This window comes from Ochlerotatus camptorhynchus, unplaced genomic scaffold (assembly GCF_037179485.1).
Source record: "Ochlerotatus camptorhynchus isolate MF236.1 unplaced genomic scaffold, CSIRO-AGI_Acam_v1.1 ptg000014l, whole genome shotgun sequence".
Classification (NCBI taxonomy): Eukaryota; Metazoa; Arthropoda; class Insecta; order Diptera; family Culicidae; genus Ochlerotatus; species Ochlerotatus camptorhynchus.
This window is the reverse complement of record NW_027040506.1, coordinates 3,914,673-4,058,851: the sequence shown is the minus strand read 5'-3', so window position 1 is coordinate 4,058,851 and position 144,179 is coordinate 3,914,673. Positions and strand designations below refer to the sequence as shown.

Sequence of the window (144,179 nt, the reverse complement as noted above, 5' to 3'; positions counted from 1 at the left end):
AAAAAAACTACCGGGGACGTTCCTTAAGTGAACGTTGTAGTTTCTCCCCGCGTTGTTTCTACACCGGGCATGACGAGATACCATGAGGAGTTCCCTTACAGTACACGCATTTTGGTGCGGTAGCTGCACAGGTGTCATCCCCATGCTTCTCCCCGCATTTGGAACAGCGTGCCTTGCTGTCACAATGGGAGACCGTATGTCCCAACTGCTTACAGTTTTGGCAGTTCATGGCCCGGGTAAGGAACAAGCGCACAGGTAGTCGAAGTTTTCCCAACTCGATGTAGTGAGGAAGGGCTGAACTAGAAAAGGTCACACAAAACGAGTCTGTGGGGGTAAAGCTCTTTTTACCCTCGCTGACAGATACTGAGCCCAGTTTTTGGACATGCAGTATCTTCACCGGGGGAAGCGAAGGGTTCTTAAAACGGCCAACCGCCTGCTTTCCCAAGATCTCGGGGGGTCAGACTCGCTTCGGTGACCACACCTTCGATCTCCACATCACGAGCTGGGATGTAAATTCTATACTCGAGTTTAAAGAGCTGGGAGACAGCAATCTCATTAGCTTGCTTCAGATAAGAGACGGACACACGAAGTTTATTGTGCCTAACCTTCGTGATTTCAGTCACGGCCGAGTATCGCTTCGTCAGATCATTAGTAATTTGCATTACATTCAAAGGTTTGTTTCTGGGCTGAAAGTAGACAACCCATGGGCCAGTCGAGTCATTCGGATAGGCCCGTGATCGGGAGCTTTTCTTAACATGCCCATTGACAGACTCAGACGATGAACCAAGGATGACATCAGTGTAGGCGTTTATTGATGTTTCTCGGTTCTTCTGTTGAATTTCAGGGATTATTTCTGTTATTTGCCGGTTTTTCCGGTTCACCGGTCACCTTGTGAAATGGAATTGTCCAATCTAACTAGATAGATAGATAGAAAAATAGATGCTAAAAGTACCACCAAATGCCAAGGAAATAAAGTGTCAAAATGTACTCAACTCCACCCGACTTCCATTTCGAATGACCAATGCACAGTCGTCGTCGACTCTTTCAATGTAATCGAGTTAACAAACACTTTCGGTGGTTAAACTTTTCCACCAGCTTGTGTTTTCTTCTAATTGCCATCTCGTAGCAGTACCGGCGACCCCCATCTAGCAAAATCACCGCAGTGGAAAGCTCATCTCAACTGCAGAGGCAAAACGAATTTTCCCTCTGCATTGCAACCGAAGGCCAGTGCCCACCTCAAAGGTGATGGTACCGGTTAGACACCGTACTTTGTTGCAGCTCATAAATCCTTGTTCAAACTGTGTGGTTGCACTTTTCCTTGCTTTCTACCACACTATTAGTTTTTCTCCGGTCGCTGTGCCTGGGGTGCCATAGGCTAATATTCCGGGATTATCCCGTACTTGTCCGTGTGCCCACCTGCATTTCACCAGATTCAGTCTCTATCTCCCGGCGGTAGAGTTCTACATTGGAACTGCACTTGAATTGAAGCTGAAATACGTCGGCTGTTGGCCAGTTCAGTTCATTCAAAAACTCGTTTCATGTTTACTCTCTTCCACTGGGTTGTAAAAAAAATAGGAAACTCACTTACCCTGCAGGTAACGGTAAAGTGAACCTCCTACACGACGACGGCTTGATTCCCAGCTTGGGTCGATTGTCACGGAATTGCCAACCAGCATTTGCCACGCTGCCGCCTTCAAACGACAAATCTCAAAGGGTATTAAGCTTTGTTTAATTTGAAAATTAGTGCACAACCGGGAAAAACCAGAAGCAAAACTCGATTCTCAGACCAAGCAAATTTAATTTCAGTGATTATTCTCCCAAGCGAACGACGACGACGAGGACGATGATGCCGATGGCGCGTTCGAAATTTTCAGAAACCACTCCGACAAAGTGTCACCGGATTGTTGCCGATTTCCACTGCGAGAGGGTTGAGCGGGTGGACGATGTTGCGCCCTCTGGGTTGCGATTTCCACTGTTTGTAAGCACTTTTCCCTCTAATTAAAAGCTAATTGTTATGAACTGCGCGGTTTTTTTTTTCTCTGTGCCGCAAAGAAAAAAAAAATGTAATGCAATCACGGCAGGCAGAGTCAGGAATCGCCGAGCCGAAAAGACGCGCAGAAAAAGGGAACAACAATCAGCCCATTCTTGTGTGGGAAACCGCGCTTGGTTTTCCACTACCATCATCGGTGGTTATCGGAACTGTTAGCGAGTTTTGTTACCCGAAGAAGGGATGGCAGAGGTTGTAAGTAGGTCTATTGAGAAATCCCCGGCCAGGTTGAGGAAAACCGCGGAAGGAAATTAGTATGCTGCTCCTAATTAGCCAATTAATTCCGTTACATGAACGATGCCGGTAGGAAATGTTGGTCTCTGCACGAGGTTAGCTGAGAAGCTTTTCGAACTGCATGCGATTGTGTGTAAAGCTTGCAATAAGATTCCCGGTGGATCGTATTCTGAAATTTTATCGATTCATGGGCATCTCCATTAAATGGCTCCTTCTACTATTCAGTGCATAACTCAGAAACATGGAACCCAATCGTCATTTTGATTATAACCGTGGTTTAACGCATTTAAGTAATATGACCTGATTTCCATCTTCGGTTGACTTTTTAATTGAGATTTAATGTTATCAATTTATCACTGCTCCCCATTAAGACCAACTGGATGTTTTATTGACATTGATAAAAATGCATTTTCCATGTTGCAGCTGCCCGGAAAGGCACAAATTAACATTGCACGCCCGCATAGCGAAATTCCGCATAACTTCAATCAGGTATGCATATAAAAAAAAAACTCGAAAAACGTGCATGGATCAATGAGCTCTGTGCATCCGTAAATAGAACTAACCGGATCCGGAATGATAATGATGCTTATCGAACCAATTATCATACATAATTTCCCTCCCTTGCGTGAGTGCGTGAATCACGGGGACACGCCTTAATGAGAATCCAAAAATCCCTGTGAATTTCGTTCTGCTTCAACGGTTTGGCAGCACAATACGGTTATAATGAATGGACACAGTTTTTGTTTAATATTTCTCGCTCATATCAGCAAACACACGACCGCGTCCAACTTGACCCAGTTCAGTGCTCAGCTCATCCGCTCCATACTGCATCACTCCGCTGGGAAGCACGTGTGCGGAAATTGACGCTTTCGGGATCGCGTTTATTATGCATACATGTTCATTTTGACACCGACGACGACGACGACGACGACGACGACGACAACGACGCGACGATGGCACGGCTTCTGCTGGGTATCATGGGTACCATATTTTCTGGACTGTAGGTTTGACCTTCTCCACGTAACTCAAACCAAGGTTCAACGGAGGAAAAGTGAGCAGCAGAAGCGACGTATTTAGTCTACATTAGGGTGCTTCAGTTTTGAAAAAGTGACGGAATTCCTATAGGCCACCCTCCAGTTTGATTCATAACACCAAAATATGAGTTTGTGCTGAAAATGGTAAAGGTTGATGAAGGTTTGAAATTTGTATGTAAATTATAATGGAAGCATTTTAAATTTCACTTAAATCACTCTAACTTTGATTTTTTGGAAACACGATTTTGTTGACTGGCCTTTTTCGTCAGAAATACAGAACAGAAAATTTAACTAATTTAATATATTTAAATTACATACATACATCAAAGTTTTAATAGAGTTTAAAACAAAACTTGTTTAAACAATTAATTTGGTATTTCCGTAGGCATCTATAGGATTAATCAATGTACAAATGATTTTTCTTTTATTGTAATTAATGTAACAGAATTCGATGTTTCATGTGTACAATTGCAACTCACTCACCCCTCGATTGTAATCAGATGCAGGTTGGTTGCATTTTCTGACGTTAGGTGACGTGTCCAACAGTAAGTTTCTGTCCCCTTGATGATATATGGGAAATGGAGAGTGAGCTATATTGTTAATTTAATAGGCTGTTTCTATGCACCACCAATGTAGTGTGCTCTAGGCGATCATGAAAGGAAACGTCAACCGAAGCGTTTGTTTACAACAAAATTACAACTTTTACATCTCAAATTAACGCATATTGTTATGCGTATATTGCATATTTCCATCGGTAGGGATCTTATTTTAATATTTTTCTCATATTTGAATGGATTTACAGCTCAAATAACACCACATAAAAAATCCGGAAAATCATAACCGCCAGTTTTATAAATCTTCACTTTTCTAAACAAAAATATGTGGAAGCACCAGCCGGATCACTGCAAAATCTATATAGGAAACAAAATATTCCATGTGAAAACATTTTCCTCTTCGTATGCTTCACGGCGAAAATTTCAGTCCTCATCACTCTTTTTATGGTTCCCTTATTCACCACGAGAGGCTGAAACGATCGCTTAGTTTCTATTGGATTCGCCTATTTAATTGCAATCTACCCTATTTTGTCATTCTGCACATTTCTATCTTCCATGAATTGTTGCCAAACTGACAGTAATAACAACAGACTTGTTAATCATGTATAGCAACCACATGTAATTTTTTTTTCTGCATTTAGACAACTTGAATTAGAGTTTAAAATGCTTCCATACTGATTTCCATACAACTTTCAAACCATTTTCTGCCCCAACTCATACATTGGGGTTCTGAATCAAACTGAAGGATGGCCTACATCAAATCTAACACTTTTTTTTTACAAAATGATGCACCCTAATGAACAATATAGGACGCATGCATACGTAGAACGTACCGTACAATACAGCTACTCGCATAAGCCGATGATGAAGACGGGCACTATGACAGGGATGATAAGCATGACTTTACATTCATTTACATTTAAATATGGGATTTTTTTTTCCTTTCGTTGCTGACGACGTCGGCGACGGCGGTGGCGAGAACGGCGAAGTTCACATGACGTTTGCGAGTCCCGGTGAATTGGATTGTGTAAGCATTAGGTTACAATTGGTTGGGTGGGGGTAGAGGAAGAGAATTGGGAATAAAAGTCGAACAAAATGAATCGGATTACGGGAAAGGTTATCGTTGCTTTTCATGAGGTTGTTTTTTTTTCGGAATAAATTGCTTGGGAGCTGTTGGCGCTTTCATGCTTTGTTTAACGAGCGTGTGTCTGTAATGGGCGTGCGTGTGAGCGGGAGGTGATGAAATCATAATACATTTTGGTGACATGAGGTAGGCAATCAAGCAAACCATTTTATTTTGAGATATTGACTGGGACGAGTACATCGAAACGAGATTGTCGTAGTAAACGAAGCACGACTGAAATATCCACGGGCCATAAAATTAAAAATAAATAAATCCATTCGTAGCTGGAAAAAGGGCCTATCTCCTTTATCGATTCTCTTCATCGACTTTCTCTTTCGTTATTAACACAGCTGCAACAACATTCCTTGTTGTATTTGACGATTTGGACGATAGATAAAAACCTTCTTTATCGTGCTATGTGGCAAAAATAGCACGACAACTGTTTGCACAGCCGTGGTTATCTAAAAAGAAAGTCGATGAAGATAATCGATCAAAGCAGATAGGCCCTTTTTCCAGCTCTGTATAGAAATATATGGATGATTGTCCACGTGGTTTTTGGATAGCCCTTGTGAAGAAGCTGAAAATCGATGTTTGTGTTTTGTTTTCAACCCGATTTGACGACTTTTGATTTCCAAAAAAACTGTCTAAACTACCACGACATGGGTACTTTTTAAACGGAGGCGGTGAGTGGATGCAATTAATAGTTTTCCGATGCCATTATGATGGAATTCCAGTGTCTTTGCTAGAATAATTTTAAATAAAAAACTACATCCCTCGAACCTTTACCAATAGAAAGACGTGATTTTGGCACTTTTACTTAAATCTATCATTGGGTCGGGTGGGGATTTTTCTTGATCAATTTTTATGTTTCGATATTTGTCGTCCAAAAATACTGAGAAAAAATTGACCCATATAAATAAACGCTCAAACATACTCAAATTTTGTATTGAAAAGTGCCTCGATGAAAATTTTAAGTAATAGGGCAAGTGAGCCAGCTTTTGGTTCTAGTTGGCCTCTGATTGGCCCTATCTTAATTTTGCAGTTTATTCATTCTTTACCTAATGTACACTACCGATCATAAGTTTAAGGACACCCCCAAAAAACCATGCAAATATGTTTTGTTCAATGATCTCTCATTTTACGTTCAATTTTCGATCTCCAAAGGTTATTTGAATGGTATGGATGATATAGCATAAGTGTTCTACTACTACTTTTATTTCAAAATGTTAACAACATTGTTTTTAAGTTGATCGGTTGCATGAAATGAAATACAAGTTAACGTGATTGAATGTTCATCACTATTAAAATTCAGAATTTGTATTTGTGTATGAACACATATTTTGCTATATATATCTACGCAAATTATTATTTCAAATTTTATTTAGGCCAAAACCTGGAGTACAATTGACATAAATAGCTCTTATAGGAAAAACTTGGTGTTGAGAATGCCGATATTTCGTTATATATATATATCATTTTAACTCTTTATTTGTTCCGAAATTAAATAAATTTACTATCATGTTTTAACCTGGGTGCTTCTACAGTAAGGCCGGAACAAATCTCATGTTTCTCTTTTGTTTTGTTTAGGTCATCTACCTTTCCTTAAAGTGTAGAAAGTTTTCCGAAGTGAATCGACACTTTTTTGATCTTAAATTTTACAAACGGAGTCCAACCTTTTCTGAAGTGGCTCATACCTAGTGCAAACTTTCCTGTTGAGTGATTTAATTATATTTAATGTTAGTCTAAGCTTTTCTGATGTGATTTAACTAGCTTTTAACGTACACACTACGAAAAAGTCATATACAGACAACAAACATTTCATGTAAAATTAAGTGTTCTTAAACCGAAACATTCGCAACTCAACGAAAATTACACTTGATTGAATTGATTTTCACGTTTCTTTCAACTGATTCTTATGTCAAAAGGCCCGCTTACATGTGTCGGTCTCAGGGAACCGAAATTGACATTAATTTTTAGTAGTGTGTAGATTTTTTTGAAGCCAGGTTGGATTTCGGTTCTATCGATTGAAATGTGTGATTGGATTGTATAGAATGGAACTTGCTGAATCCATACGTTAAGGACTAACCAGGTTAATATTCACAAAAGTAGGTATTTTCATAGAAATTTGAATTTTCTGTTTTGCCGAACTGAATTTTGGCTCCTATCCAGAGTTGCGACCTATCACAATCACGATCGCCAAACAGCTGATGGTAGTAACGCTTTGTACATTCCTATCAATGTGCTCGTCGAAGCTTTCTCCATGACCATCCATCAAGTTGACGAAAGAAGTAAAAAGCAACTGGTGAATGTCGTCTTCTTTTGTGATCCATCACCGATCTGGTCATTCACGACAATCACGACACTCATCTGTGCTCGTTTTGAAGCAGTTGCTGCCTTGCTTGCTTATTTAAGTGTGTTGGTGAGTGAGCCCAACAACTTCCGTTTCATGTTGCCTGCTTTGTTTGTAACTCACACAGTCGCGCCTGCCGAGACGAACTTGGAATGCGTAGGCAGTTTTCATTTTCTTCTGTCGTTTCGCTTTTTCTCATGATCGTTCTGCAGAAGTCTTCACTGTTTTCGTTGTGCTTTTCATTATCAGCAGCGAGTGTAATGTTTTTCTTGTGAGCAGCGACCATTACTGGTGATTGTTGTTTGCCATGGCTCTAACTCTCATTACGTGACAAAAGGATCTGTCAGCGATAGTCGGTTGATGCGAAGACGAGTGTCACGTGAGTGTCATGATATTTTGCATCACTGCTCCTATCTTTGAAAGCTAGACTTGTACTTTATTGAATGAAACTAGCTGAATCCATACGTGAGGGTTGAATTTCTCAATTTAGGAGAAAACCGAGTTTAAACTCACAAAAGTACGTATTTTCATCGTCACTTGGATTTTCTGTTCTGCCAAGTTGAATATCAGCTCCGATTTTTGAAAAATATACTTAGATTTCATAGAATGAACCTTGCCGAATCCATTCGTGATGGTACATTTTTAGAAGAATGTATTTTTTTTTTAGAAAACTGAGTTTAAATTCTCAAAAGTACGTATTTTCATAGAAATTTGGGTTTCCTGTTCAGCCAAGAAAAAAACTTATGATTTGTTTTGTCCGTATTTGTTCCAAATTAAAATAAGTTTACCATCATGTAACATTGGAAAAACAAAAGTTTTGAAAATTTGAACAAGTCCAGTGATATTTTATGAAACACTTAGAAAACATTCAGGATGACTTCAGAGGATAATAATGATAGGTCTAGAGGCCTATAAGGTTAATCACTGTGGAAACCTTATTTCTGATCAATCTCATTACCACCTCAAAATGTCTAGAGCACAAATATCAGTTCTCACAAAACATACAACAATTTTCTTGGTACACGGAACTTTTCAGCTTATTCCGAAAAACTTCAAAGCACATTAAGTGTAGGTCCCAAGACCGGTTGGTAAGGTTGGTAAGTTTGAATTAAAAAATGTAAAAGGCTATCTTGATTTTCGTCAATGTTATTGATTAATTTTCTATGCGTGTGAGCCCTATGGTCTTACCTGTGGTTTCTTGGAATGCAATTTAAGTGAATTTTGACTGCAAGACAAAAAAAAAACCTTTTGGAGCTATTATTATGTTCATAATTACTCTTGGGAGCATCAGTGTTAGTTTTTAAGTGATACAAAGGTGTGCTTAGAAGATTTTAAAGAAGGGAGGGGATCACAGCACTTTAGAGGTTCATTCTGGAAGCACCTTCATTGGAAGGCAAAATACTGATTGGTATTGCTTGTAAAATTCTATAGATCTGCCATATCCGATGAACTTTATGGATACGAAGCTGTTCTAAAGAGCATTTGGGCGAAACCGTTTGTAATTGAATTTTTGTTCATAAATTATTATGTCCATACTATTGTTTTCAGAATCTCAGATAGATTTTAGGCTCAAATACAAAATTTCAGTGTATTACGACAAGAATTTAATATTGTGCACATTAGTTTAGATGAAAATTCGATGACAAACTGTAAAATTTGGACGAAGGAATGACACCTTGATTTTTTAAGAAATTCAATGAATCCAGAATTGATGAAGGGCGGAAGTTTATGCGAGTGAATTTTTGACATCATTGTTCAGTATATTTTTGAAGTAAGACTACTTCTGTGATTTTTTTATGGAGGTACTCTTTGTTTGAACCGAAAATAGAACATGTAACAACATTATGAAAGATTTTGAATGTTAATAACTCAGCTGGCCCTGGACCAATTTCAATAATTGTATCACCTATCTATCAGAAATATACGCATCGATAGCAATGCTTTTGACTGTTGATGATTTTTAACAAGAAACTATTGAAAAAGTGGTAAATGTCATGCATTGTCCACTTGGTTGCACATCATTCTGCTTGAACCTGAAAAGATATAGAAGAGCGCTGCTGTTTAGTCTCAACTCATTTTTGCTTCGGCCGATCTGGTGAGCAGGCAGCAGAAGCCGCAATAGCAGCAGTAGGAAGGTGGTGGCAGATTAGGTAGTTCACTATTCTACCTAACACGCAAAAATTACTGGTTGTGGCAAAGGAGAAAAAGGTCTTGATAAAAGAAGCGCCAAGCGTCATCGCAAGATTCTTCGTGATAACATCCAGGGCATTACCAAGCCCGCTATTAGTTGTCTGACTCGCCGTGGCGGTGTCAAACGTATCTCCGGTCTGATCATCTGATAATCTCATCTAGTCAAAAAACCAACAAAGCACTATGCCCGTGTGGAAGTAGAACCATCGCGACGATCAGCAAAAGGAAGCAGCAAACCGGTAGCAACCGAGCTTCTAATCCTGAAGCAACCGGGACAAGACTCTTCTGAAAGCACATTTCTCGTAGCAAAGTTGAGGTATCCTTCGCTGCGCCTTTCCAACCACCGGGTCAACCCGTGTCCAGCAGCAGTCGCGTCGAGACTCTTCCGAGTGCCCATTCATCGTATCAAGGTTGAGGTTTCCCTCGCTGCGGCCTTCCAACCTGTCGCAGACACCACTTCAACCCCTGTCCAGCAGCAGACGGGCCGAAACTCTTGCGAGTTCCCAATTGAACAGAGGAATAGGGGATTGTCCGGTCTGATATGCTGATCCAGCTGTCTACACGTCATCATCATCTTCCAAAGGCTTTAAGCCTGTACTACCATCGGCACTTTTCAAAGCCACCAAGATTTTCCAAGAGAGTTAAATTTCTGAACATGTCCCAACTAAAAATCATATCAAAAGGTTATTTTCAAGGCAATCATTGTCATAATAATGAGAAAGAACCCCGCTCAAATTCCTATTCCTACACAAAACACAAGCTCCTGCTGCAGTTAACAAATAATTAATCAATTAATTTATCTTTATTAGGGAGGCTTTCAGCCTTGGGCTGGTTCGCCTCCAACAAGTTAACAAATACTATTTATTACATAAGACCACGTAGTCCTACGTCACCATTGCGTACAACCCTATAGGGCTGTCCCTTGTAGTATTTATACAGAAAAACGACGCGGTAAAGTTAATTTTTTTTTTAACATGTAGGGGAAAAGGCTCTAATGTTGGCCTATGGATCTAAGATTAGGCCCATCGCTAAAAATCTACAATTTATCAATTTTATCTAGATGAACGCGTCATTGGGACAGAAATAATGGATATTTTTTGGTCGCTATTGAAAATTTATGTATGTACCCAAATTAGGGACACTTAGGCCCACATTACATCCATTTCCCCAATATATATGTATATATTTTAAGCGGAAAATTGGAAAAGAGATTTATTTTAAACTGATGAAATATTGGGAGACCAGCTAAATACCGATCATTCGAATAAGATCCTTTTCAGTTACTTGTTTGAATTGGGTTCAATCTTTACCAAATACGCCGTAAAAATTAATTGAGGAGCTTAATGGTTGCCATTTTATGTTTAGGACTTGTTAATCCGAGGTCCATATCAGGTCCTTCTCAGGAGCACTTGTTGTCATCGTCTGTGAGGTCGTCGCTGATATAAGGAGCTCGGTGGCCTAGTGGCGACCGATTTTGCGTATTGAGCAGAAAATTATGGGTTAAATCTCAAGCTCCTTCACATAATAAAGTTATACTCTAAATCGGTTTTCTTTCATAATATGATGTAAAGCGTAAAGAAAGTCGGGTGAAGGGCCGTGTACACAGTTAAAATTATTTTGTAATTTAACACGAATTTCCATGCACATAAACAGAGCATGCATATTCATGTAAAATCAAATTGGTTTTTAAATTAATATGACTTGAAATTTACATGCATGCAAAATTAAACGTCACTTGAATTTTACATGAATGGCTTTAGCTGGGCTCACCTTGTAATTTTATAGGACATTTAGAATTACACGCATTTCGCTTTTTGAACATTTTTGCATAAAAACGAACTGATTGTTAATTACGCGGAAATATCACAAACGCGGAATAACCCGCCTTCACGGCACTGTACACACCCTACACTTCCACCACTGCATCAAAATACTCAGTCAAAAGAAAAAAAGGAACCACGAGCGCATTTTTGAATGTTTTTCTATTTTTCCATTTCCATTTTTTTTTTGAACGAACTAAAAGTGCTCTCTTTGATCATCTTGTCTTCCATATAACCAAAACTTAGCGCACAAAACATACAATACACTTTTTTCGACATTTTCCTCTAAAAAAGGGACTCGGTGGAGAAATAACTGATTGAATAATCGGTTATTAGCTTTCCAACGTTCGTTGATGTAAATTTACTCGAGCATGTAAATTTATACGTTTATCGTTAAAAATTCGACGTTCTTCGTTAAGTTTTTACATCGCGTGAAGAATAATACAATGCAAGAAAAAATAAATCGAATAAACTTGTAATTTTGTGTGTTTTATTATGCTCTTATAATGCGCATGATTTTTAATGTTAAATTAAATTAAAACATATTTTAATGCGATGTAATTTTAAAATGATTTTGGTTTACATGTCATGTAATATTCATAATTTTTTGCTGTGTACGTAAAAGAAGTAATAAATGAGTTTTAGGAAAGACGTGTGGATTGTAATTCCAAATCAAATCCTTCTCAAGAGCAGTTGTCGGTGAGGTGACAGCAAGTTGAACAGAGACTTGATCGTAATAGTTTTGGGAAATAAGGAGCTCGGTGGCCTAGTGGCGACCGATTTTGCTTAAAGTGCTATTGAATCGTAAGGCCATTAGTCTAGTTTATCCAACATCCCAGTGATATCTCGTGGAAGTGCAGAGGTGTTGTTGGCTTTCATTAAAGCGAGTATTACATCAACATATTCCTGCCCATTCCTTTCTTGACCATCATTTAGACGTGGCCGGCGCTGGTATTGTCTAGTTTTTGATCACTAGTATTTACACATTGAGGTTGATTGCTAGTCCCAAGCAAAGTTTATTGGTTCACTGTGTAATTACAGCTGATCTGGCAAAAACGAAGTTGAATCCACGGGCAGTCCATCATGATCATGCTCATGCTCATTTTGTTGTCACTTTTCTTATATTAGCTAACGGGTGGATTTTGTTTTTCGTGCTGAGCACCAATGCTACCGACGCCAGGAAGGCAGCTCCCACACCTGGACCCTACCTACCCGAGCAAAGTCGGTAAACAAATTGAAAGCAAATCGATATTAAAGTTTGCAGTAACTATCATAATGAAAACTCATTTTGATTTCAATTGTGGCGACATAAGTCTGATATCATATTGTGCTTTCATTATGCAGTCAAAACTTTTTAAATGAAAGCAACAAAACTTGAAGTTTTGCTGTTAACGTCTTGTTTAAAATTTAATTTAAGTTCATCTGTCGTTGAACGAATGATTATTGTTTATTTGTTTTGTTTAACACGTTTTAGGTCCTTCATGACTTGCCCGGGGTGAGATTTGAGCTCAACTCTTTCAGCGTGAGAAGCATGGATACTAACCATTTACGCCATGCCCGTATTCAGTTAAACATTATGAATGCAAAATCAGTAATCAAATTGATTTCATAGAAAGCAAGATTAGTTTTCCGTTTGATTCAACAGTGTAAAATTTTGCTCTCATTTTTGCTGTGCTAACCGTTAAGTCAACCAAAATGAGATCAACTGGCGTATTCAAAATAAGTTACATCATAACAGCAAATTTTGATTTCAATTTGATCTCCAGCTTTGCTCGGGTATCGACCCATCAACTCATGAACCGGGGACCAACGACTTAACTTCCGCGAAGGAAGGCGTGGTCAGAGATGTAATGCCTCAGAACATCCTGGCGGCACCGACTGGGATTGAACCCAGGCCAACTGGGGTGAGAGGCAATCACGCTTACAACTACACCACCGGCGCTGCTTTTGTTTTTAAATATAAACGTAATATAAATGATCCAGGATTAGTTTGAAAATACACCTAGACGCATGTGCCGGGGTTGTTTTAAGTATGGTTCCTAGAAGGGAAAACTAGTGAAAACAGGTATTGAAAGTTCATGTCTTAAGCAGAACAAAACCGAGTTATCGAACTTGTTTATATATTTATTACGATCGTGTGAATAAATTAGCAATATTGTGGTGGAAAAGTGCTACAATATGTATCCAGTTCTTATTCACATAATGTTGACTCATCTTTTGAAGTACGTGAACAGTAATTTACTCCTTTAAATTTGGAAAGTTTAGAAATATTTAAACATAATCCATCAACATAACTTAATAGAGATCAAGGAAACGGATACTCGAGACCCTTTAGCATGCTACCTAAAACCACCCATCGTAGCATGCATCTACCTGTAGGAGACTGAATTTAGGTACCTGGTTAGGTAAATTGTGACATGGTGATTTTTAGTACCTATTGATTAGTATATAACTCGTTTATCTACGATGGATTCTTCAGTGGTGTTGAGTACTTGGCACTGATGAAGTCTGCAAGTAGTAGACGAAATACGCGTATCTGTCAACAGATAAGCAATTATAACGGAATTCAAAGGAAATAAACTAACTCACTCAAAGCTCTTCAGACAGTTATTTACTATTTTTGGCGAAGATATATTCCGTTTACACACCAAAACATGTTTAATTAATTATTGCAAGGACAGCCATTGTTGCATGACGGACCGTTTCACCTTAATCCAGTGAAATGATACGCAGAATGGCAGTGATATGGGCATGTTCAGAAAGCAATGGAGAAGACAATAATTAATATATAATGTGAAGGGACCTGATACTGCACTCGCAATCTTCTGCTCAAGTAGCAAAAATGGTCGCCATATGGCATCTGAACCCTTCACATTATAACCAACCACGTATCAGAACATGTCCTTTTACTTATTTAACCTTGAATATTACTTCTCCTATTAACAGTTCTGACCAAATTCTATCACATTTAACAGCCATTTTTCTGCGGTATTTCAGACTGTAGATTCCCAACGTCGCTACAAAGTTTGATTGGAAGCGACAAGTAATAAGAAAATCGGTTCATTGCGGTGGCAAAACGAACACAGCGGGTAAACAAATAAATTCTTTAAGATATTGGCAAAGTAAATATTTTGAAGAATACAAAACACGTTGAATAAAACGTATTTGAGCCATTCCATACATAAATAGTGAAACATTTTGAATATACCAATCAGAAAAATCGCATAATTGTTCGCTAGGTGCAATTAACCAAGTTTGTGCAGGAACTCGGACATACAATAAAAATTATGTGTCGGAATAAAGGTTAAACAATGTTTGGTTTTAAAGTTTTTATTAATTTGTGTTTTCATAATTTGACAAAAACTATGATTTTTCAGTGTGTATATTTTCCTCAGGCGTCATTTCAACTAGATAGTTTGCTGTTTTTTATCAATCACGAAGCAGTAACTATGAAATGTGCTGTCACCTAAGCTCAAGCTCAAGCTGAAGGAACTGTTCAGTAATCAAGTGCGTCCCAGTCAAGAGCAAAGTTTGTATTTAGAGCATCTCAAAAGTTTCAAAAATCCCATGTGCATAAAGTAACTACAGGGAGTAGGGTGGGGGACTACAACCCTCCCTAGGATTAATGTACACCTTCTAGAATGAATAATACAATTACTTATTTCACATACGCATCAACATTTTTTACTAATTACCTAATAAAGAAGTTCAAAAAATAAATTTAGCCCCCTAGGATTTTTCCTTAGTTACGCCAATGATATAAACATTTTCTAGACCATGAACTAGGTTGGACAAGTCTTAGAATTTCCCTAGCAATGAATTGATTAAGGATCGCGCAATTAGAAATACTTATGCATAGACACTTTTCCATGAACTTTAACTTGAGTATCATGAAATTAGAAGAGATTTTTACTGGATCTCAAAGCTTAACGAGATTTCAGTTTGGACAAACTTTTTTTTTAATTCCGATAGCCTTTATGTTGCAATTGAAATCGTTTTAGAGTAAGAACTCAACTTAGTATAAACAAATCGAAAGAAGTGTATATTTACAAGATGAACTCTTCCAATTATCCACTGCTATGAGCCTCACGGAATGGCTCGAAAACATATCCATTGCAACAGTTAAATTTCACCCGGATGCAATCTGTGTCCAAGATCCAGCGAGCAAGATTGATTTATCATTTTCATCCATCATGCTCACGTGATTCTACACTACACTGAAGCGTAGAGACGACGATATACACAACCCTCACAAAGCTCACTGGAATACACGAAAAAAAAAGTAACAATCTTCATAATATCGTGTGGGTGCAATCCGAGCACGGATTCCTCCCCTGGCTCTGTTTCCCAATGCGCAGGAATGCGTGCCCATTGCGAAAGGTTAGCGTTTTTCTTTCCTTCAGGGAAGGGTGGTTGTGTTGCAACATGCCGGGAAGGGATATAAATTGCATGAAGATATTTTATCTGTTTTTCCTCCCGGTGATGGGACAAGTAATAGCTGGGAGGGTTGCGAAAACCACAGGTACATGGATGTTATTCGTTATGTATGTTTGTGTGTAGCGAATGTAAGTAAATATGTTTGCTTTGGTTTGATTTTGGTTTTAATTTGATAAATGTTCAAAAATCTGAATCCGTTCAAGCAATACTAAAACAAGATATCCAACAATTTCAACAATCCCGTCCTTTCTAAATTCACGTCTCCCTTGCATAAAATTCTGAATATGCCACATGAACATAATGTTCCCTTCCAACTGATAGAACATGAACAGCAGAATGAACCGCGCGAGTCAACAGTAATGGCCTCATCGTTTCTGCAGTAAAAGGGCACTGCGCCGTGTATGTGCATTCAATTTGTCAATGTTCCTGCAGCCTTCCGAGACGTTGTTAGAGCGGCATCCCGGCTGTAATGGGAGTGAAAGTTAGACGTTGTAACACGGCAAACGAGATTCATGTTGCTTGGACAGGTCCAACTGCTACTGCTTGTGGTACACGATATTCCGCAACACTGGATCATAAGTAATTTCAACTCGTGTAACAAGGCACAGATAAACATTATTAACATGCAGTATGGGCCGTTGAATGACTGGCGACCTTTGTACCATGATTTAGAAAAAAAAAATTGAAAAGAAATGTAGTCGACAGAACGACAACCAAAACCGAACAATGGCCATCGGGAGCGATCGACTACACAATATGTTAAAGTGTCAGAGGCTTGCTTGTTGTTCGCTTTTGTCATCCATTACCCCGAAAAGCAGTCGGGAGGGCAAACAGGGTCGTTTGAGAAAATTAGAATTGGTAATGCATATTCTTAGCAGAGAACGATTGTGTTTGTATGTCCTGCTTTCTGCTGCTCTGTGCATAGGACTGTTCGAGTGGCTCGTACATATGCAAAATTGTGTGTACCGGTTGAATATTTGCCTTTGCAACGTGTTTCTGTGGCTCAGCTGGATGCAGTTTTATAAAGGAGGCAACCTTCAACCTCCGACTCTGACTCCGGACGACCGGACGCATATGGCTTAGTTGAGCTTTCTTTGTTGAGTGTCTTTTCAGATTCTAATTTCCCAAATGTGTGTTGTACTGAAATGAATGCTCTGAGAAGATGGCAAGAAACAGGGGGAAAGTGATCATAAACGTTCTTTTACTTAAATCGCTGGCTTAGCGTTTTCAGAACCAACCACTTCGTATCGGTGGAAAAAATACCGTTTCAAAAATTACCAACCTTCACGAAAGAGCTATTCAAAGTTCGAAAGCTTGAAAAACTAACTCCTTATGATCAATCGATGTGAATAGAGCTTATCCAGCAACCTTCGGTATCCTTTCAGTGCTACACCTTTCTAAAGAGCGAAACTTCCTTTGAAAACCTTTCACCAAAATTCCTGTGCATATGCATAATGTACCTTATGAAAAGTGCCACCGGCATTACTGGCTGCACACAAACATTTCCCAGACACTACATATATTAAATGCCCTCCCTAAGTCGATCCAATGCGATTCAGTCAGTCAGAATTGTAAATAGAGTGACTGAGTGAATGTGTTCAATATTGATTTTTTTTTCGCCCTGACTCGAGGATCACAAACCCGCTGTCCGTGCTCCTATCGTGTGGATGGACACCAAACCACCCCGACGACGACGACGACGACGACGACGCTAGGTGGTGTACGATATTTGCATATTGTAAAATTGAAAAATGAAAAACTCGAGACGAACGACTAGAAGTTCTAGCTGCAGGCAAGCGACCGGCACTCGACCCGTTTCAAACCAACCCCGGCAGAAGGCAGCGAGAAAATCGAAAGCAAAATGAAAAATTTCCTTTCCCGTTTGCCGCTGTATGGCCAATGATGTTGCACCGTGGACACGAACAGGCGAAATGTGGAGCTACGACAGAAGGGTAGAAGCGAAGAAGTTGATGAAAAATTTAATATGGACCAAAAGTGATGGCGGTCTCCAAAGCTTCCGATTGGGCTGGGGCAAAGAAGAGATTGACCCAGTGAAAAAGTTAATTGCTTGGCTTAGGAATGGCTTCAGCTGTTGATCTGGCGTGATTATTGACGTGCGATTATGAGGAAATTAAGTTTTTAGTGTTTCGCATAAAGCGTTGGGAACGGAGTAGTTCAGCAGTTCCAGGCCAAACAGCGAAAAAATAATCAAATTTTAGCAATGAACCAAGTTTGAGCTGGAATTTGGCCATTTAGCTTCATGACTAATTTTTTAAAATGGCGTTTTGGATATTTTATGATAAATCATGGCACGAAAATGCCTCATCGAATCGAAATCGCCTACTAGAGAAAGTTGTTTGAAACTGAAAATACACACTAAAAGAAAAAAAAACTAAAAAAACTTCAATAACAAATCAAGCAAAGTTTTAAGATTCTTTAATTTATGTTTTTTTGAAAACATATCAAACATGCAAACTATTCAGAAATAGACACAATGGACACTTTAAAATTGACCGAAATCATAGGACATCAACTAGGGTATATGTACCTAACCTAGGTCTAATATAAAACCTTCAATTACATTTCATACCTTGTCTTATGTAATAATTGAGCTGCAATCGATATTTAACTGTAAGAGATGAACTAGCCTCAGGCTAAAAATCTCTAAAATAAAGAAAAAAAAAAAAAAAAAAAAAAAAAAGATATTTAACTGTGAAGATGTATGATTAGATATTCTTATTATTTGGATGTTTGTTTAGGCACGACTGAAAATTGTTTAATCTCACCATTTTAACATGAAAACATTCCAGGTACGTGGATGTAATCTCGGTCTACTGTACTCAAATTGGGTCTATAAGTGAATGCAACTTCGCCTATCGAAGATGAACCCCTTGATCTACAAAGGTTCAGCATGTGGAATTGCGCTTCTTTTTCACTGCTTTTCATGCATACGTAACCACATTGTTGACGTCACTTTCACTTCTCACGTAAGAACTGATGAGAAAGAAAGAGACAGTGTTGTCTTTCCAGTTGATCCAAACCACGATGCTTTTAGAATCAAAATAAAAGTCAAATAGATCATCTCACGACCACACATATTACGAACCGTGAAGTCATGTGATAGCAAGCTGATCAATACATTAGCTCCTAAGTAACATTGACAGATTCTCATGGTATATTTTTTCTTTGCATCCTCACGGCGACACTTCCAGCTATTTTCAAAACCCAGGGGAAATAGATCGGCCTAAATGTACTTAATTTGGGTCCATACATAATTTCAGCAATCGACTAAATTTTCAAAAGCGACCAAAAATATCGATTACCACAGTCCCAATGACGCATTCATCTAGATAAAATTGAAAAATTGCAGATTTTTAGCGATGGAACCAATCTTAGATCCATAATCCGACGTTAGAGCCATTTCCCCTAGTTCAATAAAAGAAGCTACTATCTAGCATCTTATACGGCAAACCCGGAAAGAAACGAGATTGTAGCCAAGTTATTAACGAAAGAGACAGCCGACGAAGAGAATCGATCAATGTTAATTGGGACCTAATGCATTGTTCGGCTTGTTAATTTTTCGAAGGGTCTACACGGTAAATTAATCGAACTCATTTTTAAATCCCGTTCACTGAAATTCGTAAAAAAGTAGACCACTCATAAAATGAGTAAATTTTTACTCAAATTTGAGTAAATGTCACTGTTATATAATTTATGTCGCTAAAATATGAGTGACGTGAACTCATATTTGATGAACATTTACTCATTCTCCAAGTGACCTACGCTTTTCCGAATTTGAGTGAATGGTACTTAATTATGAGTTAATTTAATTTGCCGTGAAGTTTGTTTTGATGGCAGGATTTACTGCACGCTATTTCCAAATTTGAGTACACTAATAAAAAATCAATGATTATTGTTATGTGTCCCACACATGAATTTGTGCAATGTGATAAACAAATGATATATATGTGTCGGACACATATTTCTTATGTGTACACATAAAATTTATGCGAAACCACGCATACTATTCATTTGACTCATAAATTGGTGTGGTGGTGGTGATCAACACGGCTTCACTTCCGGTCGTTCTACTTCCACAAATCTGCTGTGTTTGACATCGTATCTTACGGAAAGCATGGCAGAGAGGACTCAAACAGACGTCATATACACCGACTTGTCAGCTGCCTTCGATAAGCTAAACCATGCCATCGCGATTGCCAAGTTGCATAGACTTGGGGTCAGCCGCAACCTCTTCGTATATCGTATGCAGACGATCTTAAAATCTACTTACGAATCCGCTTGATTGATGACTGTCACTTCCTTCAACGTCAGTTCGAAGCCTTTGCCAGCTGGTGTAATTTGAACCGAATGGTGGTTAACCCCACTAAGTGCTCAGTGATCACTTTTACTCGGAGAAAGAACCAATCACATTTGAATACAAACTTATCGGCACTGTAATCGACCGTGTGAACCATGTGAAAGATCTGGATTCTCAACTTACGTACAAGCAGCACATCTCGTACGATGTCGACAAGGCGTCTAGGACATTGGGATTTATCTTCAGGATAGCAAAGAATTTCTCCGATATCTAGTGTTTGAAGTCACTGTACTGTTCCTTGGTGCGATCTATTCTGGAATATTGTTCTGTGGTCTGGAGTCCAAACTACAACAATGGTGCTGAGAGAGTTGAGTCCGTTCAACGCCGTTTTCTTCGATTCGCTCTGCGGAAGCTGCCTTGGAGAGACCCATTTCATCTGCCCAGCTATGAAAGTCGTTGCCAGCTGATTGATCTGGAGCCTCTCCGAACTAGAAGAGACACCTCTAGGGCCCTGTTCATTGCGGACACTCTATAAGGTAGAATTGATTGCAGTGCAATCTTGGGGCAAGTCAACATTAACGTCCAACCCCGTGCGCTACGTAACAACGTTATGCTGAGATTGCCACTTCAGCGCACAAACTATGGCATGAACGGTGCAATAGGTGGGCTGCAACGAGTGTTCAATCGAGTCTCGGGCATCTTCGATTTCCATATGCCTCGACAACTGCTATGAAGATACTTTTTTGTTTATTAATTTATTTGATAAGGCTCAACCGAATTAACTTTACAGAGCCGAGGATTCTTGGTCACTATACAATATATTATAAAATTATAGTCAAAAGGTACAACACAATAAACACTTTATCCTCCGCTATCCAAAAAGCCTCCTCCATCAGAACTGGAGCCGCTTCCAGTAGTTTCATTGTATGGCAAATTGTAGTACGCCAACGAGGGTCAGAGCACGTCCATTGCAGCAATGGACGCAAAACGTGGTCAGCACTCACACACTCATCACGAAACGGTTGCTTTCCAAAGTCAACGACGCATCGACCGAAATAACTGCTAATGAAGAACAATGAGGAGGACCACACAATGGTTGCTGCCGAGAAAACAGACGATCGCGTAACACACATCCAGAGTGGCCTGCTTTTGTCGACAGTCGAGTGAACACTGACGAAGATACTTCTCATCGTTCGTTTCTGGCACAGTTAACCGTGAATGATTGTGTGTTTTATTCATGTATTTTATACTCAGTTTTTATTTTTTGATTTACCTATATAAGTTACTTAAATCATCATTGGGGCTATACACAGCCTGTTGATGCAGACAAATAAATAAATAAATAAATAAATAAATAAATTTCATGTGTACTTCTCATATCCATCAAAAGTAGGGCTACCCCAAATAAAGCAAAAAAAAAGTTATAACTGACAAAATGACAAATGAAAAACATCGCACGGATTCAGGTCGATGTTTTCTTTTCGTCGTCTTGTCAGTCCAAACTTTGTTTACTCAATTTGAGGTACCCTACTTTGACGGATTTGAGTAGATCCTACTGAAATTTGGGTTGTTTAGAAATAGCGTGTGTAGCATGTCGACCCTTCATTTCACGTAAAAATTAACAATTTTCCTACACGGTGAGAAAAAAGTACACTCATAAAATAAATCACATAACCAGTGGAAAATATCCATGTGAATTTCACATAACTTTCATGTGATCCCATAATTGGAAATTGCACCACTAAATCACATGAACGTTTTGTGTCCAATGAAATCTATATGGTATACCCAACCCAGTTCACTTTTACTTTTTTTTGGCTAGTTTGTCTCCTTTTCTCCTTCTAATATTGTCAAAAACGGAGGAGCAAAACCACCCAGCAGGGGTAGTAAAGTGTGGGAACCCAACGTTGAGTATAATCATATTTACCTACTTTTGGGTACAACTAACTTACTTTTGGGTAAATAGCTAGGGGAAAATTCCATAAAAATTGCACCCAAGTTAATGAACTTTGACCCGCTTTACCTACTTTGGGTTCCTGCACTACCGAGATGAGCGAAAAGAACTCACTTTTGGGTACTTTTTTCTATCCATGTTCGGAATTTTTAGTGGAGTGAAAGAATAAGAAACAATCTGCTTTGTTTCACGAAATTCGACATTGGCTTATGGGGTTTTCCAATAGGAGTGAACAGTTGCAGAGTCGTCAATGAAGCGAATGGTTTCACCTAAAGAGTCTGAATTTATAAACATGCGACATGTCAAAATTGAAACAATCGTTCATCTGTCAAAGTCATAGGAAAAGTCATTCTAATTGTGCAGAAGACCTGTCAAATGGATAAGATGTCGTCTCCTAAATTCAGGCTCTTTAGTTTTACCAATTCCAAACCAAAGTTATCAAATAAAGTTCGAAGTTCATAATTAAGAACTCGTCTCATAAAGTACGTCCCTAAAGTTTGGTCCATAGTTTTGATGCGCAAATAGCGTTAAATCTTTTAAAGTTCCGTTAAGTGTGAAAAGTGCGATATTGAATTATTATCCTAGCATGTTACAAAAACGGTAAGTCCTTTCAATTTATGAAATTATTACGTTTTTTGATGACCAAAGCGGTGGTAGATTTTCGTTAGTACAATAATACCGTAATATCATAGAGGTAAATCTAAGACTAGAAGGTTCCGAAGAAATGTGCTCAACTTTTTTGGCTCAGCTCTGGTACTTTCTTCGGTCCCAAGCTAAGCCACGAACCCCTCATTTTATCTGTCAAACTTTCATATCAAATCAAAACAAACATATTGTAGTACTAGAATTTCGACTAGAATGGGGTACGTTAATCGATTTTCTTGGGATCAATAGGCTATTCAAGTAGTGAGCCTATTTAAAATCGTTAGTTTCCACCGGTTGGTTATGGCGCTTAAATATCGAAAAATATTAAAAAATCACTAAACTTTTTCTTCGAAAGAGACCAAAAAATGGTCAAAATTTGTCCCAAAAATAGGCAATTCAGTTACGGATTACAATATAAAAACATATGTGGTATTAGTTTTTCACTACTATTGCTGAATGAATCAGTAATTTGCTTGATAAGTCGAAGTGAGGGGCTAGGCTGACATTACATCCCATAATGGATATTGAGTGGGAACGATTATCGAATAATGCTACGGTAGATCAGATGCTATCAGCTTTCTACGAATCTCTCTCAGAAGTTATCAACCGTCATGTACCTCGAAAAAGACAAAAATCGATATCTGTTTTCAACCAACCGTGGTGGACTCCTGAGCTACGTAACCTTCGTAACAATGTACGTAAGATGCGCAACCGATATTTCCTTACAAAAACTGGGTCTGACAAAGCTAGACTCCGTGAGCTTGAGTTGGAGTACAAAGTCATTCTTTCTGCAACACATGAAAACTATTTGCTCAGTATTCAGTCAACCGTCAAGCAAAATCCTTCACGCTTCTGGGACTTCATCAAGAAACGGAAAGGTGGAAATGGAATCCCTGGCTCAGTCAACTTCGATGGAACTACTTCTCGGTCAAGCTCAGAAGCAGCCAATCTTTTTGCTACTTTCTTCGAGAGCGTGTTTAGTAAAGCATCACCCGTGCAACGTCAAAACTGTTTTGAACAGATACCGTCCCATAACATTAATCTACCGTGTATACAGTTTTCTCCAGACGAAGTACAGAAAGTTCTCGATGAGCTTGATTCAAAGAAAGGACCCGGAACAGACAGCTTGCCTCCTGTGTTTTTGAAGAACTGCGCCGCTACGCTGGCGACGCCCATCGCTGCTGTTTTCAACCGTTCGCTCCAAGACAGAACGTTCCCAAATGACTAAAATATATACGTACCCTAATTAACAAAGCACAAGCAATACAAAATCTCAAATTGGCCACTAAATACTACAGGGGTGCACCAATAAACAAAAAACAAGTTGCAATAGAAATGAAGAAAAAGGCAATAAACAAATAAAAAGCATCTTTTAATAATTTGAATGTGAGCGGTAAAAATGGCAAAAAGGGCAATAGTAAATACAATACGCTCAATTAAATAAGGATGAATCTCCACTAAATTAGGAAATTTGAGCACTAAATAACTCACTTTCGTCACCTGCAGTTGAAGATATTTTCCCATAAAAGTGGCAAAATGAGCAATGTCATATTGAATAACCGCAATAAATAAATCTAAAATGTCCCACACAAAGCGCACAGTTATCACTGTTTTAATCCAATTATGCTGTAAAATCGTGATTATTTCCCCAAGAAAAAAATGAAAATATCTTTTAAAAACTGAAAAAGTTCCAGGAACCAGAAGATAAATGTATGCTTGAACATGAGGATGAGCCATCGTAAAATATGAATCGTTCTTAAAGAAAAGAAAATAATTCATGCAGGAAAGTAAAAATGAGCAATTAAAAAGGAACACTGCGCAATATAAAATAAAACAAAATTCCAATGATATTCAGGAAATATTCCTTTAAATTGAAAGTTTATGAGCCAATAACCCAGATCAATTTCCATATGGTATTTTCAAGACAGCAATAAGTAGTGATACTGTGTCTTGGCTAACAAAGTCGATGTCGATAAAGAAGATTGACGAATGGGGGCCTCATTGAAAAAGGTACCATTAAACAAAATCAAAAGAGCACTAAAAACAGCTGTTTGAGCAATATATACGTCTCAAAAGAGCACTAGAAAATGCCATTTGAGCAATATAAAGGTAAAAAAAGACACAAAAAGCACAATTAATGTCCCAGGGAAAATTTCAAAAACGCTCAACAAAAAATAAGAAATGAGCAAGAAACGTATAAAATTAGCACTCTGAAAAATAATTTGAGCAATTTATAGGCCATGAAGGTCACTAAGAATGAAAACAATATCTTTTGAAAACCTGCAAATCTTCATCGAACCATAGACAAACAGACATAACACTCGCATCTTGTACTCCACAAGTCCAAAGAACTTTAAGGACATTTTTTTAGTTTTCAGAAAAGTTCCATATTGTTCAAGAGAATTAAGTTAACATTAGGGAAGCTCTGAAAACACCAGGACACATCAATTCAAGGAAATTTCTGAACCTTTAAAGAAGTTCCAAGAAACTCAGTAAATTTCCGAAAACTTCACCAAAGTTCATGAAAATTTTTGAAACGTAAGGAAGCTACATGAAACGTGTTAAGGGTAGTTCAGAGAACTTCAGTGCTGATGTTCCTTTAATTAAAAAAAAAAGAACTAGAGATGGTTCGAATTTTTCAATTAAGTCCAGGGACTTTCAAAGAAGATAAGAGATTTTCCGGTAGTTTAATTATAATCAGAGAAGTTTCGAGTACTTCGGGGATGACTTCATAACAGCCCCCTTAACTTCAGTAAAATTGAAAGAACTTTCAAGGAGTTCCGAGGAATTATGGAATATTCCGAAGTGCTATTCCAATTCACCTCAGGAACTTCCTCCCAGTGTCTTCAGAAAGTTTCTTACGTCTTCTCAAGAAAATTCAATTAAAATTCTACTGGATGTATCTATTGAGTTCTCTCAAAAGTGTCTTTCGTCTTTCTCTCGAAGTTTTTCCATAAATCATCCTCCGTAGGTTTTTTCGACTTCTATTGGAAGGTTTTTCCGAGCTTCTCCTGACTTCCCTGGAAATGGCTACTCCTGTTATTGGCTTCCAAATTCCAAATCATTTCTGGCTTCCTCTGGATGTGTCATCTGATTTTTTACGAACGTTTCTAAAAAAACTTCCAGATGATTCTCAAAATTTGTCTTGGAAAATCCCCATCGAATGTTTTTCCTACATTTCTTAGAACTTCTGTTGGTTAGTCGGTCCTTACCTCTTTCGATATTCGGCAGTGGAGACGTCAACACTGATTGGGAAATACCGGTTGGTTTAGTACCGCCCGTATGTTGCTGCTGATGGCGTTTTGGGGGAAGCGAGGTTGCGAGGAAGCCAATTGCTTACTGGTTAAAATGGGGTCACACAGTCCTTTCAATCTTTGGTCCGGATATTTCTGGCTTTAACACTAATGAAACACTCGCGGGTTGGGTTTTGAATTACAAAATTTACACAAAAACTACATTCATTATATTAAAACCACATATACTACATTGATTACTCTGACGACATTTAATTGTATATTAATAAAAATGTAGCTCTTCATCCCCGATGGGATACAACCGTTCTATGCGGCGACCGAAAACAACTGACTCTCGTCTCCTGATCTGGTCATCGCTTGACCCGTGACCGCGTTTGACCAAATCTCCCTCTCACGTTCTCCGTCCGATCGGTCCAACTTCGCTTCGAACAGTTCTGGGCTCTTCGTTGGTCATCATAGCTGCTGCTCGATGTCCGCCGACCGTAACTACCTAGCTGACGATGATCGCTATCCCTTACGTGTTACGTACCGGATAATATACACATCTCGACTCGTGTGACACTTGTGTTTTGTTGAAGATCAGCTGTAGCAGCGATGGTGATATTCCAGTGTGGTAGTATTCTGGGTGGTTCAGTATCGCACATCCTCACCCAACCAGAAATTTAAAAAAAATCTGAAAAGAAATAAGAGAATCCCCTTCGGAAGGATGGGAGTTTTGGAAGGAGTTTGGATTAGGGTTTACGACGAAAATTTTTTATCTACTTCATTGGTTGGAACAGGAAGAAAACAAATCTTTTCCACTGGCCGTCTCAGCTCACCGGTAGCAGTCTTAATGATCACGACTCTCGTAATGTTGTCTTCGTCAGGGTGCAGAGCTATGATTCTTCCCATCTTCCATCGGATCAGAGGGAGATTTTCATTCTTGATGATAACGGACGAGAATTAAGGCAGGCCTCAACCTGCGTAAGTAGCGTTGTAAAATCTTCCAACGAAAGTACTGCTTCTCCGATAACCTTCAGCAAATGTTTCTTGGAAGATCGGACAGCTGCCTCCCAGAGTCCTCCAAAGTGTGGAGCACTTGGCGGATTAAAATGCCATTGAATATTGTCCTTGGCGAGTTCGGTAGTAATTCGTTCGTTATGTTCTCGATCTTCCAGCAAACGGAAGAGTACTAATAATTGGTTCCTAGCGCCGACAAAATTTGTGCCATTATCCGAATAGATATCGGAGCATTTTCCTCTTCGAGACACAAATCGTCGCAAGGCTTCAAACTTCCTCCACAACAGCTATTTTATTCTTTGTCTGAAAGTTTGTTTTTTCGGTATCAATAGGAAACTAATTCAAATATTCCCCGGAAATTTCTTCCAACTTACAAAGTTCTCAAGATGATTTTGTAGTTGCCTTCCTGGTACAGCACTGCCGATGTACATAGAATTTCAAATGTTCAGACTTTATAGCAAATGTCCAACAAAATAATTAATAATTTCAATTTATTTTTATACTGTCATGTAGGTTTAAAAAATAAAAACTTGTTTAAAACACTGAATTGCCAAGGCAGGAACAATGTAAAAACACTTAGATATATATCATAAAAATTAGGACTGGTAAGTTATTGTAGTAGCTGGAGCACCTAGGTTAAAATGAAATGAAATTTATTTTGAATTTGGAACAAATAAAGAGTTTAAAAACCCTTCTATCTTTCCTTCCGATTTTTTTTTTTTAATTATTATATGAACTCTCATCATAGATAGTTCTATCTTGAAGTTCTTCTGGGATTTCTGTTTGAATTTTTCTTCGGGATTCCGATTTCCTCTAGATTGATCGCACTGCCCTCTGTTAGCAATTGACGGAATAAAGTGTAAGCGTAATTTCCGATCGATGTAACCATTAAGAACAGCAGTGACATCTGTAGATAAAGTAACGCAGAAGCATGGTAATGTGACTAATTGTGAGAAAAATTTCAGTGTATTTCAATGAGGAGTCAAGAGTAATTCTGAGGAGAATTTCGAGGGTAATTCTGAGGCCGATGCCAAGTAATTTTCAAGCAAGATTCCTAGAGTATGGATTTCTGAGAATAGGTTCAATGGATTTATGAGGAGAATGCCAAGGGATCAGAATTCTGGGGATATGGAGCTATTAAGAGAATTTCATGTTATTTTTGGACGCATCCTAAGGAGATGTTTCCAGGTGATTTTAATCTAATCTCTAATCTAATCTAATACAAACACAGCCAGTACGAGAAAGCATCCGGGAAAATGATTAGGTTAGATGAGGTCTACTCATTTTTCTTGTCTAATTGATGTTTACAGCATATCTGAGATATGATATAAACATCAATACGGCCAGGCATACTGCGTTGTATTTGCCGCAAAGATGATTCTTGGAAATGAATGGGAACACTCCATTTTGCTGGTTGTTTTCCGGATCAAATAGTGGTAAAACTGGTTGAATAAAGCGGAACTTCGGTGGTCTCACAAGCTAATCTTGCACAAAATTGGATTCTAATTTGTTTTTCGGATCTGACTCTACTTGGAATCGGAATACCGGTCATAAATGCACTTGGAAGAAACCTTCTTTCGGCCATAAAAAGAAAAACTATTCTTCAAAAAACTTATCGATTTTCAAAACTGGCAAATTATCTTCAGATAAAATTTGGAAAACCACGACGAAAAAACAGAGATGTTTCGAGGTGATTCCAACGAAAACTCAAAGGGAATCCAGAAGAAACATTCAAATAGAAATCCTAATCTAACTGCTAACGAACTCTAATGAGAGTTCACACAAAATAAAATAAAAATCTGAGGAGAGTTTAAAGTGAATCGGAAAGAGAGATTCAAGGGAATTCTTAAACAATTCTAAGAGATTCGAATTCTGTGGACAGTTCTAAGAGGAACTCTCAATAAGGTAATTCAGAGGAGATTTTCAAGGGAATACTGAAGATAATTCCAAGACTATGTGTACAAAATTCCAAGGAATCCAAAACAATCCTGAACCAACTCTGAGATGAATTACAAACTGTCATATGATATTTTAGTTTGCTACTCTACTTCGATAGCTTGTTTGGCAAGTGTCGGCAGCAAAGACAGCCGATTATCATAAAAAAATGTGTCGACTATGGTGACCGCATACAACTCTGACCAGGACTTCACGTTAATAGTTTCAAATTTTATAAAAATCATGTCTCTCGATTCCCGGGAATTTGATCCAATTTCCCAGGAAACAATTTTAGAAATGATAATTTTCTAAGCACTTTTCGGAAAAAATAAAAAAAGTCAAATCTCATGCAGGAGTTTATTCGCCAATGAATTTGCCGAGCAAAATTCAACTGCGCGAAAATCACCGAAGAGTTTAAAATTAATTGCTTCATATGTTGGTGTTATTCGTTGTTATAGGGAAAATGGCACTAATGTTGGCATATAGATCTAAGATTGGGCTTATCGCTAAAAATCTGCTATATATCAATTGTATCATTGGGACGGTACTTATGGATATTTTTGGTTGCTATTGAAAATTTTGTCGATTGCTGAATTTATGTATGGGCCCAAATTAGGGACACTTAGGCTGACATTACATACATTTCCCCTAACTGTTTTTTTTACATCAGTGGAAGGAAAACTAACACAACATGCTTTAAATTGACGTTTGAGCCGTTGTTATGAGTTTTAAGCTGGAATGGTTTGTTTACACTGTGAGAGTGAGAGCGTGAAAATGCACGAGAATCTCATGAATGAGATTTGTTTGCCATATTCACACGCAAGCTCGATCTTTCATGGAGGCTCAATGAATGAGATTTGAGAATGATTTTCCAAACACTGCTTCTAAGGAGAAAGTTTGATGAAAAGTCTGTTCCGGGAGAAGTCAGAATAATTTTCTGAGGGTAGCCGCAAAAAAAATAATCGGGAGAGGCAAGGAAAAACTTCCGACGAAATCAGAGGACATGTTCTTGCAAATCCAAAACAGATTTATCAAGGAAGTAGGAAGAAACTTCCAAGGATGTCGAAAAAACTTCTTGAGATAGTTAAAAACGGTTGAACAGAAAGTTACAATGACTGTTTTAATAAACTTGATGTTGGATGAACCTCCTAGCGGAAGTCAAAGGAACCTACCGGGGAAGCCACAAGGACCTCTGGGAGAAGCTACCGATTAAATCAGATAATTATTTCAAGGAAAATAATCATTCTAGGGATGTTTAAAAATAAACATTCTGATAAATTACTAACATGAATTCAGCTTTTTACATTTCAGGATTTCGTTCAAAAATATTATCTATACCGATTCCCGGAATTCCCGGGAAGAACAATTAGCTGATTCCCGTTTCCCAGGAAGCTTAGTTGCCTCATAACGATCAGGTTGGGGAAACTTTACCCTACTTGGTGGTGTAAGATTGCATAGATGAGCTAGCAGTTTGATAAATTAACATTTGAATCATTGTTTACATAAGCAAATACGGCTATTTCAATTGTTATCACATTTTGTATTATGAAAAGTTTTAAAATAATAAACTGAATAACATAGTGCAGTGAAATTTTCTGCATCGCCACCAATCACAAGAGATCAACTTCATAATGAAACATAGCCCTAACGTCTTACTTCCCATTCCCGCCAAATTGTTTTTCAATCAACCCCTGAACCACTTTCATCCAAGCGACATGGCCGCGTGAACGCAAATTGTTGTTTTCCAATATTATCACAATTTTTCGCATCGCTAGGAGGACTGAGATCAGAAAGATTGCAGCACCCGGGGTGGCGAGGCCGTCTGCAGGAAAGGCAATCGGCAGCAGGAGGTCTTATAGCGAACCCGGAAAAGATTGTTCGTTGGAATTTTCTACTTCGAGCGGTGGCTATTAACACTCCGAACACGATGCCTCCGGTAAAATGTGTAACTGCAAAATTGTAGCTCAGCCATTTATTGACGGATTTCAAATCTATTGAGGTCACTACAGACTTTAAAAATTTATTCTGTATCCAGAGATTTAAAATCGATTGATAATTTGCTGAGCAATGATTTTTCAAACATTACCAATTTGCTGGAGGCAACGTGTTCGGAGTGTTAAGGAGATGGAAGTCTGAGAAGTTTCTGAATTGGAATGAGGGTTTCTGCGTCAATACCGAGAAATGGCGCTTTGAGCGAAGCTGACGATTTCCTTCACTGGCAAGAAGTGCTAATCCTATTTGGAAGAATAACTCAGCAATTTGTTCTTGAAAATATAAAAATTTCGACAGTCTAAAACCCGAAATTGATAAGCTGTGCTTTCGAGCAACAAAGTGGTGACGATTCTGTTATCGTGAAATCAGCTTGAAAAAAAAATTGGTGCAAGGGAGGGAGAAACGGCAAAAAATAAGTGCTAACGCAATTCAAATTTAGCACCAATTTCGGGATCTGATGTCCCAAACGGTCTGGAAAAGGTTTTTTTTTTTATGTCTGCTGGATGGGGATACATTTCGTATCGTTTTTATTTTTGCTTATATTATCGGTAGATATATCCATCGGGGGTTGTCGGTCGGGGCTGGGTTAAGGCATGAATTTTTGATGAAAGGATTGATCGGTTTTCTCCGCCCCGCCACTGGCTAAAAGGTGGAACTTCAAATAACGAGGATATAAATTTTGACCCACTTCCCACTTGTTTGCTACCTCTACGAGACAGTTGATTCTGGGATTGGGGATGAATGGAACCGGTTGCGGCAACCAAATTTCAATTAACGCTACAGTTGTTTTGAATGCAAATGTTTGGAACGATAATTCTTCTGTCGTTTGGTCGGTCTTTTTTGCAAAACTATGGGCATGTCAGAGAATGGGCTTAGTTTTGAGCTGACGCTTTTCGCTTTTGTTCTAAAATCTTAACCATTTTTAAGCTAAAGGGTGGTGTTTCTTTCTGTTATCTTTTTTTTCAGATTTTCAGCATTGGATTGCGACATGGATTAGAAGAAGAAAAAATTGCACGGTGGATAAAAGCAGAGTGATACTAGTTTGGATGAGGTAAGTATTCGTAAGGTGGTGAGATGGACCGTGAGCGGACAGAACAAGTTAGTTTGTCGTTATTCTAATACAAGGGCACAAAAGTTATACACAAATAGAGCAATTTGATCTCAGAAACAAGCTTTAGTCGTCGAATAAACGCAACCTCACTAGTTGAATTATTATTGGATGTCATAAGGTGTGAATTCAATGTAAAATCCTAATGAATGTGGGCGTTTTAGTGGAATACCTGTATAAAGCAATTTTAATACTCGACTCGAGTATTAGTACAAGACATTGAAGAAGTCTGCACATTGTAGACGAAATACGGGTATCTGTCAAGGATAAGCGAATAAGGTAGTGGAATTAAATGGAAATTACTAATCTTTCTCTCTCTCTCTTTATAATTCAATGTTGTTGAAAAATCTCAGGCACAAAATTTTTTAATAAGAAAATTCAAGAAGTATTTATTTTTCAATATTTTCACAAAACCATAATTCCAAATCGTTATCATTCATCTTCAAGATGGATGTTAAGGTATACTTTGGTGCAATAATATCACTGAAAAAGCGTTTGCGTTTTGTAGAACATTAGAATATATTTTCAAAACAAGGCCGATAAAATCGTATAACTACTATAAAACTATAAAACTAAAACATGCTAAAAAGCAAAGCAATTGTTCGCACCAATAGCCTATTTCAGTTAGTTCCTGAATTTACACGTTTATATAATTTATCGTTCAACGTAATGCTGTCAACCGAAACATTCCTTTGCTCACAGTGAGGCAATCCGAATATCTTGGAGAGCTAACATCAGACTTGATAGAGCCTTACTCGCGAGCCTGAAATGATCCTCTGAGTAGTAAAATCCCTGCTACCAACAAACTAATCCATCGAGACTTACAACTTGTGAGTGAGAGGGCATACATCGAGGGTGAGGTTAGTTTCCAATAATTTATTTCACACGCTCTTACTCTCACTTTGGGTAAACTCTGAGCATCATACCTCTAAAGTGGACCCTATACGATTGCTACTGACAACTGAAGCTGACTCGACAAACGATATTTATTTATTTATTTATTTATTATTCTCTTCATCGGACTTTTGTTGTCTAAATGAAGATTGATGGGGAAAATTCTATTTGGCAAATATTTGCGGAAATAGGCGTAAAAACCTCATATCTTTTCAAAATACAAGGAATAATATAAAAAGGACCGTAAAACACATCAATTATAAAAATAAACACCGAATAATAATAATAATACTATGGTCTTCATCATAAAAAAAAAAATAAACTCGTCCGTCTTGCAACAATTTGCTGATTGAAAGCAGTTGCATGTGTCGAACCGTATCGTCACCTATCCAGCAGACTACGTTGAATCCGTTGACGAAATGTTTCCACTGTGCAGTTGAAATCGAAAAAAAAACATAGAATTCATTGAAACGGGCAGACATGAACCGTATTGGATCATGTAATCCGTAATTAGCTGCACGGGGTCCGAGATGCAGGAAACTTCTCGATCGTAGAACTCGTTCAGGTGCATAGATTTCGAATTCAGCCAAAATCCCAGGAGAGTCGATTTCGCTCATCAGCACTTTTGCTGCAAAAACTGCCTGGTTAATCTTCCGCCTACGTTCAAGTGTTTTAATACCCAGTTGTTGGCAACGATCTTCGTAGGGTGGAAGGTTCGAAGGATCGTACCAAGGAAGGTGGCGAAGAGCGTAACGAACGAATTTCCTCTGAACAGACTCGATCCTCGCTATCCAAACTGTTTCATACGGACACCATACTACTACACCAAATTCCAAGATCGATCGCACTAGAGAACAATATAGAGCTGTCAGGCAGGTAGGATCCCGAAACTCATCAGAGATCTTAAAGATGAATCCGAGTTGCCTGTTAGCTTTGGCTATGATATCCGTGTAATGTAGCTTAAATGTCAAAGCAGAATCAAGTGTAATTCCTAAATCACGAACGTTGTCCACATGCTGCAGAGGTTGGTTATCGATCGAATAATTGAATGCAATAGGTTTTAGCTTGCGATCGAAAGTGATGATATTGCATTTTTGAACACTCAACGTGAGAAAATTCCTAGAGCACCACTCTTCGAAACTATCGATCAGGTGCTGCAACCGCAGGCAGTCAGTGAAGCATCGCACAACCACGTACATCTTGACATCGTCTGCATAGAATGACCGGCAGCCAGTTGGAAGTATCAAACCGATTTCGTTAATGAATATGGAGTATAGCAGTGGTCTCAAATTGCTGCCTTGAGGAACGCCTGAGTTGTTTGAAAAATACTCCGATTGATCAGACCCGATTTTCACACAAAGCTCTCGATTGGTAAGATACGATTCAAACCAACGAGTGAGTCCATGAGAAACACCAAGCTTCTCGAGTTTGGCAATTAGAATGGCATGATCAACCCGGTCGAAAGCAGCCTGTCATACTAGACACACTGCCTTGTTGTTTGTGTTGGGGCGTCAAGGCCCAAGATGAAAAAAAAACCACAAAGGACAGGCCTATGGGGTTGTACGCAATGGTGACGCAGGACTACGTGGTCTTATATAATAAACCATTGTGTTGCAATTTTGGACGTGTGTTTCGGATCATTGTCCTGTTGAAACCACCACATTAAGGTCATCTCCTCTTCTGCATACGGTAGCATCACATTTTGCATTATCTCACGGTACATCATCCCATTCATTATCCCATTTATGCGATGAAGTGGTCCCACACCTTGAGCCGAGAAGCAACCCCAAACCATTAGACTTCCTCCGCCATGCTTCAAAGTTTTCCGGTAGTACTTTGGATCCAGTCGCGTGCCTATCGGTCTTCGTACTTTTTTCATTACATCGGAGTCGACCAAATTGAATTTGGATTCATCACTGAATAGCACGGTTCTCCATTTGGCTATATCCCAGTCTAAATGCGTCCTAGCAAACAGCAACCGAGCCTTCCTTTGTTTGTTGTTGATGAGCGGTTTCTGTGCCGGTCTAAAGCTTAACAATGATGCATCCACCAAGCGTCGCTGAACAATTCGAGGGCTAATACTCAGTTTCAAAATGTTCTTTATTTCGGATGACGTTGCAAAAGGATCATTTTTAGATGAACGAATAATGAGACGGTCCTGTTTTGCTGTTGTTTTCCGTGGGCGTCCAGATCTCTAAGCAGTATTAACCGTCCCTCTTTAATTATAGCGCTTAATTATGCGTGAAATAACCGACTTATGCTTATATCTTTTTTGTGTCTGTCCACTTTGGTGCATATCAACAATCTTTTGTTTAAGATCATCACTGTATACTTTACGCGACATTTTCCACCAACGAATTAATCACTTCCGGAAAACTAGTTTTAACTGATGTTTTTTTTTTTGTAGCTGTACAAAATGACTCACCACGTGTAGTTAACCATAAACAATGTGGAGTACGTAGGTATTGTTCGTTTGACATTTCATTGTTGCCAGTTTTCATACAAAGTGTAACAGTTGCTTAACTTTTGTCGCTTGTCGACGAGGGGTTTTTTCACGATTGAAATGACTGTTACCGATTAATACAATTGAGTGCATATATTTTAGCACACACTTCATTGTCAATGAAAAAGCCCCTTGTTCGCTATTAAAAACGTAATCATTAGTATGTTTCGCAAGTATTTACAACTATTATCGTTTAATGATGAGCAGTTGCTTAACTTTTGTCCGACACTGTATTTGTTAACTGCAGCATGAGCTTGTGTTATGTGTAGGAATAGGAATTTGAGCGGGGTTCTCTCTGTTTATACTCTTTAGTATGACGCCTATGTCAAGCGCGCCCACAGCAACTCACGAAGAGCTACTGACTCCGATCAATAGCGGTGCGGCTTCTTCTTCCTTCTGTGGATGCTCATGTGGGATGGAATTCAACTTTGAAATCTGTGTTAGGGAAATCGATTTTCGCAGGCAATCGGTAATCATGCTTGACATACACAGTTTTGCTCACGAACTGCTCATCTGTTAATAACTTTGCACAGAGTTGATGAAACATAGTTCTGTTTAAAGCTGTCGATAAAGCTTTTTAATGGTACGTTAAAAAGGAGATTTGAATTCTGTATTTGATTTTGCGGTGCAAAAATGAAGTGAGCAATGCTCGCTGTACATCTCGGACTTTAAGTGAAAACATTCATTGGTGTTGATTCAAATGATAAGATTTACCTACTATTTGCATGTCTACAGTAAACTATGATCCTAATCTATCAATTGCTTTAAAGAAAACTAAATTTCAACAACTTAGTGAAAATGTGTTAAAAATGAGCAGTTGGTGAGTACAACTGTGCCTGCCAAGCATGTCAGTGATAATTTTAATTATCATAGGATCAAGTTGCATATTTCTTAATTTCAACAGATCCGTAGAAAAAAATCTTATCGATTGGCGTATTAAGAATTGGCGTATTAAAAATCCACCATCTCTGGATCAAAATCAGACCACTTTCATGCCGCGACCGACTTTGGTTTTTTGAAATTACACCCCCAATGTTGCCTTAAAGTACATGGTATGTTCGACTTAAACATATCTACACCCAAGTAACATTCCCAAAACTAATTTGATTTATTTAGGTTTTATAGTTGAATTCGATAAGAATTGAAAATATAACATGCACTTAAGGCGGTTTTGATTAAGTAATATTGGTTTTATGTAAGTTGCGGTTTTATAATATCCTAGAGAACCCCTTGGAGAACACAAATAAAACTTCGTTTTACTTGAGAATATTCTTGCTTATAACAACTCTTATGATGCACTTGAGGATGTTGTCTGACGATATGATTTATAATGGCAATAAATCTACTTCATAAGTACTGTATAAAACTCCTTGAAGAATACATTGATTTACGCAAGTTTAATGAATCTTATTCAAGAGCACGACAGGACAACACATTTTCTATAGGCAAAAAAATGGAAAAAATTAAATCAAGTGGATCTTTTAAAAGAAAAGTCAGTACAATCATATGCTAGTATTTACGGTGAGGACTTCATTACAAGTAACGTACATAATCTTAATCATTTGGTAGATGATGTAAAACGATTCGATGTTCTTTCCAAATTCAGTGAATATCCCTTTGAAAGTAAGTTGTATCAAATAAAAAATATGATTCGAAGTGGGCATAAACCATTGGCACAATTTGTCAAACGTATCTGTGAGTAACATCAAGTTGCCGATTATTTTATAATGCGACAAAACATAACGACACGCTGGCGCTTTCTGGTTTGCCGTTGAAGTAAATAACTGACTTTTTAGGAACACCTATTCAGTCTAGAAATTTGAGCATCTTCTATTCCAACTGTGAAATAACAAATAGAAATGAATATGATCCTTCATCAATTAAGTGACGATACCGTTGAGAGACACAGGAACAGTATTCACTTCATACTTTATGTTAGTCAGACATTTGCAGGAATTAATGTAAAATAAAACACCACATCATTCATATTTTTGTGCCACATTTTATTTGTTGGATCTTTAATTACACATAATTAATTTTCTTCTTCCTCAACATGTTCACCTTCAATAGTAGAGTTATGATTCGCTTGGTTTTCAACGTTTTGTTTGCTTGATTTGTACTTTAAGTTCTTTGCTCGGTTCTTATGCTTTGAGTTTTGACATTTATAAATTGTTCTTTGTTTGCTGTTCTTCAAAATCGTTTTAAAATTTTTTTCGCAGTCCGTTTCCGAAAAGTCTCTATCTGCACGCAGAATCAGATTTAAAAACAGCTTACGAACTTTCTTGAAAAATTTCAACGGTACTTTTCCTCCAGCATCATTGGACATCGATGGTTCTCCGTCACGTCGCTCAGCATTGCTATCAGCCAGTCTAGCTGCTCCTGTCCATGAGCACTGCGTTAGAAACTGTCGCGTGAAAAAGTAGTCAATCAATTTGTAGCAGCAGTCCATTCCATGAGCTTTTCCATTATTGCCACAAATAAAGGTCATTAAAGGTTAAAAATTGCTGCATTCGTTTCTCATCACCCAACAATGTCTCCAATGCATTCAGTTCGTCCAAACAGGAAACAGGGGAAAACGACGTTTTCAGTGGCATGTTCCGTTAACCCAACTGCCTTATGTGGTTGATCGTCATTGGTTAGCAATTCCATCACATAATCCATAGTGCACACTAATCGAGTCAGTACGGTTTTACCGAGTTTTTGAATTGCGGAACTGTTCGGTAAAAGTTTAAAAATCTGTGGAAAATTTATTAATGGGAAAATTTGTTCTGAACTTGTACATACTTAGTTCTGTTAACCCCATTTAATGATAGAAAATAAAATTGGTCGATTTCATTGATTCCTTACGGATAACGGTCATTTGAATTTTTACCGACTTTTTCAGCAATTCAAAAACCCAGTAAAAAAATAGTGACTCCTGTAAAAAAATCTTAGTGTGTGGTCTGCAATCGAGCCATACTCTGCAATTGCTTGGCTTGGTTCTCCAAAATACGTTTTTGGTTATCAAGGACTGCCTTCAGAGGGGCAGCATCAGTGCTAGCTGTTTCGCTGTCCAGTGCCATGTAAATGATTTGTGACGAATCGTTAACTTGTCCCTCAGAAATAGTGCATTCAGGCTCAACATACACTAATTGCGGGTCGCTTGCCTGTGATGTAAAACAGAAAAATGTTCAAAACTTTAAGAAATATTGTGCAGCATACTAACCATTGTTTCCAAGACGATACTATCGTTTTGAACTGTAGCTGGTGTATTCTCAGGTGCTGGTGATGAAGGATGAATCCAGGCATTGAAATTTGGTGGCACAAATGCATCGGAAGTTTTGGTCACATTCCTGACTTTCTTGGCAGGTGGCGGCAACGCTTGGAGGTCTTCCACTTCGGTGTCTGATTTGCTTTCCATCCGATCAACTTCCAAATCGGCTTCATAACGTGTATTGAACTCACGTTTGTTCACACAATTCATGCGTTCCCAATTTTCTCCAGGTACGGATGTTTCCACCTGCGACAGCTTTCCAACAAGGTGCTTTTTGGGCCAGCGTAAAATCCCTTTTGATTCCCATCCACTGGGAACAACACTCAGGCAGGTTTCTCCATCCTCAATAGTTTGCACAACCTTGAAAGGCATCCTATGAACAAAGGAAACATAGTTAGTGTTTGTTTGAACTCATTAAAAATTGAATTATTACCTGGTTGAATGAAAAAAACTGACGACGCGTAGAAAAAGTTTCGTACAGGTACAAACGTAAATAAACAGCTGTCAAACTGCTGCTCATGCAGCACGGTGGGTGTTCTTATTCAGATTTCTATAAAACCTCGAATAAAACCAATTATTTTTAAAGTTTGTATAATGGAGAGTGAATAGTTTTGTATAGCGCAAAATAATTTTATTTGATAATAATTTATCTTGTTTGATACTAAGTTCACTTATTATTATTTTAACCAAGTCAATAAATAATTAATGGCGATTTGGTGATGCTTTTGCATGCAAATGATCGTTGCCATACTTACACGATTGAGTATTCAATGGAAATATTGTATAACATATCGATCAAAGCTTGATTTTTTAACAAAATACTGCAAAATTAATGATTAGGTAGCTAACTGCAACTCTGTCGGTCATTTTTTATCAAAATAATTTATGATTTTTTTTATTTAATCATTTCTAAATCTTCCTATTTCGCATTATTTTAATGGCGATATGCTTCTATCTTCGATTTTAAAGTTGATATTAACAGTAGATTTTACAGGGCAGTAAAATTACATGCTCAATATTTACAAAAATTAATGATTCTCATTCACTTGAAGCTATAGTATATTCATCACTAAAAATTGTTCATACAATATCTGAAATGGCCATCAAAAATTACAACGATCCAAGATAATTTTAGCTGCAATCAGTTTTATTTGAGATTTGTTTCATGAATCACACAGCGGTCCATTTTTCACGAAGTAAATTTTAATTCTTCAAGTGTTCTTGAAGAAGCATCGAATAAATCTATATATTCTTCATGAACTCTTATGCTTGCTTTGAAGTTGTCTTGAGAACCATAAAAATACACGTTGAATAAAACCAACCAGTTTTAAGAAAGTTTTAATATAAGTCTTGACAACATCTTGTAGGGTGGGCCAAATTGAATTTGTAAGTACAACACTTTATTACGGTTTTATTACGGTTTATGAGATAGTTTAGCTTTAAACCTGGTTTTAATGGATTGAACTATAAGCTTTCTTCAAGAAGATAGTTAATTTAATATTGTTACTTGGGCATAGAACTGGAATTAGGCGTAACAGCTTTAGCAAACAATGACTTCCCTTGGTGATTTTTAAGAGTTCCAGGCACGCCCACGAAAACCAACATTACCGTCGGGTAGAGGAAGCCTTACCCTACCTGATGGTGATGTTGATTCGCTTGGGCGAGCCTTGACTTTAAAGACATCATCGAAAGGAGTCCTTATTTATAAAAGCTGTTGCGCCCTAATTCCAGCTCTATCTAACTGACATCCGATTGATGACCTTGGCAAATGTTCAAAAAAATACTCTTTTACAAATTTATGGTGGTCCTGAAAAAGAACCATTTTGTCGTGATGGTTCAGTAATGCTGAGTTATTAGGGTGTTAAACACAGATGAGGCTGATGAGCTGTATGTTATTTGGAATGAGGGTGACACGCTTGACATAGATGGCCCACAGCGACTCACGAAGAGCTACTGATTTCGATCAATAGCGGTGTGGGTTCTTCCTCCTTCTATGGATGCTCATGCGGGCTGCAGCTTACTGCTTGCAGGCAGCCTTTCGTTGCGTACTGGAGAACAATATTCAACGATACGCGCCGACGACTGGACACCACCACACACGGTGATTGGAACTGAATCCGATCAGCGGTTGAGGCCAGCCTTGGTAGCTAGCTGCTTGCGGGGAGCCTTTCGTTGTGTACTGGAGAAAATCACCACTCACCACGCGGTGATTGAATAAACACCGTTTAGTGAGACCGGAAGAAATTCAACTTTGAAATTTATGTTAGGGAAATCGCTTTTCGCAGGCAATCGGTGATAATTTAAATTATCAACAGTGCAATTTTCAATAGTGACATTTTGAAAAATGATAAAGTCTTAAATGTAACAGATGCGTAGAAATATATCTGATCGATTGGTGATAGAATTATTGAAATTTGTCCAAGGGCAGCTGAGCTATTAACGGTCAAAATCTTTCATAATGTTGTTACATGTTCCATTTTTGGTTTTCACAAAGTGTACCCCCATATAGAAATCACAGACGTAGTCCTACGTCAAAATTCGTCAATCCGTTATCGAGTAATAGCGTGACATACGAACGCCATTTCATTTTTATTAGCAGAAAATAAAAAAATAAATGAGATAATCGTATTGTCAATACATTCTATATTGACGTCAATATATCAATAATGACAAAATGAAATATTCTATGTTCACATCATTAATATTAAAGTCAATGATTCCTATTCGCGTCAAAATATTGATTCGCTTAGCAAAAAGTCATCTGGTGCCTCTCAAAAGGCACATCACATCAAATCAGCCTCTAGCATGAGTTTGCTCTCTCTCTCTCTTTCGCTGAATTGTTGTAACTTTTTCTTCTTCTTCTTATTCATATCGTTACTAAACTCACTGAGCAAGAGCATTTGCTAACCTCCTGTTAAGTTGAGGAGTTTCATCAACACTCAAAGAGCAAATATGTTCATTTCCGTCCAAAATGAATGAACTTTATTAACGCTGATTTCTAATTAAATTTAATCAAATAACGTAAAGTTGCATGTATTGCACGATTCAATTTAATAAATTAAAAAAAACCTCATGCACTCAACTAGTATGTGATAAAATTAATATCTGCGCTTTGCAGCAAGTTTGCTAACATAAAATAAACTTTGATAGAATACCTACTAGAGACACATAAATACACATCACACACACACACACACACACACACACACACACACACACACACACACACACACACACACACACACACACACACACACACTCCACTCAAAATGCAAATCCTTTTCTCCAAACTTGTGATCCTCCATGTTCCCTTTCATCCTCAAAATTACTACACCATCGTCAGTGCAAAATTTTGTGTTTATTGTTTGCTTTGGAATATGATGTTTTCCCTAATCTCGATGCATCGCACTCAAATATAAATTTATCTCTCCGGCGTTCTTTGTACACTCATACTGCACATGTGGGAACCTACTTTGGTTCCCTTCGCGCTCATTTCGTCCCATCGCAGCACAGCATCACAAATCCTCCACCGCACAGAAGCACTGGGAACACACATCCTGGAACACGCCACATGCAGCTGCATGGTAGAAGCTACATATATCTACATGATGTCCGAGATCCCAACTAGCGAACGTCGCAGGACAACCCGGACCGGACACAAATACGATTAATTTTTGTCGTTTATTTGCATTTCTTTCTGTGTTGGTCCGTTTTTCTGTATCTTTTTTTTTGTTGTTGTTTGGATCGTGTGTTTGTGCTAGAGTGCTCTCTTGTTTTATGGCTTTTCGTATTTGGATGTTCCATCCGGCGTCGGCGGTGTCATTGGCCGTTCGTTCCGTTCTCTTCCGACGACGCTGCTGCCAATACTTGAGTTTGAAAATCACTCGAATCAAGATCCATCCATGACTGCACACTACGAGCTGATGCACTGTTGGTTGCTTGGAAGGGCTCTGTCTGACTGGTTCAACTAATAAATTGTGGGAGCAGGGAAGAGATTTGTTTATTTGCATATCATTCTCGCCCAAGTCCCGGTTTCCCCGCGTCCATAGCTGGTCACGTGATGCGACGCAGACTTTCACAAGCCAATTTGGCACAGTGCCCAAATATTTGCTATTAGATTCGTATTTACAGTTTTTCCAGGGTGAATGGTGTCAGAAGGACTAGTCCGGGCGGGGATGAAGATGTACGACCTAGTTGAAAAGATGAAATTATTTCCGAAATTCGGGGGAGGGGAGGCTTCTATCATCAATTTTCAATTTTAATCCAGTTATCATCCATAACAGTTAAAGTAGCTTGTGTGTTGGAGTTCAGTCTGGCATCACACAAAAACACATACTGTCGGGATGACGGGGGGTTGGAGGGTATCATTTGCTGAATGCATTGTTAATCATTTCCCGTCCCATCCCAGCAGCGGCTCCTGAACTTCACCTCCAAGTTGAGTAATCATTTCTCGGTTTTCTCGAGTGGGGATTTCTACATTATTCAGTCGAACGGTCTGAAGGAGCTGGTGGTAGCATTAGATATGCACACATCAACGAATGTGAGCTTCAGCCGTATTGCATTACGAATGAATGCTCTGCTGCACTATTTATCACTGCCAATGGCCACCCGCCTGCACCTTCGCCACCGAATCGACTGCTGTTTTCTTATCAGTTCTGTGTCACTGATAAGCTCCATTCATCATATTTCTTGTGGGCTTGCATGTAAATATTGAGGACAAGACTTGTTTGTGCTTTTGTTGATTGCTTTTACTCAATGAAAGGGTAGGTGCTGCGTGAAGTGCGGAGCTTCAAAATCTAACACAACACAAGCTGTCAAATAGAACCATTTTTTTGCTCTTTGTCCATAGCAACTCGAATAGAAGCAATCAATTTGGAAAGTGTTCTAATTGTTTATGAAACATTCTTTTTTGTAAAGGCATGATGCGTTAATAGCGCTTTATTAACTTTTCAGGATTATCGAATGTGACCAGATAAAAGTCAGTTGGTCCAGATGTCTCTATGCAGCTTGTTATGTTTAGCAGAAATTAGGACATTATGTGTACGCTTAATTCTCATTTCACAATTCTATAAATAGATTCCTATCGATATTGGGTAAAAGCGAAGACAACAAATCAAGAAGACTGGTAACTCTTCCATTTTCACATACGAGTATTATGAGACAGTTAAAATCACGTCACCAACAGCTCAAAATGCCGACACTTAGTCCACAAATTCAGACACTTTCAAAAATTGGTCATAGCTGTCATCCATGCTCAACTCATGAATCATCACATTCAATAATTTTAAGAGCTGAGTGTTTTTCTAGGTGTTGCTTCTACCTTTGATGAAGAGGAGCGCTACTGTTTTTGCGCTTGGATTAAGGAAAAGTTACCAGTCTTCTTGATATGAATTCTTCGGTAAAAGAGACCTGAATGGTTAGCCAGCACCTTCAGAAGAATACAATTGGTTGCAACAGCTATCGTGTTTGAACAGTTCAAATAACACTCTAGAAATCTTTAAAACAAGGATTGAAGCTTACTTACTTACGGAGCACTTTGGGAGATAGGGTAGAGAACTACTTCCGCCTAATCGCCCATTTTGGGCCTATCGAGCATAAAACATCCAATAAATCCATGATTTCAGAGTAAATAAGTCAATTAGGCGTTAGGTACGATACTTTAGTTCAAATGCTACCGAACGAAGTCAAAAAGAACGTGTGATATAAATTTTTGTACCCAATATTCTCAAAAACAAATGAAAAGATCCGACCGAATCAATTTTTAACTTCATCCGATAAGCCGAAGTGAATTCAATGGCGTTTCAATGGCGTTTCAATGCGCTAGGCCGAGTTAAGAATCCGTAGGCCGAGTTGTCAGAATTGACGCTCGTATATGTCAGTCTATACCGAAATTTACATGAATTTTTCTAAGTGTGTAAATAACTTTAGAAGCCATCAGTTATAATTAGACCTGTGCGCCGCCGCGCCACGCCGCCGCCGCCGACGATTTTCATACGCCGCCACCGCCGATGAAATTTACCCGGCGCGCCGCCGCAGTAAAATGGCTCACGCCGCCGAATAAATTTATGTCACGCCGATGAAAATACCGTAACATGTTTTCGGTAAAATGCATCTTGAACGCACGCTCATTCGTGGCTACTTAAAATGAGATCTACTCTAAATTGAGTAGCACAGCCAGAACCGTTATTTCTTCTCATTCCCATATATAAATAAAATTTGGAAATGAGTCAAAAATACACAAAAACTATATCAAGCATTTTTTTTATAGCAAACATAATGCAAAACAATTACCTCTCAATACAAATGATTTGTTTTCCATCGATCTTGTTTTCCGTGCTGAGCACCAATGCCACCGAGGCAGCTTCCACACCTGGACCCTACCTATCGACCCATCAACTCATGAACCGGGAACCAACGGCCAGGGTGGCCAGCAAACCGGGGAAACCGGGAATACCGGGAAATATCCGGGAATTTGAAAAGTAACCGAGAAAACCGGGAAAAACCCGGGAATTCGACGAGAGATTTCCCATACCATAGGAACAAATTTTTACAACAGAATTTCAGAATAAACCATTAAAATAGAGTGATCCTTTACCAAATGAATGTATTGCTCTATTTGCTGCATGGTTTTTTTCTGTTTCCCGTCTTATTGTTTTTAGAATTTAATCACTCAGCAATATTGCAAATTGATTTTCGTCGTTTCATTTTCAGATGTAAAGTGTATGGTCCTTGGAAGAAAATATTGAAGATGCTGGACTTTGGAAACAAATATTTGTAAAAACCGAAACTGAAATATTATTTTCCAAGGTTTGAATTTTTCGTTGTTCAAAATGCTAATGATATGAATTCCAGAATTAACTTGGAACTCTGCTCTAAATTATCTTGGAATTTTCGGCAATTAACCAGAAAACACTCCACGTAATAATTACCGTTAATTTCTTTTTGGGATTTCCTTGAAACCCCTTCTAAAAATTGAATTTAAATCCTTCTTAGAATTCCCTTGAACCTATTCGGAAACTTTGATTCCTTTAGAAATTTTTTCAAACATTTATTTTAACTCTATTCAAAACAGAAGAAATCTCTCGAAATTTTATTTAGAAACCGTTTGGAGTATTTTAAAGAATTTGTTTCTAATTTTCAGCAAATTATTGCCAGAACACTCTTAGAACTCTGTTTCTTGTTGAATACTGATCACAATTCTCTTGGAATTCTTCTTAAAATGCATCTGTCATTTTTCTCACGATCCCCATACAAGTCTCCTCGGAATCACGTAGGATTTTTCCTTAAAGTTTTTTTTTTCACAACTCCTTTTGAAATCTTCTAAAATTACCTTCAATTTAATTTAGAACTTGAATTCTTCTCCACAGAAATCCCTCCAAATTTATCTAACAATTTCTAAGAACTTCATGTCATAATAATTCTGGAATTCTGCTCAGAACTTGTCCTTCGAAAACTGTGTGGGAATCCTTCTCAATATTTGTTTGAAATCAACATTTTGAATTCTTTTAAATTTTACTAAAAAAACTAGGGCATGTCCGCAAGATTCTATAGATGGTTCTGTAATTTGTTATAACCACTTTTTTTCAAATCTGTGGTCTTGAAAATTTTCAAAATCTCACATTTTAATTATGTTTTTACAAAGATTGCTATTAATCACAAATTTTGAAGAAAAGTGTCTTCTTATATCACTTTTTTATCCTTTCAATAAATTCCTTTCAGCTCGTTTTTTTAAATATGTTCAATTTTGTTATTTGTTGAAAATTAAAAACTGGGAAATTTTACAGGTTTCAACCGGGAAAACCGGCCACCCTGAACGGTTTTACTTCCTTTGCGAAGGAAGACGTGATCAGAGATGGTATACCTCAGCCTCAGAACAACCCAGCGGCGCCGACTGGGATTGAACCCAGGCCTGCTGGGGTGAGAGGCAATCACGTTTACCACTACACCACCGGCACCGCTACCCAAACAACGTTGTAGGTGGAGATATTCTATGCTTTTGGAAAATTAGAAAGCTGCCGTACCCTTGCATGAAATCCAACAAGGCTCCAGGGGTCGATCGCATATCAGCAGAGATGCTCAAAGCTGACTCCATGCTATCCGCTCAAATGTTGCACCAACTATTATGTAATCTCTGGGACACCGCGACTTTTCCAGCCGACTGGATGCAGGGTGTCTTATTGAAGGTCCCAAAGAAGGGGGCTTTGACTGTGTGCGACAATTGCCGAGGCATCATGTTATTGTGTATTGTTCTCAAAGTTCTGTGCACAGTTATCCTGAATCGGATACAGGAGAAGATCGACGCGACTCTCTGGCGGTAGCAAGCAGGATTCTGATGATCTTGTGTAGACCATATTGTCACGCTCCGACTCAATCACGAGAATCTGTGGGGCGCCCTGAGATGCAAGGGAGTCCCGGATAAAATCGTCAACCTCATCGAAGCGCAGTATCAGGCTTTCACGTGCAGAGTTCTGCATAATGGAGCCTTGTCTGACCCTATCCGGGCAGTCGCTGGTGCGAGACAAGGATGTATACTATCACCGCTACTGTTCCTCATCGTAATCGACGAGATCATGGTGGGTGCAATTGACCGTGTACCGAACCGTGGGCTTCTTTGGCAGCCTATCAGCATGGAGCATTTAAACGACTTCGATTTGGCTGACGATGTTGCTCTACTAGCACAATGGCGCTCTGATATATAGAGTAAGCTCAATGACCTAGGCGAACGCTCCTCTGCGGTGGGTCTCACCATCAACGTCAACAAGACCAAATCCTTGGATGTCAACACGGGCAACCATTCCAACTTTACGGTAGTGGGGCAAACAGTGGAGTAGGTCGAAAGCTTCCAATATCTTGGCAGCCAAATAGCGTCGGACGGCGGGACTGCGACATAGGTGCACGAATCAAGAAGGCTAGGGCTGCCTTTTTGAGTTTACGAAACGTATGGAGATCAAACCAGATAAGTCCGAATTTTAAACTCGAACGTGAAATCTGTGTTGTTATACACCAGCGAGACGTGGTGTGTTTCATCGGAGAACACTCAGAAGCTGCAGGTATTCATCAACCGATGCCTGCGGTATATAATTCGTGCCTGGAGGCCTCACAATTTGATCTCGAATGCCGAGCTCCATATTCGATGTCATCTGAAGCCGATAGCAACAGAAATTCTTGAGCGAAAGTGGAGGTGGACCTCAACAAGGAAATAAAGCTAGCCGATGGGAATCTGACCTGGGCCCAGGTCAAGACAAAAGCGAGCAGCCGCCCAGGATGGAAGTCTTTCGCTTTGACCCTTTGCACCTCCGGTGGTGTACAGGACCCTTAAGTAAGTATCCTTGCTTGGCAGTCTTGATTCGCAAGGTTTTGTATGTGCTCACCACCAGCACGCCAAGTGAACGAGTTTTTAACACAGCTGGGCTGACCGTATCTGCATGTCGGTCAGGCATCCACCCTAACAATGTGAATAAAACAATCTCCATTCATGACAATTACAGTATTTGTAAAAATAGAGTTTTGCAGTAAGCAGTGGCTGTTAGGTAATGCAACAGATTGCTATTATATACTATCCACCCCTACATAACGTACTTTTCTTATACTTAACAAAAGGCTTGTAACACCGTATGACTCCACCCCCTGCAAGTTTAACAAGCACTTGACATACTTTTATAAACAAATTCCACATGCACGGCCAATGAAAACGCTCAAAATTGAGTAAGAGTTACTCATATTTGAGTTTAGGTTACTCAAATTCGTAAAAACGAAGGTCACTCATAGAAGTCAATTTCCCCACACTTTTCCGAGGAAAACTTCTCGAATACGAGGAAAACTGATGGTGGTTTTAGTCTAACCTGTGTATAATTTTCTTAAATTTTCCCCATATTCGAGAAGTTTTCCCCGGGAAAGTGTCGGAAAATTTACTCATTCTATGAGTGACCTAAGTTTTAGCGATTTTGAGTAATCTGAACTCAAATGTGGGTAGCATTTTTTGTCGATGTGCAATTGGTTTGGGAAGTATTTTTTTTCTAAATCATTAAAAATAAACTCACGCCGACCAACGCCGCCACGCCGCCGCCGCCGAAAGCAAACGGCGTGACGCCGCCACGCCGCCGCCACCGAAAGCAAACGGCGTGACGCCGCCACGCCGCCGCCGCCGGCAGAAAACAACATATCACGCCGCCGCCGAAAATATTTTGATCGGCGCACAGGTCTAGTTATAATAACATTCCGTTTGGTGCTAAACAACGCTAGATTAAGAAAGACTAAGTGCGTTAAGTTAATAGGCCGGAAATGGGGTAGTTAACCATATACATTACTGACGATGCTTTGCAGCTGTATACCAAAATGCCAACATTTCAACACGTGATGTTGCCAAAAAGGACAGTGTTTTGCAAAGTTACGTGCAGAAGGTCAAGGCAAGAGCTGTAATCCAGGCATTCAAGGTTCAAAACTTCCCAAACCGCGATGAACGCCAGCCAACTGTTGTCAAAACCCACGCAAGGAAGCTCTACACGGAAATGTTAACCAGATACAGTTGCTGTGTGATGGATGATGAAACATACGTCTGAGCTGACTTCCAACAAATACCAAGACAGGAGTTTTACACCGGAAAAGATAAGTTCCAAGTGGATGATCGTTTTAGGAAAAAAAAAAATGTCTAAATTTGCACCAAAACACCTTATTTGGCTGGCTATCTGCACCCGTGGAAAAAGAAGTAAAATTTTCGACACAAAGGCCACCATCAATGTCTGCTGCCATTTTTGAGGCAGCACAGTGAAAAACCATTGTTTTGGCCCGGACTTAGCTTCATGACAATATTCTAAAAGCGTGCTGGAATGGTATGAGGCTAATTCGGTGCATTTTGTCCCCAAGGACATGAATCCACTGAGCTGTCCTGAACTACGCCCAATCGAAACCTAGTGGGCTATGATGAAGCGGGAACTCAGAAAGACCAAAAAGAAAGTAAAGGATGCAAATGAAATGCGGAGGAAATGGATAACAAATGAGAAAAGGGTACCGGATACGACTGTACAAGCTACCAAACATCCCCCAAAAATGTATCCAATATATGTATACTGAGCTTTATTCGTGTATAGAACCACCAATATTGGTTTTTATCTGACAAATACGTGAAATTTTAGAGCAAATTAAATGTGTTGCAATATTTTCGTGTGCACCCTTTATTTTGTATAATTATTCTGTAAAGTTAAGTCGATGGAGTCTATCAAATAAATTAATGAACAAAAAAATTATGACCATCTGCCCAACATTTTGTTGTTTTCTATTAGCCCAGCAAATTGAGTGCACGGAGCCTAGGGATTGTTCATTAGCCACGTAGACACTTTTTTGGGTTTCTGGACCCCTCCGTTTGCGTAGAAAATTCAAGCTGAACATTGCATTAGGTCCTAAGTAACATTGATCGATTCTCTTCGTCGACTTTCTTTCTCGTTAATAACTTGAGCACATAACTGTTTCTTATAGTTTTTGTCATATTAGATGCTAGATAAAAGTTTCTATTATCGATCTGTGTGACAAAAAAAATGAGAATATATTTACATGCCGTGGGAATACCAAAAGAAAGTCAATGTTCAGCTTGAATTGTCCATATTTTTTTTTAATTTGTATAGGTCGTGGATAATTACCAACTCACGCCTCCTAAAATGTCTTCGTAGTTTATGAACAGCTCCATATTAAAAGTAATGATGGGCGATTAAATTTGACACATCGCTGAATATATATTTTACACTACAACTTTTTTAGAGCGCATTTTGTTTTCTTGGCTGTAACTTGCGATAAACACCTCTGAGATCTTCATAAAATTACATGTGTGCAATATAACGACTGTTCCAGAAAATATAAGCACATCTTATTTTAACGGTCATTTTGAATATAATGAAATATTTCAACATATTTTGGCTGCGTCCTTTTGTTTGCTCATTTCTGAATGACATAGCATCAAAAAAGTACTCAGTTTTGTGTTTCCTGCAAAAATGCGTGGTCTGTGAGCGGACTCTCCTTGGCCAAAAATTGGCCAAGGAAGAGGGTATAAGCGTCGGAGCGGTATGAACTGCGAATAAACAATATAGAGAACAGTGTACGTTTGAAGATGCGCCGAAGAGTGGCCGGAAATCCGGTCCTGTAAGTCCGGATATCGATAAAAAGATCAGGGATGCCTACAAACGAAAACCAGCGACTTTCGTTCGGGATGTTGCGAAAAAAGTAGGGACCTCGTCGAGTAACGTCATGCGTGCCAAAGAAAGACTTGGGCTAAAAACATACCGGAAGCAGAAAAAACACCAAAAGGAACCCAAAACAGGCCGCGTCCTTGAAACTACGGGCCCGCAAACTCTACGATTCGTTATTGTGTCGAAATTCTGGATGTATAATAATGGACAACGAAACGTACATGAAACTAGATTACAAAACGCTTCCCGGACCACAATTCTATACTGTAAGCGAAGGCAAGGACATCCCCGAAACGGAGAAGGCAATTTTTACCGAAAAATTCGGTAAGAAGGTTATGGTTTGGCAGGCAATATGCGAGTATAGTAAAACATCTAGTCCGTACATCACAACGGAGACGATGATAACGATAACGATAATTAACGATAAAAAACGATGATTAACGATACGATAATGTCAAACTTTGACGCGTTTGTGCCACCCCTATATCATGTCCGATTGAGCTCAAATTTTGCATAGGGTCATTTTTCGAGGCAATAAACATTTTTTATATGGTTTGTTAGCGAAATTAAAAATTACCATTTTGGCTGGCAGTCTAGGCAGCACGAAAGTCAAGTAGTATTTTGGCCTGATTTGACGTCATGTCATTACGCAAAGGACACTTTAGAATGGTACAAAATTCTAAATGTATGTTTCGTGTCGAAAGACATGAATTCGCCAAACTGCCCGGAGGCACGACCAATCGAGACTTTTTGGGCTTTAACCAAAGCAAAGCTTCGAAAATTAATAAATCCAGCGGACGACATCCAAAAATTCAAAAAAGATTGGCCAAAAGTGGTCAAAATAGTGGGAAGTATCACTGTGCAGAAGCTAATGGGTCATGTTCGAGGAAAAGTTAGGAGTCTTGGCTAAGATTAAATATGTTGATTAAACGAGAGTAAAATATCATTTGAAATACAAATACAAATATGATTTGCCAAATAAATTTATTAAAACTTAAAAAACATGACTTTTTTTGTTATTTCGAAAGTGTGCTTATACTTTCTGGAATAGTCTATAGACAGAAGAACCTTAACTGACCTATCATATTATTAGGTAACTGGTGACTATAAAAACTCGAAAAAAAATGCAACAGACAAAAATGATTTCCAGAAAATTCATTTGAAGTCGGATATTTTTGAAACTCTCACGAAATAAACAAACACATATAAGTTATGTTTTTGTAAAGTTGGTTTATTGAACCTCCTCTCCTTACCTAAATTCATGAACTTCGGACTTAACCAAAGATATCCAATTAACAAGATATCCCAGTTATACATTCCTGGAATAAGGCAATGTACACACCATTCTTATGTGATCGCAGTGCCATCTGGTGAGTACACATTGAAACAGCATGACAGATGGCAGCGCGGACGTTGAAGAGCACGGTATCATCCTCGATTTCATCATCATTATATTGCGATATCAAGATTTTCACTGTTAAGTGTTTGCTCCGTTTCTCAATAATTGCGCAATAGAAACACATCCAAGCTCGCATCATGATGGTCTTGTAATATGTTTTTCTTTTGAGTAAAAGGGTTTCCAATGAATATAATCTTTATAAGCATAGTAGTAATCATGGAAAAAACACCCCAGCCACTGGAAATGCAACGTATCGTAATAATTGCTAAACAATCGTAATAAAATACAGCACGTATTCTATTAAAAACTTACGTTCTAATAATGATTACTTTCCTATATTATGAAGTAGGAGAATATTTGTCAACGCCGGTTAAAGCAAACGTAAACGAAAGCTGTCGAACCTGAATGATGACGATGAGTGATGACACCGCTTCGAGTTTTGATTTGCTCTGTACCGTCCACTCAGTGGTGTGGGTTCGTACATGCATAGATGTTGGCGTGTTCTCTTCCAAAGCTGCAGTTCAACGTTGTCTCGTCACAAACCGATTGGCGCTGTTATCTTTTTTTTTCCTTTGGTTTGTTTTTTCCGTCGATCTTGTTTTCCGTGTTGAGCACCAATGCTACCGACGTGCCAGGAAGGCAGCTCCCACATCGACCCATCAACTCATGAACCAGAGACCAACGGCTTTACTTCCCATCCGAAGGAAGGCGTGATCAGAGATGTTTTGATTCAGAACATCCCGGCGGCGCCGACTGGGATTGAACCCAGGCCTGCTGGGTTGAGAGGTAATCACGCTTACCACAACACCACCAGCGCCGTTAAGCGCTGTTATCTGTCTTTATGAATTATGAGCGGAGGGGTCTGACTTAACACTACCCTTCAAATCCTGTGCAACACTTGCGTCATCTTTCTTACACACTTTCATCCACTTTTTCTTCCAATCCTTGTCGTTTTTTAAGACCTTCTCTGTTTTCCAGAGCTTGCCCTTCATAATCGCCCAAAATTTATCTATTGGGCGAAGTTCTGGCAAGTTTGGCGAATTTGCCTTCTTTGGCACAAAAACAACATCGTTGGCTTCGTATCACTCCATCACCGGTCACGATTTTAGATTCGGCTAAAACAGAGTGTCACCTTTGTGGGACCGGAGGAAGGACAGCAGGCGCTTTTGAAGGAATTTTTCTCTATATATTTGACCATTGATGGTGCCGGTCGTTATGCATGGCTTGTTGAATTTGCTGCACCCACAGATTGCCTGCCAGACTAAGAACTTCTTGGCGAGTTTGTCGACCTTCTTCTTCGGGAACTTCTCCGGAACATCCAGGCGGAACATGCTGACGAAAAACTCCAGGTCAGGGATCTGCTTGGTGTCCGCTTTAATGTATGTCTCGTCGTCTATTACGGCTACCACTCGCGGTACAGCTTCCTGGCGTGGGATTTGGCCACCGTAATCTGTTTATCGGTTTGGTTGGGTACCTTCCTTACCTTGAAGACATGAAGTCCAGCCCGCTTCAGTGTCTGCTGGATGAACCAGACGGAAGTATTGACCTTCTTGGCCACGTCCCGAATCCAAGGGTTCGGATTGCGCATGAAGTAATCCCTCACCTTACTTGCGTTCACGGGGTCGGTCGTCTTTGCTTTTATTCCACTACCAGCTCGCCGCTGAGTCGTCTGGGTCTCCTTGAACGATTTTACCACACGAAAAACGGTCGAATTGTCAATTCCAAAATGTTTCGCAAACCACCTGTGGGACTTGCCTGGATTTTTTATGACCGCTTCCATAATGTTTTGTCGAAGTACTCCTTGCTTGGAAGCCATCTCGATAACCACTTAACAAATTGTGACGATATTTTCCACATGTAAACATTACACTCCAAACTAGATTTACTAAAAATTTCATAAATTTTTACCCATGCAATAAAAAGTAAGAAAGTGTTGCATTTTTTTCGAGTACAATCTGTATTCAAGATTTTGGGACACATTAAAACTTCCGAGAGCACAGATTAAAAAAAAAAGATAGATCATGAGCTGAGGAGGCTTTGATCATAGGGAAAAAGAAGGAAGATCATAGATTTGAAAAAAAGTTAAGGATTGTGTCCAAAGACCGACTGCATTATTGACGTAGAACTAGGAGGTTGTTTTTGTTGCTCAAGTCAATAATAATCTAAAAATTTATTATTTTTTGATTTCATTAAAAATCTTCCAAAATAATATGCTTTATTCCAAGCTTTAAATAAGGCAAAATTCAAGATCCAATTTCAAAAAAATTCAGAATTCAGTTCCTATCCCATTCAAAATTAAGTTCCAAACATGTACATTCAACTTTCAACGACTGAAAAATGTTTATTTTTCAGATACCGGTGCGTGGTATGGTAATTGATAAAAACAAACACTGGTTAGGATAGTAGAGGCTTATCGGAGCACTATCAACGATACACAGTTATAATATGCTAACAGACACAGCAGTGTTCACTCGGCTATCGACAAAAGCAGGCCACTCTCGATGTGTGCCACGCGATCGTCTGTTTTCTCGGCAGCAACCATTGTGTGGTCCTCCTCATTGTTCTTCATCAGCAATTCTTTCGGTCGATACCTCGTCGACTTTGGAAAGCAACCGTTTCGTGATGAGTGTGTGAGTGCTGACCACGTTTTGCGTCCATTGCTGCAATGGAACGCATCGCACTCTGACCCTCGTTGGCGTAACTGCCATACAATGAAACTACTGGAAGCGGCTCCCGTTTTGATGGAGGAGGCATATTGGATAGCGGAAGATAAAGTGTTTATTGTGTTGTACCTTTTGACTATAGCTTTTAGATGTATTGTATAGCGACCAAGAATCCTCGGCTCTGTAAAGTTAATTCGGTTGAGCCTTATCAAATAAATTAATAAACAAAAAAGAAAATAACAGACGCAGCTTCATCCCACTCAACATTGAATTTTTGTTTTAAAAAATTTCGAGCATTCAAGATTCCACCCTAAAATATTATTTTACGATCGAACATTTGCGAAGACAGAGAAGACAGTTTTCCGACATTTCGATTTTGCTTTGAAAATTTCCAATTTTCTTGCTGTAAAAATGTTTCTTGGGTTTATGATTATGATTATGATCTAGGAATCCGAGTCAGAGTCGGCATAATTGAAATTTCCGTGAAAGTCCGTGATATTCCGACTTCAAGTTCTGTTTATAACATACAGTGAACTCTCTACAACTCGATATTGAAGGGACCATTGAGTATTTGAATATCAATTCCATACAAAATCGCTATTTCAGTAGCCATGAAATTCATTTTTACTATGGGGGGCGATCCCGGCGTAGTGGTTAGCATCCATTCCTCTCACGCCAAAGTCACGAGTTCAAATCTCACCCCCGGACAAGTCACGAATGACCCAAGAGCGTTAAAGTGACTAAAAAAAAAATACTATGTTTCTATAACTCTTAATCGAGTTAGTGGACATCGAGTTGTGGAGAGATCCATGTAGATATTTTATGAAAAAAAACCTCCTTAAAAATGGCTGAATTATAGATTGTGCATGTAATTTCCGAATCCCTAAAAAATCATTTCCCGGGATCCCATTTATCCTAATATTGCATCTCATGACACACAATTACTGAAACGAGTTGAAATCTGGAAGTACTGTTCGAAATGTATGCCATGAAATATTTCGTTCCAAACACCTTTCAATTTTTACTTAGCTTTTTGTGGATCTCCGTTCGAACGTTCCAAACCACGATCTTTCATTGGGGCTGGGATGATACGGGGAAGTTTGACATGTCCTCTGGGTAAAATTTTCAGTGGAACTATGCCTCGACATGCTGAATATTGTGAATATTCTCTCCTCGCTTTATTTTTTAAGTCAGAAGGAACTCGTGTGACGGGATTAAAAACAAATGTTTTGTGTGTATGATGGAGTGGAATCAGATTAATTCTTGTCCAGACGGTTGGCCCAGAAGCAGCCCACAACAAAATGAAGAAATGAGTAGCAGATAAAGGTTAAAAGAAAAAGCCATGTGACTAGTTGTGACGACCGGGGCGCCATGTTTTTATTTAGGTACATCGGGCCATCGCATTGTTTAGTTTTTTGTATGCCATCCCAAGTGTGTAGAACGCTGTTTCTTTAACGGCACTTATTTCAAGTGCAAGGAGTTTACCGTAGACGCGTGTCGTGAATCAGATAACAAATTCCAGTGCCGCCGCGCGCGCTACATAGTATTGGTGAATCAATCGATGAGATTTTTTTACGCGCAGGTACCTACTGTGTAAAAACCCGCGTAAAAACTACACTAATTTTCCTAAAAAAAAGGCAAAGGATCTTATTTAGACAACCAACATATCAGCATGAAAGCGTAAAAGTGTTAACCATTTAATCATCTTAATTTCTTAAATGCCTTTCGAAGAACTATTTTCCCAGGCCCTGCAACGGCTTGAATCCCACCCAGACTATTGGCATCTGCTTGCAGAACTCTAACTACCCCCTAAAATGAAATTCCTCAACTAGCTTCAACTTTAGCGAACTGTTTCCGTTTCCGTTCGTCTCGTTTTACCACCATCACCCCATCTTTCTATCAAATTATATCTAATCAAAGTAAGAAATTGCGCTCCTGTTAGCCTGCCCCGAAAAACTCCTCTCCGAAAGACGTCGACTGACTATGGAGTTCGGAAAGTGCCTGCACGGTGGTGGTTATGTATACATCTCCGTTCGTATATGGAGCAAATTCATGTACCACCTAGGTCATCCGACACAAAGAGCATAAAACACCCTCCCCAAACGGCATCCTTTTCTGGGCAGATGGGAAACAATGGAAAATAACTTTCAGTTTAATTTCCTCTCCTAATGAATTATTTCCCTACACTACTCCTATAGACTGACTCGCTCTCGTCCTCTTCTGAAGTCGGGAAGCTCTTGTGAACTGCTTGGGCTCCTTCCGTAGGACAGCCAACCAACAGGAACAAGATTCGTCCATAACGCGCGCAAGATACCTAATGTACGTACGGAGCACACGAACAAGCAGACGGCAAACGGACCCATATATGCCACTGCACACATACACATACACACACCACCACATACGCCATGCAAGAAATCTTCTTCTGGGAAAGCAGAGAATGCCCACAGCTTCTACCGAATTCATAATTCCCACAACTGCGCCACGGCGCGCTTCCACAGAGCGAGGAGCCGATCTTCTTTGGCTGGCTCGAGCGCGCGCGCTTCGTCTATGTGCGCTCGCTCAGGTGAAGAGGACACACGCTTGTTTGAAAACTAGCTACCCCCCCCACCACCGATTTGTGCAATGTGAAATGACACGAATATAACGAACTATTTTCCAACAAACATTGCATGAAATATTAAATCTTGTTTGAGTTTTCCACAACACATAGAGGTGAATTCAGCAGGTCCCGAACAAACCGGGACGACCTTTGTTCCCGTGGCGGTTGTTTGATGGAATGTCTTTGGTCCTACTTGGTGCTTCTTGAATTGGAATTGGAAACGTCTCGGGAAAGGCAGGGGTGATCGATTTAGCTTAACTATAGGATGGATCTTTGCGGAATGCTGCATTCTTAAAATCCAAAGCACTAAAGCCAGTTCCCATTAAAGCTAAAATGCTTCTGACCATCATCACTTCAAAGCAAAGATTAAACCCTTCTGTGAAATACTAGACCATCCTACCGGAATGATTAAAGTTTCATTTCAGATACAATCTAAAGATACCTTGCGTGATTAATTCAGCTCTGCTTCAAAGACGGTGGAGGACATCGAACTTTGAATTTGAAATCAGGCTCCAGCCGCTTCGAAGGCATTCAAGACTTTGTTGAATGGGAGGGTAGGATAATGGAATGCTTCACCAAACAGACAAAGAGATCGACGACGTGCCGATGCAATTCTATGTATGATAATTATGTCGATTTTTTTTTCTCCGTGTTCGCTCACTCAATTCGTCTCATTTGTTTGATGGTTGTAAGAGTGTAATTACCATTTCGAAGATTATCGTTGCAGCATCTCTTCTTTCGTATTCGAATGTGTGACAAACGTGGTAGGTGAGTGGGTTTTTTTTTCTGACGTGAGCCTCAAGCCCTTCATCCTGTTCAAATTTAAAAATCCATGCTGTTGTTTGCTGATGATCTTCTCACACTTGCATTGCCTCGAACTTGGTGTGTAGGGATGATAGGGAGCTTGGTTTCAGATTCCGGTTGTGCACGGATTATACAGCATAGGCGTACGGAGTGTTCCACTTCTTATTGGAATCGTGCATAACGATCCTGCGGGAGCATTTTTAAGTTCTTATCGCGAAGTTTATGCGAGGCATTGAAGAGTGTATTTATCTCTCCCATGGTGGCTCTGGATATACGTTCATTAGTTCAGTGGGTAAGTCAGGAAAAAAATCTGTTTTTTTTTACTTGAGCGCGTTTGAGGACTACGTCTTTGATTTCTATATGGGGGTACACTTTGTGAAAACCGAAAATGGAACATGTAACAAATTAAGAAAGATTTTGAACGTTAATAACTCAGCTGCCCCTGGTCCAATTTCAATTATTTTATCACCAATCGATCAGAAATATGGCTACGCATCGCATAACAATGCTTCCAAATGTTGATTTTCAACTAGAAACTATTTAAAAACTGGTAAATGTCCAGCATTGTCCAAAAGCGTCGAATTAACTAACAAATCCACCAATTACCTACATGCATATGCTGCTTCCCCAGCACAGTCGTCAGAGAGTAGTAAGTAGACGGAACAAGTCGAAGTGGCATTCGCCTCCGATCCTCGGGCGCGTGCGAATAGGGAGGATGGAATTGCGTAATATTTTGCAAACTCATCGCCATATTCAGAGCCAAACGCAAATTCTTCGAGATAAGTACCATCCGTCGTCTGGCTCGCCGTGGCGGTGTCTGACGTATCTCCGGTTTGATTTACGAGGTGTGCTGAAGGTGTTCCTGAAAAATGAGATCCGTGATGCTGTCACCTACACTAAACACGCCAAGCGTAAGCGGCCATGGATGTCATCTACGTTTTGAAATGACAGAGACGCACTCTGTTTGGTTTCGGAGGTTAAATCATCACCAACTTTGGCAACAAAACGGCTCTTTTCAGGGCCACCAAGCTTATTACGGTAAAGAGTAGGAATAGAATTCATCTGCCTGTTTGTCCATATTCAGAACCAACGACCACACAAAATGCTCATGTAATCAAACTGGAAGCAGGGGTACAAATTATTTCGATCAACCTTGATCAACTTTGAATCGCCACGGCCGGATATTTTCGATGGAAGAAGCAACAATCAAGAAGCAGCAAAGTTATTTACGAAAGAGAGTGTCGATGAAGAGAATCGATCAATGTAGATAGGACCTATTGAAAAGTGACGCGAGATTTGTTTTCCGTACTGAGATTGGACCCAGGCCTGCTGGGGTGAGAGGTAATCATGCTAACCACCGGCGCCGATATCTTTCAAGGTGATAGCACGGCGAATGAGATCGACCCGAATTTGAGTTTAGTTATCTCAGAAATAAGAAATAAAGTGCAGAAACTCAGCGATGAGTAAATTTGCCTAATGTTTTCCCAGGTTTTTCCAGGATTTTCCAGGGAAAAATTACCGATTTTGTGAAAAGTTTGGACTCACTCAGTCTATTGGTACTACTCCGAGACTGAATAAAATGTTCGTCAATTTCCTCATTTTCTGGCAGATTTTTAAGGTTTTCCACAGGAACCATGAGACAAATTTGCTCATCGCTGAGCTCCTGCACTTTTGGTGATTATGAATGAACTAAACTCAAATTTGGGTCGTTCTCATTCGCGGCGTACGCTAAAGGAAAAGAGCCAGTGTCGCTACTTGATAGCAAACTGCTCATAATGGAAGGAGTCTTTGTAGCTTCCATGGAGGCGAACCAGCCTAAGGCTGAAAGCCTCCTAAATAAAGCTAAATAATAATAATTTGTAGCTTTTATTCCACTTGGTTGCATATCATTCTGCTTTAATCTGAAAAGATATAAAAGAGCGCTGCTGTATGGCGTTAGCTCATTTTCGCTTTGGACGGTGAGGTGAACAGCAATAGCATCAGTAGTAAGGTGGTGGCTAGTCCACTCCTTAACACCTAACAAGCAACAATTGACTGGTCGTGGTAAAGGAGGAAAAGGTCTGGTAAAGGAGGCGCCAAGCGTCATCGCAAAGTTCTTCGAGATAACCGCCATCGGTCGTCTGGCTCGCCGTGGTGGTGTCAAACGTATCTCCGGTCTGATCTACGAGGTGTGCTGAAGGTGTTCATGGAAAATGAGGTCCATGATGCTGTCACCTACACTCAGCGTTGCCAGTATTCCAGATTTATCTGGATTTTCCAGATTTTCAGTCGTCTTGCCAGATACACAGACAGACCACGTATATTTCCAGATTTTTTAAATGTGTTCCAGATTTTCCCAGATTTTTTAGGCATGTTGCTTTAAAAATATCACTGATATTCATTCACCCTCTAATAAAAAAAAATTAAAAAGCCAAATTTGTTACTTTAATTATTAAAGGCCATCAACGTTGGATATTATTGGGATTTTATGGTGATTCGGAAAATAGTTCACAGTTAAGTGTGAGGCGAATTCTTTGTGAAATCAAAGGAGAATTTCAAGCTACTTCTGAGTAGAATTACATCCATCTTTGTAAGCGTCGGGGTCGTGCGGCGTCACCCATCATTTAGGCGTATTGTTAGTGCCACGAAGTGAGGGTTCGATTCCCACTCTCACCGGTGCAAATTTTGGCAACTTGAAAATTTCCCTACTGTTCTTATAATGGGTGTGGTGTGTTGTTCGTTGTCTAGTGTTAAATATTCAGTCTGTGCAACCTCTGGTTGAAGACGGTGTCAATTGTCTTGTCAACTATGATGACAATTGCATGGAGATTTTGTCAGGAAATTCAATCCGGAAGAGAAATCATAAAAGAAAATCTTATAATGAAACTTAAGGAGTATGCTGATACGAATCGTGAGAATAATGTCAATGGAATTCTGTCATACCTACAGAGATTAATTTTATAAAAATTTTAAGCGCAATTTCTGGGAGACTTTCAAAACCATTTTGGCAAAGTACTTGAGTATTTTGGTAATACTAAAAAGGATTTCAAAAAAATTCTAACCTTAACTATAAAGCAGCTCAAATTGAATTATCGGATAAGTATGAGAAGAGTGTGACGGTCATTCTGTAAAGTAAACCAAGGAAATAGTTAAGAATATTTCAAGAATTTCATAGAGAAAAATGGACACAAAACTGAGCCAATTCTTTTTGAATTATTACCAATTTGAGGGAGTTAGAGAATGTTAGTGAATGTTACTGGAAACGCTTAGATATTTTCAAGATTATTTTAGGAGAATATAGAAAAGAAATATGATGATTAAAGTTGAAATAAAAGAAAGGCGAAGATATTTTGTGAAGAGTTCCAAGTGAATTCACACTAACAAAAAATGCATGATCTGGGACGCAGGAAAAATATAAATTCGGAATTTAGAAGCATTGCAAGATCTTGAGACTTCAAAAATGAAGCTATCAGACTTTCATTTTAGTAATTTTAGTAATAAAATTATTCTTTGGCATAATTTCATGCGAATAGTGGAGTTACCCGTAGTTTAGGTAAACTTTGTGTAAGTTCCACGATCTAAGGCTTTGATTCTCACTTCAGCCCGGTGATTTTGCCTCAAAATAAAATTGCCTATTGGTCTGCGTTGTGTGTTGTATGATGTCAAGAATTAAACTGTAAATCTAATCAACCTCAGAGTAATATTCGAATCATTTTGAACTAATAAAATCTTTAAATTCTGGTACTGCATCACATAGCAAGGACTACATCGACTATTAGTTCAAAAAATCCATCCCATCAAAGTTCCTTGATTCTTTGCTTCTTATTCTTTTTATAAAAGTTACAGTTTAAAAAACAATTCTAACCATATTTTCTGCAGTTTTTTACCCACATTTAACTCAATTTTTTGAAATGCTGCGTAATGGATATTTCTAGATAGAGCTGGAATTAGGTCGTAACAGCTTTTGTAAACAATGATTTCTTTTGATGATTTCTAGATAGTTAAGGCTTGCCAATGCAAATCAACAACACCATCGGGTAGGAGAAGACTTCCCCTACCCAACGGTTATGTTGGTTTGCGTGGGCGTGCCTTCAGTTCCTAGAAATCATCGATAGAAGTCATTGTTTACAAAGGCTGTTACGCCCTAATTCCAGCTCTATCTAGATTTGAAGTTTTTGGGCACACTTTTCAACTTTTGGATGATTTTTGCGCTATATAATTTATTTAAACATGTAATTTATAACCATTCTAGTACTTTAAATAAATTCCAGATGATCATTCTGACCAATTTTATGGGATATTGGAACATTAATTTGATTTCAATAGCATTATGTTATAAAGAGGATTTTTTAGAGTATTCCAGATTTTTCCAGATTTTACATTTTACCTGGTCCAGACTTTTCTGAAAATGACCTAACAACGCTGCCTACACTAAACACGCCAAGCGTTAAAGGCCATGGGTGTCCTCTCCAAGAAAACGGCCCTTTCCAGGGCCATTAAGCTTATAACAGTAAAGAGTTGGAATAGAATTTATCTGTGCTTTATTGTCCATATTCAGAACCACAAGCCCCCAACGACCATACAAAATGCTCTCCAGAGTTGTAATCTTGTAACCAAACTTGGAACCAGGGGTGCAAGTGATTTTAATTGATTCTCTTAATCAACTTTCTCTTTGAAAAAAATACTACAAATTTGGTACGCCTACAAGGGCCCATGCTTTAATTATGTCACCCCCTTCCCCTTTAGAGCGTGACATAATATATGCATCAACCCCAATTCAAAAACGGAAAGAGTTGAGATAATAGATAATTGATCAATTAAAAGAACTAAATGCTCTTCACATTTATTCCGTTCACCAGCGGTCCTACGTCAAGCTTCCGTTTGTGCCCCTAGGCACAGACCCTTCTACTTTTTTTTAATTGATCCGAAATTGCCCGGAACGCCAATCCATCGCAAGACTGAACTTAAGAAAGTTAACCGAAGCTGCCGAATATCGGAATCAGAATATTTGCAGATCTGGAACTTCAATCATTTTGATATCTCGGAATTGAATTGAACTGTACCGAGAATTTCAACTATTTTAATCACTTATAAATGTAAACACTAAGCAATATTCTCATTCCAAAAGAGTGCAGTCACATCTAGAGAACACTAGACAGCCCCACATTGCGCAAAATGGTGTCTCAATCGCAATCAATATGCAATCTTTTATATCGAAGGCACCCACCAGTGCCGCACGCCTATAACCCAACTATTCCGTCACCACCCCACCTCCCCAGCGTGTGGCAACGCCCGTCCGTCGGTCGTCGGTGTCATCTGCGTGCCCTGAAGGGGGCGGGAAGAGAGAGAGAGATTTAAATTAATGGAAACAATTCATAATTGAGAAGAATTTCCATTCATTCAGTTCGTTGTTTATTCAATTCACATATATCGCCCCGGTTCGCTTGACTGTATACTGCATTTGCCTGCCAACAAACGATACGACGATATTCACACACGGACGCATATTCATCTCGATTCGTTCGTTCATGGCCCATGGCAGAAGAGTAGGTACCTACATATGTTTGTGTATCCTACAACAATCTCGATTCAAATATTCCGTACTGGACCCCGATTCGCTTTCGACTCCACTGAATCCACTGACGTTATTCTAAACAAATTCATTCTTTTTTGGTGTTCAGAACAACATCCAGCTGTGCTTGGATGCTATATGTTACTAGGTATGTGAAGTCACCCAGACAAAACAGAAAATTGGTCACTGAGCGCGCCGAATACCATCTTATTCTCAACGGCTAAACCACTCGTCGTCGTCGTATAGGGATCGAGTTCAAGTAGTGATTGTTTGAGATTACGCAGAAACCACTAAGCGTGTCTCCACGATTATACTCAGCCATAGCGTTTTTCATCTTTTATCTGTATGGGTAGATTGGGAAAGGATCGCGTCTGACGACGACGATGCGATGACGACGCATGGTGGTTTTTCGACTGAAAGTGCTCTCATTCTCTCGAGTCTTGGGTTCCGCGGGGGTTTCTCGGAGATCATTTTCAAACTGTAAGGAAACATTTTCTCTTGCGGTTTCGTTTCTCCTATGGGGATCGGTGGTTTGCTCTCCTCGTAAAAAAAACACGAATAAACATATAATCGTTCGCAGCGTCACAATCTTTAACCAAACGGAGGCTGTAGAACCTTGAAAGCGGAGGGTCGTATGCCGGAATGCAGGAAAACATTCGGATTGAAAACTGAGCATGTTTGGTAAGATTGAACTACGTTGATATCATGAACTGCGACGTAATGCGGATGATTTATCAACTGCAATGAAAATTTCTCACACAAGCAATTGCGACGCGAACAGGTTCATAAATTGAATCTAGCTCAATTTCCGGTCTCGAGCAAACCTCCATGCTCGCTGCATACGGCCCATTTATCATCCGTCCGTAAAGTGCGCCCCCTAAAACAAACAGAACAGTGACTGCAAACTGCAAACAACACACGGCTCTTGTCGTGCGATAAATACCGTCCAGAGGAAGTCCAAATCTGCGCTCCTCACTCGCTGTTACCCAGCGTTCCATATTGTTACCATGCAGGGAGTGAATTCATTTACCGAACGGTCCACTTTACCCACAAACGAAATGAAATAAAAAAAAAATTAACTGAAACAACGAAATCATGCGAACCCACAAAACGGGAAGGGATGCTGTGTGCATATTTCCTCGTTTCCTGCCATCATCGTCATCATCATCATGCTCGTCGTCGTCGTCGTCGTCGTCATTCTTTCGTTCGGCTGAATCGGTGCTTCCGTTTCAATTCGGACCGTATCAGGCGCGTGTGACACGGAAGAGAGCGAAACGAGTCGGAGAGCGAATGGGAGAACCGCCGCACGGCAATGAGTGCGAGTTTACAGCGATTATGTGACAGAATGTTCACCCCCTTTTTTTGTTGGATTGGAGGGAAGTGTTGTATGCCATCATACTCATTTACGCCCGTTATGCTACTGCTGGGAATGGGGAGAACGGGGTCAAAGGTGCTGCAGAAAAGTAATCCCAATATATATATATTTTTTTTTAATTTAGACCTGTAATAAAATATGTTTCAGATGAATTGTTCCTTAATGTTAATTCACAATTTGAAAAGTACGCTAATTGCAACATCATAGCATACCAGTAGACAGTGGGAGTCTACCGTATAATCTTTGAAAAAAAATCTTTTTCATTTTTGGCTGTATTGCGTCCCCACTGGGACTTAACACCGACTCTCAACTTATTGTTCTTTGAGTCCTAATAATAAGTAATAAGTAAGTAATAAAAATCCCCACATTGAAATTTTAAAAAGCGGAATTAATTTGCTTTTGAAACATATTCAGGTCAAAAAGAAGTTAACGGCAACCTAAAGAAATCATTCACGGGCTTTGTCTTTCAGTTTTTCGCGGAAATGATTGTTAAACAAGCTTCTAAAAAAAAGTGTTTCCCGTACATTTTTACCCGCTTACCAGTCCCCAGAGTGCAACATAAATTAAATTTGAGAGAGAAAATTCTCTCTCTCGAGCTTAGTCACTCAACATGCCATGTATTTTGAAGACACTCAATTTGTGATTTCCCTTTCACAGACTTCAAAATAGAGTAGCTGACACTACAAATCATTTCTGGTACCTTTAAATATATACAGGGTGTTCGGTTTCTTAGTGCAGATATGTTAAAGGGTGATAGAAGATCAAATCTCAAAGATTACTGAGTTATTGATTTTTTTTTCTGTTTGGGTCTATGAAATCAACAGTAATACCATAGAGGTAACTCTAAGACTAGAAGGTCCCGAAGAAACGTGCTCAACTATTTGGCTCAGCTCTAGTACTCTCTTCAGTCCCAAGCTAATCGATGCACCCCTCAAAAGATAGGAAAATCCACGAACCCCTCATTTTATCTGTTAAACTTTCATAGTGAATCAAAGCAAACATAGTGTAGTTCTAGAATTTCGACTAGAATGGGTTACATTAATCGATTTGCTTGGGACCAATAAGCTAGTCAAGTAGTGAATCAATATAAAATCGTTAGTTTCCAGTAATACACAGTGGGGTTGAATTAAGGATTTATGCAACCTTCAATTAACGACCCAACTTGATGTGTTTAGAGCAAAATTTCAACAAATCTTAACGAGATAGAAAGTTGTTGTCAAAGAGAGAGTTGCATAATGCTTTGAGGCATCGTTTGGTTGGACAAAACAAAACGCTTTATTACGTATTTTTTTAAATAATAAAAGAAACAACGTAGAAAACACCAATTTTAGACATATGTTTATCCGTAAAATTTAACTTAATGTAAAAATGAAACTATTAATTAGGCAAATTTCTAAGCTGTCCAATGAAGGCAATAATGTTGTGCTTAGTAGCAATTTTTTTGAGATAGAGCCAATTTATGACAAGCATAGATCAGAAAAAGTTTAATAACTCAGAAATCTTTCAGATTTGGTCATATGCGTAGAGCAATTTTTTTTAATGAAATATGATGATCTATCACTTAAACTATTTGCACTAAGGAACCAAACACCCTGTTTATGCATTAAGATTAACATCCGAAGTCCCTCCATTTTTGTATACTCAGCACAATAGATGCTTTCTAAGCCCCACCCCACGTTGTATTTTTTGTGCCAAGTATGCAGAAAACGAGGCACTCCGAATGTTAATCTAAATGTATACATAGGGATTTATAGGCTTTTTGACTGCACTGCCCTCTGTGAACAACTAACGGAAAACATATAATGCGTCATCTGATGGAATGCAGAAGCTTGACTAAATGGTTAATTGAGAGCTTCCTAAGCCTGTCCTATTGTTACATTCAGTGATGGAAAAGTTCGCAACAAATCACTATGACTAGCGAACATTTCGCTTGGTGAACTTCGTGAAATATCGCGAACTTTGCCAACACTGGTTACATTAGTATTACTGTGTGAAAATTAAAACCATACTCTATATCGAGCATAGTTTTGCTTTATGGCTGCACTTTTATCAACTGAGCTAAGGGAGGCTCCTCCTAACTTCAAATTTGAATGGTCCAATAAATAGCTACGGTTAAATCAAACCTCTTCACCAGTATTCGGGAAATCATTCTGATCTAATCTAATCTAATCTAATCTAATCTAATACAAACACAGCCAGTACGAGAAAGCATCCTGGAACATGATTAGGTTAGATGAGATCTAATAATTTGTCTTGTCTAATTGATGTTTAGAGCATATCTGAGATATGATATAAACATCAATACGGCCAGGCTTACTGCGTTGTATTAGCCGCAAAGATGATTCTTGGAAATTAATGGGAAAATTTCTTGAATCTACAGCGGTGGAAGGATGCGTGGACATACCGTATCATAAAATAATGCAATGGAAGGATGTTACTGAATTTTCTCCTATGTTGGTAATGATTCTTTTGCGCTTAAAAGTTTCGTTGGATGCATCCGCTCCTCCGATCGGGAGTTTGCAGAAAAATCCAAACAGCCGGTTTGTCATCGGCCTTGCATGTCCAAAAGCCAGATTGTAAGAAATCTCGTGACAGGTGAGCTCTAGTGAATGATTAATCACCCCTCCAAAGAAATATGCCACCAGGAAAATCATCTTCCACGATTGGTCCTTCATTATGAACAACATCGCAAACTGCGTTAGCACCATGGCACCAGCCACAAACTTGAACCGCGGATCATAACCGAAAAACTTCTTGATCTCCGGATACTTTTGCAGAACAATCTTCCTTCGACTGGCGGGCGGTTCCTCGGTGTAACACCACTCGAAATCCCTCCTGGAAACGTGCTGGCCCATTGCGGTCACTTCTTGATTGCTTGGGAAATACTCCCAAAATGAAAAAGAAATCCGAATTTCACAACACTGCTTCACGTAGAATAGTGAAAACCTCATTTGGATTATCGTTCGTTTATGGTATTTTTTATTAAGGTAGTTAACTTCCAAAAAATATTTTTCTATACATCCGATGGAAGACAGGTACAATCTGAAATATCATTCTGAGAGCATAAACTAGCGTGTGAACCTTCTAATCAAAACTCACGCTTGAGATTCTCATGCATTTTCACGCATTCACACTCACATCACCCAAAATTCTGCTTCATTTATGTTAAACCACTTCGAGATTCATTAAACATATTTAGTTCTTAACATAGTTTATTTGAATAAAACTTAATCCTTAAGTAAACGACTAAAACACTTGAGATTTCCAAAAATTAGCAATTGTTACAAATTATAACCAAGTAATTTATATATTTAACACGCTGCAATCGACATTCCATGTCATGGTGCCTGCAAAATAAGCATATGTGAAGGCTAGTCCCTGTTTTAGTGAGATTATTGCAGCTACGTCTTTAAAAGGAAAACTCAAATTTCTATAATAACGGTCAGAGAAGCACCGGTGTTGTAATTCACAACACTTTTTTTTAATTTCACATATTTCAGACGGTGATTCTTGACATACTCAACGGTGATTCCAGCAGATCGTGATGGAAATTCCAGACATTTCCGACAAGGATTCCTGCCGTTCCCATTGTAGATTCCAATCGTTCACAGTGGTATTCCATAAATTCCCGACGGGGAAACCAAACGTTTTCGGGAGGGATTCCATCAGCTCGCGGAGGAGATTCCAATCATTCCCATCTCGACGATGATTTCAGCAGTTCCCCATCAAAATTCTAGAAGTTCAAGAAGTGATTTTGAACATTTCTGACGAGGATTCCAGCATCTCCCGGTCGAAATTTCAGTGGTTCCCGGTGAGAATTTCAACAGTTACTGAAAGAGATAATGGACATTATCGACGGGGATTCCAGGTGTTGCTAACGGACAGTGATGGCATAATCCTCACTCAAATGATTTTGTTTCGCTCTCAAAGGCTCCCAATATCACGCATGATATTGGAATAAAATATTAAGCATGATATTGTTTTACAAGCTCCTTTGATATTGCGAGACCATTCAGAACATGTCGAATTGCAGCCACGAGTTGACTTACCACAAAAATGATTCCTTTGCACATCGTTTTCTAAGAAAGAGAAAGCATAGTTTGCTATCTTTCTTTACGCTTCACAGATGGTAGACACGAAGTTACTGCTGCCAGCAGTGATGGAAGTTTCGTTTCGTGATCGGATGTACAGCAAAAATCTTGAAGCTCAAACTCAACACAGTTTGGTGAGAATTGTAGCCGGGGAGTTTTGTTAGCATGATATCATAGCAACCGTATCACAGCTTGTTATATCATCGGCTGTTGTTTGCGTGTTGAGTTTTTGGTTTACGATACTCAAATGAGATTATGCACATTGGTGAGATTAGATCTTTTGATATTTTCACAACACTGCTAACGGGGATTCAATATGTTTTTGACCAGAAATCCAGACATGCATGATGGGTACTCCAGATGTTCCTGAAGCTGAGTGTTGCGTATTTTAAAGTCTAAAGCTGCATACATGGATTCAGAAGTTCTCGACGGAAATCCCATATATTACCGACGAAAATTCCATGTTTCCGGTAAAGCTTACACAACCAGTTCGTAAAGGAAATACCAGACATCCCCATTAATTTCTAACAATCCTAACGACGATGCTACTGTGTTACCTGGCTCATAACGGATATACGTTGTATCCGCGGGATCTTATACGTATATATATCTCGTCTGATATTGCGGGAACCTACTCCGGAATGTCCGTTCCAAGGACGATCCATCGGATGATCACAAAATTATGATAAACAGTCTCCTGCTGAAAAATTCATGAATTTTGACACCATATTGCAGGGGTTTCTTCCCAAACACTTCTTTAGCCGCTAGGGGCCCTACGGGAACCGGCATGACCGTTCCGGGGACAAACCTTAAACTGGTCCTTAAGTAAGCTGAAATGGTTTCTTGGCGGAGATTCTGATACTTTGATATCGATTCCTTCGAAATTCTAGCGAACGGAGCAAGACAATGCTTAGTTCTGGAACATTATACAGGAAATCCAGATTTTCGGGAACCAGACGATTCCGGATGGACATTGTTGGCAATGTGCAGAAATAGGATAAGTTTTTGAATCCAATGGTGCCAAAATATTCAGAATCGGTAAAAATTGGCTGCAGTTGCAAGCATTTCAATTTTGGTGGGTTCCTAAAGGATAAACAATTTCATGACCCCCCCACCCCCCTTTCAAAGCCTCTTGCTGCAATTTAAAATCTTTCTTCATGAAAAGTTGTCTCTCCATGAGTTCTAAGCAGTGTTGAGATTTGTCATTGTCATTGACAGACTTTCGCGCGATATTGACAAAATTGTTCGTCACATAGTCACTGACAGACTTGATCCTCAAAAAAACCTTCGTCAAAATCTCATTCATTTTTTCGTCAATGACAAAGATTCACCTGGTAACAAAAAGTGTAATTTAGTACATTCTGTGTCACATTACTGCTATCCAAGTAGCTCAGGACGTAGATACTTGCTCACTAAAATGGATCCATCGAATTGTTTTGCTCAAGTCATTTAATTTTGTTACAAATTTAGCTAATAAACAAATCTGCACATGTTCGTCACTGACACCATTGTCATTGACAATTGACATGGTTTGCCTTGACTATGACTGTTAGCTCAAATGAGTGACCAAAGCAGAATTGTCAATATCACCGTGTACTGTCGAGATTTTGCAGCACTGGTTCTAAGATGTCACTGAATTCTGGTTTCCTGTCGTGAAAATAACTTTAAAATTTATTTACTTGAAATCTGAAAAGGTACCCGGGTACCCTGTCGATCATATAACGGTTAAGCTATGTCAAATAAGATTAGGTGTATGACCCTGCGTATACATCGCATATTAGTTATGAGTCAAACTCAGTAGCAGTTTCCTATGGAAATTCCAGATCTTCCAAAATAAAACCGGACTACTCACGAGGATTTCAGCTGCTTCTAATGATAATTTCGGAGGCTTGCAATGAGGATTCCATCAGTTTCCGAAAGAGATACCAGAAATTCCCGTCGACGGTTCCAGTACTTCCCGAAGGAGATTCAAGATGATCTCAAAGGGACTCTGGACATTCCTGACGAGGATTCCGGCAGTTCCCATTGTAGATACCAATCATTCACGGTAGGGATTCCTGCAGATCTCTTGGGAGATACCAGAAAATCAGACGGCGATTCCAAACGTTTGCTTACGGAGATTCCAAACGTCTCCGGTAGGGATTCCACCATGTCTCGGAGGAGAATCCAGATATTCCCATTGGTTTTGAACTATTTCGATGATGATTCCAGCAGCTCCCGATTAAAATTCCAGACGTTCCCTAAGTGATCCGGGACATTTTTGAAGAGAATTCTAGCAGCTCCCGATCTAAATTACACCCGTTCCTGAAGCAAATACTTTACGTTATCGACGAGGATTGTAGATGTTACCAGGCATGGAAAATCATTTGCATTCATTTCGTGCATTCATTTATATTCATTTGTCTCTAACATTTTTCTTCAACAGCATTCCGCAAAATGATGAATAAAGCTTTTATAGGTTTTGTTATTAGCTACAACTTTTGTTAACAAGTCAAATCCGTTTATCTTATGCATGACGAACCAGAGCGAACAGAAGCCACTACTGTTTTTCAGCGAATGTATTTTACATTCAATGAAAAACAGTAACAAGTTCTGCCCGCTCTAGTTCATGATGCATAAGAGATACAGATTTAAATATGAGGAAAAGTTGTAGCTAATAACAAAACCTATAAAAGCTTTATACATCATTTTGCGGAATGCTGTTGATGAAAAAAGTTAGAGGCAAATGAATGTAAATGAATGTATGAAATGAATGCAAATGATTTTCCATGCCTGGATGTTACTGACAGAGATTCCATATGTTTTCAACTATGAATCCAAACAATCCTGACGGATACTCCAGATGTTGCTGAAGTGCTCGTCATGAGTGTTGCGCGTTTTGACGTCTAAAATTGCACAACAAAGCCGCGTAAAATGCGACTGCAGTGTATAGTTGTACGCAATTGCATTAGCAGCTGCGCCATAGTAAAACGATATAGAGTTTCACAGAATTTCTTAAAAGTTAGTAGATTTGTTCTTTATCGCAAAATATTACCCCCATAAAAATTTTATTTTTTATTATTAGGGTGACCATTTCCATGTTTGGGAGGTCAAAAATTACTTTTTCAAGCATTCATAACTTTTGAACCACGGGGCCGATTTCAAAGATCAAACTATCAAATGAAAGGTAATTAAAATTCTTTTATATTAAATAAATGGGATTTTGCATTTAAAAGTATTGATTGTATTTGTATTTTTTTATGGATTTAATGGTTTGTAGGCAGAGGGCGCAATTTGTTTTTTTATATTTTTTCATGAAAATTTATGCTTCCAACAGCACAACATATCAAAACATCAGCGATGATTTTTTTTCCCGCTTTTGAGTTAGGGTTTTTGATTTAATTTCCGTCCTACTAAGCACAACCCCCCGCGCTTAACCTCTCTTTCTTTAACGGGCTTTAGCAATAAATGAAATGTTTCTGTCAAAGATGACTTCTAAATTTATTCCCCTTTCCATAAGTACCGTTGAATTTGGTAAAGAGCCACACATTGTTGAGATATTGTTAAAAATCTAACACTGCTTCTTGATTCCAAATTCGTACTACGAGTTTCAATTCCGTCCAGTACAAACACATTGAAACGCCATTGAATTTGCTTCGTCCTACGGACGAAAGTAGAAAAATCGAGTTTGCTAGGAGCGCTTCATTTGTTTTGAGAACAATGAATGTAAATATTTACACAATACGCTCTAATAGGCTTTGTGAACAAACGCATCAGTACAAACGTGTTACTGATTTGTGCACGGTGAAATCATTGATTATAATGATGTTTTCTGCTCAATAGAACGAAATGGACGATTACGACGAAGTAGCGCTCTACCCTATATTGTTTTGAAGCTATTAAGCTTTGGATTTTTAGCTCAATACTCCTATGCGACTAGACTACCATGCGTCGTGACCATGTACCCAACAAACAATTGAGAGCTCTTATAAAACACCTGAGTTGATCAAACGTTGAATAATAGCTTCCAGAGTTGAACAAGAATGTAGTTGTATTGCCATTTGGTTAAAAGCTTCAAAAGCTGCTTGGAGCACTCTTAAATGATTGTTTACGTTCGACCAACCACCAACCACAATTTTGTTGCTAAAAATAGCACAAGTGATAGGCACGTTTATATGACCATAAGGCAATGATTATTCGACTGCAAGAGAAGTCACTCAAGATGAGCTTCATATACTTCTCTCATATGATCAAAATATGTATTCAAGAATAGAGCAGATGGAAACAGAAGCGGCAGGCAATCCGGGATCATGAGTTCGAATCTTGCTTCGAGAAACCCTCGGTGGAGTAGAGGTAAATTATATATATAGGTGTTTATTAATAAATGCAAACATTAATTTAAGACATATATCATATAATCAACGATAACATTTCTAGATAAATTCTCTCAACTAATTATTAGAGAGATTAATTGAAAGAATATCAATCAAAGATTAAACCGATGCTAGTTACTACTTCCTCCATGATCACAGAATGTGAATTATGGCATAATTACATATTTTTTCAATGTGCTCAAATAAATTAAATTAATAAAAACTGTACAAGCAATTATTTTGGCGTACCACGACAATTGTTAAATTAATTTTAATCTGTGAATATTGTGAGTACTTACACAACGGTTATTAAGGAGTCATTAAAAAGTGCTATAAACGCTTTTCACCGCTTGCTGTACAATGATTATTTAGGAGTCATAAAAGAGTGCAACAAACGCCTCTCAGGTTCACTCTCTACTAAATTTCAAAGCAGCTGTCAAGAAGTGTCTACAAACGTTGTATACGAGCTTTCACCAAAATAATAAAGCTTGATTTTAAATATGTATCTATAAACGTTGTATAAAAGTTGCTTCTATCCGGTTGTTAAGAAGTCATTGAAAAGTGCTGTAAACGCTTTTCACCGCTTGCTGTACAATGATTATTTAGGAGTCATAAAAGAGTGCAACAAACGCCTCTCAGGTTTACTCTCTACTAAATTTCAAAGCAGCTGTCAAGAAGTGTCTGCAAACGTTGTATAAGAGCTTTCACCAAAATAATAAAGCTTGAGTTTAAATATGTATCTATAAACGTTGTATAAAAGTTGCTTCTACTCCTATACCGCGTATACATATAATGCTGTAGTTGAACAGGTTCTCCAAACCAGTGTAAACAAGAGTTTTACAGCAGTTGTAATAAACAAATTGTACAGTTATTATTCAGCATGCAGTTGAATAAAATCACAATGGAAGCGTTTCTTCAACAAGAAATTGATTTTGGGCAAACGTTTTACTGAATACGTTAGACAACACCTTTGTGTTGCAGTTGTATAGGTTCTCCAAACGAGTGTAAACAAGGGTTTTATAAAAGTTGTGGTGAACACATTGTGCAATTATTATTCAACATGCAGCTGAACAAAATCAAAACGAAAGCGTTTCTTCAACTGGAAATTGTTACTTGGGTACTGTAACACTATAGATAAACGGAGTCGATTGTTTGGACTCTAACATGGAAATGGTCTCCCTAATGACAAAATAAAAAAAAAATACGGACCCAATATTTTGCTATAAGGAGCAAAAGTACCAATTTTTACGAAATTGTGAGAACCACTATTATCGTTTTGCTATGGAATGGCTGTTAGATAAAAAAATTACATTCAGGTGTCGTAATAAATTGATATGGTTCTTTTACTGAACGTGTTCCGGGCATCATCCAAACCATTTGTGGAATAGTTCAATCATGTGGGTTATCATTCGTTTATGGTATTTTATTATAAGGTTGATTTTATCACATTAGTCTGCCGAAGATCCATATCACCCGCTTTTCACCACGTGACGGTCCAGTACTAATCCCATCACCTCGAATTTCACTTTACGGCTCACTCTCTCCTCCAGCGCGTTTGGAAAAACCATTTCTCTCCACAATTCTCCTCCATTCTCGCAATCGCTCGTGCTCTCATTTTTCCGGCGCGTGCTCTCCACCAACCAGTCGCCCGATGAACGAGTAGGTTACTTTGGGTTGGGATTGGGAGTGGGATTTTACGAAAAATTCTACCACCGACGAGGACATAGTACTCGTATCGTTCGGTCGATCCAACTCGGTCGTCAGTTCACTTCCGTCAGCCGTCCGTGTACAGTCGTTTGCTTGGGCTTTGCCAGCATAGTAATAGGATCCCGTACCTCTTCAAGTAACTCAGTAGTAGTAGAGCAGGGCAGTGGAGAATAACGCGCAACATGATAGTATGCAATGTGTGATGGACCATCAAGAGAAGTGGCACAAAGTGTAGAAGCTTCGTCAGCAGTGTAAGAGGATAGTCGTCGTCGTCCTGTTGCGCCTCTCGGTTTTTGGGTTCAGGCAGGCAGGCAACAGCAGCCAGTCAGTCAGTGGAGTAATGTGTAGTAGCGCGTCTCTGTATTGTGCGATGTGATTTATGCTTATTCAGTCAAACGGGCCACAGTGATGGTGTTGGTGCATTTTGCAAGGATGTGTTGGTGACTCGAAAATGTGCAGATTTTTTCCGCCTTCGTTACTTCGCTGTCTGATGCCTAGCATACGGTTTTTTTTTTTTTATCTCGGGCAATGTGCAATATGGTACGCAAATGTAAGAAGAAAAAAGAACCAAAAAATGTGCTTCAACATTTCAAAAACCGTCGCATGGAAAAGGATGAGAGGTACCTCACCGAAAACATACATATACACAACAGATGCGGAGATCAACGGCTGCACGGCCCGGTTCAAGCGTTGAAAAAAGGATCAAACTCATAAAATTCATATGGCAACGATTTCGTGAGTGTTTTATGCTGATGCTGATGAAGATGATTTTTTTTTTTGCGTTTTATGATCGTGGTTGGGTGGGAAGAGGAAGGAGATGCCGGGTAAGGTTCATCCTGAACTGACTGACAAACCGTTGTACGTACAGGTCCTTTCGTGTGGTCTACATCGGTGTAATGTTAGGTTTTCAAGATCGTCATTACGGGTTGTTTGACGAGATAGTTAGAGCGCCAGGAGAAATGAATGAAAGAAGGCAAACTGGGAGAAAAATAAAACCTTCATTTTCGGTTTGACTCCATGCTTTACGAGCGAGTGGCATCAAGGATGTCCGCGCCCGCATTCGACATCATTGTATTCGTCTCGACTCTTCTTCTGCCTAGGCACATGAGGAAAAGGTCTATGCGAAAGGAAGCAGATGCTTTTTCGGCTGTGCGATGCATGGATCATTTGAGTAGGGGAACAGGGCCAGTATGGGAAAGAAGTTGAACGAAAAAAAAAAATAAACGTGGTGATGCAATGTGACGAGAGATGGTGGTTTTCGTCTGCTATCGGATGCAAATTGAGGCGAATTTTTTGGGAGAACTTGCTGGTTAAAGAGGAGAAAAATTCAAATAAGCAATGGTGATTCAACACATTTTTGGAGGTTATGCTCAGATTAATTTGAATTTAATATGAATTTATGGGATGAAATTTCATTATCAAAAGTGTTCAATACGTGATGATTAAATATTGAACTTCAATTTATAATCTATATTCAATTTTTCAATATTCTACCTCAGATCAACGGCTCAGTATCATACTTGGCATACACAATTTTGGTCACGAACTGCTCATTTGCTAATAACTTTGCACACATTTGACAAAACATAGTTCTGTTTGAAGCAGTTGATAAGTTTAAACTTGTATTAAGTATGTACCAAAAAGTAGATTTTAATTCTAGCAATAAACTGTATTTGCGTTGTAAAAATCAAGTGAGGAATGCTCGCTGCACATCTCAGACTTTAAGTCTAAAAATTCATTGGTGTTGATTCAAATGTTAAGATTTACCTGCTCTTTGCATATCTGTAGTAAGCTATGGTCCTAATCTATCAATTAATTTAAAGAAAAACAAATTTCAACAACTGAGTGAAAAGTTATTAACAAATGAGCAGTTGGTATGTACAACTGTGCATGCCAAGCATTCTTAGTATCATTACAATGATTTTGGCGACAATTGTTTTAATCTCTAATACAGGTATTCCTCAATATAACGCAACTGATAATTTTCATTTCCATTTTCAACAAACACAGACAATACACAATCACAATAGATGGAAGATTGTCTCCCCTATCCGATAGTGTAATTACTTCAATGCCATGGAGAACAGGCCTGGAGAATTCGTCAGTTCTCTTATTAACCCGGTGTTCTTATGTAACGACGAGTTTGACGTCACACTGGCGGTAGAATGAAAGAGACGATCAATTTCTCATTGCCAGTCCTGTTCCCTACAACATTGGTGTTTCTTTGCGTGGCTGAATGTTTGTTACACCCAACCGGAAAATGAAAGATTCTATTACAGATTTGCATGAAAAGTATGCAGAATTTGCAATGTATCACGACATGAACATATTGTGGTCGCCGGAAGGTTTTTAAAATAGTTTTGTTTTTTTTTATGCTAGTTTATTTTTGTTTCCCCATCATTTAGAGTCAAAATCCAGTATTTGACAAAACAAATCCCATAATAACTCAACATGAACATGATCATTTTTAGACAACTTGAGTGCCCAGGATCCTAGTGACCTCATGCAAACATGTTCCGCGAACCCTCGGGGATGTGGGTAGAGTTTGACATGAATCAATTCAATCAGATCATCAAATTTCATTGGCGATGAGTGTCCAAAAAAATATTGGCCAAATTCGGACATGTTTCGCGTTCCCTTCGAGGTGTGGTCAAACTTTGACATGAGCCAAAAGTCATCGTTTGACGCATAAGATCACATGAAAATTCAATTACAAGATTATTGGGCACATCCGGATATTTCTGGGTATCTTCGAGGAAGTAGTCAGAATCTGACATGAGTGACACATCTAATCCCGAGAATACGAACAGGATCATTAATGGTCGATTTGGGTGCCCAGGAACACATCTTAGTTGTTCCCGGGTACACGCTGGGAGCTGGCTAGAATCCGACACGATTCCTAACCCATCATGCGACACATAATATGACATGAGGATTCAAAAAACAAGTTTATTGGCAGTCAAATTGAGTGTACAGGACCAAATTAATCACATCCGATCATGATTTGGGTAACTTCCGGGAAGTGATCAGAATCTGATATGAACCAAAACTTGTCATGCGACATATAGATTCTTTTGATATGATAATATGATAATTTACAGTCATATATAGTAACTAATTTGGCTACGTGTTTACTACCAGACTCACATAATTTAGAGAATGTCTGACTTCAAATCTAGATAGCGGATTCGAGCATTTATATGTTGTATCTGCGGGATCGTATATCTCGTCTAATATTGCGTTGATTATGATGTTACATGACTAGAATTGGGCGATCTTGAGGCAAGAATCGATCTAAGCGAATCGATTAAATTTCTTATCTTGATAGCGGATTCGAGAATTTCTGCTTGAACTGCAGTCCATAAGGAAAGCCCAATTTTCATACAGGTGAACAAATTTTAGTTTTTGCGAAGACAGCGTAACAAATTTGCCAAAATTCAACCGACAGTTTGCCAGTCATGTATCATTTCAAAAAAACACAGGTATAATGCGTTTGCTCAAAACCGAATCAGATAGAATCTTCATCAGTTTGATGAATCGTTATAATGCTAAGCGAAGTGTTGTGCTGTTAAAATGTAGTGAAATTACCAATTATATTTTCGTTTCCATAACATGCCGAAGTGACATTATCCCTATGTTGTTGTAGACTTGCAAATACACAGTATTGTGTGCAAAGATATTGAATATCAAAATAGGAAGATTTTCGCCAACTGTATCATGCTGGTGCCTCTTGAAGTGAAAGAACTACAGAATTTTTGATATTGACAACATTTTTGAGTAGAAGTATAGCAATATTCTCAATGCTAAAATTTTACAATGCACCACCAAAAAAGCTCGCTTCTATTCGCAGATGGGACTCCCTTAGCTCAGTTTGTAAAGGCGCAGCTACAAAGCAAAACCATTCTGGAGGTGGCTGGGTTCGAATCCCGGTTCGGTCTAGGATTTTTTCGGGATGGAAAATTTCTCGACTTCTCTTTGCATAGAGCAGATTTTACTCGTCATACAATTATACTAATACAAAAATGGTACAGGCATCGAAAGGTCTCAATGAATAACTGTGAAAGTGCACCTAGAACCAGGGTTCTGCATTTTCGAACAAAGAAAAGAAAATGAACTCTCCGCAGAATCGTTTCATTTCGAGCAATATCATTTTCGTGTAAGTCATCGTGTTTCTTGTTATCGAGTCACGATGAACATTCCTCTTTTCAAACATGACTGGACTATCACTTGTTTCGTTCGTCAAGTGCTTCAGGTCATTTCATTTGAAGCAAAGACTTGTTTCAATTGACGCAATGAATGACTCGAAAACTGCTTCCTTCGTTTTTTCCTCTTTCACTTCAATTCGGGGCTCATTCGACTTGTCACGACCTGACGACGCAGGTATAAAAATATAGTATCCGGATAGTATCCACACAATATCGACGACGCGGAGGTGCCGAAAATCGATATTCGACGTTTTTTTGCAATCCAAAATGGCGGCCATCGGGTTTCAGAAAAACTGTCAAATACCCTACCACAGACAAACATACATAACACTCGCAAGTTGTTCATCGAACAAGCATTTAACGGTCAATTTAAAAGTACGTTTACACACTACCACCATCTGTTGAGCGTACTACCCACCACAGTGTATTCAACAGATGGCGGTAATGTTTTAGCGACGATGTTTTACAGTGATAAATATTCAATTTGCTATGTCTGTTTGTCTGTGACCCTACAATAAGATATTTTCGGAACGGGGATGCCGCGTAGATGCTTAACCAATATGGTAGCCATCAGGAATCAGAAAGTGTCGACTATCCTACAAAATGGGTATTTTCGGAACAATCGATATTCGACGCCATTTTGGAATCCAAGATGTTCCATCAATTTTCATAAAACGTGTCAAATACCCTAAGATATGGGTTTTTTTTCGGAACGGAGACAACGCGTGGCTGCCGAAAATCGATATCCGATGCTATGTTGAACTCCAGCAAAAGTGTCAAATACTCACAATATGGTTATTTTTGGAGCAAGGACAACGCGTAGATGCCGAAAATCGATATCAGATACCACTTTAAAATCCAATATGGCGGCCATGAGGGTTTAGAGAGTGTCAAATTATTATATGGGTATTTTCGGAATGGGGACAACGTGTGAAAGTCGAAAATCGATATCAGATGCCATTTTGGAATTCCAATATGGTGGCCATCGGGTTTCACAAATAGTGTCAAATACCCTAAGATCTGGGCATTTTCGGAACGAGGACGACGCGTAGATGCTGAAAATCGATATTCGATGCTATTTGTAGGCTATTTGACACTTCTTATGATATCGGAAGTCACCATCTTGAATTTCAAGATGGCGGCGTACATCTATTTCTGGCTTATAAATGTCACCCTGATGCTAAAAAAACCGTTTGTAAGGGTATTTGATAGATTTTAAAACTTTTTCTCAAGCCGGAAGCCGCCATCATGGATTTCAAAATGGCGTCGGATATTGATTTCCATACTCATATTGATGGGACGGCATCAGTATTTCCCATTTTTTCTGCAATAGGAAGCCGCCATATTGGATTTAAAAATGGCGTCGAATATCGATTTCCAAAATACTAATATTGATGTGTATTGGACTGTATTTTCACTTTTTCGTAAAGTGAAAGCCGCCATCTTCAATTTCAAAATGGCGTCGGATATCAATTTTCATCCTCTAGACATCATCCCAATTAAAAAAAAAAAACCTGGAAGCCACCATCTTGGATGTCAAAATGGCGTCGCATTTCAATTTTCGATCTCTAGACGTCACCCCGAGTAAACAAATACCCATATTGATTATAGTCGCTATATTCATAGTCTGGCGGATAGAATTTTGATCTATCAAAAAGTGGAACCAATTCAATATATTGTATACCAACAATTGAAAAGGTCCTATCAACTTTTATAAACCAAACGTTGATTATTCTTTCTTCGACAATCAAACGCAAATTACTGGCATCAGCGGATAGGGGAATCTTTCCACAAACCCAAAGATAGTGTTAGTTTGCGTATGCGAGCCTTGAATCACGAGAAAACGGTTTCCAAAGTTTTGTTCGCAATAGCTGATGTGCTCTTTTCTGTTGTTGGTCGTGATTTGCTCGATTGGTTCTGCTATTTGACAGCTCACGCCACACTATGAATATAGCGACTATAATATTGATGGGTAAACAAACCACCCGACAATGGTAAATTGGACATCGACGTGCACAGATCTGAACCATAATGAACCGAGTGAACAATAAACAAAAGTCATAAAAACTGCACGTATTTGGATCGAACAGCTTTGCTTCAATGCATGCAAAAGTAAGTTCATTTGATAATGAAAGAAGAAATGAACACGAGTTAAGCTAAAACAAACAGCATGAAAACTAATCGAAAGTGGTTCTGTTGATGTTGATGGGGATCTGCTCGAAGAGAAGACATAATGTCTTTCAATTGAAAGTGATGGTTGACAGCTTCATCGTCGCTTGACGATTTTCGATTGAAAGTGACTTTATGGGGCCCTGCCTAGAACACTAAGTTGAGAACACGCAGTAAGCTAATATGCGATAAACAATAAGCTTGAAATGGAAAGAAGAAGACGTATATTCATATAAATCCTAATATTTTGACATGTTAAATGGGGAAACGATATAATTGATAGATAATGTAGATATTCACCCTAACTAGCTTTGGATTTCGGGTTGACTTGTATCAACCCAATCCAAATATACGGCATGATATTATCGGGTTGATCCCTTCTCCGTTTAACACTCAAATATCCTCGAACAGTCATGCCCAGCATTCGAGATTCGGTTGTGAGACCTCTACGCACGAATACAGCTTTTAAGTGTTTTCTATTGGAACGCGTGTAACAGCACAGCTTTCATATTGGAATTTAGAGTTCAAACTTTGGTGTGTTGACCAGTGTTGTAATTGAGGCTAATAGCTTTTTTTTAATCAAAAATTTACGACGACTGCACTGGTGTTGACTAATCTGGTTTGGTTTTAAAAGAATTGGTAGGTAAAGTTACAAAGTCATCGTGATTCGTACCCCTAGGACTATCTTGCTCCCGCCGTCTGACGCTATCTGTCTGCCACAATATTGTAAACTTGAATTACTCGTTTCCTAGGTCGATTATTACAAGTTAAAACTTTGCGTTCCTTTTTCCCCATCCCCAATCAAAATAAATGCAATCAATTAAAATTTTACAGAGAATTTTACACTGTTGGCAATTTATTATTGCATGATGTTCCCGTTCTCGTTGAAACCCGATCAGAAAAGTTCGTCCTTGACCGTAATTAAACGAAAAATAAAAAAATAAATAGCTCGACAACCAACCCACTTCTGAACTCGCCCGTCCAACCAGTCGGATGATTGTGCTGAGCGGCATGAAATTGATAAGGCAATTTTTTCAACCATACCAAAAATATCCCGACCAATAGAGACATGGAAATGGCGTTCGTTTGAAACTTGGGGTTCTTAATTTTTTTTATATGTATGTCTGTGAACCCAGCAACCAAAGTACCGGATGTTGGAACGAATTAATCTAACCCAAAGGCAGCGACGACGGTCCGGCTAATGATGACGCTGTTTTCCGACTCCACCATGGAGTGGAGGTGGAATGGGGTTCTCGTCGATGGTTGGTCGTGGTCGTGGTCGTCGCTGCAGCATATCAGGCAGATAGAAACGGCAGATTGTGTCACCGGACTCGAGTTTGAGTTGATCTCTCTCTATCTGGGGGAGCGAGTGGGGTGGATTCCGCTAAAGTGGCCCTTTGGCTGTGATCCATCCGTTTGTCCGTGTTGTCGCTATGGGCTGGCTTGGTCAGTGTTGGTGGTGATGTCAGTGGTTTCTGGTTTATCGCAGAGGGTATGGGATTACCGGTCAGGGATGTTCAAATTAGAAGAACTTATTTGTTTACCGAAACAACAGTTCAATTTCAGATTTGAATGAATAATCAAAACACTGAATGTTGGAAAGACACTATTCCAAAAAAAAAATTGCTCTTTCGAGCATCCCTAACGAATATTTCTTATCTCATCTGATGTAATGCTAGAAATACGCGACGCAAAGTATAACTCCGTTCCGTGGAAGCCCATCTCGTCCACTGTAGGATGAGTAAAAAATCACTCAGAACAAAAGCAACGAGCAACCGAAATTCCCCCGCTGCTTCATTCCCTCAGGCGGAGAGGAAGTTTTTCATCGGATAAATTGGATGTAATTTGTAAATTTAGTTTTGTGGGACAGGCATCTAGGGCTGACACAGTTGTTGTCGCGGCCACCGCCACCGTTGCCTCCATTGTCGATGTGCAAAAGCGTGTTTTCAATCCTTTTTAATGGTATCCAACCCCCACTTAGAACGAATTACTAGCCAAAACGACCACCACGGGAATGCATTCAGCCGCAGCCTGATTTTAGCTGGCTTTTGACTCTGGTAAATGTTTCACTCCATGACGCCCTTATAATACCAGGTCCCTCTCCGGGGAGACACTCGAAGCGGGCTCAAATCCAGCTCGGGTCTTTTTTTGTTTGCGCTTGATTACATTGTGCTGAATCACTGTTTGCTGCTCGGTGGGGTTTATTTACAACAGTTTAACAGATAAGCGTAATTTTATGCTCTTATCACCTCCGAGCTTCGGTGCCTGTTTGCCTTATTCGACATTGTATTAAATATTACCCCGGAATTGACAGTTGGAAATGAAGAGATTTTTCGATACCATCCAAATGGAAGTGATTTATTAAGCGAAATTCCCCAGAAGCCTCCGATCAAATTCTGACAACCAATATTACTAACCAAACATTACTCACCAGCCCGCATCCTATGGTAAATGTTTCTGTGGAACGAAACGGCACAGGCTGTACGGTTGACCGCCGTTTGAGCGTTAGGGCGGAAATCTCCAAACTCCCATAAACAGACAATTATTTGGCCAATATCATTCTCCGTATCGTACGATCGATGGCGGCTGGCACAGAGGACGTCAGTTTCGATTTATCCATCAGTCCTTCGACCGACAACTGCCCAGAGGAGAGCTAACATGAATTCGCAGAATTGTTCCACTTTTATATGAACGACAATATATCTCTGTTTTCGGGCAGTTCGGACAGTGACGTAGTGAGGGGTTCTAGATTGCAAGTTCAGAAAGCTGTGGCTGTGGCTGTGGTGGTTTTCGGAGACTAAAGATTAATTACCTATACTTAAATTACGGTTCGAAGCACTTCTAGCTTCACTTCAGTGGGCTCACGTGCTGTTCGGGTATTAATTTATTGAATTTCAGAGTAATGACTGGTTCGAAGAATTCCCAGAAAACTACACCCTTGACCCCACTCACACCACAGCAGCATTGTCAAGCCCGACACAATTGCTATATCTGGCTTGGAGTTTGAAAATTATATAAATGATTCAGCAAACCCTACACCAACCAACCAATCTTCACCACCGAACAACTCATTCTCGATCTGCTATCCTCATAATCGACCAACGCCGATGACGACGATGACTCTTGGTGGTCGCAGTGGGACAAGCTCCACAAAAAGCAAACCACATTCGAAGGAAAATTATTGCAAGTCCACAGCAGAACAATAAATTATGTTCCACGCAGCATCCTCCTCTCGACCGGAGCATCATTATCGTCATCGAGATGGAAACAGCGGTACGGTAGGAGGTCAAAAAACTCCGCACACCCACGCTCCGCCACTCAGACTCACAGCCTTTTCACTATCCACCAATACAAACACAGAATCTTATAATGTGGCAATGAGGCTGATCATCATCATCATCGTCATAGCCAATGATGATTGCCCTGAAGCAAAGTGCAAGCAAGAGTTAGTCTTTTTAATGCTTGCTCCAATTCCCCACCGGTCCCATCTGACTCTCTGTACTAGGAACCGCTAACCCAATAGACCACTAGGCTGTTATTGCAGTTCGACAAACCGTATTTTGATAACGGAATGGGATGAGATTTCACCACATTATGGTTCAAATTAGATACAGACACCTACCTACAGGGCTGTCCTGCTTCGGGATTGCTCCCTGAACAACCATGCATCTCCATTATTGCGTTGTTGGACGGTCTGCACTTTGCCAATCTCGAACCACCCCATCATTCCGCTCGAATTACCGGCCTAGATTCCTTGTGTCAATTTACCCCGGAACCCATCCTCGTGGGTTTATGTGTGCGCGCTCGCTCCCCACCGCCTTATCAGCGACTCAGTGCGGTTGAACTAGTGTGTATGTTAGCAGAGCGAGGTACATGTACCTACCGAAATCATCGTTTGCCACTTTTATTAGCCCCGCATGTTCCGCAACTCAGCCTCGTGACTGCTTCTCCACCCGACTCCCCCCCCCCCCCCACCAACGACCCATTCTCGTAATCGTTCGACGTCGTTGCGTCGTCGTTATGCGTTGTTCTTCTTGTTGTTGATGGCGAAAAGCACATTATTACAATTTATTTATGTTTTATCTAATCAACTGATTAAATATTTGGCGGAAACAAACATTCACGGACGCTCAGGCATACATACAAACACGAGCATGGGTCTCGGCGTTGGAAGAGCGTATTGCACGTTCATTCTCGGCTCAAATGTGAAACGGGAACTGCTGTGACGGTTATGACCTCATGACATGACTGCTGTGGTTGACTTTTGATGCTGCAATCAGTTTTGGAGTTAACAGAGGGGCTTTTGGCTATTCAGTGGATATTGACAAACTTCTAGGTATCCCATAGCGTTAACCAATTTAAGGGAGGCGAGCTGTCCTTAGATGGGCAATTTGCAGTTAGTAAATTCGACGAGAATTTAAAATAATTTTACGATTACAAGGATTGATTTTAAAACAAAACCCATTTGCTAATAGATTTCCATGAGTAAACCTTTCCTATTTTCATGAAACAAGAGCATATCGATCAGGAATCACTTTAAGATGGAATGAAGTTTGAGAATTATTGCGGTATTATTTATTTAATTTCATTTTTTCTATAGTTTTTACAGTCAATTCTCCCTTACTCGATCTTTCCTGAACTCAATTTTCTCCGTAACTCGATGGAAATTCAGACTGCTTCGACCGCTTTTCCCATATAAATTTACAAAATTTACCTCCCTAGCTCAATAACCTCTCTCCTAACGCTATGATCCATTGAATATCGAGTTAAGAAGAGTTGACTGTTTCTGGTGGGCTCAATGAATCTTAGAGCGAATCGGTGCCGAGGGACGAATATACACTCAACTCTGTTTTTACGCCTCATGTGATCTCAATTTTCATCCGAATTTAATGCAACTTATTTCATGAAATCACAGAAGGTAAAATTAAAAAACCTAGATCACGTAAAAGCAGAATTGAGATTTTCTGTTTTCTTCTGCATCGCATCGTATGTCATCAGATCCGCCCAATTTTTCTGCCGTTGCTGGCAGTAGTTCAGCTGGGGTTCAGGCTGTTGGACTTCGTTTTAGGTCTCCGAGGTCGCCACGTCATTTTTTACCAACCGCTTCATGCAGCACCTCTATCACTTTCTCTGTATCCTGATTGTAGCTGTGCAACGATGCACCTTCAGCCACTGGACCAGCATCCGTACTGCTATCTAATGATCTGTCTTCGCTCTGTTTTTTGGAACAGCCTTACTTTTGTTGACCTGTTTGTCCAGCATTTATTCTTATTCCCAGCATACAATGGGAATTTATTCCATTTCCAATTAAGAAAGTTAAGCGAGAAGGGAATCTCCATTTCCTCAGCCATGTATACACCTCGAACACCTGTATACCTATCGAGGAACTGAAGTAGGTCACTCTGAAGAAGTGACGTGTTTGAATTTTGCTCCCGTGTTTAACAAATTGTGAAGTTTCTTGCGAACATGTGTTTTTGCGTATTGGAATGTTTGAATTTGAGAGTGGAACAGTTAGAGCAGATCGGAACGGGGATCGTGAGCCAACATCTGGAGGTTCATCGACAATGCTGCAATGACGATGCGTTTATTCCGATGCACTTCTTCCAGAGGCCAGAGCAAGGGGAAACTGATTTTGTTATTATCAGGATCAAGGAGATGGAGCTCCATTTGCGAGAACAATTGATCTTAAGAATCACGAAGAGGTAGGCTAATTACAGATCATTCGGGTGAGATCCTTCCTTTTTATTTCATATTCATATTTCATATTTTATTATGCATTATAATTCTATTAGTAATGCTTCTATTTTGCTTACTAAGAAGAAGATCGTGGGTTTACTCCCAAGCTCCTTCAAAATAAAACAATTCCTAAGATCGCATCGCCTGCTTAAGCGAATCTTGACCCAACTCCGTAGCATATATGGGGGGTTGGTGAGTCGCTGGCCTCTCGTTAAGTAGATGGTACACCAACAATATCCTTGCTTTCCCCGTAACGGAGAAGATGTGGCTGGCCGGCAATGGCTTCCTGTTCTGAATTCTGAATACAAAGCTATTCACTCCCAAATAGTTTTCCTCGAGAAATTAGAATAAGAACGTTAAAGTAGATGCATGACAGTATGCAATCTATGAATTACTCCATTGCAAACGCAACGCAACGAATTGTTTAGCTTTTAGAACGATTCTGAGACTTAAACCTATTCGAATTTCTGGATAGAAAATAATAGGGTGACGGGATGTGAAGGAAGACATTCCGCGCAACTACCATAAACCGGAATAGTTCATGTTGATCTTGGTCTATAAATTGGGCTTCTACATCAACACATGTCAGGCAGCCTTCAGGTTCAATTGGCTAAACTTGGTGAGTTCGTTCCATTTAGTAAATTTTTATCTTTTCAAACCAGTAACGTTGGGAGATCACTTTTTTGTGGTGCGTTACTAGTATAAAATCTACCACCAAAGCCTAGTTATGTCAACTGCAAACTAAGAAATCAGGATTTTCCGGTAATCGAAGAATCACATTTTAATCCTTGTTACTTTTTATGACTTAATAACAGTGACAAGACTCGGGTAGTGACCAATGTAGTTGGTAGTAGTAGTGTAGTGACCAAGGTAGTTCTGCATTTCTTTATTGTATATTTCAAATCAAAAATATTGTTTATGTTCATAGATTTCACAAAATCCTTTTCCCTTTGTCCTTCTCCTTTTCATTTCCCTCTTCTCTTTTCAGAAAGCGAGTAATGGCACTATAGCCATAAGTCATAAAAGGCAAGGACAATAGTTAGTGCTCATATCCCAACCGTCAGACGAAAATGGAGCATCACCTAAACTTTCTAGCTTTGATGCTTCCAACGACAATCATATAATTACCAAAATCGGAACGTACGGTACGAGATGTCCACGTTTCATCCATTTATTGGATTCTGAAGCCCGATGATTTCTGAATCATCTTACACCTTATATGCTGCACAGTAGGCCTGGCCGTTTTGATATGTGTGACACATCTTCGATGTGAAACATACATCAAATAGACAAGAAAAATGATGTAGGTATGTTTATACATATAGGGGAAATGTCTCTAATGTTGGCTTATGGATCTAAGATTGGGCCCATCGCTAAAAATCTGCTATTGATCAATTTTATCTAAATGAATGCGTTATTGGGACGTTACTAATGGATATTTTTGGTTGCTATTGAAAATTTAGTCGATTACTGAATTTATGTATGGGCCCAAATTAGGGACACTTAGGCCGACATTACCTGCATTTCCCCTATATATCATTTTCCAGGATGCTTTCAATAACTGGCTGCGTTGGTGTTAGATTAGATTAGATTATATTAGAACACCTGTGTACCTATCGAGGTCCAACTTCACTGGGAATTTCTCCTAGATGACATGCTTTACTTTCCCGTATTTCCCCAGCACCAACGTATGATCATTATCTGGCAACTCCGGTGGAAATTTGTTCACTCGTACGTACGGTAGAGTATAGGCAGTATATTTATAGTCTGGCGGATACAAAACCCTGTGAACTGGCAACTTTGACATTTAGAACAATTGGGGGTGACTTGATCCTACTTTGATGGCATGCATTGATTTAATGGAGAGTGGACTCAGGGGCTTTTCATATGATTTTTTTAAAGTCTTTCGGGCCTCTTAAATTTTCCAGAAAATGCTATTTAAGAATTTGGGTACACTTGATCCCTACTTTTATGATATTTGAACATTAATTTTTACATGCAACTTAAGGTCGAATCTGTGAAATCTGTTTCACATTCATATATCAGGTTTAAATGGGTTGAGGTGGATCAAATCCCTTAACTGAGTTTTCAACTTCATATCAAACTGAACAAGAAATCAAGAGACACAACACACATGTAATGATTTTAATCGAATTTACGTAATGAATATCCAAAATGTTATAAGAATTGTCTAAGGTAGTAACAACAAACCAACTCCTCTCGAAAATGTATTCGTTGCAGAATCCGACGCAAATATCATCATAACGTTACGTCCCAGACAACCAGAATTCACGTATATTCAAAGTTGTTTCTGTGATATACAAACATATATACAAACAAACAAATCGTATAGAATGCAGAATATGGGCTTATACCTACAAAAGTGGAGGCCATATACGTGCAAATTTTAATTTCTTTTTAAACGAGTTAACTTGGCATGATATACAATTTAATCTGTAATAACAATTTTATTTGAATAGACTTACGATGTAATCCGATTTAATTTGTGATACAGTACGATGGAAAAATGATTCATCGCATATAAGTCGTACATTTGCCTTCTTTACGATTTGACTTACATATAATGCTATGTATTTTTTTTTTTGTTCATCAATTTATTTGATAAGGCTCAACCGAATTAACTTCACAGAGCCGAGGATTCTTGGTCACTATACAATAAATCTTAAAACTATAGTCAAAAGGTACAACACAATAAACACTTTATCTTCCGCTATCCAAAAAGCCTCCTCCATCAGAACTGGAGCCGCTTCCAGTGGTTTCATTGTATGGCAGTTACGCCATCGTGGGGCAAAGCGCTTCCATTGCAGCAATGGACGCAAAACGTGATCAACACTCACACACTAATCACAAAACGGTTGCTTTCCAAAGTCAACGACGCATCGACCGAAAGAACTGCTGATGAAGAACAATGAGGAGGACCACACAATGGTTGCTGCCGAGAAAACAGACGATCGCGTGGCACACATCGAAAGTGGCCTGCTTTTGTCGACAGCCGAGTGAACACTGAAATGCGATGTATGTCATACTTATATGTGATGTTGACCTAAACTGTAGTTATTTACGATACTGTCTGTACATTGTTATACGACTTCTGGTTGTCTGGGGTCTAGAAACTTTGTGGCAACTTACTTGAAAAATATCTGCTCAGAATTTCGAGAAACCAAGAGGAGATTAAGTGTGTTCAGTCCCCCTCCCCCACAAATTGCCTGCTTGTCTGCAATCCGCTACGTTGCATCCATGTGAACGGGATTCGCATCCAGTGATTTCACGAAATTGAAAATTTCGCCCATGGTAATGGTTGGCACTTCCATTTCGAGTGGTAAAACAAATGGTGCATCCTGATAAATGTGGGCGTTTAGTAGAATACCTGTATAAAAAATGAGAGAAAGATTAGTAATTTCCATTTAATTCCACTACCTTATTTACTTATCCATGACAGAGACGCGTATTTCTACTACAATGTGCAGACTTCTTCAGTGTCTTGTACTAATACTTGAGTCGAGTATTAGTACAAGACACTGAATAAGTCTGTGCATTGAAGACGAAATACGTGTATCTGTCAAGGATAAGCAAATAGGGTAGTGGAATTAAATGGGAATTACTAATCCGTCTCTCTTTCTTCATATTGTAAATGCCTTCTTAACTTATATTGTAAACGGTGCACTTCATTTCTACCATTTCCGAAATGTTTGCTTCCAACGGCTACGACAAAGGCACTGAACAAAGCGCACCGTAGGCAGTAGACAACTGACGATAGCGTGATCGACACCGTGAAAAACAACTGCTGCTGTTTCGACAGCTGAGAGCAAACTTCGATTTAATTTTGAAGTAGCTAAAAAATGTCATGGAGTTCTTTCAGATTTTATGGAAAACTGGTTTTGACCCTACGGTTTTTTTTTTTATAATTCAAAGGGACCGATTGGACTCATTTATCCGTAATCGACTTTTTTCACTTCATTCTCCAATTTCTAGCTAATGATTCATGGTTGTTGCAAAGTAACACCACCATCGGACAAAGAAGACAATCCCCCATCTGTTGGTAATGTTGATTTGTATTATTAAGTTGTTGTTGTGACAAAAGTCAGTTACCGATAATCGATTCCGACCAGTTCGATCCGAAATTGAGACTGGTGAAATGGGAGCAATGTCATTTTTTATGTGGAAAATGGTTGGGTACATATGGGTTTCCAAACATTTATATTTTGAAAACAAATGATGAAAACTTCAACTTTCAATTCACAAAAAAATGCAAGCAACTCATAGACTGAGTCAACGTTTCCACGATTTTCCTGGAAACATTATTCAAATATGGTAGAAACCAAGAAAGATTTTACTCAGTTTTATTAGACTACTCCTAGACTCAGTAAAATTGTCGTCGATTTTCCTCTTATTAGAGCAGATTTTTGAGGAAAAGCGCGGAACATTTTACCAGGCTTTCTGAAACTCCTCAAACTCACTGGAGGTTTTAAAATATTCTTGTCCTGCGAGTTTAGCCAGCACTCACCTCGAGTGAGTGGCGGCAGAAATATGGAAGAAGTTAACAAAAACTCCTCGAGAGAGAGGGAGAGTGAACTTCAGCGAGATGATGATTTGACGTGAGGTGCGCTTTTCGAGACTCCGGATGACTTTTTTGTTCGACGCAAGAAGCTCAGAGTTCATCCAGAGTGAGAGTAAGAGCGTGTGATAGAAAACATGAACATGAATGGTAGCAAACCTCAAGCTCTGAAGCTCAGTGAAATGATTTGGCAGTAGGCATACTACTCCTCAGAAAAATGCTACGCTCGGCTCATCTCAAACTCGCGAGCGAGGTTCCATCAAGCCTGAATTGTACTCACTCTATGAGTAACCTACGTTTCTAGATTTCCTTGTTGAGGCTCCAGCGCCACCGCTACGATGTCCTGCGCTTGATGTAGATTTCGTTTGCACCCTTGCATAGTGTGTTACCGACTCGCTCTCACTTACGTTCTCGGATTTCGGTTGATATTGGCTTTTGGTGACATCGGCGATGGAACTCAGCATTCGACAGCCAGTTGTGAGGCCACTATATACCGCAGGCAAAGGTTAATGAAGAAATGGTAGAGGCTTAGAAAGCTCTCAATTAACAACCTTGCAAATGCTCAAGAGCCGGCGTTCAGCCTCACCCTAGCAGCACACATGTCATTGAACAATTGTGGTTACTTGTGTGCCACTTATTCCAGTCACAGTTCTTATTTCGATCGAAGTGTGCTGCTTGGGCAGTGGGGACGTAATAAAGCCATATCCTTTATCTTAATTATACGAGATTCCCAAATTGAATCTTTAGACCAATGTACAATGCGAATACATGTATACCCCTGCTACACTTTCTCTTAACTTATAAGTATATGTTGTCATTTCCAGAATTCCTCGCCAGAGTATGCATTGAGCTACTATGATACTGATATTCAGGTTTTCTGACCTGGAAATTAATAATCGTTATATTATTTTTTGATTAATTTTAGAGTAGGTCGATCAGAACATCGATTTAGTTGTTTTGATTACTTTACCGTCATCAGACTTTTTTTTCTTGATTTTTTTTCTGCCCTGAGTATCAATGGTACCGACGCCAGGAAGGCAACTCCCACACCTGGATCCTACCTATCGATCCATCAACTCATAGACCGGGGACCAACGACTTTACTTCCATTCCAAAGGAAGACGTAATCAGAGATGTTATGCGCCTCAGAAAATCCCGACGGTGCTGACTGGGATTGAACCCAGGACCTGTGGGGTGAGAGGCAATCATGCTTACCAGTACACCACCAGATCATCAGAGCTGTACAAGTTTTATATTTATCAGCTATTTTAGCTTATTTTTGTTTGTATAAACATTCCAAATCCTCCTCTTAGGTCGCAGTGGTATGTGAAAGAATATAATCGTGTTTTTGACGAATAAATAGGACCCACTCGAGATTTAATCTATAATTCATGTGAATCAATTAACTGATAAAAGACTGCCTTCTTTCAATACCAAAATTGCATTCCTATCCGACACACACACACACTGACGCAGACCGCAAACGCTAGTTCAAAGTTCAATCGGTCCCACAAGCAGTGCATTTTTCCATTATACCGATTGAAATGTGTTGTCCCGAAATCGTAATCGCTAGACGACACCACAACAGCAATGTGTCGTATAAATTTATGTATCAGTCCAAATGTGAAGAATAACGAATAAGTGTTTGTGTTCATATTTTGAGTGTTCCCAATAAAGTGAAGTGACGAATTCGTGCCCCAATCATCGGCCAGCAGCTGCCAGCAGAGTCCAGACAAATGTGGTGTGTTTTCTGATAATAATCACTTTTCAATGCCCCCGTCCAGTGTGTTCCTGTCCCGAAAACCTCCTCAACAACTAGTTTGCGTAGCCGATGAATCAACCGGTTGTATTAAGTTTCCAGTTCCTACCTTCACAGTACCATCCATTATGATTTCAATCCCCCTCAAACCAGAACCGAACCTTCGAACGGTCAAACACCAACCAACCAAAGAAAAAAGTATTATCGGAGATACACCGGTGTATTCGCACCCTTATCATTCTTTCGCCCCGTGTACTATTGTGGCGACTGGACGGAGAACTGATAAGGGCCCGGGTCACCTTGATCCAACGTGGGACCAGCTGCCAACGACGATGACGACGACGGCAACGACAACAACAACCACAACGCCAAATTTTATTTGGATCTAACTGGTTCGCTTATCTCGCAGCAACAGGAAGAAGAGTTCGGGGAAAAAAAAATCAGGAGTGCATTTGTTCCAGTGTGTAAATTTCAATCGATGGGAAAAGTGAAACGCGACTCGAGCGGGACGAGTGCTGAGCGGGCTCTGGCCACACGCTTCCATATTGTTGTTAATTAATCTGATTGGAATGCATGGGGAATGCTTAATTTATTGTATTCGCTTCTGTATTGGTAGTTGAATATGTGTAGTTTGTTTTTGCTGTCAAGTCGCTAGAGTCGAGTAGTTAATTGATTGTAAAAGTGATGATAGATTAATTGCTTTTTCCAGTTCAGTTTGCCTGAATTTATGCAATGCGCATATTTTCAGCGTCAATTGGTAGTCTTAATTTGTAATTGTGCTGCAGTATGTAATCGGTAGTGTTTGATTTGTAGGTTGTTTTCGTTGAGGTAGACGGGAACAAAAGGGTAGACAAGGTTAATTTATGTTTGCATGATCTGCATGAAAGTAGACGATATTTAAGTTAAAATATCAGTATGTTAATCATCGCACTGTGTGTTCGTTGAAATGTTGTGTTAAACAAACTTTGTTTACGAAAAACAAAGCATTCAATCATAAATTGGAATCTCAACTTGTGAGTGGAATACTCTTGTTTGGGATTGACTCTCAATCCGCTTCCCAAACTCTGAAGTCTGATGCAGTCTTTGATGTGTTATAAGTCAGGATCAAGGAATCCTAACAGATCTAATCAAATACCAATGCATTCAATATCCTTAATTAAATACATTTAGGAGCAGATCAAGCTTCTTAAACACATACGCATCGTTACATCTGGTAACAGATGACCAATTGCATTCTCCCCCTCTCGTCACAAAATCCAGATCCAGATGACGTTTTACAAGCAATTGACTCTCATGGTTACATTTTCACCAGAGGAATTTGCTCGAAATTCGATAAGCCGTAAATTGTTACTACTACCCTTGTACGGTGCACCGGCCTTGTTCCAATCAACAAAAGTGCTAAACCAACCCAGATGCACACAGAATACATGTTTCTAAGCTCACTCTTGCAATCCAAAAGATTCCTAGGAAAACGCCCTTTTGATACCCAGGCTAAACCTAAGCGCAAGGAACCGATCCGGAGCTGACTTTCTCTGTCTCTCGCACACTACATATTTCCAGCATCACCATAATTGAAAGCCATTTAATGCAGAAGGGCTAATGCATTGCATGCTCCGAGCTCGACTACTGGCTGCCGGCTGGATGATTCCGTGCAAAGCTATAGACTGTAGCCGGTCGTCGTCGTCATCCTACGGAACGGGTGTAAGAGTGTAGCAAAAAGCGGCCAGGCAATATAAGCCACCGAGAGAATGCAATGGAGCTATTTCTTGATGATAAATTTCATAATTCCTTGGAATGAACATCGCATTGCATTCATGCCTGTTTCCTACTACTGTGTTCCATTGTAGGTGGGTACGTTTTCGTTTCCGAAAATGCCGACTGTTTTGCGGCAAAAGTGGCTTAAGCGTCTTGCTGTATACATGAATAAATGCACTGTTTCGTGGATCGATTTCTTGTGCTGGTATGATGCACTGGCAAAGATATGGAACGGAAATAGACTCAAGACAGTGAGATATTTTCGCAAGGTTCCGTTGACTCAAAATTCTCAGGACGTTCGAAAAGAAGATAGTGATTTATTTTTTAGCATTAATCTTTTCAAACAGCCACTCTGTGTATTTCGTGGGTAGTCTGCATGGAAAGGATAAATTTATGCAGAAAGAGGTGCATAGAAATGGAATATCAAATTAAATCATATCTTTGCAGCAGTCTTGCGTACGAGACGGATCCGTGCTGTATTATATTTTGTTGTCCCTAGAGCCAACTGGAGATACTTGAAACTATTTTTTCCTTATGAATGTGGACTTCTTAGTGGAATACCTGTATCAAGAGAGAGAGAGAAGGATTAGTAGTTTCCATTTAATTACACTACCTTATTTTCCAAGTAACAATTTTGGTTTTATGAGGGCTCTGTAGACCATTATTAAGACTTGTAGAAATTCTATAAAACCGCGATAAAACCTGCAATGTTACTTGGGATTGCTTATCCTTGACAGATACGCGTATTTCGTCTACAATGTGCAGACTTCTTCAGTGTATTGTGCTAATACTCAAGTATAAGTACAAGATACTGAAGAAGTTTGCACATTGTAGACGAAATACGCTCAGTATCAATATCGTTTATTATACTACTATTTTATAAATGTTTTGGTTAGGTTAAACGTCCTTCTCAGTTTTGAAATTATACGGAACAAGCTACTACCTTTTCATCCTACGTTTAGATCCTATGCAGATTGCTGAATTTCTAGAGTTAGGAACAGTAACATTTAATTCCCGGAAGAACACTCCATTGTAGTGAAAAGGTAGTAGATTGTTCCGTATAACTCCAAGATTGAAAGGACTGTTTACCCAAATATATTATATTAACAATATGATCCACTCTTTCGCTTAGCTGGCGAACCGAATTTCTAGCGATGAAAGCGCCTATGTGGCCAAAAAGGCTACCACTGTATTTATTTATCTTCCCAAGGGGTAAACCAATTGAAAATTTGCATAATATTTCAAATGTATGTATTTCCGCATATTATTTTATTTGACGACAACAGTGACACGTCAGATAAATTTTCATGCTATATACTAAACGTAAATAATGAAAATAATTTGACTTTTATTTTTGTAATAAATGCTATATTCACGCCCCTCGATGTGATTGTATGATTCTTGCTGACCTTTTTCAACGCTAGATGGTGCGTGAAGCAGTATGTTTCGGGTCGTCATTGCAATGTTTGGAAAAGGCATGAATGGATCATATTGTTAATATAATATATTTGATTTAAGGTGACACGGCACGTCATGCAACAATGGCTGTCCCCACAATCATTAAATAAACGTGTTTTGTAATGCGTACGAAAGACATTTTCCCACTAAACAGTAAATTACTAATTACAAACTTTAGAAAATGGGCCAGAATTGTATGAATCAGATCTGGATACATATTTGTACAATTTTCCACCAAAATATTGCCAATTCATTCACGCATTCGCAATATTTGCATTAAAAAGTACGATCAGTCGATTTTTTCTGCTCTGGGCATATAATTTGAAAAACTGTTTTCACTAGGTTTCACTTCTCAGATCCACACTAAAAACAATTGCGACACATGCATCTAAAAGCACTTTCAAGTGTTCACTTTTAACTCTCCGTTACTCGCGCCAACTTTTATAACACGAGTACTTTGTACAACAGAGTGAGTTTTCCATTACCATTTTGCAGCCGAACTACCAATCGATATGAAACCAACGGGTATTCATTAAAAAACTTGTTTTTAACTAAACAAGCTAAAATTTTATCACAGTTAACCCACAAAAATGCGGATAATAGGGAAAATGTGAATGGAAACCGCGTAAACGGTGTCCGTACTACGTGGAATTTGACTTAATTGGTTACAACATGGAAAATCTCGAGATCCTGACCAGATAGAAAAATACATATGTTCAGGAGACCATAGCTTTTTTGCTGATTAACAGTAGTTCAAAATCATCTCACTAGGTAGTGCTCGTATACATGTTAAGTTCTCGCATGTGATACATCACTAGATCCTGACGAGATAAAGAATAAATGTCTTTGGCAAAGTTTTCCAGGAAGTCAAGATCTTTTCGTTGGTGGACAGTTGTTCAGAATTTTCTCCCTACTCGGTGCTAGTATACACATGCAATTCTCGCATATACAATAGCTCGAGATCCTGAGCAGATAGAAAGTTACTGTTTTCGGCAAACTTGTTCAGGGGGTCAAGAATTTTTGGCTGGTAAACAGTAGTTAAGAATTTATTCACCTCGTGGCGTTAGTATACATGTACACTTCTCGCATATGCGATAATCTCACATGTATTCTAGCGCTACGTAGTGAGAAAATTCTGAACTACTGTCCACCAGCAAAAAGGTTATGCTATTTGGAACAACTTTGCCGAAGACAGTAACTTTCTATCTGGTCAGGATCTAGAGATATTTTATATGCAAGAGTTTCACATCTATAATAGTGATGCAAAGTGAGAAAACTCTGAACTACTGTCCTCCTGCAAAAAAGCCTTGACATCCTGAACAACTATGCCGAAGACAGTACCTTTCTATCTGGTTGGGAACTCGAGATATTTTATATGAGAATTTCACGTGTATACTAGCGTCGCGTAGTGAGCAAATTCTGAACTATTGAGCACCAAGCAATAGGCTTTTATCTCCTGAAAAACGTTGTGAAAGACAGTAACTTTTTATCTGGTCAGGATCTCGAGATATAGTAGCATTGGTACTCAAATGGAACATAAGATCGACGGAAAGCAAATCAAAGAAGAAAAAACTTTTTCATGTGTACAAAATGTGTTCAGAATCAAATTAAGCAATTTTTTTCTAGTAGTCTCAAAGTGCATGGAAAAAAACTTTTTTCAAATCGTGATTTGAAAAAAAAAATATGTTGTGTATGTTATTCATTGTCAGACAACGTTTTCGTAAGTAGTAACCTCTGTATTCTCTTTGAAGTTTTTTTGTTTGATTTGTTCCACGAAAATTTCCCCAGTTTCTTTTTTTTTTTAATTTCCCTGATTTATTCTGACTTTCTTCAGTAGTTTCTTCTAACTTCCTCCGGAAGATTCTTACACACTTAGTTTTTTCTACCGAGCTAGGCTGTGCGAATCTTGGTAAAAAGAGTTTTACTGAGATCTCAGAAAACATTTCATTTGTTTGCTGTGATTCAGCTAAGCATTATCCAAGACTCAGCAATCAAATGAGATCTCAGTGAAACTTATTTTTACGAAAATTCGCACAGCCTAGCTCGGTAGAAAAAACTAAGTGTGTACAACTTGAAAGTTGTTTCGGTTTTCCCCAAACCGTGTCTTTTCTTTGAATTTTCTCGCAATTTTCTGTTCTTTTCTTTAATTCTTTTTACTTTCCGCGAGGGCTTGCTCCACCTTGATTCGGATGTTTTGGATAACTTCCTCTGGAAGCTTTTTCTGACTTTCCCTGCAAGTTTATTCCGGTTTTCTTCTGAAGTGCTTCTGACTTCCTTAAGGTTCAATTTACTTTGATGCTTTTTCGAAAAATTCAAGAGCAGTTTTTTCGACGCATTAGTTCTGATTGCAAAATGCTCGCACTATTCGATTCCTTTTGCTATTCTACACAAAATGACGCGAGCTTTTAGCAATCTGAAATAATGCGCCGAAAAAAAATGCTTTTGATTTTTTCGAAAATGCATCAAAGTAAATTGAACCTTAAGTGATGAACTAGCCTATGGCTAAAAATCTCTCTAATAAAGGAAAAAAAATCTAACTTCCTCCTGTAGTTTCTATCGACATTATCTGGGAATATTTTCCATACTTTTTTTTTTCCTCTGTTCGGGACATAACACCACTGCGACCAGTAATTTGATCTATTGTAGTATATCCCGTGTCCTTAGTTTAGTGCATGTCGTATTACTCCATCACTATTGAGAAATGATGAAGTATTACGTTTTGATAAAGTTGTCATTCTTGCCTTCATCACACGGAATCGATTCTAACTGAAAGGTTCCGCTATTTATACCCTTCGGAGTGTTGAAACACCCTCCAAAGGTGCGCCCCTTTGTCAGTCAAATTTGGATTCCTTAACAACAAAAACAAGCTATGAAACCGATAATGACCATGCATCAGAACCCTAGTCTTAACCACTTCAAACTAGGGAACAACGAATAGAAGATTAGGAATCACATACATAGGTGAAGACTAACTAACTCATTTTTTCCTTGTTTCAAGATCATCCTTGGTCCAGGCAACCCGAGGACTTATCACTATCAACAAGTCATAAAAAGTAACAAGGACTAAGATGTGTTCCTTTGATTGCTGAAAAAAAACCTGTTCCCCTAGTTTGAAGTAGTCAGGACTAGGAGTCGGTGGTAGATCTTACATCCCGTAACGTACCACGAAAAGGTGATCTACCCACGTTACGGGGTATTTTCCATACTTCCTCTGAAAGTTTGTTCTGACTGACACCTAACGATTTCTCCTAAAAGCTTTTTCTACCTTCTTCCAGAAGTCTTGCAACTTACCCCAGAAGTTTCTGCCGACTTCCTCATGAAATTTGCCCTAAAATTTTTCCTGAAAGTTTCATTGGACTTTTCGACTTTTCGTGGATGGTTATCTCTTTACCAAAACTTTTTTATAACTATAACTTAATTTAAAATATGACGAACGATTGAAGTTTATTAGATCCAATAGCATAGAAACAGACGATGTGATTTTTTAAAATTAGGAGTTTAATACTCATGAAGAATTCCAGTGGAATTACATTCAAAATAGAACACACAAATCATTTAAAAAATTAACCTACGATAATTGTTATATTACTATGAATGATCAAATCCTTCGCAACGAATATATTTTAACATAAATGAATGACGATATTTATTTTGTTGGTGAGAACTGATAGATAATGAGATGTATGACAACATGTTGCTAAGAAACCGACTAAGTCTACGAAAGTTAAATAACAACATTCGGCAATCACGACAAAATCAATTTCATATCGATTTGTAAATTCAATTTGCAGGTAGATTTACATCAATAATTTAAGTAAAATATAACTGTTAAAATCAATCATAAAAAATGTATATTTCAGTGATAAATGTGGGTGCTGTTTTTATAAAATACCTATCAAAATAATATCAAATTATGAATTCAACCGAAATAAAAAATAGCATGTCAAAATATGATTTTGATGGTATCTTGATATCCAAATTTGCACTCCTGGTAAATTTGCTGTTTCATGGTCCCAGAAGTAACGAAAGTTTCGCTTTTCAGTCCAAAATTGGAAATTGCTTGCCAGACAAGGAACTTTTTCGGGAATTTCAACTTCTTTTTGATTCAACATTCTTCCGAGGCACTCTTCCCGTCAACCGAGTTATATAATGCCTGCCCAGGAATTTGATCGAAAACTGCCAGATTGTCGCTTCAAGCGTGCAGGATCGAATCGCGATGTGCTTGCTTCACCGGAGCAACCACATCGCGATTCGATCCTGCACGCTTGAAGCGAAAATCTGGCAGTTTTCGATGTATGATGTAAACAAATGAACTTATCCTGACAACCAATCAGGGATGCCAGATGATTTTTTTCAAAAATCTGTATGAGTGTCAAAAGATATGTCTGTATTTGTCTGTATTCTAGAAAAATCACCGCATTGCAGATTTCGTATTTCCCACATGTATTTTGGCTATAAAATTACTCGCCACACACTAAACTAAACAAGTAAGCATTTCAAACTTAAAAAAGTCCGTTTTTGCGTTTTTTAATTTTTTATTCATAGTGCAAAAAAAATACGAAGCCAAAACTTAAAAAGCATTTTGCTGTTTAAAATCACGAGATAAAAAAAAAAATCCCTTTCAAGGTCCATGTACCGAACCATCGGAATTAAGTGACAACGTAAACAAGGAACATAGGCATGTGGGTAAGGCTAGAAGAAGGGAAAATCTATTATTTCAAATAAAAATAACTGAGAAATGATCAGAACTTACCGAACAGATTTTATTATTTAGTCTTATGTTGCTTAAAAATAGTCGAAAAGCTGTTTTTAAGATTTCAGTTATTCCTTTTTTATTTTGATGGCTTTTACATATTCCGTGGACGCTAGGATTCCCTGCATCATAGCTGCATCCATCCTGTTACGCAGTTTAGTTTTCTTTGGGATGATCGACGAAAAAAATCCTTTCAACTGCCACTGAGGAGTGTGGCAATGCAAGTAGGGTTGGCACAATTCGTCTGAGATAAGGAAAAGCGATTTCGCCATTCACCCGTTTGGTGGCCAGTACTACTCCCCAAAATTCAACACCATCTTCAAAATTGTATCCATTGGAAAATCCATGTTTCTCACCTTGCGGAATTCGTCGTCTACCATTTGCATTTCTAAGTCGTTGATAACATTTGAGAAAATCCGCAAAACTGGGTACATTGAGGGGTGCGTTTTATTTTTGAGATTTTTTGGGTCAATGCCCTACCTCAAAAACCTGGCAATGGTTTACGAGAATCATATCATCCATATTGATATGTTTCCCGATTTGATTTACAAGCTTTATATAGAAGTTCATCGCCATTGTTCTGAAGTGATGAACATCCTCAAGCTTGATGCTATTGGATGACAAAACATCATCCAAATGTTTTTGTACGCCAGTATACATATAATCCTTTTTCACAGTGGTTTCTGGGTTGTAAAATTAACGATCCCAGGTCTTCAAGCTTCGCAATGTGGTCTGGTCTCATGAAATCATCGAGGATTTCCTTGAGCAAACGAACTAGCTTAGAATTTAGTCGGAATATTCCGATTGGAACAAGCGGTTTAGTTTGTTAACTTTTGGTAGAACAAATTCCAAAAACCACAAGCAAAGCTCCGTCATGGGGTTCTCCAAGATACCGCTGATTTCTTTCATCTTCTCGGCATCAAGTCCACATTCGAATTAGTATAATTTAAGTATACTCTGAGAGCTGGAAGTCTTTCTAGCATCCGTTTCACCACCTGCTCTAATGACAACCAGTGTGTGGCAGCCGGGTTGAGCATTTCCAATGGTTTCAAGTCCATAATTGCTTGAAGCTGTTCAAATTTCGAAAATAATTTTGTTTACTTTATGTTAAATTTCAGGAACCAACTGGTAAAAATCTGTATTAAGTTTCAAATATCTGTACAATGTCTGTAGTCTGTATTGGGTCTGTACGAAACTTCAAATATCTGTATAAATACAGACATATCTGTATATCTGGCACCGCTGCAACCAATGCCTACTGTGATTCTATACACTCTTAGCTTAATTCAGTGAAAGTTTGAAAAAAAAAAATTTAAAAAAATGCCTTGATGGCAGTATTTTTAATTTGTCCGGATTTTTTCGTGGTCAACATTTAAAATTGTTATATTGCGTTAAATTTAGTCTAGTATGTCGATATGATGGTAGATGGTACACACTTAGAAAAATTCATGTAAATTTAGGTGCTCTGAGAGTGACATATACGATCGTCAATTTTGACATAAATTTGAGTCATAACAGAAGCGAAATATAGCTTAATCAAACGTTATTTTCGTCGAGCAACGAACTTTGCAGTCTCGGAGCACTTAAAATTACATGACATGTTTGCTTACGTCTCATCCTTTTTGTCAACGATGGATTCGTCACTTGTAAAATTAGTTATTTCTAAATGTGTAGATTTTTATTTTTACTGGGTTGAGCGAAAAAAATTCTGAAGGATTTTTTAAGCGCAAAACTGAGATTTGAAAATATTCCTTGCTTTAATTTTGGCTAAAAAAAATGTTAAATGAACATATGGTTTTATAAGATATTATGAAAATATTTTGTTTGTGTAAGCGACAAGAAAATATTGTAAAATTTTTGTTTGACACATAATACCTGTGATCTATTTGATTGTTGAAAAAACTCTCTCACCAGATAGATTGCTGCCATTACCACTAGATTTGCAGATAGAAGTGTTCATCAAAGTTGATCAGGATATCAAAACAGATTAAATGGTTTAAAAATCACCTAAGAAGTTGTTTCCTGTGTTTCATTTATATTCTAAAGTTCAATTTCAACTTTAAATACCGGCATGTTGAAAAGTTGGGCAAAGTTTTTCAGCTGTAAAATTTCCATTGCATGCTAGTTCAAACAAAACTGTGTTACTTTATGCACAGCATTCAAATCGATATTAATATTAGGAAAAAATGTTCTGCAAAGTCTATTCAGATTCAGTAAGGTATTTTAAAAATCAAAAATCATTTTAAAACTAATAACTCAAACTAAATCTTATCTAAGTATGAAGGAGATTAATCGTTGCAATTGATGATTGCAACGATTTTTGCCTGAAATTAATAATTATTTTGTTGGACATTTGTTCTAAAGTCTCAACATTCAAAATTCTATGTACCTCGGTAGTACTGTACCAGGGAGGCAACTTCAAAATCATTTTCAGAACTTTGTTCTGAATCCTTTGAAGTGCCTTTTTTCCCGGTAGTGCAACAACTAGGCTTTATTGGCACAGCGTAAAGCATGGTCGGTCTAAAAAACTTGTTTAAATATTAGAAGTTTATTCGTTAGGCAAAGTTTGGATTTCCTGTTTATAAGAGGATACAAACATTTTATATATTTGTTAAATCTGGCTTGAATGCCCTCAATGTGATCTTTAAAAGTTAATTTTTGGTCTAGTAGTAATCCAAGATATTTCACTTGGTTTGACCGGGAAATTGAAACTCCGTTCATAGTGACTATGTGACTACTACTAGGTTTCAAAAAGGAAGCTCTAGAATTATGTGGAAATATTATAAGTTGAGTTTTGAAAGCATTGTGAGAAATCTTTCATTTTTGTAAATAAGTAGAGAAAATGTCTAAACTTTTCTGCAGTCTGCTGCAAATAACACGAAGACTTCTTCTTTTAGCGGAAATGCCTGTGTCATCTGCGAACAAAGATTTGTGACAACCCTGAGGCAAATCAGGGAGGTACTAAGTGAAAACTTTTATACAATATAGGTCCAAGAATCGTACCCTAAGGAACTTCTGCTCTAACAGGTAGTTATCAGATTTGGAATTTTGATAATTTACCTGCAGAGTTCTGTCAGTTAAATAGTTTTGAACTAATTTCATAATATAGAGTGGAAAATTAAATTTTCTCAATTCAGCAATGAAACTTTCATGCCAAACACTGTCGCATGCTTTTTCTATGTCTAGAAGAGCAACTCCAGTTGAGCAGCCTTCAGATTTGTTTGAACGAATTAAATTGGTAACTCTTAAGAGTTGATGAGTAGTTGAATGCCCATGGCGAAATCCAAACTGCTCATCTGCAAAAATAATGTTTTCAAAAAGTTAACTTATTGAAGAAAGCAAACTTATTGGACAGCTAGAAACTTCAGATGGATTTTTGCATTTTGCATTTTTCCATTCATCAGGAAAGTATGCTAAATGGAAACATCAGTTAAATAATTTTACCAAGAAAGACAAGGTACTCTCTGGGAATTTTTTGATGAGGATATAGAAAATTCCATCATCACCTGGAGCTTTCATATTATGAAACTTTTTAGTTATAGACCTTACTTCGTCCAAACTAGTCCCCCAGGAATCATCAATAATATTTTCCCGATAGCAAATATTCAGATAATCCCGATCATTCTGATTCTCAATAGGACTAGTAAGATCCAAACAGACATTATGGTAACTCTCGAATTGCTTAGTTTCTAAGCTTTTTCCATATTTGTAATCAAAATTTTACCAACCTCTTTAAGCGCTGGAATAGGTTTTCGAGATTTTTTCCAAATTTTTGTGAGTTTCCAAAAGAGTTTGGAACTCGGGTCTAATTTAGAAACATTATTTTCAAAAGTTTTGTTCCTCAGGACAGAGAATCGCTTTTTAATTTGTTTTTGCAAATCCCGCCAGATAACTTTCATGGCAGGATCGCGTGTTCTTTGATATTGTCTCCTACGGACATTTTTTAAAACGGATCAAGAGCTGAAGATCGTCGTCTATTATAATTAAATCGAATTTAACCTCACATTTTGGTACTGAGGCAGCTCTTGCTTCAACTATAGAAGTAGTCAGAGATTCAAGGGTATAATTAATTTCATCTTTGGTTTGAAAAGGAATGTTTGGATCAAAGCTATATTCCATAAATGTTCGATATTGCTCCCAATCAGCTCTATGGTAATTGAAAGTAGAGCTGTTGGGATTACAAATTATTTCTTGGGATATTTCAAAAGTTACTGGAAGGTGATCAGAACCAAAGTCAGCATGGGTAACACATTGGCTAGAAAGTTGACATAATTCAGTTAAAACCAAATCAATAGTTGAGGGACTTCTTGCTGAAGGAAAACATGTTGGGCTGTTTGGATACATCGAGCTGTGTAAGATGGCAGAGGAAATACAGTCCAACTTAACATGCAGATTGTATACGATAGAAACTGCTTTTGAACGGACTCTATTCTTTCTTTGTGTGTGATTGAATAATCATCTTTGGCATAAAGGATGAGACGTAAACAAACATGTCATGTAAAATTAAGTGTTCCGAGACTGAATAGTTCGTTACTCGACGAAAAGTACGTTTAATTAAGTTGAATTTCGCTCGTATATGTCAGTCTCAGAGCACTTAAATGTACATGAATTTTTCTAAGTGTGTTTACGGATCGTGTAAATTGCATCAGAAACGTTATATGAAACCAAGCGTGTTGTTAGCTCTGTTAATAATTGTGTTATAATGATCGGTGAAAGTAAGCTTAAATAACGCCTAGATCCCTGTCTCTATCGCTCTTTTCTACGTTCTAGTTCCATAAAGTTATTGTTATATCCGGTATGTTTTGTTTTCTTCTGAATATAATTGAGTTACATTGTTTTACATTTAATTGTAGCAGGCTTTTGTGACACCAAGTATAGAGTATCTATATTTCCTTGTTAAATGTGTAAATGTCTTTGGCATCTTTTATTTCCAAAAAAAGTTTAAGGTCGTCAACATAGATTGAAACTCTCAATTTCTTAAAAATAGAATAAACTGAAGAGGTCCTAAATGGGAGCCTTGAAGAATTCCTGAAGTGACATCAACGGGATTTGATATCTTTCCTTTGTATTTTACTATTTGATGGCGGTCAGTTAAATATGATTCAAGTCACTTGAGGAGTGCGTAATGAATTCCCATTTTTTGAAGTTTAAAAAGAAGCATGGGTATGTCAATTCGATCAAACGCTTTGCTGAAATCTGTATACAACACTTCTACATGGTTTCCGTTATCCATTGCATCCAAGGAATAATTAATTAATTCGAGCAAATTCGTAGCTGTTGAGCGGCCTTTAAAAAATCCGTATTGCGTTGCAGTTATTCTGTTATTAATTTGAAGAAAATTTTCATTTACAATCGCTTTATAAAATTTCGGGATGCAAGAGTTATTGGATGTACCACGATAATTTCGTATGTATGTCAGATTTTCTGCCCGATTTAAATTTAGGCATTAAAAACGAGATTTTCCATATTTTAGGGAAGTTTCCGGATACCAGTGACATATTGAAAATCCAAATTAATGGCGCAGTAAGTTCAGTTGCTAAAGTTTTCATAAAAACAGGAGAAACGCCGCCAGGGCCAGGACCTCTAGATGCATTTAAATTTTCTAAACCCTTTAAGAAATCCAGAACGTTGATTTGACTTACGCTGATGTCAATTAAAAATTCTGGATAAGATCCAAAATATTCACGGTCACAGTCCTCTTTTGGAAACGTAGTATAGATTTCTTGGAAGAAATTTGCAAACAAATTGCATATGTCTTACGAGTTCTAACCTATCGTTCAAATGCATCTTTGAAGGAAAATTGTCTGATTTTAATTTGGTTTTCACGTAATTGAAGAAGTTCTTTAAATTAAACTTCTCAAATGCCATATTAAAGGCCAAATTGAACTGATCGAAAATGTCTAAATAGTATGAAAAATATTCTTTTCTATTGTATTTTTTTTTAGTTTGATGACATCTTCTTCTTCTTTTTTAAACTTCCTCAAGTATTATTTCAAACAACACATTGTAGAATACGTCAGCTGTACATTCAAGATTTCATACAGTTCTTAATTTTACTCGCAAATCGAAAATGTTCAATATATTTCTAATTTTATCATAATTTGCTGAAATGTAATCAGAGATATCATCAAATTCGCAGTCATTGGTTCTTTCATTTTTGTGAACAAATAAATATTATTCGATTGCTGTGTGAATCATTTAATTTTTCCATATGGGAGTTAATTTGTATTTGTATTTGTGCTTGTTTTTGAAGTAATTCATCTGACAATTTAGTCTTTATGAAAAAAAAAATCAAAGCTAATTTAACACAGACCTAATCCCATTTGCAAAACGTCCAGTTGGTTCATTGAATTCGAAAAACTCTTCGAGAGCCGTAAACGCACGAATACACGCTGAGATTGCTTCGTTGTTCCCAAAATTGGTTGCAATAACGTTGTATTACGAAGGGGACTTGGGACACGAAAGTTCAACATTGCAAGCAGTTCGGGGGTATCAGTTTCACCATTCAACAGCTTAGCAATAAGCAACGATTGCTGTACTTTCCGTCTTCGTTCCAGTGTGTCTAAGCGCAACAATCGGCTATCAGAATACAGCGGCAAATTGTCAGGATCACTCCACGGCAAGTTTCTCAGTGCCAGACGAATGAACCGTTTCTGAATCCGTTTGATCCTTAGGAACCACGTGACATGGTGAGGATGCCAAACGACGGACGCATTTTCCAAACTTGGACGGACAAGTGCAGTACAATGACTTCCAACAATTTTGGTCTGAAAAATCCTTCGCAAATTTTGAAATAAAGCCCAACTGTTGCGTTGCTTTCGATATGATCTATAAACGGTGCAAATCTTAAGTTATTTTTGAGTCAAGCTCAGATCAGTCACACTGCTAACTCTGATAAGAGTATCGCCGTCGATATGATAGTCAAACAAAATTGGATGAACCATGTGGGGAAACGTGATTATCTGACATTTTTCCACGCTAATAGTCAGTTTGTTTCTCTGGCACCAATCGGCAAACAAAGTCATCGAGTTTTGCAGAAGCCAACAATCCTCTTACGTGCGCACCACAATGTACAACTTTAAATCATGAATCATGATTCAGCCATACAGAAATATTCTCTAATATTTGTTAATAAAAGGTCTAAATAACAATTTTGATGATTTTTCACTTGGTTAATTTGATTACGTCTAAAATTTGCAATTTTGTCTAAAATGAAATGGAGTGTTTCATGTACCCAATTTCTTAGAATTTTGATCAGAATTCTCACCAGAACTCTAAGAATTCTCACCAGAACTCTTAGATTTCTCACCAGAACTCTCCTTTAATGCTCACCAGAACTATCTTACAATTATCTCCAGAATTCTCTTAGAATTGTCTAAGAATTTTCATCAGAACTCTCTTAGAATTCTCATCAGACTCTTAGAATTCTCTCCAGAACCCTCTTATAATTTTGACAAGAACTCTCTTAGAATTATCACCAGAACTCTTCTAGAATTCTGTTATAATTCTCACCAAAACTCGCTTAGAATTATTACCATAACGCTCTTAAAATTCTCACCAGAATTCTCTTAGCATTCTCAGCAGAACTGTCTTAGCATTCTTATTGAACTCTCTTAGAATTCTTATCAGAACTCTCCATAGAATTCTCACCCGAATTCTCTTAGGATTATCACCAGAACTCTCTTAGAATTCTCACAAGAACTCCCTTAGAATTGTCATCAGAATTCTCACCAGAACTCTCTTAGAATTCTCATCAGACTCTTAAAATTCTCATCAGAACTCTCTTAGAATTCTGACCAGAACTCTCTTAGAATTATCACCAGAATTCTCATCAGAACTTTCTTATCATTCTCATCAGAACTCTCTTAGAACTCTCACCAGAACTCTCTTTGCATTCTCATCAGAACTCTACTAAAATTATCTCAGAATTCTCACCAGAACTCTTTTAGAATTTTGATCAAAATTCTCACCAGAACTCTCTGCTTTTGCTGCATATAAGAAATAAAGTCATCATTGCGTTGGTTAAAGTCCTCATATATGTACTTTTTCTTCAGGGGGTAAACTAGACAAAATTTCTTCCGCTTTTCCAAAACATTAATCATACGTGTTCTTATGAGCATTGTTTGGAGGAAAGTATACCAAAGCAAAGACATGTGTTTCATCTGTGGTTACTAGGGACTTCATTTCAAATCGTTTAACATGTTTACAGTATATGTGTGTGTCTACAATCCATTTCCCACTTGCCGGCTGTGCTTTTATGGAAGAAAATTGTTTGCACCTATTTTTATACATATATGCAAACATTTTTAGCGCTGGCGATGGAAAGTGATAGCTCTACTGTACATCCAACGACACGTACATTCTGGGGTTGCCTTCATTTACAATAAGCCCCGCATGAACAGATCGATATATCAATTGGATACATGGAATGCATTTACACTTCCAAAATACAAACAATTTTTTTTTGTTATTGTGGCGCGTATTTATTATAATTACAAACATTTATAAATATGAGCAATAATTTAAAACGATCCCACCAACTATCGCTGATTCTTCACTCTTCTGTTAAATTTTCGTGTCTATTTGTGAGCTCGTTGTTCTTCTCGGCATCCCTGCTAGTTCCTGAAAGCCTCCCATGTCATTTCTGATGTAATCCACGATATATCGACGTCCATTATTTTAGTATGATGATCTTGAGTTCCTAATTGCGTCTTATAAAACCGTAACACCATTCTGGAAAATTGATATTGCTCATCTCCGGGTATTTTCATAACGAGCATCACTGCATCGCATGTGCTCCATTTTTCTGCTCTCCTTTCACTTTTACTTTGTTGACTTATTATCCGGCTGTGATTTTCTGTTGACCGTAAATTAAAAATCAAACAGAAAATAAGCATTTATTCACCTTTTATTTTTGCAGTATATGCTTCAAATCTCAGTTATTGTATGAATTTGATTTGTAAGATTTAAAGTAAGTAAGTTTAAAGTTAGATTCGTTAGATATTTAAATCATAAATTCCCAGTGTTGTAACGTTATTTCAAATGAACATTTCATGCACATGTTTTTCTGCTAACGTAAGCACAACATCAATTGGTCAAAATTTAGTCCTCTGTAAGGAATTAAAATTTTAATCTTCTTCCTTATAAACTATTACTATTCCACCGTGCCATCTAGAAAGATTTACGATTGAACTTACCAAGTTAATACGGAAACAAGACATCCTGTGAAGGCATGCGTTTGTACAATATTCTGTTTTGATCGAGACAGGACATAGAAATAACGGCTATTTCTCTTTGATGTTCCATGTTCTACCCTAGCCATTCATCGCTTCACCGGAGACCCGAAAAGACATGTTTCAACCACACGGAGCGCAGATAAATCATTGCTTGTTGTGTTACTTACGAGCAAATAATAGCACACATTCGAAGCAGCGATTCGGTTCATTTCACGAGCAACATCCTTTTGCACTCGACCAGAGCAAATCCAAGGAAGAACCATCGCTTGGAAGAACAAAATCCAATTGTTTCACCTCACCATTCCACCTTGTGGATGGATGACTATGGAGGGAAGTTTTCTCCTCGGTAAATACTTCTTTGTCACCGCAATCTTTCAATCCACCACAGGAAAAACTTGTGGATCGAATCTACGAAAGTAAAATTGACATGATAGAGGATAAAAAAACAACCCCGATCGAAACCAAACCATACCGGTAGAGCAGATTCAATGAAACGCGCAACGAAGGGGAGGGGTCCAGCATGGCACTGTCAGAATGTCAAGATCAGATTTTTCCGCACTCCACTGTTCCGGTTCAGAGTTTCGGCATTCAGGCACTGGCGAAAACCTTTGTGGTGAATGAAATGAACTTGATAGTGATTGAGTTCCTTCGATTTGACGCTTCAACTGGATCGAAGGAATTCGTTCCGTGCGTTTGGTTTCAACGTTCCTGGGATTGTTTTTTAAGGTGATGGATGTTTTTTTTTAAAGTTCGGATGGATTAATTAAGGAAACTGATTGAATTTAAATTGGTGCAAATTTGTCGTCACCCTCGTCGCACCGCACCAAACAGAGCAACTCCAGTTCTTCCAAGTAGTAATCATAATTCTTTCACCCTTGATTTCCCACCCACCGATGCGCGAAGCAACAATTTCCCTTCAACTCCTATACAGCCCTCTCTGCCATTACCCTTCTACGATGCTCATCAGTCTAACATCGCCAAATGACGATTTGCAAGCGCGCCTGGCACTTGGTAATAAAAAACAATCATCGTGGAGGAATTTTCCCTCTAATTTCCTCGGGGAAATTTTTATTTCAACTCCTTTTTTTGCATCGTGCCTCTGCTTCTGCTCTGATGTTTTGTGCAAAAATAATACAAAAGCCAAGATTTGTGCTGAAACTTTTCATCAAGCGAGGCCAAATCAGCGAACCATTGCACATTGCAAGCTGAGTGAGTATGTTTTGGAACGAACGCAAAAATATCACCATCATCATCATCATCATCATCGACACAGTCAAGCAAGGATCCGGCTTGAACACCATAATCATGGATATATATGGTCGTTATGAGTACGAGGGGAAACGGTAGAAAAATGACGTCATCGGATTTGTGATGTGAACAGTGATGCCGGGTTCAATATTGTTAAAACAAGAAAACGAAATGATCAACGGTGGATATTCCAATACCCTTGTCAGTTTAATCCAATCTGTAGTCCTCAGAAAATGGTCCAATAGTATTGAAAATTGAAAAAACAGTTTCGAAAGTTTATAAAAATCATTTACGCGTGGTAATCCCGTGAAAAGGATAGATCACGTGTTCCTCTAAGCCACGTCTGCCCAACCTTTCTAAACTTGTTTTTTTTTAAATAGTTGTGCCTATGCTCGATGAACATGTTTCAAACTGCATTTTTTTCTCATTAATTTTGGGAAAAAATTCTGTGATAGCATCATAACTAACGATTAGACCAGGGGTTCCCGAAGAAACATGCTCAATATTTTGATTCGAGAAGTACCAGACCCTCGGTCCCAAGCTAATTGGAGCACCCCTCGAAACGTAGGAAAATTCATGAACCCCTGAAATGGAAAGTATAGATATAATCTTCTTCCCTTTTTGTCATGACAAACTACCTTTACAATATAGCTCACTCGGGCAGGTAGAAGGAAAAGAGCTGCTTCACGAAGTAACGCCGAAGATGATACCTACAAGTGTGTTAAAATGATTTTGTTTGTCTTTTCTCGATTCCGATCCAGCGATGTGAAAATCCCTTGGAAGAGATCATATCGAAGCACGATGAAATCATCAGCAAATCACTTCATTTTAGATTGTATTGCACATTGTTGTTGATGTGCTGTGCTTTAAACTCGAAATGTTATCCATACTGATATTTACAATCTATCACTATAAGTTTAAATAATTTATCGTGGGATTTAATTTTTGCAGAGAATGGGTTTTAATAAATATATAGCCTTGTTCATACTACAAGCCTTGTTATATGTTATTCAGAATATGACCATATCCTATTACTACCCATATCACATGTTTCCAAGTGACATTGAACAACAGGCTTTTAGTAGAAGCAAGGCGAGACATTGAGCAATAAATTTGATAACTTTGACACTGTTTTGTAATCGAAATTATCTGAATAATACTCTTTTATTGACTACAGCAAAAATTTCGTATTAGTCACACTCTAGAACGCAAATTATTTCGGGTGGAGATGGAGAATTATCGCTTCTCTCGCTTAACTTAATTTGTTATTGACTTGTTGACTTGCCATCTTCGCGAGTAATGTTTGTCATGTGCGTTTTGACATTTGCTTCCAAAAGCAAGACTAATCAAATTCAATGGATGAAAACAGTGGTGTCGATTCAAATAATAATCAATTTGATTTAAAGATGTTATACCGTACATATTTTTAAAACGACAAATCACTTTGTTTCAAAACGCAAATAACTTGAAAATCAACCATAAATCACTTTGATTCGTAGTGCCGCATAACAGACTGAGTCAAGTGCAAGAGCATTTGGATTAGATGTGATAACTTTTTACCGTGTACAACTCCGATCAAGCTATATTACAGAGAGAGAGAGAGAAAGTTTATCGTGGTAGAAGTGGCAAGCGTTTTGTCTATATCGTTGGATGCTTTATGCGTTCGGATTCAAGATAACCCCACAATGCTCAATATTGATTACAAAGTAAGCATTTTTGAGAGAAACTAGGACTACCTATTTAATGTGTAAAAAGCTATCCATTTATGTGTAATTACAACTACAAACATGATTAACAGAAATTCATTTGTGAGTAACAAATACTCATTAATGGTATTAGAATTACTAAATAAAGTATTACTCATTTTATTGGTAGTCCCTGTTTCCATCGGAAATGCTTACTTTGTAGTCATTATTGTGTCTTTTATAGTCACTTTTGGGTATTTTTCGGTTACCATGTATAAATGAGCAATCGTTTGTTTCGTATTGATTGTTGGTAACATTACGATCATTCATAGAAACACAGACAAACAGACATAACTCTTGAAATATTTTTTCTTAACCCACTAACGACAAAGATTGCTTGCAAGTATCAATGTTGCATACAATTTCGATAGAATGTATAGAAACGTCAAAGTGATTCGATGCCAGTGCAGTGTATAGTCGCTATATTCATAGTCTGGTGGATAGAAATTCGAACTATCAAAGAGCGGAACCAATTCAATAAATTTTAGACCAACAATTGAAATGGTACTATCAACTTTTATAAACAAAACGTTGATTATTCTTTCCCCGCCAATCGAATGCAAATTACCAGCATCATCGGACAAGGGAAACTTTCCCCAACCCTAAGATGGTGTTAGTTTGCTTAGACGAGCCTTGAGACACGAGAAAAGGGTTTCCTAAGTTTTGTTCGCAATAGCTGATATGCTCTTTTCTGTTGTTGGTCGTGATTTGTTCGATAGGTTCCACTATTTGACAGTAAAATTGGTTCCCGAGACTCTATCCGCATGACTATGAATATAGTGACTATAGTGCAGTGGTGGGGCATTCGCGGAGGGGGCCACGTAATACACAAGACCAGCGTGTCGGAGTTCAAATGCAAGCAAATGAACTTAATGTAATTAATTTATTTTAAAGTAGTGATGGAAGTAATGTGAATTATTTTCTCATACAATATGTTATTAAAAGTACTCAATATGTTATTAATGTTACTGAAAATATAGTAAACGAACTTTTATTTTTAAATTGCAACCGTAATTAATTTACTGAAAAAATAGTTAACAGTCAACATGGTGTAATTAAAGTAGTTAGAGCTGTAATTAATGGAATCAATTTAATTGCAGCTCTTACCTGCGTCGAAGTTACAGGTTATTACGTGCTCCTAGGGATTCGCATAACTAATTATATATAAATTGATCGTTTAATGCGTATACAACGATTGAGGAGATAGAACCCTTTATGATTATTTCGTTCTGCAAACTAGGGCGATGAGTTGATCAAAGGAACACAAACATAGTTATTGGTTCAATTGAAGCCTTTTTGTTCGTTTCATGACTTGTTTATCATGCCAAGAAAAATCTGTTAACAAGGATCGAGGACCGTCAAATTCTTACTAGATCTTGCGAGCTGATACTGCAGCAAAAAATCGCTAAAATGGTATAAGACTATAATTTGTTCCAAAAGACCTCTTGTTAGTGAAACTATGAAGGGGATGCTGGTCATGGCGGACAAGGATTGCTAAAACGATGGACTACGAAAATGTACAATGAATGGCGAGCCGAGGTCTGGATAAATGGATCACGATGATTTTTTCCCCTTGAAATTATCACTGGATTTGATTCAAATCAGTTCTTTAATTTGTTGATTTTAATCTATCATACTATCATACATACTATCAGTGTTGGGAAAATATCAAAAAATCAAATCTCACCAACGCCCAAGATCACGCTTGATTTTCGTAGACATAAATCAACAAGCATTCAACTGTGGTTGATTTTGCAAGCTGTGATATCGCAGTTCGGAATATCAAGCGAATAAAAGTCACCAGCTGCAAATCTCACCAAACTGTGGTGAGATTGAGTTTCATGATTTTTGCTTTAAACCCGAATGCAACCGAAACTTCCATAACGGCTTGCAGCAGTCCCTCGCGTCTGCCATCGATGAAGATTATAAAGAGCTAGCAAACTATACTTTCTTTTCCTAAGAAAACGATGTGCAGTGGAATCATTTTTGTGACGAGTCAACTCTCAGCTTGATTTTTGCACGTTGTGAATAGTCTCGCAATATCAAAGGAGCTTGTAAAATCAATATCAAGCATGATATTTTGTTCCAATATCACACGTGATATTGCGAGCGCATGAGAGCGGAAAAATATCAATTGATTTCTGATTTTGCCAACACTGCATACTATCATACTCACGATTTTCGTTTTTTTTTTATCAAGTTTGTTTATTTGTAAGGCTATATCGCGTTAGCTTTACGGAGCCGATAATTTATTGTTCATTGGTTGTAGCAAAATGAAGTTATTTTTATGTCTAGTAGGATTTGGTCCGAATACTCGTGGCTTACCCGAGGTTAGAGAGGTACATTGTCGAAAGATAGGATCAGATGAGAAGCATGGGTCCAATTTTAGTTGTTTCGTTACTAATTGAACCATGCTTCACAATTTTTCATGCTTTTAAAGCATGTATTCGTAAAAAAGTCACACATAAATACATCTTTGTCTTCCAAGCCATTCATCGTAATTATTTAAAAATTGAGGTAAATTAGTTTAAAGTGTTTTGATTATAATACATGTGTCAAGTTTCGTTTCAATGAAATCAGTAAATTTAATGTTCCATTATTTTATTTTATTTATTTGACTCATCTTTAAATATACTTCATATAAACTTATTACTAACTCAGATAAACACACTTACATCAACACATATATGCTCTTTTCATATATTTAAAAATTTGTCTTGAAATATTGAAATTGAACGCGTCACAAACATTATTGAATACACGAATATAAGCACACAGGGGGTTGTAATAACCATAGTTTGTCCGGTGTAAAGGAAGGGAAAACAAATGTAGACTTTGAAGCTGGCGTTGAGGAGCGTTGATCCTTAGCTGCACAAACGACATTTAACTATCTATTTTGCCTGTCAATAGATCACAGATGAAGAGGCTCCTTATATGACGCGCTGAGTATTCTTGTAAGTTAATTGGATCGCACTATGGCAGCTGATGCAAAGCATATTTTGAATCTTCTCTGCACCTGTTCGATACGCAAGTCCTGACTGGTATGATACGGTGCCTATATGGGACAGGCGTACTCCAGGATACTGCGGACAAGTGTACAGTACAGTGCCTGTAGTGTGTAAACATCGTCGAATCCAACCGTGTTTCATCTGATGAAGCCTACACAGTTCGAAAAAGTAGTGTAAATTTATGGTATTATGATGCACATAAATGGAACGTCATATCTCACACAAGTAACATTATGTCTTCATGCATGGATGTTAACATCACCAGTAAAATTCAGAATATTTTTCTGTGTAAGACCGCATGGTCATGTTAATGTGGTCATTGAAACGAAACTTGCTTTCTACAATCACTCCTAAGCAGGCATGGGCAATCAATTGCATTCATTTCAAACATTCATTTACATTCATTTGCCTCCAATTTTTTTTTATAAAAAGCATTCCGCAAAATAATGTATAGAACTTTTGTAGATTATGTGGTTAGCTACAACTTTTGCTCATAACTCAAATCTGTATCTCTCATGCATCACGAGCTATAGCGGGCAGAACTTGTTACTGTTTTTCAGTGAATGTAAAATACATTCACTGAAAAACAGTAGTGGCTTCTGTTTGCTTTGGTTCGTCATGCATAAGAGATACGGATTTGACTTTTTAACAAGTTGTAACTAATAACAAAACCTACAAAAGTTCTATGCATCATTTTGCGGAATGCTGTTGAATAAAAAAGTTAGAGGCAAATGAATGTAAATGAATGCACGAAATGAAATTGATTTTCCATGCCTGCTCCTAGGTCACGGATTGAATGTGTTTGTTCGAAAACTAATTCATTCATGTAGTACACGTTAACGATGGAGGTCTGACGGTGCGTAAATGAAACAACTTGGGCCCTTATATATATAAGTCGGGCCAGAATCGAGCAGTTACAAACAGTCATTGGCCAATGAGCCAACCAATTTGATGATGCACGGCCAATCAGATCGACCCAAATAAATTTGAGTTCAGTTTACTCATAATCGCAAAAACTGCAGGAACTCAGCGATGAGTAAATTTTCCTCGTGCTTTCTTGTGGTAAACCCCAAAAAAAAAATCTGCCGGAAAATGAGTTTATGTGCAAAAGTCCACTACGTGTGTTCCTACCCTAAGAGCTGTGTGTTGTATTATAACCCTACACACTATTAATAAATCTAGAAGTTCATTTGCCCCCGTCATGGCAGGACGGCTTAGCAATTGCCAAGCAGTATTGTTTTATTTCAATGTATATACTTAACGAAAAACACATCGTAGGGATCGTGCCCGTGCGCGAGCAATGAGTAAAATTTACAAACATTTCACTCAGTCTAGGAGTAGTACCAAAAACCGAGAGAATTCAACTTTTACTTTTCTCATATTCAGGAATATTTTCTTGGAAAAATCTGGAAAAATCTGGAAAAACATGAGGCAAATTTACTCATCTCTGAGTTCCTGCACTTTTTGTGACTCATGATTATTAATTTTTTTTTATTTCATCAACCAACGTAGAATAGTACATAGGGGAATTTACGTATTCTTGGCAACCTAAGCAGCGACCTTCTTTCTATAGCCTTTTTCTCTAAGGAACGCACACATATGCAGTATTGGTTTGTTTACAATCTTTTGCTGCCAGCTGCTCTAACAATTTCAGTCGAAAGAATTGTCAAAAACTGTTTTGAAACGCTTTTACAAAGCTCCAATCTTCTCTAGTGAGAGCGAGTATTGTCGGCAACCAGTTTTTCTTCGGCAACCGTTCCATTTGAATTGCATGTAAATCTGCTGTTCTATTATCGGCAACTCGAAATCAGCTACAATTTGCAGTGCGTGTGTTGCATTTCAAGAAAACCTTGCTAGATTGCTTTTTCTCAGTGGTAAAAATATAGTCAAATTGAAGCTAAAAGCATAAAGAATCGTTAGCATGCATTCAGCGAAGTGTTTTCGTAAGAAAATCCAGTGAAAATAGTGTTTCAATTTGGGTTGCCGAAAATAGTCTGTCATGCCGAGGCCGTCATTTCCCCTATTCGAATACAGTTTTGTTTTCTTAAATTTATTTATTTATTTCGTCAACTTCGGACAAAAGGTTAAAAGTTTAATTTTGTCTTTAATAAAAATAAAGCAGTGTCAGTTTTCCTATTTTTTATGAGGTTTAATGTCTTATGGAGTAAAAATATTGTTTAAGTTTATGCCGAGACATCGTAAAGTCAATGGTTTTGCAGTATTGATTGTAAGAGGCCATCATGCGGTGTAATGGCCCATATTTTGCATAATTTGTGCGATGATGTTTTATGGCAAATACATTTCGATTTCGGAGCTGCTGAGTAGGTGCATGGAAATTTAATGTTGATAAAGTTCTGTGGAGTCAATGCGCTGCGAAACGATATCGTTTACAAATGAAACCATTGCCTATTCATGACGCTCTTTTAATATTTGTATGTTTATAAGCATGCAGCGTGCTTCATATGATGGAAGAGGAAATGATGTCCAACCTAATTTACGAAGAGCGTATAATAGAAATTGTTTTTGTACGGATTCTAATCTTTCTTCGTGAGTGATTGAAAAAGGAGACCATACAATGCTGCAATATTCCAGTTTTGACCTCACATAGGCAATATATAGTGTTGTAATTGTGTATGGGTCCTGAAAGTTATAGCAAAAGCGCTTGATAAAGCCTAGCATGTTATTTGCCCTGTGAATAATTGTGTTGTAATGGTCTATGAAAGTTAGTTTAGAGTCTAAGATAATTCCTAAATCCCTAACTCTTTCACATTTTTCTACATTTTGATTTCCTAGTGCAATTGAAATATTTGAAGTTGTTGTTTTCCTGCTAAATTCTAGTAGACTTTTTTTGCACTATATGTAGAATATGTGTATTTCATTCCGGAATATATTGATGTCTTCTTCATTTCTTATTTCCAAAAAGAGCTTCATGTCGTCGGCATAAATTAGCAATTTAAGTTTATTGAGAATGAATGAAATGTCGTTACGTATAGAATAAAAAGAAGAGGTCCCAAATGAGAGCCTTGGGGGACGCCTAAAGTGACTTGAATTCGACTCGATTTCTTTCCGTTGAATTTAATTATTTGTTGATTCAAGCCATTTTAGGAGCCGACTCAATTCCAGTTTTTTGCAATTTAAAAAGTAGCATTGGTATGTCTATGCGGTCAAATGCCTTGCTTAAGTCTGTATATAGGGCTTCTACATGGTTTCCATTATCCATTGCATTCAATGAATAGTCTATAAATTCAAGTAAATTTGTCGAGGTCGATCGACCCTTGAAAAAGCCGGGTTGCATGTCAGTAATTCTCAAAGTTGGGCTGCTCTCATTGGCTATGTGCTTTTCTTACAGTTTAACAAGAATACACATAATACAGCGGAATTGAAATCTTGCGTAAAGTTATTTGGGACACACTGTCGTTTCCAGTTTTATTATTTAATGGGACACCGTTTTATTTAATTCATGAATTGAATATACTCAAATCAATATTGAAAGATACCATTAACCAAGGTTTTGTCAAAATATGTAGTGGCATAATAAAATAACAACAGAAAAATACATTTTCTCACTGAACACTGAACAGTCTCAAACAAATTATTTCGCTACACCAATTTTGACAAAAGAACAAGCTGCAAAATTAATTTCGGGAGTGCTTTCTGCTTATTTTGTCCTACTCTGAGGTAAATAGACTTAAGAATTTCATAAGGCTCGACTTATGAAAAACACATATTAATTTCAAAATGTGTGCCTAAAATTCATGAGTGGAATATGGAATTCTTACGTTCTGTTTTTGCCTCAGTGCATCCATATATTAAATCGGGACTTCTATTATCCGGATACATCAGATTTTTTTTGCGGTGGCAAAATGAAATATCGTTGAATTGATATTCAGTAAACAGAATATCATGCTTTCTAGTGCCCAATATTGAAATAAAATAAATTGAGAATACGTTAAGATGGTTATCAGGCGGTTTTTATTCAACCAGAAGCCATAAGCTTGGATTTTAAAATGGCGTCAGACCTTGATTTCCGGTATTTATACGTCATCCAGATTCCAAAAATACCCATATTGAAGGATATTTGGCATTATTTCCCAGTTTTTCTATAAAGGGAAGCCGCCATCTTGGATTTAAAAATGGCGTCAGACATTGATTTCCGGTCTCAAGACGTCTTCCTGATTCCAAAAATAGACATATTGGAGGATATTTGGCTTTATATCCCAGCTTTTAATGTTTTTATATAACCGGAAGCCGCCATCTTGGATTTTAAAATGGCGTCAGACCTTGATTTCCGGTATTTATACGTCATCCAGATTCCAAAAATACCCATATTGAAAGATATTTGGCATTATTTCCCAGTTTTTCTATAAAGGGAAGCCGCCATCTTGGATTTAAAAATGGTGTCAGGCTTTGATATCCGGTATATATAAGTCATCCTGATTTCAAAAATACCCATAGTGAAGGATATTTGGCATTATTTCCCAGTTTTAATCTAACCAGAAGCCGCCATCTTGGATTTCAAAATGGCGTCAGACATTGATTTCCGGTCTCAAGACGTCATCCTGATTCCAAAAATAGACATATTGGAGGATATTTGGCTTTATATCCCAGCTTATGTGGAGGCGAACCAGCCCCAGGCTGAAAGCCTCCCTAATAAAGATAAATTAATTAATTAATTTATATCCCAGCTTTCCTACAACCGGAAGCCGCCATCTTGGATTTCAAAATGGCGTCAGACATTGATTTCTGGTATATATAAGTCATTCTGATTCCAAAAATACCCATATTGAATGATATTTGGCATTATTTCCCACTTTGACTATATGTTTTAGTATTACTTCTACGTGAAGTCAACGATTTACAAAGTTGAAGATGCTAATTTCAAATAACAGACTGTAGTGGTAATTTTTATACGATAGATGGAGTAGATGAAAGCATAGAGTTGATAGTTCCGTTAGAGTACGGCAGTGTAAAGATTGCATATAGATATTAGAATAGCGAGCTAGGACAACTTTTAAGGAAGGTACAAATCGGTTTTTTCAACTCTCTTTACCAAACTCCCCCTTTGGAGAGGGATGGTGAGGGGTGTCCCACAGTGGTGGCTCACCATCCCTCTCCAAAGGGGGAGTTTGGATTTCAAAATGGCGGCAGACATTGATTTCCGGTCTCAAGACGTCACCCTGATTCCGGAAATACCCATTTTGAAAGGTGTTTAAAGGTGTTTACATTTTTTCTATAACCGGAAGCCGCTATCTTGGATTTCAAGGTGGCGTTGGTTGACGATTTCCGATCTCCACGTCACACCGATTCTGGGAATACCCACATTGCGTAATACATCATTTGAATTCACAGTTTTTCTGTATTCAAAAACCGCTATTTCGACTTGACACTGCATAATATTATTCATCAAATACAATTTCTGTTTAGTTATGTGCCATCACTGGCAATTCTGAATAATGCGCACCACGCACATAAACACACAACAGTACCGGATCGGTTCTTGAATTCAAAACATCATCCTTGTGAACACAGAACACCGGTACTGGAAAATCAGAACCGCACCGTGTGCAGCGAACTGGTGAACACGGTGCGGTGTTACTTGCAACTACCAAACCGAACCGACAGCAGCACCATACACTCGGTACGACAGATCAGCACATTGGTTATGCTTTAGAAAACCGTACCGGTGCTGTACCGGTGTTTTGCCCATCACTGACTATCCGGATATCTGGATAGTGAAATTTCAAATTTATTCTCCCTTGAACAAATTTTCTAAATATTTTTCAAAAACTTGGTTTTTAGGTGCCCATGTGACCTGATGTGGAATGGCAGATCTGTTAATTGCCAAAACTGAAAAATAAAAATATCCGTACACACTTGGATGATTTTACAGGAGTCAGTACTCCTTTACTGGGTTTTTGAATTGCTGAAAAAGTCGGTAAAACAAATGACCGTTATCCTTAAGGAATCAATCAAATCAACCAACTCAAAATATTCTATCAACAAATGGGGTTAACAGAGCTAAGCCTGTACTAGTTTAGAATAAATTTTCTAATGTTTTTTCAGATTTTTAAAACTTTTACCGAACTGTTCCGTAATAAAAAAAAAACAAGTAAAATCTTACTGACTGGATTGGTGTGTATAATCCGAGTCCCATTTGTATGATAGAGGTTGTTCCATTTATGTGCATTATAGTGACAGAAATTTACACTACTTTTTCGTACTGTGTATGATCGATCGTCTTTTTTATGTTGATTTTATCTTCGTTGATTTTGACTAGCATGACGGAATGTTTTTTTTTATATGAAGAAGGAGTGCTTCATCCTCATATACATATATTCTCAGAACTATTATTTTATTAATCTGGGTCGATTTTCCCTTCAAATTAAAATGAACAACTTCAGCCTTAAATCTGGCACCACTGCTATTATATTCCCTGCAAACCATTTCATCGTCCACTTCTGCCAGCGGAGACGAACGGCAAACAAAGAACGACAAAAAGCAACCGCCTCTGCAACAGGATTTCTCATCCCAAGCGCGAAATATTGGCGAACGGATTTTACTGGGACAAATAAGCGTACGCCGAATGTGGCTCATACACCGCCAAGCAGGGGAGAATAGTCCATAATGCACCCATGGGGTAAAATGGCCCCGCACGGTTTTTCGGTGCTGCGCCATCACTAATTCTGTGCAAGTACTGAACTAGCAATGCTGCTTGTTAAATTCACGGATTGACAATCGGAAAACTACGAAAAACAGCGTGGGGCCATTCTAACCCAGGGGTGCGTTGTAGACCATCCTACACTACAGTGAAGATAAAACAATATTACGCTATAATCATAGAAAATGAAGTCGCATGGCACTAGTCCTTGGGGGCAGTTGCGTTGCTTCCCGCCACTGCCGAAACCTTCCACATTAGGATGACTCTGCTGACGGTCTTATCACAGTGAAAGATCCCAGTGATGATACCCAGATAGTACGGCGAGGGTGTAACTTATGAAGCGTGCAAGGTTGAAAAAAAGAGTAAGCGAATAATCACGATAATAATCAGAAAACTCACAACGCAACAGGATTTATGTTGATGTGCTCAACGGAAGAACTGACGGAAGGCTCTGCCTCGGTGGATGTTATTGAAAAAAAAACTCGATTTAACTAAGAAACTGTAATATAAATTACATTTTAATGTGGTTATCAAACGTGTTTTCAGAAATTTATTTAGATTTAGGACATTTATGAGCAAATGAAATTCGTTTGAATAATTTCTTCTGTATCGTGTCTCAAAACAAAGCTTTCACACAGAATAATCATTTTATTTTGAAGTCCTTTTTTCATGCACAGATCCTGATTTAATTACATTATAATCGTGAATGGAGCGACGTGATGTGAAAGTGGTAAAACGATCAACAAATGGTCGAGAAAATAAAATCTAGACATGGGGGCCTCAGATAGCCTAGGCAGTTAAGGCAAGGTATTACCAAGCCGGAGTAGGTTGGCTTAATTCCCAGCCCGATCCAGACATTTTTTGGTTTGTAAATTATCTCGACATCCCATCCACACACAATATGCAAATTGATACATTGGTAGGCACAGAAAGCACTTCATTAACATCAGTGGAGGAAGTGCTTCAAAAAAAAAAAAACACAAGTTGAGAGCCGGCACAGCACTCGCGTGAGAAGCGTAAAAAATCTGGAAGAAATAAGAAGAAGAATACTAAGCTAGGGGATGAGCTTCGTTTGCAAACCAAGCAGCACCATACTGTTATGCAATACGACAGAGAGCAAAAAAAAATGAATCCATCCCAAGCATCATCTCCCCCCCCGCTTTCCTATTGGAGGCAAGAATTTCCACTTAACAAAAGAATTCATAGAATATCAGAAATTAAAAACTTATCCTCTCCGGGCTATTTTAAATGCTTCTTTGTTTTTCTGTTTTTCCTGTTCCGCTTGGTTTTCCTCGGCCAACTCGGCTGGCATTCTCTGGTGCACGCCGAGGGACTGAAAAGTAGTTGTTGCTCAAAGGATCCTCCGATGTGGATGGTGATGATGATTATTACTGAAAAATGAGTCACAGGAAGGGGAGTAGGATACACAGATGAGGGAGTAAATGAGCAACGGTAAAGACCTGGAGGGATTCAAAAGTGATAAGGAGAAAATATTACGAGGGAAGCAAAAAAAATAATAACTAGAAACGAGTCTGGTGGACAGTTCTGAAGTATTACCGTTTTAATTCTTGGTGATGACTTGTCAAAATGGGCACAAAGATATATAAGCAGAAAGGCGTGGGAAGGGTGGGTGGTTATGGTTGGTTTCGCTTTATGTGGTGAAGTTGATAGTTTGGCTAAGAGCCGTTTTACATGAATCAAGAGTTGTATTGAAGGGAGGGTGTTTTTAATTTAAGGACAACCCGTTGACAACATGGCAAATTATGGCAAGAGCTTGATTCGATGCATCAAAGGATGTAAATAAGACTTTTGATTTAAATTCAGATTGAGCTCTGAGATTGAACACTACTTTGTCAATGTTGGACACGAAGGGTGTGGTTTTGATTATTTTCATTGGCATTGTGCTCATTTTTTTTGAAAACAAGAGCAATTTGATCAATTGTCATTTTTTTTATAATTAAGAATCCGGTTTTGTTAGCCCATCTGCGCATCAGACTTTTATCTTTCAATAGGTTTAGATAATCGTAACTCCAAATCTCTCTCATTGGTCCTCAAGATGGACGTTTTAGGTAAACTTTGGTGCAATAACATCACTGAAAAAGCGTATGGGTTTCGTGTTTTATTAGAAAAAAATAAAAACAAAATTGGCTCATTACTGTACTTGCACTAATTTTTAGCTTCGGCTAATGTTTTATGAAAACGTGGTCAAATTTGATGTGATTTTTTTTTTATAATTAATCATCAAGCTCTTCAGTCAATGTGGCCAACTTCTATGAAATAAATAGAGGAAATGGCTCTAATGTTGGCCTATGGCTCTAAGATAGAGCCCATTGCTAAAAATCTGCTATTTATCCATTTTATCAAGATGAACGCGTCATTAGTACCGTCCCGGATATTTGTGGTCGCTATTGACAATTTAATCAATTGCTAAATTTATGTATGGGCCCAAATTAAGGGTATTAAGGCCGACCTTACATCCATTTCCCCTACATGATACATGCTCTGGAAATTTCAACAGGTGCTTAAAAAATTGTGCTCGATTTCGTGACAAGTTGTGAAGCTTTTCTCTTGAAATCGTGCCATTTTCATAAAAATTGGTAGTTTTGTTCCTCATCGCAAAAAGTTGTACCCTTTTTTAATTTTTTTTCATAAGGGGGACCATTTTTATGTAGGTGGTTAATAAAATCGTTTTTTTTTTCAAAAATTCAAATCATAACTTTTGAGGCACTCGGCCGATTTCAAAGAACAAAATATCAAATGAAAGTTTATTAAAAATGATTTTAGAAAAAAAAAAAATGAGATTTTGTATTGAAAAACATTGATTGTATTTGCTTTTTATGCTTCTAATGGTTTGTAGACATAGGACGTAACATGTTTTTATAAATAAAATAGCAAAAAAGGTTATCTTCCATTTAACTACACTTAATTAATTTTGTTATCCATATTTATTTCGACTACAATGTGCACTAGCCTGCACAGGAATCTTGTTAAGGAGGGACAATTTTTTTTTTCTTTCGTGCATTTAATCTGGGGATGGGGAGTACTCCAAAGTACGTCGTAGATGGTGCTGTCCTCCTCCCACTTTTTCCCTACTGTTCAATTTAGCAAATTTTACTTATTTTTTGCTTCTTCAATGCAAACAGCTTTCAGACAGCCAATGGAAATTGGCAATTTAATCCCATCGACGATGTCGATGATGATCGGTTCGTCAAATGGTTGCGATAGTAGGGCTTTTTCCGAAATTATACATTTGCTGCATTGTTGTTGCCTTGGTGGTTGAATTCAGCTGAAGTCACGTCAGATGGTGGTGATAGCATCGACAAACCGAGATGATTGACCAATAAGAATCGCATTCTCCTTTCCCATGCACACTGCGTCGACAAGTACAAGGTTCAAACAGTGCACATAGCAGTGAACAAACAGTATATTGCTCTTGATCAATCCAATCTTGATCAGTGATATTGAGTGCTTGGCACTGATGAAGTCTGCAAGTAGTAGACGAAATACGCGTATCTATCAAGAGATAAGCAATTATAACGGAATTAAAAGGAAATAAACCAACACACTCAAAGCTGTTTATTGACATTTTCAGAGAAGATTATTCGACGATTTTTTAGTAAGACAACAATCAACCAAGGTTCAATGGCAACTAATACCCACTTTTCAATTAGGGAAATCCAAAAGTTTTTTTTTTTTAGAACTCAATGAGCTCTTTTGAAATTCTTCTCAGAAGTCCTCTGGAATTATTTTTAGAACTCTCTTTGACTTTTACTCAGAACACCTTGGAGCAGAAGTTTCTTTTCGAAATTATCTTGGAAGTATAACAGGATTCACTGGAAATTATTCGCAGAATTTTCTTGGAATACTCCCCAGAAATTCTTTGGAACTGTACTCAGAATTCAATATTCTTGGGGATCTTCTTGGATTTTTTTAGAACCCTCCTAATAGCTCTTTTGAAATTCTTCTCAGAAGTCCACTGGAATTATATTAAGAACTCTTTATGATTTTTTCTCAGAACACCTTAGAACTGAATGCGCTAGAAATTTTCCTCGGAATTCGCTTGAAATTTTGCATAAAATTCCTTTGGAATTTCACTCAAAATTTGATTTTCCCGGTATTCTTTTCGAAATTATCTTGGAATTATCTGCAGGATGTACTGGAAATTATCCGCAGAATTTTCTTTGAATTCTTTCCAGAAATATTTTGGAATTGCCCTAGGAATTCAATATCACTGAGGTTCTTCTCGGAATATTTTAGAATTTTTTTCTCAGAACACCTTGGAACTGAAATTCCCCTTAATTTTCAGAAGAATTTCCTCTGTATTCTCCAGAAATTGTTCCCAAAATGAGATTGAAATTATCATCGGATTTCCTTGAAATTTTCCCCAACATCCCTTAGAAATTTCATTCAAAATTTGATTCTCTCGGTATTCTTTTCGAAATTATTTTGGAACTACCTGCATGGTTCACTAGAAATTATTCGCAGAATTTTCATGGAATCATCCCCAGAAATCATTTCTTTTGGAACTTGTCTTCAGAATTCAATACCCTTGAGGTTCTTCTCGGGAGTCAAGTTTAAGTTGTCCGTCCATTCATCAAAACGTTGTAGTTTTTTTCTACCAGAAATGTTCAATAAAACTTGCCCCTCCATTCACCAGAACTGTGCAATGTTTACATCAGGAATTTTCAATTCAGCTATCGCCTCGATGCATCAGATTGTTGCAAATATTGCACCAGAAATTTCCAATACACTTGCCCCAGAAAATTTTACACCAGAAAATTTCAATTGACCAGAACGATGCAAATTTTCCACCGTTAATGTTCAATTAAAATTGTTCTCCAATCTTCTGTTTGGTGCAGATATCCTTTTTTCATTTTCCACCAGACATTTTCAATATAGCTTGCTTCTCCTATGATCAGAATGTTGCAGGTTTTCCACCAAATAACACCAGAAATTATTATTGAAGTTTGTTCCTCTTAAAGCAAAAGGATGCAAATTTGAGACCAAACATTTTCCGAAAAGCTTGCCCATCCGTTCACCAGAACCGTGCAGATTTTCCTCCAGTAGTTTTCAATATGGCTTAATTTTAATAAAGCTTGTGCCTTCATTTACCAGACCAGTGCAAGTTTTCCACCAGAAATTTTCTGTTCATTTCATTTATCAAAGCGATACAAATTTTGCCTCAGAAATTTTCAATGAAGCTTGCATTTATCAGAACGATGCAAATTATCCACCAGAAACATGAATAAACCTTGCTTCTACATTCATCATAGTGCTGCGAACGTTCCACCAGAAATTTTCAGTTAAATGTGCACCTCCAAATGTTTTGCGTGATTCAATTTTTCCACCAGAATTATTCATTGATGATATTTTTACACAAGAATTATTCAATAAAAAGCTTTTTCTTCAATTTACCACCACGAAGGCGAATTTTGTAACCTTAAATTTACCCTCTTCTTTTAACTCTCCATGAATCACTTTGAAAGAAACAAATTACTCCAGAATTTTTTTGTATGCACCACTGTGGTGCAATTTTTTGACTATAAAATTTGATTGAAGTGGGTTCATTCATGCACCTTTGTGGTGCAATTATCAGGCACCATCTCAAAGGAATTGACGCAATAAAATGTTTTCAGTGCCCTTATAGTATGAAATGAAGTTATTTACCTTCAAATCAAGTTATCAAGTTATTTTATATCATAAACATCTTATATATAAAAAGAGAGGCAATTGCCCCCACCTTGCCCCACCCTGTGCACGCCAGTGACAATGTGCAGTCTTCATCAGTGTCATTTCCACTAAAGAACTTATCAAAACCAAACCCCCTTAAGTACTCATCTAAGAGTCCCACGGTGCATCAGGATTGCATAGAACATGGGACAACTATGCGTATAACGGCAGTCATCCCCTAGGTAAAAATGACAAGATCTACCATCGATGGAGCCAGCCTTATTGTGTGGCTTCGTCCACTTGATGACGGTGTTGCTTACCGTTTTTTCCAAGTATGGCAGTCGATCGTGGTTCACAGAACTTTTCCACCACTTCACTTAATTTTTCTTCGAGAGCTAAGGTCTGGATGCTTTTCTGGTGCTCAAGCAAGCCTTTAGACTTGCAAGCCTCGGTAGCTGGCGAATAGGCCTTTTTCTGTGGTTGTTGTAGGTAGCATCCACCCATCAGGCAGTACTATAGTCACTATATTCATAACCTGGCGGATAGAATCTGGGGAACCAATTCAGCTGTCAAATAACGGAACCAATCAAGCAAATCACGACCAACAACAGAAAAGAGCACATCAGTTGTTGCGAACAAAACTTCGGAAACCCCTTTCTCGTGATTCAAGGCTCGCCTACGCAAACTTACACCATCTTTGGGTTGGGGAATGTTTCCCCTATCCGATAAAGCCGGTAATTTGCGTTCCATTGTCGAAGAAAGAAAAATCAACGTTTTGTTTATAAACGTTGATAGTACCTTTGCAATTGTTGAATTGGTTCCGCTTTTTGATAGATCGAATTTCTATTCGCCAGACTATGAAAATAGTGACTATAGGCAGTACTGCGATTTATCAATTTTTTTAATCGATCTCAAGCACGACAAAAATCGAGTGGATCGATGCTTTATATTCAATTTTTGTTTCGATCCACATTTGCATTTACAATTAAATATTGATTTTTGTTTTGTCTTCACCTTTGCACATCACTTCCCTTGAACATGGATTCTGCATACAACCAGTGTGACAGTTCAGTAGGCAAGAACGAGAAAGAGAAAATTTGGGGCTCCAGAGACGATTGAAGACTTTTTTGACGTTTAATTGTATTTCTCTATGTAGCATACATGGATGAACGGACGGTTTGTTTTCCCACTAATCTGTTTCCCTCTTGCTCACGCTCATTTGATTTAAATGGTGTAGTAGCAACAATCAATACGAAACTAACGATTTTAAATTGGCTCACCACTTTAGTAGCCTATTGGTCCCAAGCAAACGATTAACGTACCCTATTCTAGTCGAAATTTTAGTACTACGCAATGTTTGTTTTGATTCGCTATGAAAGTTTGACAGATAAAATGAGGGGTTATTGGTTTTTCCTATGTTTCGAGGGGTGAATCGATTAGCTTGGCACCGAAGAGAGTACCAGAGCTGAGCCAAAAAGATGAGCACGTTATTTCGGGACCTTCTTGTCTTAGAGTTACCTCTATGGTAGTAGTGTGCGCTGACTAAAGGGTGATACGGTCAAAATTTGGTCAATATCAACTTGACGTATTTCTTTCAATTTTGCATTTAAAAAACCTGAACACCCCTCATTTTGAAGGTGTGTGTGTGTAGAATGTTGCTCCTATTTTGATTTTGGAATTCACTCTTCAGTTGTCAAAATGCCGTCCAAGCAAGAAGAGCAGCGTATCAAAATTTTGCTCGGGCATCGCGAAAATCCGAGCTACTCGCACGCAAAGTTGGCAAAATCGCTAAAAGTTGCCAAATCAACCGTTACAAATGTAATTAAAGTGTTTGGGGAACGTTTGTCGACAGCCAGGAAGTCTGGATCGGGGGGAAATCGAAAACCGGAAGCCGCTGAGACGACAAAGAGAGTTGCCGGTAGTTTCAAGCGAAACCCTAACCTCTCTCTCCGAGATGCCGCAAATAAGCTGGGTGTATCGTCTACAACCGTGCATCGAGCCAAAAAACGAGCCGGACTATCGACTTACAAGAAGGTAGTGACTCCAAATCGCGATGATAAACAAAATACGACGGCCAAAGCGCGATCCCGGAGGCTGTACACGACGATGCTGACGAAGTTTGACTGCGTGGTAATGGACGACGAAACCTACGTCAAAGCCGACTACAAGCAGCTTCCGGGACAGGAGTTTTATACGGCAAAAGGAAGGGGAAAGGTAGCAGATGTTTTCAAGCACATGAAACTGTCAAAGTTCGCAAAGAAATATCTGGTTTGGCAAGCCATCTGTACCTGTGGCTTGAAAAGCAGCATTTTCATAGCTTCCGGGACTGTCAACCAAGAAATTTACGTGAAAGAGTGTTTGAATAAACGTCTGCTGCCTTTCCTGAAGAAACACGGTTGTTCCGTACTGTTTTGGCTGGATTTGGCATCTTGCCATTACGGTAAAAAGGCCATGGAGTGGTACGCCGCCAACAACGTGCAGGTGGTTCCCAAGGACAAGAACCCTCCCAACACGCCAGAGCTCCGCTCAATTGAGAAATACTGGGCTATTGTCAAGCGGAACCTAAAGAAGACCAAAAAAACTGCTAAGGGCGAGCAGCAGTTCAAGGCAAACTGGCTTTCTGCGGCGAAGAAGGTGGACAAGGTGGCTGTACAAAATCTGATGGCAGGGGTCAAGCGTAAGGCCCGGCAATTCGGATTTGGAAAAGCGGAAGCCTAACTGAATATTTTTCCTGAATTTTATACTAATTGAACTTGAAAAAGAAATTTAATTTGATTTTTTAAATAAACGATTTCACCGATTTACACGCGTTTTCCCTTGACCAAATTTTGACCGTATCACCCTTTAAACATCAAAAACATCGTCTCTCTGTACAGCTCTCGTATAGTACTTCGCATTCTCTTCCACTTGGGTCTTTCACATCATTTAATACCAATAAATCAAAATTCTAACCAAAGCCCAACAAAGTCACTGTCAACCGAAAATCGCCAAGCGACGACGAAGCTATCAACCATCACTTTCAATTGAAAGTCATTCTGTCTTCTCTTCGAGCAGATACCCTTCAACATCAACAGAACCATTTTTGATCAGTTTCCGTCCTGTTTGTTTTGGCTAGACTCGTGTTCATTTCGTCTTTCATTGTCAAATGAACTTACTTTCGCATTGAAGCGAAGCTGTTCAATCCAAATTCGCGCAGTTTTTCTGACTTTTGTTGATTGTTCACTCTGTTAATTGAAGCGCATGCGCATAGAACTATGCACGTCGATGTCAAATTTATCACTGTGGTTTGTTTACCCATCAATATGCATATTTTGGGAATTGGGGTGACGTCTAGAGGCCAGAAATCGATATGCGAAGACATTTTGAAATCCATGATGGCAGCTTCCGATTTCCGAGAAAAAGAGAGGAAACACTAATGCCAACCCATTAATATGGAATTGAGGTGACATCTAGAGATAGGAAATATATATGTGACGCCATTCCTAAATCCAAGATGGTGGCCTCCATTTCAGAAAACTGGAAAATACTGTAAAATATCCTCAATATGGGTATTTTTGGAATCGGGATTACGTCTAGAGAATTAAAATAGATATCCGACGCCATTTTGAAATCTATAATGGAGGCTTCCGGTTTAAGAAAAAGTGGGAAATTCTATCAAATACCCATACATATGTTTTTTTTTTTAGAATCAGGTGAATATGTCATGTGGTATGTTGATATTTTCAAAATCCCAGTAACTTCTAGAGACCAGCAGCCAATGTTTGACGTCATTTTAAAATCTAAAATGTCGGCTTTAGTTCAGAAAAAGTTTGGAATACTGTCAAATACCGATAAATTTGAGTATTTTTGAAATCGGGGTGACATCTAGAGGCCATAAATCGATGTCCGATGCCGATGAAATTCAAAATAGCGTCGAATATCAATTTTGAACCGATTTTGAAACCCGATGCCCTCCATATTGGATTGCAAATTGGCGTTAGATATCGTTTTTCAGCATCTACGTGTTGTCCCCGTTCGATAAATACCCATATTTTAGGATATTTGAAACTTTTTATGAAACCCGATGGCTGCCATCTTGGATTCCAAAATGGCGTCGAATGTTAATTTACGGCATTTAGTTTTTTTTTTTTTTTTTTGTTTATTAATTTATTTGATAAGGCTCAACCGAATTAACTTTACAGAGCCGAGGATTCTTGGTCACTATACAATACATCTTAAAACTATAGTCAAAAGGTGCAACACAATAAACACTTTATCTTCCGCTATCCAAAAAGCCTCCTCCATCAGAACTGGAGCCGCTTCCAGTGGTTTCATTGTATGGCAAATTGTTGTACGCCAACGAGGGTCAGAGCGCGTCCATTGCAGCAATGGACGCAAAACGTGGTCAGCACTCACACACTCATCACGAAACGGTTGCTTTCCAAAGTCGACGAATAATCGACCGAAAGAACTGCTGATGAAGAACAATGAGGAGGACCACACAATGGTTGCTGCCGAGAAAACAGACGATCGCGTAGCACACATCGAGAGTGGCCTGCTTTTGTCGACAGCCGAGTGAACACTGAATTTACGGCATTTACGCGTCGTTAAATTTCCGAAAATACCCACATCTTAGGGTATTTGACACTTTTTCTGAGCCCAATTTCCACGATTTCCAAAATGGTGACGGACATCGAGTTTTAGCACCTTCGCGTCATCTTCATTCCGAAAATACGCATATTGTAAGGTATTTGAGACTTTTCCGGACTTTACTTAATTTCGTTAATTTAATTTTCGTGTAATCCCGAATTGAAGTGAAAGTGGAAAAAAAAACAAAGAAAGTAGTTTTTGAATCATTTATTGTGTCAATTGAAACAAGTGTTTGCTTCAAATGAAATGAACTGACGCACTTGACGAACGAAACAAGCGATAGTCAAGTCATGTTTGACAGGAGGAATGTTCACCGTGACTCGATAACAAGAAACACAATGACTTACACGAAAATGATATTGCTCGAAGTGAAGCGATTTTGCAGAGAGTTCATTTTCTTTTATTTGTTTCGAAAATGCAGAACCCTGATTCTTACCTGTTAAATCACTCACCTAATCATGTATCCACATGTCAAATGAAATCAAAATAGTAGTTTACTATATTCTCATCATGTATTGTGTGTTACACTCACAACTTTTACTGCGTACGTACTACACAATTTATTTCTAAATGATATCAATCATCACACTAAATTACTATTATAAGTGATATGTCATAACAAGATAGGTTATGTAACGTAATATCACATCTTTTGACTGAACTTGGCGTTAATCTGCACAAACTTTCCTACGATCCGTTATATTTGAATAATTTTAGTGCCATTTTTGAAAATGGTTCGATTTAAAAGATCGATTCAAAAAGATCGATTCAAAATGATTGATTAAATCGGTAAATCGATTATTTTCAAAAAAATTAATCTATTCACAGAGATTGATTCTTGCCTCAAGATCGCCCAATGCTATGATTATTTTGTCCCTTTAGCGGTGCCGGTGGTGTAGTGGTAAGCGTGATTACCTCTCACCCCAGCAGGCCTGGGTTCAATCCCAGTCGGCGCCGCCGGGATGTTCTGAGGCATAACATCTCTGATCACGCCTTCCTTCGGTAAGGTAAGTAAAGCCGTTGGTCCCCGGTCCATGAGTTGATGGGTCGATAGGTAGGGTCCAGGTGTGGGAGCTGCCTTCCTGGCGTCGGTAGCATTGGTGCTCAGCACGGAAAACAAGATCGACGGAAAACAAACCAAGGATAAAAAAAAAAAAAATTGTACCTTTTAGCAGGTAATATTACACCATATTTTCGACACGATAGAAATGTTAGAAGCACGGTATAACCAAGCCGGAGGCAGTGGGTTCGATTCCTGGTCCGGTCGAGGGAATCTTTCGGGTTGGAAATTTTCTCGACTTCCCTGGGTGCTTGTCACACAGTATACACATTCATGCATTTTTTGCTCGATTTAGCGTGACATAATTAATGCATGGGCCCTGTGTAGACGCATATACACACTAGACTACACTTGATAACTTCAGAACCAATATAACTCAAGACGAAAAAAGAACATCGCTGATTTTTTTTTCATATGTTGTTCAAAAAAGCTTTAATTTTCTAGGAAACGTGATAAAACATATATCACCCTCTGTCTACAAACCATAGCAAACAAATTCAATCAATGTTTTTCATAACAAATTCGCTTTTCTTATGTTATTTTTTTTTATCTCAACAGCATTTTTAATTATTTTTCATTTGATATTTTGATCTTTGAAATCGGCACAGTGGTTCAAAAGTTATGAAGTTTTGAAAAAAGTCATTTTTGAAAAAAATGTTTTTCTGGACGACCCTAACATGGAAATGGTCACCCTAATGACAAAATAAAATTAAAATATTGGGAATGGCTGCATACATAAATGTTACTACCAAACCCCCAGTGATACGACACCTGCTGTAAACTCCACCACTGACGTTGAAGTAAGGAATTTCAGTGACGTGTGCTTTTTTACTGATAGCCTACTTTCGGTGATGTACGCTTATTTTACTAATATCATGTTTCGTTCTCTTTCCAGACGGCCCCCTGCACCCAGTCAAGATGGATAAAAATTTAATTAATTCTTACTTCTATCATTTCAGCTATCGAGATGCTGATTTCACACTTGCAGTTGCCTTCGTCGTTTAATAAGCATTTTTTAAACAATTTCCTTGACCCAATTAATCAGTTTGAAAATTTCTGTTTGTCTTTTTTTCTGTCCTTCCAAACCTAGGACCATCCACATTTCCCTTAGCATCTAGGCTCCCTCTTCTGTTCCATCCGATCGATCGTCGAATCTAGCGTGACCGCCATCAAGCACCAATTACCAACCCAATCCTCCCCCAGGCAGAGCATTCTCCCAGGGGATCCAAGCTGACAGCAATCATCCCACCTTTCGGGGATCGGTATTCGTAATATGACAGAAAGTGTCACGGTGCCAACGATTGAATGTCTAGTTAGTGCGCTGGATGTTGTTGACCAGACCGGGGAAGAACAGCAACAGCGGCAGCAGGAGCATCAACACAACGACGGGACGACTGCAGTCGAACTTAACTTACTGAGGGAACACAAGGACGGCGAAGAGCAGCAGGTGGTCAAAATGACACAGAATAAGGTCAGTTGGTGGATTCTTTTCCGAAGCATTGAAATCATCGTTCCCAATCCGATTACAGGTAGCGAAAAAAGATGACCTGCCAGAGCGTGGAACCTGGGGGTCGAAGCTGGACTTCATCCTATCCGTAGTGGGGCTGGCCATCGGGTTGGGCAATGTGTGGCGTTTTCCTTATCTCTGCTACAAGAACGGTGGTGGAGCTTTCCTCATTCCGTACTTTTTGACCCTGATTCTGGCGGGTATTCCCATGTTCTTCATGGAACTTGCACTGGGGCAGATGTTGACCATCGGTGGACTGGGCGTGTTCAAAATTGCTCCCATTTTCAAAGGTGCGTTAGTTACAGGTTTGTGGAGGTTAAACCAATTATTTCATGAAGGATCTTTTACACAGGCATCGGTTACGCGGCAGCTGTGATGTCGTGCTGGATGAATGTGTACTACATCGTTATTCTGGCGTGGGCCATATTCTACTTCTTCATGTCACTGCGGGCAGGTACGTTTTGATTCTAGGTTCAGATTAGGAAAATCAACAGCTAACACACATTTCCCCGCTGACAGATGTCCCTTGGCGTTCTTGTGATAATTTGTGGAACTCGCCAAACTGCGTAAACCCCTACGATAGGAAGGATCTCCTCTGCTGGGAATCCCTTGGTGTCAACAGTACGATAACCAAAGTTTGTTCACTTAACTCGAACAACGTCTCACTGAGCGAAATGACCGATCCAGTGAAGGAATTCTGGGAGTAAGCAGTGCAACATTGTTTTGATGATGTAAAACTGGCATGCTAAATGTTCCATTTTCAGGCGTCGCGCTTTGATGATTTCCAGTGGTATCGACGAGGTTGGATCGATCCGTTGGGAGCTGGCTGGAACTCTGCTGCTTGTGTGGATCCTGTGCTACTTCTGCATCTGGAAGGGTGTCAAATGGACCGGCAAGGTCGTGTACTTCACAGCTCTGTTCCCGTACTTCCTGTTGACTATTTTGCTAATCCGAGGCATCACTCTACCGGGTGCTATGGAGGGAATCAAGTTCTACGTGAGCCCCAATTTGTCCAAACTCGCGGAGTCTGAGGTAGATATTTACTGCATTTCAATCCAAGCATGAGTTCAAAATCCATCAATTCTTCATAGGTGTGGATCGACGCTGTAACGCAAATCTTCTTCTCATACGGTCTCGGTCTGGGAACACTGGTTGCTCTGGGCAGTTATAACAAATTCAACAACAACGTTTACAAGTAATATCCCTTCCACAAGCCCAAAACTCCCGCAGTCCAACTAACCATTTTTTTCCAACCAACAGAGATGCCCTGATCGTGTGTACGGTCAACTCCAGTACCAGTATGTTTTCCGGTTTCGTCATCTTCTCCGTCGTCGGGTTCATGGCTCACGAACAGCAACGTCCAGTGGCTGAAGTGGCCGCATCCGGTCCTGGTCTTGCTTTCCTAGCGTATCCTTCGGCGGTGCTACAACTTCCGGGAGCTCCCCTGTGGTCGTGTCTGTTCTTCTTCATGCTGCTACTGATCGGTCTCGATTCCCAGTTTTGTACCATGGAAGGCTTCATCACAGCCGTTATTGACGAATGGCCACATCTGCTGCGCAAGCGTAAGGAGGTGTTCATCGCTGTGGTTTGCTTTATCAGTTATCTGGTTGGTTTGACGTGTATCACAGAGGTATGTTTCACGAAAAAAAAATCATTTCTTGAATAACCTGTTGAAAATCAAATTATCCTTCCCCCCAACAGGGTGGCATGTACGTATTCCAACTTCTCGACTCGTACGCGGTGAGTGGTTTCTGTTTGCTGTTCCTGATGTTCTTCGAGTGCATTTCCATCTCGTGGGCGTTCGGTGTGAATCGTTTCTACGATGGTATCAAGGACATGATCGGATACTATCCCTTGGCGTGGTGGAAGTTCTGCTGGGTTTTTACGACTCCGGCGATCTGTATCGTAAGTATTCTGGAGGCTGGTTGACACCAGGATGGGTGGAACAGGTAATTTGTTTCCATAAACTGACTAGAACGGTTAGGCGTGATGTAAGGATAGTTGAGGATCGAGAGAGTGAAGTTTCAGGCATCGTGGAATGTGGACGTCGTTCGTTGGAGGAACAACTGAAGGTAAATGGGCACTAGATGTTTTCAGTTTCTCATTGCAGCTTTCAAGTCTGGCTCATGGAAGCGGATTGGAGAATATTTTCACTTTCGGTTGCTGTAGGGAGAAGCGAGCGAGAAGTTAACAAGCATTTTAAATTTGAAATGTTTAATAGAGCAATAGATGTATGTGATAATAAATATTTTGTAATGATTTACTTTTGGTTTTGATATATTCGTCAAATAAAATCCTTACATCTAACTGAAATGACTAGAAATAATTATTTTTTTTAACAATATCACAATCCTCGGTAGACTATTTCATGGTAAGTATTTTTAATAATTCGTTTATTTTGTATGGGTCAAATTTATTTGGAAAAATCGTCATGAGTCACACGACTTCAAATAATATTACAAGAAAATGAAGGAAAAATCTAATAGACATTATGACATTATAAAACATTCTGAATTTTATCCCTCCACTTGTTTAATGTTAAGATTGTAGACATAGCCAGGGATGGAAAATCATTTACATTCATTTCGTGCATTCATTTACATTCATTTGCCTCTAACTTTTTTCATCAACAGAATTTCTTAAAATAGTGTTTGAAGCTTTTGTTGGTTTTGATATTAGTTACATATTTTGCAAACAACTCAAATCGGTATCTCTTATGCATGATGAATCAGTGTAATAAGAACCCACCATTGTTTTTCAGTGAATGTAAATTGCATTCACTGAAAAACAATAACATGTTCTGCCAGCTCTAGTTCGTCAGGCATAAGAGATTCAGATTTTAATAATTTACGAGAGTTGAAGTTAATATCAAAAGCTACAAAAGCTTCATAAATTATTTTACGGTATTCTTTTGATGGAAAAAGTTACAGGCAAATGAATGTAAATGAATGCACGAAATGAATGTAAATTATTTTCCATAGCAACGAAATTGTTTAACCGTCTTGCATACAACATGGATTATCCGTGCGATATTATGATTAAACCTTAGCGGTGCCGGTGGTGTACTGGTAAGCGTGATTACCTCTCACCCCAGCAGGCCTGGGTTCAATCCCAGTCGGCGCCCGGGATGTTCTGAGGCATAACATCTCTGATCACGGCTTCCTTCGGAAGGGAAGTTAAGCCATTGGTCCCCGGATCATGAGTTGATGGGTCGATAGGTAGGGTCCAGGTGTAGGAGCTGCCTCCTTGGCGTCGGTAGCATTGGTGCACGAAAAACAAGATCAACAGAAAACAAAATCAAAGAAAAAAAAAAGCTCAACCCATCCATTCCCAGAAGGTTTTTCGTTGTCTTGAGATTGGAAAAAAAATGTGTCATTGAACTTAGTGCTCGATGGAAAAAGATATTCCGGTTATACGGTTTATAATTAGCGAATTAATTTAAAAATGGTTCAGTTTAAAAGCAATAGTATTTTAATTGATTTTCGATAGTTGATTTCTCAATAACACATATGGGCAAGAATACTAAGCACACGTTCTGCGTGCTTAAATAAGTACTGAGTATTAAGTGGTCGATTGACAAAAATTAGACGGGCCGAAAAGTTATGGATCACCCTTTAATCAAACATTTATGGAATATAGCTTCGATTTAAACACTCCTTTGCAAAGCAAAGATGAAATTAATTATGCTCCTGAATCTCTGACTACTTCTATAGTTGAAGCAAGAGTTGCCTCAGTACTAAAATGCAAGGTTAAATTCGATTCAATTATAAAAGACGATGGTCTTCAGCTCTTGAACCGCCTGAAAAATGTCCGTATGAGACAATATCAAAGATAACGCGATCATCCTATAAAAGTTATCTGGCGGGATTTGCAAAAACAAATTAAAAAGCAATTCTCAGGCCTGAGGAACAAAACTTTTGAAAATAATGTTTCTAAATTAGACCCAAGTTCCAAACCCTTTTGAAAACTAACAAAAATTTTGGAAAAACCTCATAAGCCTATTCCGGCGCTTAAGGCAGGTGGACAAATTTTAATCACAAATTCGGAAAAAGTTCAGAAACTTGTTAAGCAATTCGAGAGTTTCCATAGTTTCAGATTGGGTCTTACTAGTCGTATTGAAAATATTATTGATGATGCCTGGATGGCTGATTTGGACGAATTAAGATCTATAACAAAAAAATATCAAACTATGAAAGCTCCAGGTGATGATGGATTTTTCATATACTCATCAAAAACATTCTAGAGAGTACCTTGTCTTTCTTGGTAAAATTATTTACATGTGTTTTCATTTAGCTTACTTTCCTATTTGATGGAAGAACGCAAAAGTTGTTCCAATTTTGAAGCCGCATAAAAATCCAGTTGAAGCTTCTAGCTACCGTCCAATAAGTTGGCTTTCTTCAATAAGTAAACTTTTTTAAAAGATAATTTTTAAATAGAATGATGCTTCACATCAATACAAACTAAATTTTTGCAGATGAGTAGTTTGAATTTCGCCATAGGCATTAAACTACTCATCAACTCTTAAGAGCTACCAATTTAATTCGTTCAAAAAAAAAATAAATCTGAAAGCTGCTCAACTGGAGTTGCTCTTCTAGACTTATACAAAATCATTCAACAGTGTTTGGCATAAAGGTTTGATTGCTAAATTTAAAAAGTTTAATTTTGCACTCTACGTTATGAAATTAATTAAAAATTATTTAACTGACAGAACTCTGCAGGTACATTAGGGTGATGTGCCAATATGGTAGTAGTGCAGCAACTAACTAGGAAAAAAACACTTCAATGTTCTGAATATGATTTTGAAGTTGCCTCCCTGGTACAGTATTACCGAGGTACATAGAATTGTGAATGTTGAGACTTTAGAACAAATTTCCAACAAAATAATGAATAATTTCAAGCAAAAATCGTTGCAATCTTCAATGGCAACGATTAATTCCCCTTATGCTGAGATAAGATTTAGATTTAGTTTTTAGATTTGAGATGTGAATTGTTATGCTGACATGCAGGTATGGAAAGCCTGTTTAAAATACTAAATTTCCAAGACAGGAACAATGTAAAAACAGTTCATAACAATGTATGTTTATATCATAACAATTAAGGCTGGAACTTAATGTAGTTGCTGAAGCACCTAAACACTTAGATTGTTTTGCCGAGGTGGGCACCACCGAGCAGCTTGGCCTTTTATTTTGCTAGATTTCAGTGAAAATTTTTGCCGAGATGCAGCAAAATTCTGAGATCTCGCCAAAATTCCCATTTGTTAGCTGAATCTCGGGAAGTTTTTCACTGAAATCCAGCAAAATAAAATGCCGAGGTGCTCGGTGGTACCCATCTTGGCAAAAAATCTTAGGTTAATATAAAATGCTATTTGTTTTAAATTTGGAACAAATAAAGAGTTAAAAACGAAATAAGGTATATAATAACTTTTCAAGCATAAGTCGATTGCAGTTTTCGTCAAAGTTGTTTTGCAAAATATTAACAATCTTAATCAGAGGTTTGGTTAAAATTGAGGCATTTTTGAATATTTGACAAGCAACTGAATACTTTCGTGTCATTGCCCATACAAAATTTAAAATTGTCCAGATCAAAACCTCCCTTAGCTCAGTCGGTAAAGGCGCAGCTACAAAGCAAGACCATGCTGGAGTTGGCTGGGTTCGATTCCCGGTCCGGTCTAGGAGTTTTTCGGGTTGGAAAATTTCTCGACTTCCCTGGGCATAGAAGTATGATTGGACTTGCCACACAATTATACCAATGCAAAAATGGTACAGGCATCGAAAGCTCTCAATTAATAACTGTGGAAATGCATCTAGAACACTAAGTTGAGAGCACGCAATAAGCTGATATGCGATATGCAATAAGCTTGAAAGGCGGAGAAGAAGAAAGAAGATCAAAACCAAATTTGCTCAAATTTTGCACAGTTGTTGGGGACCTCAATGTGCATCGAAAGAACAGTGGGGAGCATGGGGTTGTGATGTTGACCCATCCTAGTGTGCACTAGGAGTCGAAGAAATTTACATGAATCTTTCAAATGGTGTGTGCCTCAGTCGGTAAAGGCGCAGCTATAAAGCAAGGCTGATGAGGCGATTTGAAGAACGTCTCTACCTCCCTGGGCATACAGTATGATTGTCCCGGCCACACAATTATACTAAGGCAAAAATGATACAGACATCGAAAGCTCTCAATTAATAACTGTGGAAGTCCATCTAGAACACTAAGTTGAGATCACGCAATAAGCTAATATGTGAAAACCAATTAGCTTGAGATGCGATGAAGAACAAGAAGGTGGTAGGTGATATGCAGTTTGCTTTTGCTCACGTGCCCGAGATTTCCTTGATTCTACTTTTCTTCAAAGTTTTTGCTTCGCCAGGACTAGCCCATTTTCCGACTAATCGTAATTCATTCGCTACATCTTATTATAGTATAGGGTAGAGAACTTCTTCGGCCTAATCGTCCATTTTGGGCCTATCGAGCAGAAAACATCAAATAAATCCATGATTTCAGAGTTAACAAGTCAATTATGCGTTTGGAACGATACTTTAGTTAATAAGCTACCGAACGAAGTCAAGGAGAACGCGTGGTATGAATTTTTGCACCTATTGTTCCCAAAATCAAAAGAAGCGCTCCGACCGAATCAATTTTTAACTTCATCCGATAGGCCGAAGTGAATTCAGTGGCGTTTCAATGCGTTAGGCCGAGTTTAGAATCCGTAGGCCAAGTTTGGTGTCAAGAAGCAGTGTTAGATTTTTAACAATATTTCAACGATTGGTTTCTCTTTATCAAATCCTACGGTTCATACGGAAAGTTTAATAAATTTGGAAGCCATCAGTAATAATGACATTCCGTTTAGTGCTAAACTGTGCTAGATTAAGAAAGAGTAAGTGCGGGTTGTGCTTAATAGGCTGGAAATGGTGTACACACTTAGAAATATTCATGTAAATTTAGGTGACATAAAATTAAGTCATAATAGACGCGAAGTTCAGCACAATCAAACGTACTATTTACTTTTCGTCGAACTATTTACTTTTCGTCGAGTAACAAACTTTTTAGTCTCGGAGCATTTAATTTTACATGACATGTTTGTTTACGTGTCATCTTTTATGTCAAAGATGGATTCTGTCACGTGTAAAATTAGGGATTTCTAAGTGTGTAGTTAACCCTACTTCCCCAAATTTGAAGCATTAGTAGGTGTCATTCGTATGCTTGGAAACAGACAGCTGCTGTAAAAATGACCGAAGTCGGCGATCAATTCTAAGTGTGTGTGTGTGTCTTCGTCTTGTTGGTGCAAATCTGCGTTCTATTTTTGTGCCGCATCCTGTTGATGCTTTTGTTGCTAAACTCTGAGCAGAAATATATCTGGTGCCCCTCCCTCTTGTATAAGAAACATTTGTTTTTCATTCCATCGTAGAATATTTTTCTCTTCTTCTAGATGAAATAAAGCGAGGGGAGATTTCCTTAATCACATTCACTATGATGAGTCAACTTTACACCCCCTGTTCCCCACTGCTCTTTCAATGCATATTGTGGTCCCCAACAACATTGCAAAATTTGAAACAAAAATTAGTTATGATCTCGATTTGCGTGTAAATTTTTAATTTTGTATGGAAAATGGAACGATCCTATTCATTTGCTTACCAAAAATCCAAATA

General features: G+C 38.5%; 1 protein-coding gene and 1 pseudogene across 1 annotated transcript; one reads left to right on the top strand and one right to left on the bottom strand.

Annotated features, from left to right (window-relative positions):
- The first annotated feature begins 25,927 nt into the window (after positions 1 to 25,927).
- Positions 25,928 to 138,750, top strand: Gat (GABA transporter). Its single transcript, XM_065222259.1, has 9 exons — positions 25,928 to 25,944; positions 136,120 to 136,500; positions 136,559 to 136,826; positions 136,889 to 136,990; positions 137,056 to 137,239; positions 137,301 to 137,568; positions 137,628 to 137,731; positions 137,797 to 138,166; positions 138,238 to 138,750. Exons 2-9 carry the CDS (start codon positions 136,303 to 136,305, stop codon positions 138,463 to 138,465), a joined length of 1,722 nt encoding a protein of 573 aa, XP_065078331.1. The 5' UTR covers positions 25,928 to 25,944; positions 136,120 to 136,302; the 3' UTR covers positions 138,466 to 138,750.
- LOC135701205 (uncharacterized) lies at positions 37,424 to 37,985 on the bottom strand (annotated as a pseudogene).
- Positions 138,751 to 144,179: the final 5,429 nt, after the last annotated feature.

Excerpts from the sequence above, each read along its gene's own strand:
- Gat (XM_065222259.1), top strand. The coding sequence starts at position 136,303 with ATGACAGAAAGTGTCACGGTGCCAACGATTGAATGTCTAGTTAGTGCG. Across the intron at positions 137,569-137,627 it reads CCAAACTCGCGGAGTCTGAG|GTGTGGATCGACGCTGTAAC; the intron begins GTAGATATTTAC and ends AATTCTTCATAG. Across the intron at positions 137,732-137,796 it reads TTCAACAACAACGTTTACAA|AGATGCCCTGATCGTGTGTA; the intron begins GTAATATCCCTT and ends TCCAACCAACAG.